At 41.7% G+C, this 144179-nt stretch overlaps 4 protein-coding genes across 4 annotated transcripts; 3 read left to right on the forward strand and 1 right to left on the reverse strand.

The window, feature by feature from the left end:
• The first annotated feature begins 720 nt into the window (after positions 1-720).
• Positions 721-73264, forward strand: MAP3K13 (mitogen-activated protein kinase kinase kinase 13). Its single transcript, XM_075829723.1, has 13 exons — positions 721-954; positions 21841-22398; positions 44209-44392; positions 52593-52784; positions 52946-53104; positions 54903-55061; positions 58958-59066; positions 62548-62657; positions 62959-63075; positions 63827-63964; positions 64058-64823; positions 65921-66289; positions 66812-73264. The coding sequence occupies exons 2-13, from the start codon at positions 21921-21923 to the stop codon at positions 66911-66913; spliced, it is 2883 nt and encodes a 960-aa protein (XP_075685838.1). The 5' UTR covers positions 721-954; positions 21841-21920; the 3' UTR covers positions 66914-73264.
• An 11621-nt stretch (positions 73265-84885) lies between these two features.
• On the reverse strand, positions 84886-94614 carry TMEM41A (transmembrane protein 41A). The gene is made up of 5 exons (XM_075829724.1): positions 94448-94614; positions 89694-89847; positions 87623-87784; positions 85554-85692; positions 84886-85470 (listed from the first exon to the last, which is right to left on the reverse strand). The coding sequence occupies exons 1-5, from the start codon at positions 94549-94551 to the stop codon at positions 85256-85258; spliced, it is 774 nt and encodes a 257-aa protein (XP_075685839.1). The 5' UTR covers positions 94552-94614; the 3' UTR covers positions 84886-85255.
• Positions 94615-97336: 2722 nt separating this feature from the next.
• EHHADH (enoyl-CoA hydratase and 3-hydroxyacyl CoA dehydrogenase) lies at positions 97337-132540 on the forward strand. The gene is made up of 7 exons (XM_075831209.1): positions 97337-97446; positions 100475-100578; positions 102934-103106; positions 105374-105485; positions 107999-108103; positions 124778-125119; positions 130926-132540. Exons 1-7 carry the CDS (start codon positions 97373-97375, stop codon positions 132191-132193), a joined length of 2178 nt encoding a protein of 725 aa, XP_075687324.1. The 5' UTR covers positions 97337-97372; the 3' UTR covers positions 132194-132540.
• A 6151-nt stretch (positions 132541-138691) lies between these two features.
• LOC142655493 (uncharacterized) lies at positions 138692-143525 on the forward strand. The gene is made up of 2 exons (XM_075829725.1): positions 138692-139920; positions 142904-143525. Exons 1-2 carry the CDS (start codon positions 138876-138878, stop codon positions 143494-143496), a joined length of 1638 nt encoding a protein of 545 aa, XP_075685840.1. The 5' UTR covers positions 138692-138875; the 3' UTR covers positions 143497-143525.
• The last annotated feature ends 654 nt before the right edge of the window (positions 143526-144179 follow it).

Here is a 144179-nt window from a genome sequence, read left to right on the forward strand (position 1 = left end):
CACCTCCACATTTCCATTTGGATGTTTGCCAATACCTGAATGAAACTCTACCGGAACGTTGGATCGTTGTGCCGGAAATAGCGATTTAACAATGTTGCGCTGGCCTCCATGATCGCCAGATCTAACACACTGTGACTTCTTTCTGTGGGGCTACATCAAGGACTCTTTGTGTCTGGCCCCCCAGCCACAGGATCTGAACAACCTGAGACAACGTATCACTGAAACAGTAGAGTCCATATCCGACGACATGCTGGCACGCGTCTGGACAAAACTGCCCTACTGCCTAGACATCTGTCTTGTCACCAATAGAAATCACTTTGAACATTTGTAGTGTATAGATAAAACTTGGATAGATAGTGTGTCTTTTCATGTTAATAAATTTGTGTTATGTTCTCTCGGTTATGAATACCGAGGCTATAATTGTGCACCATCCTTTTTGAATCACCCTGTATATATATATATATATATATATATATATATATATATATATATATATATTGGATTATGTATTATAAATACACATGTAGGATTCTGTGTCTCGGATGGCTTCCCTTTTAGCACTTCCAGGCACATGATGGGTGGCTGTGATTGGTAGATTCTGCTTATTCGCTGATTTCCCAGGGAGGCTGGCTGCATCTGCAGTGTTCAGTATTGGTTGCTTTTCGCTCCCCCTTCCAGCTCAGCTCATTGTGGACGTCACTGCGAGCTCCGTGCTGAATCCTAAAGCAGCTCATCCCTCTCCATTCATGAATCTCCTGTGACGTCAGAAGAACCCTGGGCTCTCTTTGCAGTGGGCTGCAAGATTGTGTGGGTGGCATCTTCCCTACCCCTACAATTTCATTTTCCTACCTCCTCTGCATCTCGGTGTATGTATATTTCCTGGTTTGTATCTAGTCCATTCTTTTTCTGGGCATCCTTAAAGACAAAACATGGACACCAGCCTTATGCAGCAATGTGAGTATCAGCTGTCAGCGTAACCGCTTTGTTTAATGCCATACAAAGGGGGCACAGAGGTAGTGGAGAGGGGGGGGGGGGGTTTGTGTTCGTGCTATGAAGGACAGATGGATGGGTGATGGTCCATCTGTCTCATAAGATCTCTAGGGCAAGTAATGATGCTGTGGGACCAGAAACCTGATACCTCCCTTTGCAGGATGGATCCTGCCACACAGATGCTCAGCTGCTGTATTGGAACCATCGCTGCCCTGTCAAACCCCCTTCTAAAATGAAGTGCAATTTTCCTTTGTAAGACTATACTGAGCCACAGCTGAGCAGAGATAAGCAGCAGGGGGACCAGTATATTTCCGCAGGAGGCACAATACCTTTATTCTACTACCTTCCATATTTTGTGTATCCACATATCCGGAAACATTAGAAACCCTGGATGAGCTCGTCTACAAGTTTAGGATCTGGTAAACCATTACTTACCTTCTTGTCATTTTATATAATAATATTATTATGATCATTATTATTATTTATATTCCTATTTTATTTCACTGGGTTGTTGAATCTTGGTCCACAGTCCAGTGTCTCAGTTGTGGATAGTGCTGTAGAAGGAGATGAGGTAAAAAAAACTGAACACTTTCTGAAAGATTTATTTTCAATGCATTATACAGAAGTATGTTTTAGGCCTAGAGGCGTTGAATACAGTATCGTCACCTCTTCATATATATCATTATAACTTTAAAATAATAACATAGAAAAAAGCATGAGAATAAAACTGCTTGCAAGAAAGGGCAGTGGAATTGTACAATATGCTTTGTAGGAAAGTATCATATACGTTACAGGGATTCAGATCAGATTTGGATATAGATTTCTGAATGGTGATTTGATTTATACATACAGTCCTCCTCTATCACTTCTATGTGTCAAAAACGAAATGACAACAGTTTGGGTAAATGAAAAGTGTAGCAAATATTAGGGATCACGATGCAGGTAACAGCCTGATCAATTCTTATATATTTGTGCTTTGCAGTGTTACTGAGATGTCTTATTTTTTTCTCCTATGATTAATTGCTTGCAGCTCATCTTTCAAGGATTCTGTATAAGGCTTCTTTCACACTAGCATTAGTATACGCTTACCTCTCTTCCGTCAGAAGAAGAGAGGATTGAAAGATGAAACGGAAAGCAACGGTTGATTTTAATGGTAATTATTTTGTTTCAGTTGCTTTCCGTTTGTCTCCGTTCGCTAGATTTCCGTTTTTTTTTTTTGATGGAAGCAAAAGTGCAGTCTGCAGGACTTTTATTTCCGTGAAAAAAACCAGAAACCTAGCGAACAGAGTCAAACGGAAAGCAACCAAAACAAAAGAATTTTCATTGAAATCAACGGTAATTTTAACGGAACCATTGCTTTCCGTTTAATCTTTCGATCCTCTTTTCCTCTGACGGAAGAGAGGTAAGCGTATACTAACGCTAGTGTGAAAGAAGCCTTATACAGATATTCTATGCACTTTATAGATACTTTTCATATAGGCATTTTAGCGGTGCTTCTGTTCTCTTAAGGCAACCAATGGTTCATACGCTTCAGTGCATGCTGGGACATGTGGTGACCCCTACATCATCACAGTGAATCATAACTAAGCATTAGATGGGTTCTGAATGGAGCTTGTAAGGAAGATATACTCTGTGAAATGTTGAAATACGTATTATTCTTTTTCTCGCATTAATGTGTGTCTGTTTGGCTGCGAGCATTTATGAAGAAGGCAGATTTCAACAAAGATGCTTTCAAATCTAAAATGTCATGTGACCCTCGCTAATCCATCATTTACCTATATGTACAGAAAAGGGCCCTGATAGGATGATAACATATTACACATTTAATGTCATGTTTCGACGCACGTACATTATGTTGTTCTGTTTGTTTAGTATCTTGGTCGTTAAAAATCTCTACACAGGTCATCATCCTAGAAATTGAACTTTCTACACATGATCTAAGGCCTCATGCACACGACCATAAAAACACCCGTTATTGCGGGTCGTAATTACGACCCGCAATAACGGGCCCATAGACTTCTGTTAGTCACGGGTACCTTCCCGTTTTCTCACGGGAAGGTGCCCGTGCCGTTAAAAAAATAGAACATGTTCTATTTTTTCATTTTACGAGCCGTGCTGCTATACTTTATAATGGGAGCACGTCTCGCAAAAGCGGCCGGCTGCCCGTGGCCGGCCGTGCTCGTAATTACGAGTCGTAATTACGAGCACGGTTGTGTGCATGAGGCCGAAATCTCCAGCGGTGCACTTGAATAGACCATTTAAGGACGCAGCACGGGTATTAGTTTAGTGTAAAGGAAAATGACTTTGTTGTAGCCGATGCATTTATAAAGGTTATATAAATACTTAATTATTTATAGTTTTTTTTTTACATTTTAATGTTATGTTATTACTAAAGATGTCATAAGGCCAACAGATCAGATGGTGTATGATCGAGCTGATACACCGTTTTCAAAATATTAGGATTTTTTTGTAATAAATAAGTCCGTTCCTCTTTTACGTCTTCCTCGGCGTTCTGTTATGTTATGATAGGATGTTTCATACTGAGGTTTAAGTGATGATTTTACCAACAAAAGAGTCAATTAGTGTAGTTATGTACAGGGGACACCTAATGACGTGAGCGACCTATATAACTAATCAGGGATGTATATAGAGGAGAAGGATCCAAAGGCAAAAAAAAAAACATCAATATGCCCCTCCCCCTCATTCTACTGGTTTGTCTGTGGAAAGTGAGAGTCCCGAGGATAATCACACTACTAATGGGGACGGGAGATAGAGCCAAAATGTGTTGGCGCGTCACTCGTCAGGAGCCTCATAGCAGTTGCAGTGTTTGCATTTGTGGTTTTTCCACTCTTGCACCAATTTGTACACTAGCAATTTATTATTATTATTTATATGTATGGTACTTCCACGCTTACTACGTAAGATCAGGAGAGGGTCCTGTGTGATCATGATATGACCAGGACAGATTTTTATCCTCTTGAAGTAAACAAGGGTTCCCATTTAATGACTGCAAGCAGAGATATTGAAGACCGCAAAGAAATTATACACAATATATATTGGAGAATTTTATAACTTTCCATTATACAAAGAATAACCTTTATTTGTTGAAATCATATATCCCTTTAATTATTTTTATCCATATTCCCTACGTACAGTCTAATAGGCGTTTCATGGCAAGCTTTCATACATACGTAAACAAGTATAGTTTAGAATGATCCGGAACATGTAGGGCAATGAAGTAGTTTAAAGTCACCTTCTTATTTCTGATTAGCCCTGGGCTGAAAACTAATTTTTACATAAACCTTTAGATTATGTAAAAACATCATCTATAATTGTATTTCGGACGTGGCTGCAAAATTTTATTGGGTTCAAGTAAGAAAATTGAAGTTGATTAAGTTATTGCGGAGTGCATTAACCTTATTTGCTTTTGTATAATTTAGATCAATAAAATTGGGACACATTTGATATGCAAATGCTCGTTGGAGAATAGAAAACTAGTCATTGAGTTTTTTTTTCTTCACATCAGTGAAAAATAGGTAACAGTTTCATTCACCTCCAAGGCCTGCATTTACATATTCACATTCTACAGGCAAGAATAACAAAGATGGAGCTGGATGGATATATGTTATGGACGGAATTTCTATACTCACAAGTGCAGCACGAGCTTATATATAACTATAGTTTGCATAAAAATCTGGGGCTTGTGCACAATGTGTTTTTCTGTCTGTATGGTAACTGTTCCATTCTTTAACAGAGGGATGGATGTTCACACACTACTTGATCTCTCTAGTTTATGGCTGCAAGATAGAAAGCTGCATGTAAATACTATATACCAACTCAAAATCATCTTCTGTGAATGAGACCTAACTGACTTTGCATGTACCCAAGGGCATTATATTTTATATTAATGAAGGACAGAAAAACAGTAAAGCCCATCTGCCTTATCGGTGTCCTTTTGTTGCATTAATTTCAGTAGCGCCCATTTGAAAAGGAATGTTTTCACACTCAAAGGGAACCTGGCTAATGCTGACCATATGCTAGACATTTTGGTGGGACGAAAAGGACAATTTAGACCATTTTCGGCCGACCGTCGAAGTTGATCTGTTATGTTGGAGTTTTTTTGCTCGTTGGGTGCAGTCCTTGGAAAGCCATTCGTGCAATACAACAAATCTGCATCCCGTCAATTGAAGCCCGGAGGGCTTCACCAAACAAGCAGGGATCGTTTGGTGATTTGTCAATTTAACTTATGGAGTTGTTGTCCAGAACGACAAACTTCACAGATCAACCATGAACAAAAAGTTGTTCAGAAAACAGCCATCTGACATCCCTAATATCAGGCCAGTTTAAGTCATAGACTCTACTACAAGAGTATTTGTCTGAGTTCCTAATATTCTGTAGATGTAGCTTGAATTTAAAGGGCATCCAAAATGCCTATTAAAAAGTATTTGCTTATTACCTAACATAAGGTTTATAAGGTTACCCAGTTTGGGCAACTCCAGTTTAAAATGAAGGTCTAGCTGATGGCAGGGGGTCACCCGCAATCAGCTGTAATTGTCAGGGGAACCACAATGTAAAGCACTACTGCACGTAAAGCAAAGAATTGTAGGGTGTTGCTGAACTAAACCCTACTCGTGGCTTTGGTGAATACAGGGAACTCTCCTTAATGAGCTAATCTTACTCTGGTAATGTGTATAACAAGAAGTAATCTAAAATACATAGACATCCCCTGTGAGTCCATTTTGTGCATATGGGTGAGATTGAAGGTTTGAGCTTGAGATGCTGGCGCATTTCTTTACAGAGGCTTAGGTTGAATCTTTTGGGCCCAGATCAGAGGCATAACAAGGTCCCATAAGTAACCATGGGTTAGATAAAGCTTTAATTGGGCCCAATACACTATGACCACCTTCAACAGCACTTGAGTTAAGGACATTGAAAGATTATGATTGTTTTGGTCTCCACTCCTATCCTGTTGCTTGTCTTCCTTACGTTGGTGCCGATTTAATCTGTATTCAATTTCCCACTGCCCTATTCACTCTCCTTTTTCCATCATCCACAGTGATCACCAACGGCCTGTCCCCACTAAGTAAATCAACTCCATGGCAGACAAGTCTCCAATTATTATTGAGATAGTTTCATATTCGCAACACAGACTTAGAACACCCACAACTGTTCTTATAGATGAGGCCAATCATTTCTGCCCACTGAGTTCTACAATGCTAGCTACATCTAAGTAGCTGCTGGTTGGCTGCTATATAGTAGAGAATAGTGCAGCACCATAAAGCAGACATGAGTTGTATTATAGTGGCACTGTGTCTACCATGTGGCAGGCACAGTTTAATTGGTAATTCTGTGTAACTGCCACAAAAGTATGGGCAGTTCTGTTCTATACTAGAACTAATATTTGACCTACATTACTGCATGGGCACTGCGTGTGGAATATCTGCAAGGCGTAAGTAAATATATGTGGCACGAGTGTGGGGACAGTCAGCTGGGAGCACTACATTAGAAAAAATGTAGGGGCGTCATTATTGTTACTAGGTCTGGGAAGTCAGAGAATACAGGAGGGCCGACTCCAATGGCATGTGGTCCATTGGGTGACAGAGTCAGTGGGCCTCTTGCCTACCCTACCCTTGGCTTGAGAAGCATAGAGCATGTTTACAGAAATCACCAAGCACAGTGGGCCCTGGCATCTGCTCAGGTTTGCCTAGTGCTTTCCCTGAAACAACTCTTGAGATTACAATAATGGTTGGTTTTGGTGGCTCCTGAATGAAAGCTAGCCAGCATTATGGCTCCCAAAGGGCAGTTAACCGTTCACCACTGCTGTAGGCCATTCATTTTAGAGTTGAGTAAGCCTAGGTACAGAATAGTGATTATTGCTACTGTCGGTTTTAGGATTATGCATTGTAGTGATAATTGCATTGTGCACATCATGATCAGACGCTGCAGAGCTGACCCCTATCTCACAGGTAATGTGTTTCTACTCCCGCCCTGGTAAATGCATAGTTCAACCTAATATCCCAAAAGTTTTCTAGATGTCTGTCCGACTGGGTGGAATATCTCAGCATGTAAACAGAACCAAACATTTTGTAAGCTAATTTATACTGGAGGTCCATTTAGAAGCACAATGTAGGTATAGCGTGAGGTTTTTTTGTTTTCCTTTGCAGTGTATCAATTTTAGAAACACATTTTGCAAAGAGGTAGGGGTGACTCTACAATAAAGCAGCTTTAGCTGTTAGGCCATGCTGGGAGTTGTAGTTCAACAAAAGCTGGAGAGCACTGCTGTAGTTTAGAACTATTCTAGGGCTCTGTATTTTGTACAGGGTGTGTCGCTGCACCTGTTTGCAGTATTTATTCCTTAAATATAGCCAGATGTTTCACATGTTGATAACTGAGGACAGTCATATGGGTGAAGAATGCAACCAGTGTATTGACAATATATAGACCAGGCGTTTTGCACTCTGGGCATGTCTGCACATGGCAGGCACTAATAATGCTGGGTGCCTGTCACATTGGAGATGATATGCTGTGTGAATGACATCCTTGTCTGATGTTCAATACAGACTGTTGTATCCAGAAGAAGACTTTCTTGTGTAAAATGTTGCCTGCATCGGGTAATATGGGTTCAGTGTTAGCGACTTGGTAAGCGTTGAATAGACTTGTTTTATGAGGCTGCCGTTGTCTCGTATGTACATGATAAACATTTTTTCTGTTGCTTACAAGTTGTAATGTTTATATTGATTTCTATTCTTGACCTAACCTTGAGAGTGCTGTCTGGAGGGTTCATGGGGATTAATAAAATAATTTTATGTACCAACATCATGGAATAGTGCATGTAAAAAAAAATGACCCCAGTGCTGATGTTTGATATATAGTGTTTATATAAAAGTGTCTTAACTTCAGGCTATTTTTCTCCCTTTGTAGTTAACGCATGTAAATTTAAGGGGATGGTTACATCAAAATGTCCTGGTGCTTTCGAAGAGTATTTCTCTCTGAATGGATAAATGAGGCTGAAGTAACAACCATTGGATGTGCTCTAAACCCTTAATATACGCTTTTGGTTCTGATCGCTTGGGGGTCATGACTGCATTAGAGTATTATGTCTTTATAGATCTTGCCTAAATGTATGGGATATGTAGAGAGATCGATGCTTGGAGAAACACCTATATAAGGAAATTAAAGACTGTCTTGAGGTCTGTTATTTTATCCATATTATCTGCTCCCAGAAAACCCATTGAATTCTACCTGCTGAACATCCACATTTTTATCCCTTTTATCCCAAAATACATTTACTCCCCTTCGAGTCCTCCTGTCAGTCTTCGAGCAGTATAAATATCTTGTCATAATACAAAAACTTTGGATTTGTTCTAGTTGAAGCCCAACCAGTAGCATTAGAGCCCATGTGGCCATCACGTAACAGCTGTGTGGCTCTGGCCTTAGTAGAAGGCAGCTGCCTTGGGGGCAACTTACACAGGTTGTTAATTGTGTAACCATAAAGAATAAAAGAACGGTCTCTCTGTTCGCTCCTATAGGCACTGTGTCATCTCCAACTCTAGAGCCTACTGTTTGTCCCGGCCCTGACAATGTGATGTTCAGCCATTTTAAAGGAGTCAAGGGCCACTTTTAGCCCCACATAAATTGTCAGGTTAACCACCACTGATCTAGTGTTAATAAGTATATATATATATATATATATATATATATATATAGCCTTAGTATAGACAGTCCAAAACACTCTACGACCTTGACTATGTAAAAGTGAAAAAGGAGGCAGACATGAACCCTTATCTTATTCATAAAGTCATAAAATAATTCATATTGGTACAACAAAAGCTAGACACAATTACGAGCCTGTTCATACTTTATGCATTAGTGATGCTTATTTTCCTCCATAAAAGACTTCGGTAAATATCCCTGAACTTTTGCACAATGTTATTTACTGGCATTATGACAGAGAAGAATGCTGCACCGTGATGCACTCTTCTGTTCACGGATGGCAAATATTTAGTATGTAAGGTACATGTATAATTATTTATAATATGAATTTACTGTAATAGGGCAAATTTGCATTCAGATCTGTATGAGGATTCATATGATTTGTCTATTCTGCTAAACAGACCCTAAAATATTAGTATTGGAGCCTTTGACACATGAACAATGAATTGATTCTTACAAGCAGCTCACATTTCATGTGGTGTCTACAGCAAGACTCCTATGAAAGTTGGCTATACACAACCGATCAATGTTTTGATAATTTTCTCTAATGCCAGTTGTCTAAGGGTCATATATTGCATGATATCGGCATCAATCGGTATGATTTTCTCTGTTGGAAATGTCAGCATTGGGAAAATATAGTGTGTTTAAACCACAAAAAAAAGGAGAAATCTTTATGCAACTGATGGAACTAATTTTCATTGGTCACAACCAATCATTCAATCAGCATACACATTACTATAATCAATATCAATCACCTTTTCTGGTCCGATTGATAAAAATTATAATTACAATTATTTATTGGCATTTTATGTATTGGCATGTTGTGTTCGGCAAAGTCACTGATATACGTGGATTGAAAGATTATCAATCTAGGATGTTCCTATGAAAAGATACTTGGAATTAATCTTGACTTTATCTGAGACAAATAGCCTGCACCAATTGATTGAATGCCCAAAGGCTTGTGTATTGTAATTGAAGGTGAATCAAAACTGGACGGGCTCCTTTGTAATAAGCTCTCGACAATTTTTCTGTCACAAAGATCTTGAGGGCCAACTGGAAACATAGAAGTTAATCTAAGCAGACATTATCATTGGCGTTCTGTTTGTAACAAACGGCTCAGTCTTTGTGGTTATTACTCCGGTGATCTCCAGAACCAAAAAAGCTCAGAAAGTATAGCACCAAGTAGTTTCACATAGATTGCTTCTTCTGGTAGACTTTTTTTTACAATGAACCATACAACAACGGGACATTTTCCAGTTCAGGGGATGTGCATGGGTTCACATAGTTTAGCCAGGCAAATTGATAGGATGCAGGTAGGGTTCCTATTCGATATATCTCAAATGTAATATTATTCTATTAAACAGTTTTCGTGGCACCCAGCAGGAATCTGAATTCGGAAGACAGATCTCAGGAAGAGTATGATAGAAGTAAAGCAAGTGACTTAAATTATTATGTAGATTATATCTACATATAAATTGTAAAATTATGTTTCAGCTCATACTTCCATTGTTACTAGATTTCCCTTAACAGTTAGCGATTACCAATGAAAGAACTAAACAAATTTAAATGTGGAGGCTATGCTGTATTGAGCAAATACAATTGTTCCACTTGAGGGACTCACCAAGACATATGTTTGCTTATGGGGGACTCTCTAAAATGACTTAGTATAATTATCTAAGGGAAAAAAAATGTTCATTCAAAAATTGTTGCCCAACAGATGATTTCCAAACATACACTCATTATGATTTTGGACAAAGGACATTTAGGGAACCTTGATAAACATTGCGGAAAGGAAGGACACACTCGATGCCAAAGAACCAGCTGTTACCAGAACTAAATAATCCCTCCGTGGTGGCAAACACCTGCTACAGTGGGATTCCTTGCACAAATATAATCTAACATTAGCTGTATCTAAGTGCTTGAAATATAATAAGCCATTATTATATACTATACAGATTTTTGAAGATTCAAAATCTTCTAAGCCTGTTTGCAAATGAGAATGATGAGTCCTTTCTACCTACACATTTGAATCACATGAATCACTTGTACAATACAAAGCAAGTGGGCAGCTGCTGAGATGCCAGAGTCCTCAGGGACCTTTGCAGGGGACAGAAGGAAATGAAGCCCTATTGATTTGAGCTGCATTGCACTGTTCCCATTTTTTCTTCCAAGCCATCTCAGTCTCCCATGGGATTGAGTTAGACAAAAACCCTTAATAGAGATATATAGTGATATTAGCTAAGTTTACGCAAGTCTAACAGATTGTCAGACCTTAGTAAATATGTACATTGTTTATAGTGCATTGTTTGTTTGCGTCCACCAATTATGTTTTTTTTTAAATGGCTATAGAGTATATTAATTGTATATTACACGTCAAAGGAATTACTAATACTGTAGTAAGACATTATATATATATATATATATATATATATATATAGACATATATATATATATATATATATATATATATATTGTAGCCGTGCAGCTACTGGACAGTGCAGAAACTGTCAGGTTTTAAGCAACCAGGGAGCATGTGCAGCAGAGAGGGTTTTCTCTGCTGTTGCTTGGGTGTAAAGCCCGGAATAGGGCCTGGTTTGCTGGAGCTTGAAGGAGAAGGGCGGGCTTCCACTCCATACAGACAGTCCATGTCTTGGGCTGTCTGATGAGCCTAGGTAGGCTTCACCTGAGACGGCTCTTTAATTGAGGTGTGTTCTGTTCACACAGGGCTCTGAGTCTGGGGAAGACAGGCATGCAAGCCTGTGAGAGTCCCCAACGTGTAAGGTAAAGCTGCCTATGTTGAGAGGTGCTGGGCACAAGGCTCAGTGTCTCGTAGTGAGGGACACTGAATGTGTTAGTTAGAGGCTGGACGGCCTAGGGTTTACTTTTAAAAGTTTAAACCCTAGGCCTGTGGTTTGGACAGGTGGTGGTTGGAGAGGGTGAGATGCACAGTAATAATATTTATTGGTTGTTACTGGAGAGCTGATGTGAGGCACCACATAATGAACAAAGAACTGAGGTGACTTGGATGGCAGTCCATTGGCGGCCATTCATGAAAAACCAAGAGTAGAGCAACCATGTTGACAAATCTGAAACCGTATCATTTAGTACTATGTAAAGACCAATTTTGGTTGCACTGACAACCCCTAGTGTACACAATAATTGTACATACAGCACTGACATGCAAAGGTAAGTTGTATTCACTGTTGCATGTTCCCTGTTTTTTTCTCAAGAACCTGAAAATAATGTAGATATTGCATATTGCATAAGTTGGCATGTGAAAGTAGAAAAACAAAAGTTGCCATTGTTCTACAAGGTATTTTGTGGATGAAAACTGGTATGTTTTACGGTAGATTATGACGTATGCAGAGTAGGCTGTTCACATAAGCATTTATCTGTTGAACACACATCATTTCCATTTAGTCACTTTAATGCTATGCTTATGTTTCTTAGCCATCTGATCAATGAGCACTGGACATACAAATCAATTGATGCACTATATACCAATTTATTTCACAATTTGCTCCACTGAAAAAGACGTGTTCTTAGTTTGCAGCTTAGGTGGTCTAGGGACTGCACTGTGTTTTTATTTTTATAGTTTTTCAGAATCCGCGGAATCAAACAGGTCTAGTCATAATGACCACAGAAAATTCACTTCGAAAGGTAGCTGCCTAGAGGAAGCTTTATTATATTATTATATATTAATCTATATTATCTTGCAATCGTTTCTCTGAATACCTACTCACTTGTTTTTATCAGCCAGACTTTCCATCAGCTTCTGTGGAAAATCACTAATATTAAAATGTGATTATCATCTAGTCTTCCTGGAAAATGATATATTGGTGCAAAGTATATGTTTGTGCAGTATCAGTTGCCTTTTTAATCCTTCTAAGACTGAAGCTGCCCTATCGATCCCACTGGTTTGACTTTTCTAACCCATTCTATTTAGCTCTATGCCACCTCTTGAATGTAGTATTACATGCCACCAATTCAAACGAAGGGCAACCATGAAATGCAAGTTCATGTTGAGTCTACCAGAGCGGGAGCCCCTATCTACCACAGTCATATGCCCTAATAGTTTCCTTATATAATATATACAATAGTGAATTTGCACAGCATTGTTTGTCTAAATTGTATGTACTTCTTTTTGTAGTAGGTTTGCCAAATGTGCTTTTTGCTGTATAGGATTTTTTCCTTTTAAATTCCTAGAGCAACCGTCCCATTTTTCTCTACAGACATTACAGAACTATAGCCCTTAATGGTCCAAACTTCCACAGCAATTCATTTTCAAAATGGACTATATGTTAATAATTTGTTACAAAATAAATGGCAGGCGGTGTATTTTAAAACTTAGGACATCCATATTAGGGAATTCTGAGTCAATAGAGGGGATTCCACTGTTCATTTATTAACCAAAATGAGAGGCTACAAAGAGCATCTCATGTTTTGGAGGACCTGCACATTCATGCAATCCCATGGGCAGTCGATTGATTTGAATGGGAATCGTGTAATGCTCTTTTTACCCTGTAGTGGTGCTGTAGGGGAATTAAACACTTGTTACCAGGTTTCCCCATTGATTTTACCAGGTTCCTCAGGGACTCTTCTAACAAAAATAAATTGTCTAAAGCGCACAAACCCTTACGTTCAAAGTGAAAAGAATAAATGCATGCAGAGCCAACAGTCCTACAACAACATCCTTTGGTCAAAGCAGATATGGACTTTTCACAAATCTATACGTGCTTTTCCCTTCCAGGGCCACCAAGAAGATCAGGGCTACCACACAAAATATTTACTTGTGCAGAGCTTTGTATAGTGCGGCAAAGTGTTTTACTTTTTTATAGAACAGTTTTTATGTAAAAGCCAATGTTATATTACACATAAAACCTTAAGCAGCATTTGTTGTGGTTAATATTGTCCAGAAAATATCTGCGGCTACGTTTAACCTATAGTGCTTCCAATAATCCACACTGTTGCGATTTTAGTGGATATGCTGCTTTGCCCAATTTATATTTTTGTGTTTGTTTTACTAATCCTTTTCCCTGCAGTATCTGTATTTTTTATTTCCCTGAATCACAAATTTCTGCTTGTCAGATTTACTCTAGGGAGTAATAGAGCGAGGGTAACGTGGGTCTAGAAATCTGTTCTTCCCAGCACTGGCTCAACCAAATCCGCTTAGTGTGCCTCTCCTAAGGATTACCAGTGCTTATGGGCTCAGTACATGCTCTCAGAATCATATTCTGCTCTCCGAACTACTGTGAGGTGATATTCAGGGTTGGTTTAGTATCGAAGAAAACATGCCAAGCAGCCATGCCTCAATAAAACTCATCTTTTTTTTTTTTTTTTTTAATGTTGCCATAAAAAGCGAACCTGTAATTTTTAACATGGTTCTCTAACTGTGGGCATTGTGTTATAGAGCATGAGGAGATTGGCATAGCTAGAATTTAAAGGGCCCTAGAGCAAAGTCAGAGGTGGTCACCTACCACTTACTGACAGCCACATAACTATTATTAGCATTCAAGAGATAAATAGTATTACAATAGCTATAGTAGTGGTAGACAGTAGAAAATGAACACTGTTACTTCATCTGAGTGGGCCCCCTATGTCTCTTGGCCCCATAGTTATAGACAGGCATATCTAGATCTATGTAGACACTGCACATTAAATATCACCGTTGGCACCTTACTTGGTGTTGCTTCTATTGATGCTAATGTATGGCACTCCTAAGGCTATGTTCACACGCTTAGCTAAAAACTTCTGAAAATACGAAGCTGTTTTCAAGGGAAAACAGTTCCTGATTTTCAGACGTTTTTTAAGCAACTTGCGTTTTTCGCTGCGTTTTTTTACGGCCATTTTTGGAGATGTTTTTCTATAGTCAATGAAAAATGGCTCCAAAACGTCTCAAGAAGTGACATGCACTTCTTTTTCACAAGCGTCCACGTAAAAAAACGCCTCATCGGAACAGAACGCCGTTTTTCACATTGAAATCAATGGGGAGATGTTTGGAGGCGTTCTGCTTACGATATTTCGGCCGTTTTTCAGCTCCAATAACATCCATAAAATACGCCGCGAAAAACGCGAGTAGTTACAAAAACGTCTGAAAATCAGGAGCTGTTTGCAGGCGAAAACAGCTCCGTAATTTCAGATGTATTTTGCTAAGCCGTGTGAACATACCCTGAGAATGGGGCATTTGCTATATTTAGGACACAACAACACTGATGCGAGGCTGTCAGCCTAACTTTAGCAATTTATACGTTTCTATGAGATTTGAAGGGGGAACGCAAAAAAAAACAAAGCCGCTGAAAATGTCACGGATGCAAGAATAAGCAGTCTCATTTCTGCTCGGTTAACCCTTTCAATCTAAAGACATTACTGTCCTGTAATAGTAATACATTTCCTTCGGGTAGGCTGATCACATGTAAATTTGCTTCAGCAGAGGAGAGAGCAGTGCAAGAGCGTGAAGAAGGTTGTCATGTTATGACCACTATTAGAGCTGCCACTAGGTAGTAACAGACATTGTTAGAACTGCCACTATGAGAGTACAGATGTGCCAGGCACCAGGGCCATAATGAGAGATAGGAAGTGTAGGCAGGTGCTTAGGGTGCCATTGGAAGGGGCCGAAACTTTTAGATGAAAAAACAATGGTCTGCCTTTAATTTCTTTAGTACCACTACTTGGACTCTATGTTTGAGCTGCTGATAAGTTCACACCAAGTCTCTGTTGCATGTTAGGTGTATAAGCTGGGGAAATCTCCCAACGTATATGCTGAGTGAATAGCCTGATATATAGGATTGTATGCCATGCAGTCGCATATGTCATCCATTGACTCCCATTGTAAAAACACATACACTGCTTGGTATAATTGTATTGGAAAGGTAGTGAATACAGTGAAAAGATATACTGATGCTAACTGGCTGAACGTATGCCACAAGTAGTTTTCTTTTGGCATACATAGGACCGATTATAAGTTAATGGACACATAACTTATATGCGTGTACGCCGGGAGCATTTCAGGGTAATCGGCGAAAATATACCGCAAGTCAGGCTTGAACACAGGCTAATGTTGTAGGTGTCTGGGTCCGGTAAACATTTCTCTTCATTGGTAAATTGGTATAATCATTGGTGATTAATAAAGAAATAGACTTACACAGTGTGAGAGGTTCCCAATATAACCAAACAGAACTTAGCTGACTGAAGATCGCGAGCGTTGGGCGGCAGTGTGTGTGTGTGTGGTGTGTGTGTGTGTGTGTGTGTGGTGTGTGTGTGTGTGTGTGTGTGTGTGAGTGTGTGTGTGTGTGTGTGCGCAAGTGTGTGCGTGTCTATATATATGTATATGTATACATATATTTTTTATACTGCACATATATGATGGGGATAGGTTGGAGGGAACCGGGGGGTGTGTATTATAAATGAGAACAATAAGGATTGGTGGGGAAAACGGCAGGCAACAATTAAATGATTGTCACTCCGACAGCTATCATTCCCTTGGTGGGGGGGGGGGGGTGCATTCTGAAATCCCTGGCTGCAGAACCAAGAGAGCTTGGCCTTCCCCCTGTCTGGAACTGTTGTTAGGTGCTGATATGGCTATATCTTTACCTCTTCCCCATTTCAAAAAGTTGAATGGTATAGGGGACCTTGTCATTCCGACAATGAGACAACCGAAATCATCAGACAATTTACATGCTGCAAAAGAAATAGAGTGTATTATAAACTCATGATGCTTGAGAACAATGCTGTAAAAAGCACTTGATACACCCTAGTAATGACACTCGTCCTTAGACCTTATTTAAAGCACTACTTTCACATATAGGATCCATGCTCTAAAACATAGTACAGCAGTCACATCTGCAGGTTTATTTGTTGTAAAGATCTCATAGGTCAGCAGAAACTGCCTGTAAGCACCATAATAACTCTCGGAGAGGAACTATTTCCCGGCTTTTATTCCTGTGTTTACCTGCTACCCAGGTGATATGTTGTGTTTGTGTACATTAAAGAACACCTCCTCATTTATCAGCCGGATGCAGGCATGGCACACGCAGAGAGATGTTAAATAGCAATATGTGCCAGGTATTATACGGCAGCATGATGCTGACAACTATTAAGAAACTGCTTTTAAACAAGAAGCCTAGAACAGCTGAAAATGCAGAAAAAAATCAGCCACAAAGTGTAATAGATGACAGAAAGGTAAGAACTACACAGAGATTTATTGTTGAAATTCAACTTTCCCCTGTCATAACTTTAACCAAACTTTTATTTATTTGATGTGTAGTTTTACCTTTACATGAATACATTAGGGAATAGCTTATATATCAATTTCCTGATATAATGTTCTTAGAAAAATCCTCTATAACAACAGGAGTGTTCTGTAGGGAAACAAGAAATTTCAAATTTCCCACTGTTGTCTGAAAAATCCATCAGCAGAATACAGGCTGTGCTTTGAAGCAGCCTGTAGTCCGTCAGAGAAATCTAGACTATAGGTAAGGCCAGTCGATTTGTGTGATTGCACAGTGTGCATCGTCTGTCATTTCTTAGGGGGGCACCCATAATGACCTGCACACCCGGAGGTTGCACCCCTGAACTCACATCTGAGAAATTGATGTTTTATTTATATACGCGCCAGATGCTAATAAAGCCTAAAGACTCATGCAGCTGCTCATTCTTCAGTGCAGTGCCCTGGCTTATCGGTGGCAATTCCTCCCAAAGACCTCCTCACCACTCTTGATTGATGTCTTCTGGAAAGAATATCAGATGATGCAGGAGACATCTTGCAAAAGTGGAGGGGTTTGGGAGGTGTTGCCACCGATAAGCCAGGGCAATGGACTGAAGAATGAACGACTGCCAGAGTCTTTAGGTTTCTTAGCATACGGCGTGTGCATGAATAACTAACAAATCATTTTCTGAGGTGTACTTACATTATCAGAGAAAACATGGGGAGGTTTAAACTGCTTTCCCCCAATACCTATTTAGCATTGTTAACACCTCATGGGAGTCAAATCTGCTGACAGACTCTCTTTAAAGTGTAACCATTATATTATTACAGAAAAAATGCCTTTCTACACTTATCAGACTCATCTTCTACTCCCCCATGCCTCCTGCACTGATCCTTCAGTCTAAATTTACTGGTAAAATCTATATTCTATATTGTATATATACACAATGTGCACATTTAGATATCAGAAACGTGTCTCGGACGTTAACATACTGACGTCAATATATATATATATATATATATATATATATATATATATATTGACGTCAGTATGTTAACGTCCGAGACATGTTTCTGATATCTAAATGTGCACATTTTTTCTGGGTTCTGTGTGCAGTACTGTGAGACTGTATCATTGGGATGTTGTATACATGTTAAGGATCTGCCAGGCACAGCTTCTGTATCCACGCCCATAGGTAATCAGTCTGCACCTGCTTCTATGTCTGTGAGACTGACTCGATCTTCCACCACTCAGGATGGCAGGCTTAGGAGTGGGAGAGCCTATCGCAGCCTGGCCAGACGGAGATAGGTCCCGCCCTCTGTCTATTTATACCTGCCTTTCCTGTTCCTGCTTGCTTGTGATTCTTCTCTGTTGGTTTCCTGGCCCTGCTGCAGCTTCTTGAACTACTTGTCCCTGCTTCGTATTGACCCTGGCTTACTGACTACTCTTCTGCTCTGCGTTTGGTACCTCGTACACTCCTGGTTTGACTCGGCTTGTTCACTACTCTCCTGCTCTGCGTTTGGCACCTCGTACGCTCCTCGTTTACTACTCTTGTTGCTCACGGTGTTGCCGTGGGCAACTGCCCCGTTTCCCTTTGTTCTGTGTTTCCTTGTCTGGTTGTCTGTCGTGCACTTACTGAGTGTAGGGACCGTCGCCCAGTTGTACCCCGTCGCCTAGGGCGGGTCGTTGCAAGTAGGCAGGGACTGAGTGGCGGGTAGATTAGGGCTCACTTGTCGGTTTCCCTATCCCTGTCATTACAATACATCTGTATTGTACTTTTTGAAAAATAAAAACCAATTGAATTACATATATATTGTATAAATATATATACTATATTGAGGCAGAGATAAAGACGGATTATCAGCTACACTAACTCTGCAGTTCCCTCCTCCACCCCTCTCCATAGAGTTCTATGGGCAGCAGATGTAACTTGATCTCTCAGTGGAGCTGATTATCCGTCATCATACCTGCCTCACTAAATACGGATTTCATCAGTGAATTGAGAGTGAATGATCAGTGCAATAGGCAGGGGGAAGGAGGAGATGAGTCTTATAAGGGAAGAAAAAGGCATTATTCTGTAATAAGATATATTGCAAAATTTCCAATTACCACTCATACTGTTGACTTTTGGGAAAAATTGCAAACAACTCTAACACTTTAAACTATCCATAGACACAAGCTTTTTCTCTACCCATCCAGTCTGTCAAAAGGATCTACCAACGATTTGATGTCTATGGGGACTTGATGATCCTAACATATCTTAGGGAGACGCTAGGTTCTGACAAGTTAGATTTCAACCTGTCAGATCTTGTTGACTTTCCCATGTTGAGTGGCATTAGAGATATCTGATAGTCACTTATGTTGCTCTGCCTATTGAAAAAAAATGGCCACCATTTATTTATAAAGCGTCAACATCTTTTGCAGAGCTGTATAAAGAATACAGCTCAGTCCCTACAATACAGGCACATGCAATGCAACTCGGGGTGGCCAAATACTTGCATTCAATGTACCGTAGTTACATATACAGCACATTTTGAAAAGATATTATACTGTGAACTTTAAATATTAATTCAATATATACAGCATATGTGATCATTGATCCACATGACCAGAAAGCATTGCCTTTATTTGTACAGCCAGTAATGTTTTCTCAGTACACAAGGGTATGATACCATAAAACCTGTGTTGTACTTTGACTCCCTCAGTGTGATAGTCCTGGTCTCTTCACACTACCCGGTCCCTGTCACATGCTGTTTGATTTGGCTGTCCTACAAGATGTTCAAGTGTACAGATATTTACACATAAAATAAAACTCCTGAGCAGACCGTAAATGCCAGCCCTGTGCTAATTTGGGTGGAAAACAGTAAAACAAACAGCTAAAATGTATTAGGCTTTATTCAGAAATCGGAAAAAATAATGGCCGTCTTACATCCAGAAAATGCAGTTGCAAATGGGCCTATTTTTATCTGTATAGACTTCTGTAAGCGTGTCCGTATTACGGCCATTTGTCCAGATTACATCGTATTAGATCCATTTTTTACGTCCGTATATATTCTTGTAAAGCATCAAAAATAAAATCCTTCGTTGCCCTAACTATAATACGGATCTAATACAGAGCCAATACAGATTTGATTAAAAAAATTTTAGGTGCGCATAACGGATGCAATTATTTTGGTTCTCTATTGACTTGTATTAGGATTTATCTGTGCAAATCTGCATGCTGCCTATTTTTATATGGAATATGGGTTTGTGTTTGTCATTGCATAAAAAACATTCATGTGAATAGCGTCATTTATTATCATAGGGTCAGTGTACAGACAGTTATACAGCCGGATTAGTATAGGGAGAAAAAAAAAACGTCAGTATGAATTAGGCCCTAACTCTGTAAATTCAAAACCACCAGTATAGGTTCTAAACTGTTCTGTGAAGTTGTTTCAATATCGGTTTCTGGAAAAGTTAAATGACAACCAATATGGCTGCAATTATAGATCCCACAGGGGTTGTTATACAGATTCCAAAAATTGGTGTATTACAAATCTGCCTAATTATACAACGATACAGGACATAAATTATATAGCGGAGAAGAGGCCCCACAGCAAAGATAAAAATGGCGTCCCTTCTGGTGCCGTTTGATACCACCCCACTCCTAACCGCTCCGCACCGACACCCCACTCCCTAACATTGTATTGCTTATTGGGAATGAATCCTTCTGCAGGTTCTCACCACTCATGAACTGGACTCTGTCTCACAATGGGCCCATAGCACTCACAGTCTTGGCTTCTAAGGTATCTTCACCCTTCAGTAAGATGAGGGAAAGTATCGTAATTCCTATACAGGAGTCTGGAAGAGCTCGGAGACAACTTGTTGTGGGAGCTACTGTGCTGGTCGTCAGCTAGCTTTCCTAGAAATAGACATATCTAAGAGACAAATAAAGAACTAAATACAATTTGACAGATGAGGACAATTTTGGGATTTGTAGTTACCTAATTCTAAACCACAACAACACATGAATTGCTGATACAACTTCCTATCATTGTATTGTACATGCCTGTTATACAGTATTGTGTGCTTCTTCTTTACTACTATAATGGTTGTTTTCCATTCTTATTCTGAAGCTGCTTTTAAAATGTTAATTTGTAAAACTATTAAAGGCACTGCTAAAAGCCTCGAAATGTCACTACACGGAGCGCTGCCGCTGGACTGCAGGGTATGTCATTAAGCAGCGTTGTCTTCACATGCCCATAAACCTGCAGAACATCTCTAATGAACTTCGAGTTGGATGGGTTTATTCCACCCAAGGACAGGCTGTGGTAGACAGCTATCACCAGAGGTTCTGCTCCGATATAGTCACGCTCTGTTAATTCCTGTACCGTGCATTATGGGTGATTGAATGGGAGCACCGCACAGGGCATGGGCAGAGTCTGCATGTTAAAGCGGGCACCACTTATAGTCATATCAGTTATTTACTTCTCTAATTAGCTTGTCTGTCTGTAGATTAAATTTAAGACAGTGTATCCAAGATCTTCTATAATTTAACCCATTCCTAGACAAAAAAACAAAAAAAGCAAACCCAGAAATATTTAGTACATGTGCTGAAAAAAGACACAGGTCCATCAATTTCAACTTTTTTGATCAATTATACGTTATGCCATTCATCATATGTTAAAAAAATATATGTATGCACATATATACGAAAGTTTTTCTGACAAAATAAAGGTGTACATATATAACATCCTACAGACTTTCCTTCAGTTTAGGTTGCAATAAACTATTAAGGTGCCCTACAACATGTTCACAAATACGTCACTGATACATGACTTCACCCTAAATTCTGAGGGGAGTTATGACGTTTGGTATAGTTTGGGGTCTTGTTATCTTCAGTTCGTGTTCACCCATGGAGTACTTACTATGTATTTATTTCTGCCTTTTACAGGTCCATGTGAACTGCTTCCCGTTCCAAAGCTGAGTTGAACAAAGCACCTCAAGATCTGGTATCTTGGGGTTGGCTGCCCCATGCACATCGATGGTACCATGGCCAGTCCGCATGATCCATTGAGTTGGTCATCATCCCCCAATCTTATTGTTGATACAATACGGGAAGATAAGGATTACATCGTAGAATATGGTGATCACTCCACATCTGGTCACCATCAGTCTCAAGAGACTCAGGAGAAGTGTGATAACTTAGAAAATGGCAACAGCCCAGTCACTGCCGCCGTCCTGACCTCCATCAGTGAAGACTCAAGAGATCAGTTTGAGAACAGTGTCTTGCAGCTGAGGGATCATGATGAGGTCGAGAATATTGCACCTCAAGGCAGTAGCCACTCAGGAGATCGAGGCAGCAATAGTGGTACTGAAGACATCAAGATACATTTCAGTCGTTCTGGGAGTGGAAATGGAGGATTCTTGGAGGGACTTTTTGGCTGTCTGCGGCCTGTATGGAATATGATCGGCAAGGCTTATTCTACGGATTATAAACTGCAACAGCAAGGTAAGAAAAAAATGCAATGAAAACATTATTCCACTGTTATCAAATCTGAGAAGTGCTGCAGTCTGGCATTTTGTACCTGACATACTGTAAATGTGCTGCTCTCTTATAAACAGCCTGCTATGTTCCTCCAATTCTATAAGGAGGCGCTTTTTCTGTTCAAATTTGTCAGGAAAAAAGTAGCATGTTTCATCACATGCTGTACTACGGAGGTATTCACCCGAGAATAGAATGCCTTGTGGCAGTGGCACATAGAGTGCCTACTGGTCCATAATACAAACCCTTAGGGGCTACATAGTTACATAGTAAGTATGGTAAAAAAAAAACATATGTCCATCAAATTCAACCAAGGGATTTGAGAAAGGGAAGGGATGGGAGAAATGATAGAACTTTGTTTTACCCTTGTTGATACAGAGAAAGGTTTAAAAAAATAAAAAAAATATAAAAATTACCCATAAGGCATGAGCCAATCTTCCCTAAAATGCAAAAATTCCCTCCTGATCCCAAGTGGCAATCCGACTGGATCAACATTCAGACAGGAATTCTACACAATGACATAGGCGCTGATATTTTTTGTTCTAGGAAATCATCTAAGCCTTTTTTAAAGCCATCTACTGTTCCTGATGTGACAGCTCCTGCGGTGACTATTCCATAGACTCACAGTACATGTGTCGCCATATGTATGAGCCCTTGTTCTCATTAAATGGACATCATCTGAAACATTACTATCGGATAGCGTATTAAAGGGTCTTTTGGTTTTCTGTAAATTAAGCTCAATCATTGTATAATGAATAATTGTTTATTTTTATTGTACTTTGTTTCAATTTCTCCCTATAGATATTTTCAAGATATCGTGCTTGCTGTTAGCGAAGGGAACATTCCTGTGTACATCCTTAGGCCCCATGCACACGAACTTGCTTTTGTGGCCGCAAATCCCACGAAAATCCACGGGAGAATTGCGGCCCCTTTCATTCCTGTGGGGCCATGCACACGACCGTGGTTTCCACAGGCCATGCATGGCCCAGGAGCCCGGACCGCAGAAAGAATGGGCAAGTCTTATTACGGCCGTGTTCTAAGGTCCAGGCTCATAGCAAATAATGGGCGCGGCCATGTGCACGGCCCGCGATTTGCGGGCGGCTTGCGGGTGACACTCCGCCCCCGGCCGACCTGAAAATCACGGCCGTGCTACGGTCGTGTGCATGAGGCCTTAAGGTATGTTCACACGGCCTATTTTCATCCGTTTCTCAGGCCGTAAACGCCCTGAAAAACAGCTGAAAATACGGGGGGCTGAACGCCTCCAAACATCTGCCTATTGATGTCAATGGGAAAAAGGCGTTCCGTTCTCACGGGGCCTTTTTTACACGGCCATTTTTAAAAAGGGCGCGGAAAAAACGCTCCATAAAAAAGAAGTGCATATCACTTCTTGAGCCGTTTTTCATCAGGTCAATAGAAAAACAGCTTCAAAAATGGCCGTAAAAAAAAACGCCTCAAAAAACACCTAATGCTTAAAAAACAGCTCTTGAAAACAGTCCCGTATTTTGCAGCCGTTTTTTGTTAAGTATGTGAACATACCCTCGGACTGAAAACTTGTCCAGATCATGTCCATCTAAGGGGTAATTCAGACGAACGTAAAATACGTCTGTGCAACGCGCGTGATTTTCACGCGCCTCGCACGGACCTATGTTAGTCTATGGGCCCGTGCAGACATATCCTATATTTCTGCGTTTTTCGCGCATCACGCACCCATTGAAGTCAATGGGTGCGTGAAAATCACGCGCACCACTCGGAAGCACTTTCGTGGGACGCGCGTGAGTCGCGCAACAGCAGTGAAAAGTATGAATGAAAACAGAAAAACACCACGTGCTTTTTTGTTTACAAACATACAAACAGAGTGTCATAATGATGACCATATGACCATGACACACGGAGCTGTTAAGTGCCTTTTGCGCACGCAAAACGCCGCATTTTTTGAGTGCGCAAAACGCACACGCTTGTGTGAATCCGGCCTAAGGCCTAATTCCGTTTGGAAGTTTGAGTCAGATTTTCCTCTGCCTGCACGCCGATTTTCGCTGCATTTTACGCCCGCGGCCATTGAGCGCCGCGGGCATAAAACACCACAAAATAAGCTTTCTCTGCCTCCCATTGATGTCAATGGGAGGTCGGAGGCGTAAACGCCCGAAGATAGGGCATGTCCCTTCTTTCTCCCGCGAGACGGTTTTACCGCTCGCATGAAAAAGACTCCTCCGCCTCCCATTGAAATCAATGGGAGGCATTTTCGGGCCGTTTTTGACGAGTTTTGTGGCACAGTTTCCGCGTAAAACCCTTAGGGTATGTGCACACAACCTATTTTCAGACGTAATTCAGGCGTTTTACGCCTCGAATTACGCCTGAAAAGACGGCTCCAATACGTCTGCAAACATCTGCCCATTGCTTGCAGTGGGTCTTACGATGTTCTGTTCAGACGAGGTGTCATTTTACGCGTCGCTGTCAAAAGACGGTGCGTAAAATTACGCCCGCGTCAAAGAAGTGCAGGACACTTCTTGTGACGTTTTTGGGGCCGTTTTTAATTGACTCCAATGAAAAACAGCTCCAATTACGTCCGTAAAAGACGCTGCGAAAAACGCGAGTACATGCAAAAACGTCTGAAATTTAGGAGCTGTTTTCACCTGAAAACATCTCCATAATTTCAGACGTATTTTGCGTTTGCGTGTGAACATACCCTAAGGGTGCTATTACACGATGCGGCCGAGCTGCTGCAACTTCATTCTGTTTACTGCTAGTTGCTGTGGTTTTGCAGCAAAGAACAGGTGAAACACATGGTTTTCATATGCTTCACCTGTACTTTCCACTAAACTGCTGCAATAAGCGGTAAACCGCATGTCCGAGAGTCACTACGTGTAATTGCACCCTCATTATTATTATATCAACTCCATATTAACGCCCATGGTTTTGAAATGGGATGTCCAACAAACTAAAAAAGGTGTGATGGTTAGGGTATGTTCACACGCACTGTTTTCAGACGTAATTCGGGCGTTTTACGCCTCGAATTACACCTGAAAAAACAGCCCTAATACGCCTACAAACATCCGCCCATTGCTTGCAATGGGTTTTAAGGTGTTCTGTTCCCACGAGGTGTTATTTTACGCGTCGCTGTCAAAATACGGCGCGTAAAAAGACGCCCGCAAAAAAGAAGTGCATGTCACTTCTTGGAACGTTTTTGGAGCTGTTTTTCATTGACTCCATTGAAAAACAGCTCCAATAATGTCCATAAAATACGCCGCGAAAAACGCGAGTTGCTACAAAAATGTCTGAAAATCAGGAGCTATTTTCGCCCGAAAACAGCTCCATATTTTCAGACGTAATTTGCTAAGCCGTGTGAACATACCCTTAGTTCTCCACATACTTTTGGCCATATAGTGTGTATATATTTCTAACTATATATATATATATATATATATATATATATATATGTATATATACATATATAAAGAAAGAGTCCACCGCCCAGCAGCACCAGCTTGAAAAACAGGTGGGCACACGCCTTAGGAACCCGATCCTGGGTTCCAAAGTTTCCAATATATCCAAAAATAGACAGCGCTACGATTCAAAAGTGAAAAATGGGTCTTTTATTTACCCTTCTGCAACGTTTCGGCCTTATATGATGTTTAAAAAAGGCTCATCATATAGGGCCGAAACGTTGCACAAGGGTAAACAAAAAAAAACATTTTTCACTTTTGAATCGGTGTGCTGTCTATTTTTGGATATATTTTATATATATATATATATATATATATATATATATATATATATATATATATATATATATATATATTTACACTGTTTATATATACATACACAGTTAGCTGTATATATATATATATATATATATATATATATATATATATATAATCTATTATTATCTTATAACCCTTACAACTTCTTAGCCATAATTTTGCACTATAGTATTAAATGGGTTCTCAAGTTTCAGGATCTTCTGACATGTCATTTAGACAGAAGAGCTGCTGAAGAGCACTACAGATCTCAGAATCTCGGGGGCCCTATTTGAATGACTTAGGGAAAAGTTCCAGCTGCATTATAATTTACTCCAAATAAAGAAATAATATTGCAGTCAGCATTTCCTTAGATCCTAACAGCACATCAGCAAAATACAAAAATAAATGCCCATTGTGGCAGAAATGTTTGTCTTTTTCTAGTCAGAGAGATGCATTGAAGTTTCTCCATTTTTCCTGATGTCGCTGAACAGATGGCTACCCCCTCCCCTCCCCTCCACTGACTATTGTCTGCAGCAGCAGGACACGGATTATAGCATTTATTGTTTAGTAGTGAGTGAAGAGCTTGTGTGTCAGTCTGTGTCCATGTCTTGTAGTCATGTGGAGGGCAAGGCTATGCTGGGAAGGTGGGAGTGGGGTCTACAATACAGAAGCTGGAAATATGTTTCACTGTCGAGGGGATTTTTCCTGCAATGACAACCATGTGGGTGAAATATATAGTTGGCAGCAACTTACTCCTTAAGGCCTCATACACACTTCCATTGGCCATCGTACGGCCGTTAATGACGGATCCGTGAAACACAGACCACACACGGATGGGTTCCGTGTGCAGTCCGTTGTTTCATGGACCAAATCAATAAAAAGGCCGAGACTGTTCCGTCAAAAACAGACAGGAATAGGACCTGTCCTATTTTTGATGGAACGGACACACGGTTCCATTAAAACAACGGAAGTGTGCATGGCCCCAATGAAATGAATGTGTCAGGGTGCTATCTGTTAAAAAAAACGGATAGTACCCTGAATAAAAAAAACTGAAGTGGGCTTGAGGCCTAAAGATCTCTGCATTGGCTGCACTATACAGTATAGTTTTTATTATTCTGCAGGCTAGAGGCCCTTCTTTTCTCCTGGCTGAACATAATTATGGAAGAGGAAAATGTAAAGGACAAATAAATAACACATAAAGGGGTTCTCTCATTAATACAAACTCTTTCCACATGCCCTATTAGGACGTCATAGACGGAGAGTCGCTAACAACGAGTGGCTCCTGCTGTGGTGGATCAGGACCCATTCATTTTAATGGCCGGAATGTAAGTCTACATTTCCTTTGCAAATGTGAGGCTGAGCGCAACTTCCCCTGGCGATATTTGCTGGGGGTTTCTGAAGCCGGAATACAATTCTGGTTTCATATAAAAAATTTAACAATTATGTATTTTTAGAATTGCTCCTTTTTTGAGTGGGAGAACTGTGTTAATAGAGCTGGCAAGCCACTGGGGAGTCATAGTCTCAATAGGCTTCTCTGCAAAATGTCAGCAGACACAAGCCAGGTCTACATGGAAGAGATATGCTGCATATTATCCATGGAGATATTTTGTGTCACATCAAAAAATCTCATCCACAGGCTGCAGAACATTTTCCACATGAAAATCAGAGCATGCTGCGGATTTTCAAAATTTGCAGCATGTTCATTCTGTTGCGGCTGTTTACGAATTTCACCATTTTTAATGAAGAAGGGCTGAAATCTGCATCAAATCTCAGATTTGTTGTGGAAAATTCAGCAACAAATCCACTATGTGTGGGTTCCCACGTAGCGTATACGCAGCAGAATTTCCGCAACGGAATTCCGTGCGGAAATTCCGCAGCATTTACAGTAGCAGCAGAGTAAATGAGATTCAGAAAATCTCATGTCCACGCTGTGGAAAAACCCTGCAGCGTAAACATTAATAAATGGACCTGCCGTGCGGAATTTAATTCCGCAGCATCTCGGTTTATGCTGCATTTTTGTTGCTTTTCCGTTGCTGGTTTTCCCCATTAAATTCAATGGGGATGCAAAACCTGCAACAGAAAGCCAAGTTTTGCAACTTTTGCGGCGTATTCGCAGCGATTACGCCACAAAAATCACAACTACGGAAAATTTAAAAAATCATACTTACCTAGAACGCCCTCCTCCTTCCTGTAGTTCTGCCTCCTGGGATGACGTTGCATCCCATGTGACCACTGAAACCAATCACAGGCTGCAGCGGTGGTCACATGGGATGATACGTCATCCTAGGAGGCCAGCCTGGATGACGTCAGAGGCCGGCCTCCTGGGATAACGTTACATCCTATGTGACCGCTGCTGCAGCCAATCACAGGCTGCAGTGGTCACATGGGCTGCAGCGTCATCCTGGGAGGCCGGACCGGACTGCCATAACAACGACCTTTGTAAGTATGATCGTTTTTTACTGCTGCTTTCCACAGCGGAAATTACGGCCTAAAAAAAGCACCACAATGTGGTGCGGTTTTCGGACGGAATGTACTGCGGGTTCCAGGTCAGATATGCTGCATGGTTTTTACGCAACGTATCCGTCCCGTGGGAACCTGGCCTTAGGCTGAGTTCCCACAGTGCAGATTTTGCCTGAATTTTGAAAGCGAAACCGGAATTGCATCCAGGAGAGCAGACCTGTAAGGCCCTGTTCACATGGAGTATTTTACAGGCATAACAAATTTGGCTCAAAATTTCTGAAGGGATTTATGAAGGAATCTGCCACAGTTTTCACAGCGTTTTTGCAGTGTTTTTCGCCCACGGCCATTGAGCAGGTCAATGGGAGGTCAAAGGCAGAACCACGGCAAGAAAGGACATGCCTCTACCTGCCATGAAATCAATGGGAGGTGGTTTCGGGTTATTTTTGGTGCTGATTCTGACGCGGTTTCCACGTCAAAGTCAGTGCCAAAAAACTCTGTGTGAACTGGGCCTAAGGCTTTTTTTTTTTTGCATGTTTCTTCTGTTTAGGTTTCATTCCTGGTTTTGGCTTAAAAAATACATGCAAAATCTGCAGAAAATCTGCACTGTGGGAACCCAGCCTCAAGGGTACCCACACACATATAGCGGATTTGTTGCTGATTTTCTGCAGTGTTCCTGCAGCATTACCAAAGCAAAATCAGCATGTGTTATGTTCAGGGTATGTGTACACGATAAGGGTATGTGCACACACACTAATTACGAACGTAATTCGGGCGTTTTTGCCCCGAATTATGTGAAAATAGCGCCTCAATAGCGTTGACAAACATCTGCCCATTGAAAGCAATGGGCAGACGTTTGTCTGTTCACACGAGGCGTATATTTACGCGCCGCTGTCAAATGACGGCGCGTAAATAGACGCCCGCGTCAAAGAAGTGACCTGTCACTTCTTTGGCCGTATTTGGAGCCGTTATTCATTGACTCCAATGAATAGCAGCGCCAATTACGTCCGTAATGGACGCGGCGTTCAAGCGCCTGCACATGCCATTACGGCTGAAATTACGGGGATGTTTCCTCCTGAAAACATCCCCGTAATTTCAGCCGTTACGGACGCTGCCGTGTGAACATACCCTAACTGCAATTATGTCTGAAAATACGGAGCTGTTTTCAAGGGAAAACAGCCCCTGATTTTCAGACGTTTTTTGAGCAACTCGCGTTTTTCGCTGCGTTTTTTACGTCCGTTTTTGGAGCTGTTTTCATTGGAGTCTATGAGAAAACGGCTCCAAAAATGTCCAAAGAAGTGTCCTGCACTTCTTTGACGAGGCAGTCATTTTACGCGTCGTCGTTTGACAGCTGTCGAACGACGACGCGTAAATGACAGGTCGTCGGCACAGTATGTCGGAAAACCCATTCAAATGAATGGGCAGATGTTTGCCGAAGTATTGGAGCCCTATTTTCAGACGTAAAACGAGGCATAATACACCTCGTTTACGCCTGAAAATAGGTCGTGTGAACCCAGCCTCAAACTTGCTGCAGATTTTGCTGCGGATTTCACCCCTTCTACATTGAAAATGGTGAAATCCGCAGTGTACATCCAGAACAGAGTGAACATGCTGCAAATTTGAAATTTCGCAGCATGCTCTGATTTCCATTTAAAAATATTCACCAGCATTTGGATCAAATTTTTTAAATCTTATTAACTTTCTTGCAGCAGTCTTCCGCTGTGGATTTTCCACCTGAAAATTTAGACAGAAAATCCACAACAAATCTGCAGCGTGTGCAGGGGACCTATGACTTTCAGGCTGGGTTCACACGACCATGTTACATCCGTAAAGGACGGAACGTATTTCAGCCGCAAGTCCCGGACCGAACACCCTGCAGGGAGCCGGGCTCCTAGCATCATAGTTATGTACAACGCTAGGAGTCCCTGCCTCTCAGTGGAACTACTGTCCCGTACTGAAAACATGATTACAGTACGGGACAGTTATCCCGCAGCGAGGCAGGGACTCCTAGCGTACGGACGTAACATGCTCGTGTGAACCCAGCCTCACTCCTTAAATGGCAGCTTGTATTCTGCAGATGAGCTAGCAGGACAATGGCAGGTAATATGATTTTGCCACTGCTGCCAGACTCTATTATTAGAATTCTAATAGGTATATTATGTAATTCCTGCAAATGCATTCAGGTTCAGTAAAAATATCAATAACACTTAGGCCCTGTTCACACTGAGTATTTTGCAGGCAGAAAAAATCTGCCTACAAATTCCTTCAGGAATTTCTTGATGCGGTTTTCGTTGCGTTTTTTGCGTCAGCGGCCATTGAGCACCGCGGGCAAAAAATGCTGCGAAAAAACTCTTTTTCTGCCTCCCATTAATTTCAATAGGAGGTGAGAGGCGGAACTGCGGCAGGAAAGGACATGCCACTTTTTTCTCCCTCGAAAAAAATGCCTCCGTAGATACTCACTACAGTACAAATAGAAATACTACCATAGAATAATAAAAATAAGCAATAAATAGCAAAATGATCAGCTAGAAATTAGATTCCAGTTTCAAAGAAAAGTTTAAAATCTTCTATGGGATTTGCTCTGTGATTCGGGGCTCCTGCACACAACCATATTAAGTCTCTGTACAAGTGGTACAGAACCATAATATGGCACCCATAGAAATCTATAGTGCCATACTGCACCTATGTAAGTTTTTCTATAAGGGTATGTTTACAAGGCTTATTTTCGGGCCGTTTTTTGGGGTGCAAACAGCTGAAAAACGGCCTCCAAACATCTGCTCATTGATTTCAATGGAAAAAATGGTGTTCTGTTCCAACGGGCCATTTTTTTACATGGCCATTTTGAAAAACAGCCGAGTTAAAAAACGCTCATGAAAAAGAAGTGCATATCACTTCATGAGACGTTTTTGGAGCAGTTTTTCATTGACTCTATAGAAAAACAGCCCCAAAACGGCCGTAAAAAATGCAGCGAAAAACTTTAGTTTGATTCAAAAACGGCTGAAAATCAGGAGCTGTTTTCCCTTGAAAACAGCTCCGTATTTTCAGACGTTTTTTATTACGCGTGTGAACATACTCTAAGAATTCAACAGAAAAAAAACCTGTCTGTGTCCCTGACTGTGTGTTCAGATGTTTCTGTGTTCCACTTTTATTTTCCTGCTTGTGTTCACAGTGTGGCTCATAAAATTTAAATGAGCAGCGAGGGCCGTAACCAAACAAAACAAAATTCGCATTATGGGCTGCTATTTTCCGATCCCCCCGATTTCAATTCTGGTTCCACACCTGAACCAACTTCTCTGGAATACTTTTAGACCTGTTACTTCCATCAGTCCTATTTTGACCACTTAGGCCATTCTCAGACGTGGCAGAATTTTCCTGCTGCAAATGTTGGTGCAGATTTGGGGCAATTACGCAAGGAATCTGCAGCAACATTTGCATATTTGAAAGGTAATTCAGACGTTGCAGATATCACAGTGGACTTGCCACAGATTTCAGTTTATGCATTGCAAAGGCTGAAATCCGCAATGAAATTCCTGCTTCTTCTCCGCAACATAATGTGCATAATGCGGAGGGAAAATTCTGCACTGCAGGCTAATATCCGCACAGTTATTTTCCGCACTGTGAACTAAGTTTCCTAAAAATGTATAGAAACAAATGTAAAAAACAGCTGCTGCAGAATTCCACTGCGGACTGTCCGCAGCAGAATTCAACAGCAATTCCGCCATGGGAATGTGCCCTTAATGTCCAATAATGAACATCTGGACATTTTTTAATAATTTTGGCCATTATGGGGCCACACATAATATTTTACTGTGCAATGAATTGCATCCTAAGAAACATTACGCTGTATGTGTCTTTTTAAAGTATAGCATTTAACGTTTATGTGTTTAACTCCTTAAAGGACCAGTGTCACGAAAAAAAATGTTTTTAGATCAATTTGACTTTAGTGTGTTATTAAACATTTTTTTATTTATTTGTGTGTTTGTGTTTTACTTTTTTTTATTTTTTCACTTTTTCTTCCCTATGGGGGCTGGCATTTTTTTTTTCCATTTCTGTATGTGTCGATTAACGACACATACAGACATGGAATACTGCACATACAGTCCCATAGTGAATGCGAATGGGGCCCGTTCCATCCACTATGCTGTACGCCGTCTGTGTTGGAACTGCGCATGCGCCGCTCCCACACAGTCCAAGTTGAACAGTGCGACGTCCGGCGCCATTTTCCTGTGGAACGGAAGTCGCGGCCGGACAGTAAGATTACTACTTCCGGTCGCGGCTTCCGGACTTGTGCACTTGGAGCGGCGGTAGCAGACGGAGTGGACGGACCGGAGGGAGCGGCGGCGGCAGGAGCAGGTAAGTTATTTCTATGTATGTTCGTGTTTAAGGCCTCATTTACACGAGCGTGTGCGTTTTGCGCACGCAAAAAAACACAGCGTTTTGCGTGCGCAAAAGGCACTTGATAGCTCCGTGTTTCATCAGTGTATGATGCGCGGCTGCGTGATTTTCGCGCAGCCGCCATCATAGAGATGAGGCTAGCCTGTGATTGGCTGCAGCCTGTGCTTGGCATGTGATTGGCTGCAGCTGTCACTTGGACTGAATCGGGAGGTCAGACTGGAGGAAGAAGCCGGGAGTTATCGGTAACTCAGAACTGATTTTTTTTTTTAACACGTTCATGTATATTGTGATCGGAAGTCACTGTCCAGGGTGCTGAACCAGTTTAACTCTTTCAGCACCCTGGACAGTGACTGTCTCCTGACGTTGCGTACCGGAACATTTTTTGCCGGGTTCGGTCAAAACGAGTTCGGCCGAACCCGGTGAAGTTCGGTTCGGACGGTTCGCTCATCTCTAAGACACTCCGTTTGGATGTTAGTAAACATAAAAGCACGTGGTGCTTTTCTGTTTACATTCAGAGTTTGACAGCTTTTGCGCGAATCACGCAGTTCGCACGGAAGTGCTTCCGTGCGACCTGCGTGGTTTTCACGCACCCATTGACTTCAATGGGTGCGTGATGCGCGAAAAACGCACGATTATAGAACATGTCGTGAGTTTTACGCAACGCACTCGCGCTGCGCAAAATTCACGCATTGTCTGCACTGCCCCATAGAGTAATATAGGTGCGTACGACACGCGTGAAAAGCACGCGCGTCGCACGCACGTATATTACGCTCGTCTAAATGAGGCCTTAGTCTGTGTTTACTACTGTATGTTAACCTACTACACTGTGTGTTAGCTCAAAAAATGGCGACACACAGTGTAGGAGGTTTGACCGTTCAATCCCCTCGTTTCTCCCGGCACTAGCCAGGATAAAGGAGGGGGGGTTCTGAGAGCTCACTAGAGCGAGTGAGTTTTCTCAAATTTTGCAGCATAAAGCAATGTGGTTGCTTTACCACATGCAATGCTGCAATTTTGGGAATTGCTCCATCTAGTGACCAGCGCTGGGAAATATTATAAATTAGAATCTAATTTATAATATTTCCTGACTCGTGAAAAAAATAAAAAAATTAGAACAATGTCTAATCACCTATACACTAACTGTTTAACAAAAAAACAAAAAAAAAAATGTTTTTCTAGCGACACATTACCTTTAAGGACGCAGCCTAGTTTAGGCCTTAAGGCTCAGAGCCCATTTTTCAAATCTGACATATTTAATTTTATGTGGTAATAACGTCGGAATGCTTAAACCTATCCAAGCGATTCTGAGATTGTTTTCTCGTGAGACATTGGGCTTTATGTTAGTGGTAAAATTTGGACAATAAATTCAGTGTTTATGAAAAATTGCAAAATTTAGAGAAAATTAATAAAAAATAGAATTTTTCAGAATTTAAACGCATCTGCTTATAAAACAGACAGTTATACCACACAAAATAGTTACTAGTTCACATTTCCCATATGTCTACTTTAGATTGGCATCGTTTCTTGAACATTCTTTTATTTTTCTTGGACGTTACAAGGCTTAGAACATAAACAACAATTTCTCATATTTTTAAGAATATTTCAAAAGCCTTTTTTTTAAGGAACCTGTTCGGTTCTGAAGTGGCTTTGAGGGGCCTATGTATTAGAAACCCCCATAAAACACCCCATTTTGAAAACTAGACCCCTCAAAGTATTCAAAATAGCATTTAGAAAGTTTATTTAACCCTTCAGGCATTTCACAGAAATTAAAGCAAAGTAGAGGTGAAATTTGCTAATTTAATTTTTCTTGCTGAATTTCAATTGTGGAAGGTTTTACCAGAGAAACACTACTAAATATGTATTGTCCAGATTCTGCAGTTTTTAGAAATGTCCCACATGTGTCTCTAGTGCACTCGTGGACTAAAACACAAGCCCCAGAAGCAAAGAAGGAACTAGTACATTTTGAGGCCTCTTTTTTATTAGAATATATTTTAGGCAGCATGCCAGGTTTGAAGAGGTGTTGAGGTGCCAAAACAGTAGGAATCCCCCAAAAGTGTACCCATTTCGGAAACTACACCCCTCAAGGAATTAATTTATGGTTGTTGTTACAATTTTTACCGCACAGTTTTTACATAGCATGTATTTGAATTGGGCTGTGAAATTTAAAAAAATGACATTTTTTACAATAAGATGTCATTTTTCATGTCTTATTTCCACAGGGAACAAAATACCCCATTTTGTTGCCCAATTTCTCCTGAGTGCAGAAATACCCCATTTGTGGCGATAAACTGCCATTTGGGCCCATGGCAGGCCTCAGAAGGGAAGGAGCGCTGTGTGTTCTTTGGAGTGCAGATTTTGCTGGATTGGTTTTCGGGTGCCATGTCGCATTTGCAGAGCCCCAGAGGTATCAAAGCAATGAAAACCCACCAGAAGTGACCCCATTTTGGAAACTACACCCCTCAAGGAATTCATTTATTGGTGTTGTGACCATTTTGACCACATAGTTTTTTCACATAACTTATTTGAATTGGGCTGGGAATTCAAACAAAATTATTTTTTTCCAATAATATGTAGATTTGGCTGAAAATTTCTTATTTTCACAAGAAATAAAATACCCCATTTTGTTGCCCAATTTGTCCTGAGTGCGGCAATGCCCCATTTGTGGTTATAAACTGCTGTTTGGGCCCATGGGAGGGCTCGGAAGGAAAGGACCACCATTTGGCCTACTGGGGATTTTCTGGTGCGATGTCATGTATGCAGAAGCCCCTGAGGAACCAGTACAGTTAGTGGTTTTAAAAACTACACCCTTAAGGCATTCATGTAGAGTTGTAGTGAGCATTTTGACCGGAGACATACACCCCATGAACTGTAATGTGGGTTCTCACGGGTATGGCAATACCCTCAATGTGGCTGTTATCAGCTGCCTGGGCACACAGCAGGGCTCAGAAGGGAAAGACGAGGGGGGATAAGCTGTGCGGAGTGCATAAGGGTAAGTAAAACTGGGGTAGATTAAAAATCAAGGGATGTATGATACATTTTAAAACACTCTTTCATACAGAGCCTTAGTTTTTCGGGACACGTATCACATTAATATATTGTGTCCTCCCTTATCCCCCTCTTATAGCAGACTTTGTACCTCTTTTGACTTTTTCCTTTCTTGCCAGTTTGGGGAACTTCTCCTGGAAAGTGTTGCCCTTTTACGATTCGTGTGGCCTCGCTTCCAGAAGTACTGGGTGCCCCCCCCCCCCCTTCTTGGTCCCTAAAGATTAGGTTCTTGATAACCACTTCTTGAAATTCCAGGAAAGTTCCCCTCTGGCCTGCACATCGACGTAGCACAAACGCATTGTACAATGCCATCGGTATGATGTGCACGGCCAGCTTCTTATACCACACCGCATGGCGCTGTAGGGCTTCAGGACTTGATCTGACAAGTCCACCCCTCCCATGTACCTATTGTAGTCCAGGATGCAGTCTGGTTTGGGAGGTCTCTGTACTGGTACCTCGTACAGGTACATGGGTACTGGTGTGGGCATGTATTGTTGTCAATACAAGGACATCTCTCTTGTCCTTGTACTCGACACACAATATGTTGCTGCTAGAATGTGCCCTGCTCTCACCCCTTCTTGTTTGCCCAAGCAGAGTCTTAGGGAGGCCTCTCAGATTTCTTCTAGCAGTGCCGCATGCCGCAGTACTTCTGGAAGCAAGGGACTTGAAGAGTGGGACGCTGGTATAAAAATTATCCAGGTAGAGGTGGTAGCCCTGGTCCAGCAGTGGGTGCACCAAATCCCACACAATTTTTGCATTAACTCCCAGTAAAAGGGACATTCTGGGGGCTGAATACTGGTGTCCTTCCCTCCATATATCCTAAATCTGTAGGTATACCTTGATGCACTCTCGCACAGCTTATACATCTTCACACCATACCTTGCCCTCTTACCCGGCAGGTACTGGCAGAATTGAAGCCTCCCTTTAAAATCGACCAAGGACTCATCAATAGAAATACACTTCTCAGGGGGTGTATGCTTGGGAAAACTTGGCACTGAAACGGTCTAATAGGGGTCTCCGTTTATACAAACGGTCAAAACTGGGGTCATCTCGGAGTGGGCGCTGCACATTAGGAGAAGCAAAGTATTGCCTCATTTTTATTTTTTTTGTGTTCCAGTTCAGTTTTTTTTATAAATTCTTTTCATTTCCATTTTTCAAACACCAAGAAGAAAGTGCAGACATAATCAGCAGTGACATCGGCTCACAGGCCAGCATTTATAATTACAATATATGCCAGAGATACCATACAAAACCATGACATTCTGCTGCATCACTCTTGACGGGTCAGATAATTTATACATCCTGAACCAGCAGCCATACATAAAAACCCAAGTGAGAACAAAGTAGAAGTATAGAAAAGCAAGAAAAAAGAGGGAGCAGAAAGAAGAAACCTGACTTCCCACATTTAAATCTAGGAATTATACTCCAGAGGCCATAATAGTCCTATACTCCACTGACGATTGAAAACGAATCCACTCATGCCATGTTTTGAGAAATTTAGCATGGGCCCCTCTCATAGATGCAGTGAGGTCCTCCATTCTCATTATCTCCTGAATCTTGCCGAACCACATGCCCACAACACGGGAACACACGCCCTAGCAGCATTCACCAGATGGCGAACCACGAGCTTCAGTATGTAGACAACAGGACGTCGCACAAATGGAGCAGGAACAGAGTCGGAGAACGCGGAAGGGGGAAGTCCGTGAATTTGGAAGAAATGCGCCACACCTCAGACCAAAAATCTGACAGCTGCGGGCAGTCCCAAAAAATTTGCAAAATTGTGCCCACCTGGCCCCCACATCTCCAAGACAACGGAGAGAACGCTGGAAACAGTGCATGCAGTGGCGTAACTACCGCCGTAGCAGCTGTAGTGACTGCTACGGGGCCCGCGGCATGAGGGGGCCCGTGTCGCCCGCCGGCACGGGCCCCCACCATGGCCGCAGGCTCCGCTAGCAGCCACTATGGCTGCTACAGCGGGACGCCACTGAACAGTACGGCAAAGCAGGGAGGTATCTCCCCGCTCTGCCATTAAACAAAAGACATGTATCCCCTATCTACAGGATAGGGGATACATGTGTGATCGCTGCCAGCGATAGGGAGAACGGGGGACTGAAAGTCCCCTGAAGTTCTCCATCACAAACCTCGGACTTCCGGGCTCTGTGTCGGCAGCTCCGTAGAAATGAATGGAGCGTCGGTCGCGCTTGTGCGCATGCGTGACCAGCGCTCCTTTCATTTTTATTGAGCTGCCGACACAGACGCCGGAAGTCAGAGGTTAGTGATGGAGAACTTCACTGCCAGCGATCACACATGTATCCCCTGTCCTGTGGATAGGGGATGCATGTTAAATTGTCGGACACACTATAGGTCGCATTTTTTTTGGGGGGGGGAGGGGGCTGTATGGCGTTCCCTACAGGGGGGGGGGGCGCTGTATTGCGTTCCCTGCAGGGGGGGCACTGTATGGCGTTCCCTGCAGGGGGGGGGCGCTGTATGGCGTTCCCTGCAGGGGGGGGCGCTGTATGGCGTTCCCTGCAGGGGGGCGCTGTATGGCGTTCTCTACAGGGGGGACTGTGTGGCGTTATCTACAGGGGGGACTGTGTGGCGTTATCTACAGGGGGACTGTGTGGCGTTATCTACAGGGGGACTGTGTGGCGTTATCTACAGGGGGGGCGCTGTGTGGCGTTCCCTACGGGGGGGCTGTATGGCGTTCCCTACGGGGGGACTGTATGGCATTCTCTGCAGGGGGGGGCGCTGTATGGCGTTCCCTGCAGGGGGGGGCGCTGTATGGCATTCCCTGCAGGGGGGGCGCTGTATGGCGTTCCCTGCAGGGGGGAGCGCTGTATGGCGTTCCCTGCAGGGGGGGCGCTGTATGACGTTCTCTACAGGGGGGACTGTGTGGCGTTATCTACAGGGGGGACTGTGTGGCGTTATCTACAGGGGGGACTGTGTGGCGTTATCTACAGGGGGGACTGTGTGGCGTTATCTACAGGGGGACTGTGTGGCGTTATCTACAGGGGGGGCGCTGTGTGGCGTTCCCTACGGGGGGGGGCTGTATGGCGTTCCCTACAGGGGGACTGTATGGCATTCTCTACAGGGGGGGCTGTATAACGCCATACAGCCCCCCTGTAGATAACGCCATACAGTCCCCCTGTAGATAACGCCATACAGTCCCCCTGTAGATAACGCCATACAGTCCCCCTGTAGATAACGCCATACAGTCCCCCTGTAGATAACGCCACACAGTCCCCCCTGTAGATAACGCCACACAGTCCCCCTCTGTAAATAACGCCATACAGTCCCCCTGTAGATAACACCATACAGTCCCCCTGTAGATAACGCCATACAGTCCCCCTGTAGATAACGCCATACAGTCCCCCTGTAGATAACGCCATATAGTCCCCCCCCTGTAGATAACGCCACACAGTGCCCCCCTGCAGGGAACGCCATACAGTCCCCCCTGTAGATAACGCCATACAGTTCCCCTGTAGATAACGCCATACAGTCCCCCTGTAGATAACGCCATACAGTCCCCCCTGTAGATAACGCCATACAGTCCCCCCTGTAGATAACGCCATAGAGTCCCCCCTGTAGATAACGCCATACAGTCCCCCTCTGTAGATAACGCCACACAGTCCCCCTCTGTAGATAACGCCACACAGTTCCCCCTGTAGATAATGCCATACAGCCCCCTCTGTAGATAACGCCATACAAGTCCCCCTCTGTAGATAACGTCATACAAGTCCCCCTCTGTAGATAACGCCATACAGTCTACAGGGGGGGCTGTATGGCGTTATCTACAGGGGGGCGCTGTATGGCGTTATCTACAGGGGGGGCGCTGTATGGCGTTATCTACAGGGGGGGCTGTAAAAAAGGCACTATCTACAAGGGGGGGGGGTTGTGTGACACCCAGGGGAAGGGGGGCCCCAGTCAAAAGTTTGCTATGGGGCCCAGTCTTTCCTAGTTACGCCCCTGAGTGCATGCAATCTGGACGGCACCAAATAACAACGCGACAGGATCTTAAATCCCGCTTCCTGAAACCTGCTAGCCATGGAAGATTTGTGTGTCATCGGAACAGACGGTCCGTCTGCTCCGCAGTGAATGTGAGACCTAAGTCCCTCTCCCAGCTACTCAAGTATGAAGGTGTGGTAAGAGTAGATGGAGAGATCAGCAGTGCATATAACCTGGACAGTGAGTGATGCACCGTGGCCATGCCCCTGCATAAGAGTTCGAAAGGTGAGCTATCTCGTGGTAAAGGAAATCGGTTCTGACAAAGATGCCAGCTGAGAGCCGATCATCCAAGCCGAATCCTGCATAAAATTATCAGCGTAGCCCTTGCCCGCCCTCAACCAGAGTCGGAAGGGGCCCCCTCCTGTCCCGGTGGAAATGCAGGATTGCCCAAAACGGGAAACAAGGGGGAAGGGGACGGAGAGATCTCTTTCCGAGGGAAGAGCCGGGACGCGACCGCCAGGGTGGGCCCTATTGTCCAATGCATCCGTGCTGAGAGGGGGACATGTGTGCCCAACCAGGGCAACGCCTGCAATGGGACCTCAAAAAAGGTCTGTTCCATAGACACCCACTGTTTGACCTCTGTGTGTCTAAACCAGTCCAATATTCGTGCCAAATGAGAGGCCTGGTGATAGGAGACAAAATCCGGGAGACCAATGCCACCGTCGCACTTGGCACGAAAAAGCATGGACCGCGCAATGCGTGCTGGTTTCCCCACCCATATAAATCTGTGGAGTAGGGACAACAGGGCTTGGAAGAAGGAGCGTGGGAGGTGTACTGGCAAGGCCTGAAAGAGATACAGAATCCGGGGCAGAATGTTCATCTTGAATATGACGCATCTACCAAACCAGGTGAAGGTGCCCGTCCAGGAATCCAAATCACTCTTTACACGTTGAAGAAGCGGAGGGTAATTCACCGCGTAAAGGCGAGATAGATCTCTGGTCAGCCGGACCCCCAGGTATTTAAGGGAGTCTCTAGCCCACTTAAAGGAGAAGGACTCCGACAGCTCGTCCACCAGAGACTGTGGCAACAAGATATTTAGAGTCTCCGATTTCTGGTAATTGATCTTGAAGTTAGGAAGATTTGAGTATCTACTCAGCTCCGCCAACAGATTGGGCAAGGAGATTCTGGGGGCGGTGAGAAAAAAGAGCAGGTCATCCGCATAAGCGGCAACCTTATGGCACCTTCCTCCCAAAACTACACCCGCTATGTCACAGTTCAGTTCTGAAGTTGCTTTGAGGGGCCTGTATATTAGACACCCCTATGAAACACCCCATTTTGGAAACTAGACCCCTCAAAGTATTCACAACAGCATTTAGAAAGTTTATGAACTCTTTAGGTGTTTCACGGGAATTTAGAGCAAAGGAGAGGTGAAATTAATATATTTATTTATTTTTGTCAGAAAATCCTTTTTATACCATTTTTTTCTATAACACAAAAGGTTTTACCAGAGAAACGCAACTTAATATTTATTGCCCAGATTCTGCAGTTTTGAGAAATATACCACATGTGGCCCTAGTGCGTTAATGGACTGAAGCACCGGCCTACGAAGCAAAGGAGCGCCTAGTAGATTTTGAGGCCTCTTTTTTATTAGGCACCATGTCCGGTTTGAAGAGGTCTTGTGGTGCCAAAACAGTGGAAACCCCCCAAAAGTGACCCCATTTTAGAAACTAGACCCCTTGAGGAATTCATTGTAGTTTACTTGGGGTGCATGCGACTTTTTGATCCGTTTTTATTCTATTTTTAAGTGGCGTGGTGACTAAAAAACAGCAATTCTACTATTGTTTTTTTATTCTATTTTTTTTACAGCGTTCACCTTGCTCTATAAATGACATATTCACTTTATTCTGCGGGGCGATACAATTACGTCGATGGCATATGTTTATAGTTTTTTTTATGTCTTATGGCGTTTGCACAATAAAATACGTTTTGTAAACAATCATTCACTTTTTGTGTTACCATATTCTAAGAGCCAGAACTTTTTTATTTTTCCATCAAGAAAGCCGTGCTAGGACTTATTTTTTGCGTAACGAACTGTAGTTTCAATCATTACCATTTTTAGGTACATGCGACATTTTGATCTCTTTTTATTCCATTTTTTGGGAGGTGAAGTGACCAAACAATTGTGATTCTGGTATGGTTTATTATTATTTTATTTTACGGCGTTCACCGCTCGGGATAAATAACAAAATAGTTTTGTAGTTCAGGCCGTTACGGACGCGGCGATACCAATAATGTATAGTTTATTTGTTTATTTATCTATTATTATTAATAATAAAGGACTGATAAGGGAAAAAGAGGGATTATTACTTTTATCACTTTTAAAACTTTTATTTTCTTATTTTTACACATCTTTTTTTTACTTTATTACTTTGTCCCACTAGGGGACTTGAGGGCAGGAGGCACTGATTTCTATTCTAATACACTGCACTACATACGTAGTGCAGTGTATTAGAGCTGTCAGCTACTCACTGACAGCACGCATAGTGGGTCCTGTCTTTGTCAGGACCCACTAGGCTTCTGTCGATGGCATAGCCGGACGCCATTGTTAGGCGTCCGGTTGCCATAGTCACCATCACCGGCCGCTATCGTGTAGCAGGCCGGCGATTGTAGCTTAACCCCTAAAAAGCCGCGATCCCTATTGAACGCGGCTTTTAAGGGGTTAATCAGCGGGGACACAGCGATCGGTCCCCGCTGTAGGAGCTGCGGCAACTGCTGTACGAGACAGCAGCTGTCACAGCTCCTGTATGTGTCAGGAAGACGGCCTAAACGGCCATTACTCCCGTGACGTACTATTAGGTCATGGAGCGCAAACGATACAGCTACCATGACCTAATAGTACGTCCAGGAGCGGGAAGGGGTTAAAGTCCACAAGAAAAGTGCATCCATTATCATGACAACTTTAATATAGTCGCCATTATTGTGAAAGCCTTTATGATGATGATTTTATTACTAGGAATCTCATAACCACAATCGAAACTATAACATCTACTAGAAACAGCACTTAAACATACTTTAGTGATGTTTTTCTAGTGCGGTTAATGTTTAGTGTAAGAAGTTAATGTGTAATTTCACTTAGTTAATTTTCCTTCCTTCTAGAGAAGAGCTATTTTACATACTTTTCTCCCAGAGAGCATTGCCCTTACAACTCCCTAATAGCTGGATCTCCGCAAGTCTACAGATAGGTGTCTCTGGCCATGTTTCTAGGCTCTACAAAGGGTTCGGCCATTGACTTAAAGTCTAGTCAGAGGGATGACAGAACGCCGAGGTGAGGGCAGGGAACCACAACGGTCATCGCTCTGGTGTACGAATTTGGTTTAAAGGTACCATTTGTAGGTGACCAGGCGACCGCCGGATCGAGGTCAGGAGGTCGGGTAGTTTGGAAGCCCGAGTTGCTATGTGCCCCAGGGCTGGTGACCCAGTGGGATCCCACTGAGTGAAGGCACATTTGCACGCAGTCCCTTTCACACTATATGAGCACACACCTTTATTCTCCCGGCCTTCTGGCTGGGAGATGAGGATTTTTTATACCTGGCGGATGTCCAGGCTGTATCACAGCGCACATCCACTTATTTAATTTTGTTTATTCACTGTGTGTTTGTCACGTTTATCACAAGGATTTCAGGATGCGGTGCCCTTTTGGGACCCTCCTGAGTTCTAGGGGGAAAATGTGTGGCCATCTGGTTCCATTTTCCCCTGCAACCCGGCCTCCCTTCTTCGGAGGGGAGGTGCAACCTTGATGCAGGCTCCTAGGTGGAAGCCTAGAAGTGTGTTTGGGTCTCCCTAAGCTTCGGCGAGGGGGGATCATCGATCCTCGATCCTCTAGGCTTGGAGGGTCGGGGAATGGTTATGCGGGGCCTCTCTCTTTTAAGAGAAGGGCTGCGATAGACCGCATCCTTGTGCACTTTTTGTGTGACACCTCTGCACTTTTTATGCACTTGGGTGAGAGAAAGCACGGCTCGGACTTTCGAAAAAAAAAAAAAAAGAGAGACAGTTTTCTTTCTCTAGAGGTGAGCTATTTTGCATACTTCGGCCTGCCACACACATTTTGCTATACATAGTTGACAATATTTACAAAATGTACATGAATCATGTGTAATGTAGACCTACTGTATGTATCTTTAATCTTTTCCTGTCTTCTCAGACACTTGGGAGGTTCCATTCGAGGAGATTTCGGAACTGCAGTGGCTGGGCAGTGGGGCACAAGGAGCGGTTTTCCTAGGGAAGTTTCGAGGAGAGGAAGTTGCAATCAAGAAAGTCAGAGAACAAAAAGAGACTGACATTAAGCCCCTGAGGAAGTTGAAGCACCCCAACATCATTGCTTTCAAGTACGTACTGTGATTACTTCCCATTACATGACTCATTGAGATACCTTTTGAATTGTGTGAATGAATCATCAGTAATAATCCTTTTTTGGATGATGGCTTGCCTGTCACAAGGAATTATGATTAAGAAAGAACGGATTGTCACCGTAAGACTTATTTATTGTAAAAAAATAAATTTTAAAATGGATCTCTGTAGTCTTTTTGTACAGCTCGTATAGCGGACAGCTTAGATTAACAAGGACAGTGTAGTAACCATATATTTTTTATTTCTCTGTATCAAATTTCTTACAAAATACATTCCATGGTCATTTTAAAGTAGGTGACTCTGGTCTGAAGAAAACCTTAAAGGCCTAGTTCACACTGAGTTTTTTTTACAGGCAGAATAATTCAGCTCCGGATTTTTTTGAAGTGGTTTTACTCCACACGCATTTTTTGACGCGTTTTTTTACCTTTCTCTTCAAACGTGTGAAAACCCGCTGCGGCCGTTCGCAACGTTTTTTTACATCTACCATTGATTTCAATGGGGATCTTGCAGCAGAAAATGCTTCAAGTTAGGCCATGTTGCTTCTTTTTCCCACAAGCGTTTTTTTCCACTTTTCTGACATTTTTTGTCGCGATTGCTGCATCAAAAAATGCGACAAAGTCACCTGACCTCACTTCGAGTGAGTAGGGCAGGCGGACGGAGCTAAGGAGGAAATGACACGGCGGCAGCGGCGGTCAGAGTGCTGTCAGGGCGTGCTGTGACGGGAGTGTACCAGTCCAGTCACCTGACCTCACGTCACTGACATGAGGTCAAGTGACTGGACTGTGCCGGCCCGGGAGTGGACTAGTCCAGTCACCTGACCTGATTCACCTGACCTCACGTCACTGACAGGTCAGGTGACCAGACTGGTCCACTCTTGGGCCGGCACACACCGACCTCACTCAGACCGCCGCCAACATACTTGGCTCCGTCCGCCCTTCTCCTGCTCCTAAATGTGAGTAGGGCGGGCGGACAGAGCCAAGGAGGGAATGACATGGTGGCCAGAGTGAGGTCGGGACGTGCTGTGACGGGAGTGGACCAGTCCAGTCACCTGACCTCACATCACTGACTCAGGTCAGGTGACCGGACTGGGCCACTCTTGCGCCGGCATGCACCGACCTGACTCAGACCGCTTCCGCCTTACATGGCTCCGCCCGCCCTTCTCCTGCTCCTAAATGCTAGTGAGTAGGGCGGACAGAGCCATGTAGTGAATGAGGTGGCGGCAGCGCGGTCTAAATGAGGTCAGGCCAGACCAAATGATCTTGCAGGCCTTATACGGTTCCCCACCCTTGAGATATGCCAAAGGAAAAATTTAAAAGTTAGGGCCTTGGAATGCAACAATGAAAAAACTAAAAGAATCGCCTTGTCCTGAAGGCCAAAAGAGGCCACGTCCTTAAATATTTCATGTCATAGTCCATGTCTCAGCATCTTTTTCTGCCTTTCCTCACTGCCCACTCAACCTCCATTGCATCCATTTTAACCTGTTGACGCTCACACTTGCATTGTCCCTTTTCTGATGTCTTAGACTTTGTCCTCTCTAACAAGCCTTTTGTTTCTGTTCTCCAGTTTTCTATCTGTTTCCACCTATCTGATTTTTGTGGCATGTACGGTAAACAAGCTGTAGCACAATGTGAGTTCATTTAAGGTGAGGGAGGCTAGGAAGTTGTTCAGGAGCCACAGCGCACTGCGAATCTGCATACAATCGCCTCATTTATCATTATGATTACAAGACGACAGGTTTTACTCTGATCTCCAAATCCAATTGAAAATGAAAGTCAGTTACCCCATTACTGGAGCCTGAAAACTGCACAATTCAGGAACATTCCATCATCAATTTGATGGTTTTGTTTAATAGAATTGAAAATATTGGTGTAATTACACTTCTTCCTAAAATTAATAATTACTTACCTGTGAGTCCTTGAGTTAATCTCTTATGTAGTTGTGTGATATTCTTTTCAGCTGATTATTAGTTAAACTTGTAAGGGTATGTGCACACGTAGTGTTTTCAGGCCTATTTCGGGGCGTTTACGCCTCGAAAAACGCCTGAAAAAACCGAAGCAGAATGCCTACAAACATCTGCCTATTGATTTCAATGGGAAATACGGCGTTCTGTTCTGACGGGTCATTTTTTTACCCCTCATTTTCAAAAAACGGCGCGTAAAAAGACGCCCGCGAAAAAGAAGTGCATCTCACTTCTTGAGCAGTTTTTGGAGCCGTTTTTCATTGACTCTATAGAAAACCAGCTCCAAAAACGGCTGTAAAAACGCTGCGAAAAACACGAGTGGCTTAAAAAATGTCTGAAAATCAGGAGCCGTTTCCCTTGAAAACAGGTCCGTATTTTCAGAGGTTTTTGAGTTTGCGTGTGATCATACCCTTAGGGTTTCCTTAGTTAATAGAGTGGAGTTCCTCATTCGGAATCTGCATCAACTAGACAGAATGCAGTACAGCTACATAGTGTGTCCCTCTCTCTGGAGGACCCAGCTTGTCCATTCATTACATGGATAGCCCATTCTTGTTGGCTGACATGCACAATAGCAGAACCCATGTGATACGACTGCTACTGAGCATGTGTGACCACCGTCACTGGACAAATTAGGTGGATGTTCTGAAGAGGGAATCAAAAGAACATAAGGGGACGTCATAACAAGTATGTAGCAGCAAGTTCTAGACACAGGAGCATTTATTTAACCCCTTAACGACCGCCCACCGTCTTTTGACGTCAGGCGGTGCATGTACTCAGTCTAGTAGAGTGGGTTTATCGGCACCCTGGTGACATCTGCACTAAAAACCGTCTGTAAGTAACAGGTCCGGTTCTTAGTGCAGCCATCAGGACCTGCCGATTTCGTTGTAACAGCACGTGACCGCTGTGACAGCCAATCACAGAGGTCACATGCTGTTCCTGCGTACAGAGCCGCCGGGAGTGTCTAAATGACAGCTCCTGCTCTAAGAACGAGCTGTTGCTAGCAGCTCTGTTCTTAGTGCAGTGATCAGGAGCCAATAGTATTGGTTCCTGATCTTTTGTGATCACTATGAGATCCAATCATAGTGATCACTACTGTAAAATAAAAGTAAAAACATGTATCTGTTTCTCCTCACTGTTCTAGCTGTGGAGAGAAACAGATACAAGTGTGTCAGTGTCCCCACACAAAATCACTTGTCCCTTACACAGTTTATAAAAAAAACAAAAAAATTTTTTTCAGTATTTTATAGTATATAGTATATACATATATATATATATTAATATAAATATATTTACTGTATATACTAAGAATCGTACTATAAACTACTTTCTTTTTAGGGTACGCTGTTAGATGGCGTGTACGCGGTTAGGCCTCATGCACACGACCGTAGCCGTGTGCACGGCCGTGATTTTCGGGGCGGACTGTCCGCCGCAGGCCGCCCGCAAATCGCGGGACATGCACATGGCCGCCACCATTGTTTTCAATGAGCCCGGACCGCAGAACAGGGCCGTAATAAGACATGCCCGTTCTTTATGCGGTCCGGGCTCCCGGGCCGTGCAAGGACCGCAAAAACTACGGTCGTGTGCATGGCCCCATAGAAAAGAATGGGGCCGCAATTCTCCCGTGGATTTTCGGGGGAATTGCGGCCGCAAAAACACGTTCATGTGCATGGGGCCTTAGACGGCATAGGGTGCTGTTCTTGGCTTGGGTTTACGGTTTGTGTTAGGCGTAGGGTTTAGGTTTAGGTTTGAAAAAAAAAAAACTAAAAAAAAACAATAAAAAAATTAAAAAAAAAGTTTAATTCTTTTAGTGTTCTTAGTTGATTAGGCTTCGTGCAATTACGAGCACGGCCGGGCACGGCCGGCCGCGGGCAGCCGGCCGCTTTTGCGAGCCGTGCTGTCATTATAAAGTATAGCAGCACGGCCCGTAAAATAGAAAAATAGAACATGTTCTATTTTTTTTAACGGCACGGGCACCTTCCCGTGAGAAAACGGGAAGGTACCCGTGGGTAACAGAAGTCTATGAGCCCGTTATTGCAGGTCGTAATTACGACCCGCAATAACGGGTGTTTTTACGGTCGTGTGCATGAGGCCTTAGTTGATAAAAAAAAAAAATTTAACCGCTAGTTCCATTTATTATTTGCGCTTTAGACTGTATTATCATTATGGCTGCCAGAAGATACAGCGTTGAGGAAGCCTATCAGATGCTATGCTCAGATACGGATTCTGCATCTGAAGTTGAGCTTTTAGGGTATGTGAACACGTAGTGACCAAAAACGTCTAAAAATACGGAGCTGTTTTCAAGGGAAAACAGACCCTGATTTTCAGACATTTTTTGAGCAACTCACGGTTTTCGCTGCGTTTTCGCTGCGTTTTTTACGTCCGTTTTTGGAGCTGTTTTCATTGGAGTCTATGAGAAAACGGCTCCAAAAACGTCCAAAGAAGTGTCCTGCACTTCTTTTGACGAGGCTGAATTTTTACGCGTCGTCGTTTGACAGCTGTCAAACGACGACGCGTAAATGACAGGTTGTCTGCACAGTACGTCGGCAAACCCATTCAAATGAAGGGGCAGATGTTTGCCGACGTATTGTAGCCCTATTTTCAGACGTAAAACGAGGCATAATACGCCTCGTTTACGTCTGAAAATAGGTCGTGTGAACCCAGCCTTACTTGAAAGCGACAGCGAAAGTGTCGCTTCAAGGGATTCAAGTTGCGATGCAGAACGCATTTGTCCTGTACAAAAAATCAGCGGGCAGGGTGACATTCTTTGAATTTCAGGAGAAAGTGATTGAAGATCTCCTATTTCAATCTGCAGACCAGAGAGTAGTCCATGAGTCAGAGGATGTACACCGACTTGTTGAAAAACATTTTTTACACCCCATCCCTTCAACATCTAACCAAAAATACCCCAAAAAACGGTGTCGGGTCTGCAGAAAACGAGGACAGCGAAGTGAGTCACGATATTATTGTTCCACTTGTCCTTCCAACCCTGGTCTATGCATAAGTCCCTGTTTTGTCCTTATCAATACACTATGGGCTTTATTACAGTTTTGTTCGGGTTTTTGGTGGACCTCTTACACCCGACAATACTTCTAGAAATAGCGACATTAATTTGGGGAGTAGTGGTCCTTTACTGTATCTATACATACGGTGTGGGACACTGCCCCTTTATATATTCTACAGGTGATTGGTTGTTTTGTGCACATGGCGGTTCCTACCTTGCCGGGCAGGGGCTTGTTATGGTGTACCGCATCACCTGGCACATTCGTCCCTTATATAGGGATTGATGGAGCTAAAGAGACGTTGTATGACCAGTCACTTTGAATAATAAAGTCATTACAGCCCTACAAATTTTCTTTCATCCTGTGAACATGCTCTAGTTTTCCACATAGCTGGATACATTCTTCCTCCTTTTTTTTGGATATATTGCCTTTTTCCGCCAACAGTTTAATACATTTTCCCACTCTAACTTACTATATATCAGAGCGGGTTGATATACATAATGTCTATGGACTGACATGATTTCAGGACAGCTGCTTTCTTAGCACGACATAGTCATAGGGTGTAGAAACTGTTAGGGACATCTATTTCTCAATCTAGAAAAGTAGAATCCTCCCATTTTCAAAGCAAAATGTGTGTCCTGAAAGCCTCCGGGTGCTCCCTTCCTTTTGGGTCCTGCCGTGTGTCCAGGAAACACATTAGGGCCACAATGGGGATATTTTTGAACACAGGAGAAACAGGGTGATACATTTTCTGGTGCATTTCCTTATTCTCATGTCCTCTGTACAAGAAATCTGACCTTAAAATGACACATTTGTGAAAAAAAGTGAAATAAAATTTTCTTTCCACCTGCTTTGCATTAATTCCTGCGAAAACTGTGGGGTCAAAATACTTAGTACACACCTAGATGAATACCTTAAGCGGTCTAGTTTTCAAAATGGGGTCATTTATGGGGAGTTTCTATCTTTTTGGCAGCTCTGTGCCTCTATAAATGTATAATGGGACCTGAAACATTTTCAAGCAAAATGTGTGTCCTGAAAGTCTTCGGGCGCTACCTCCCTTTCGGGCCCTGCCGTGTGTCCAGGCAACGCATTAGGGTCACAATGGGGGCATTTTTGAAAACGGGAGAAACAGGGTGATAGATTTTGGGGGGTGTTTCTTCATTCTCATGGTCGCTTTACAAAGAAATCGGTCTTCAAAGTGATACTTTTATATAAAAAGTGTTTTGTTTTTTTATTTCACCTGCTATGCATTCAATTTAGCAAAAAACTGTGGGGTCAAAATACTCACTACAGCCCTAGATAAATACCTTAAGGGGTCTAGTTTTCTAAATGGGGTCGTTTATGGGGAGTTTCTATCGTTCTGGTAGTTCAAAACCTCTCCAAATGTACAGTGGGGCCTAAAACATTTTCACGCAAAATATGAGACCTGAATGCCTCCGGTTGCTCCCTTCCTTTCGGGCCCTGCCGTGTGTCCAGGCAACGCATTAGGGTCACAATGTGGGCATTTTTGAAAACAGGAGAAACAGGGTGATAGATTTTGGGGTGTGTTTCTTCATTCTGATGGTCGCTTTACAAAGAAATCGGTCTTCAAAGTGATACTTTTCTATAAAAAGTGGTTTTTTTTTAATTTCACCTGCTATACATTAAATTTAGCAAAAAACTGTGGGGTCAAAATACTCACTACACCCCTAGATAAATACCTTAAGGGGTCTAGTTTTCTAAATGGGGTCGTTTATGGGGAGTTTCTATCGTTCTGGTAGTTCAAAACCTCTCCAAATGTACAGTGGGGCCTAAAACATTTTCACGCAAAATATGAGACCTGAATGCCTCCGGTTGCTCCCTTCCTTTCGGGCCCTGCCGTGTGTCCAGGCAACGCATTAGGGTCACAATGTGGGCATTTTTGAAAACAGGAGAAACAGGGTGATAGATTTTGGGGTGTGTTTCTTCATTCTGATGGTCGCTTTACAAAGAAATCGGTCTTCAAAGTGATACTTTTATATAAAAAGTGTTTTTTTTTAAATTTCACCTGCTATACATTAAATTTAGCAAAAAACTGTGGGGTCAAAATACTCACTACACCCCTAGATAAATACCTTAAGGTGTCTAGTTTTCTAAATGGGGTCGTTTATGGGGAGTTTCTATCGTTCTGGTAGTTCAAAACCTCTCCAAATGTACAGTGGGGCCTAAAACATTTTCAAGCAAAAATGAGACCCGAATGCCTCCGGTTGCTCCCTTCCTTTCGGGCCCTGCCGTGTGTCCAGGCAACGCATTAGGGTCACAATGTGGGCATTTTTGAAAACAGGAGAAACAGGGTGATAGATTTTGGGGTGCATTTCTTCATTCTCATGGTCGCTTTACAAAGAAATCGGTCTTCAAAGTGATAATTTTATGAAAAAAATGAAATTATATGTTTTTACGCCTGCTTTGCATGAATTCTTACAAAAAAACTGTGGGGTCAAAATACTTACAACACCCCTTAATAAATACCTTAAGGGGTGTAGTTTTTAAAATTGTGTCACTTGTGGGGGTTTCCACCATTCTGACACCTATGAGCCTCTGAAAATCTGGCTTGGTGCAGGAAAACAAAATGTACTTCAAAATGTATAAAATCATTACTAAACTGTCTTCTAAATTGCTCCAAAAAAAATTTTTTTTTTCAAAAGTGCTGCCAAAATAGAGTAAAGCGATGGAAATATATATTTAATAAAAAAAATTGTACAGTATGTATGTAGATATGTGACATATTGCAGTTAAAAATAGGGAAAAATGATAATTTTTACAAAATTTCTTCAATTTTTCTATTTTTTTCATTAATTTCCGCAAATCATATCAGTCTACTTTTACCACTAAAATAAAGTACAACATGTGACGAAAAAACAATGTCAGAATTACTTGGATATTCAAAACTTTCGCACAGTTATTCTCTGATAAAGTCAGACATACCAGATTTAACAAATCTGGCTTGGTCATTAAGGTCTTTTCAGGCCCGGTCATTAAGGGGTTAAAATAATTCCTTTTGAAATTTTGATATGTTTTGCAGGATCTAACAGAGAAATGTAATAAATAATCGTGGGGCATCCCCCTTTAACTCCAAAAAACACTGCAGTTTCATTTTGCTAAAATGTTGCTTATTTGCTTCATATATGAATAGGACAATATATGAGAAAATGGTTCTATGTACCCATTACTAACCAAATTGCTTATACTCTCTGCTCTCAGAGGTGTTTGTACGCAGGCTCCATGTTACTGCCTTATCATGGAGTACTGTGCACATGGACAGCTTTATGAGGTACTCAGGGCTGGAAGAAAGGTCACCCCAAGGCTCCTGGTGGACTGGTCAAGTGGAATCGCTAGCGGCATGAACTACCTCCATCTGCACAAGATAATTCATAGGGATCTCAAATCACCCAAGTGAGTTTCAAATATTATGCCATATCAATAGTATTATGATCAGTAGTGGAAATATTGTATAGACAACCCAAATTGTGCTCTCCATGTTCATCTCAATATTAATAAGAAATTCTGTAATATTTTTCAATGGCAAATACTAAGTATAATTTTATCCCTTCCAGTGTCCTAGTCACCCACACAGATACAGTGAAGATTTCGGACTTTGGAACCTCCAAAGAACTTAGCGATAAAAGCACCAAGATGTCATTTGCTGGCACTGTGGCATGGATGGCTCCTGAAGTCATCCGCAATGAGCCTGTCTCAGAAAAAGTGGACATTTGGTGAGGAGCCACTATTGTATATATGCAGTGTGTGTGTGTGTGTGTGTGTGTGTGTGTGTGTGTGTGTGTGTGTGTGTTTGTGTCCCTTTTTTGTCCTGTCAACTAATGTCTTGTGTCACAGATTTATAGAATATATAAAAAAAATAAAATGTGTTTTTTTTATCTCCATGTTAACGTTGGAGACTGAGTTAGTTACACACTATTGTATTATGGTTCCATATATTCTCTAAATTGTATAGAGCTGTAATATGGTTCCTATAGAAGTCAATTGGCCCTCTGATTTCACGAGTAGGGGAAAAAAATAGTGTTTTTATGTTTTTGTTTTTTTTTACCTTCCGCTGGATCAAGGGGGGGGGGGGACACACACACCACATTTTATAGTGTACCTAAATCCCTTCCATTTTTTACCAAGCTTGGTTGAACTTGATGGATATATTTCTTTTTTCAACCATACTAGTTATGTATCTATGGTAAGGGAGATATTCTCTCTGCAATGTGGCTCCATGTGGTGACTCATGGAGTGCCTATGGATTCACACAGCTTTGTGGCTCTGCTGTGTGGCCCAACATCAAAAGGGGGAAATAAATTTCACTAAATTTTACATGTAAAACTGTGAAGGTTAATTGGGTGAGGACATAGGTTACATAGACTGCCGTGGTCACATTCAGCCTCAAATTTGGTGTAAAAGTCTTAGGCCGGATATCTCACGATCATGTACGGTCCGTGATATATGGACCGTATGTCGGCAGTATTTCCCGGACCGAAAACACTTCAGGGAGCCAGGCTCCTAGCATAATAGTTATCTATGACGCTAGGAGTCCCTGCCTTGCTGCAGGACAACTGTCCCGCACTGTAATCACATTTTCAGTACTGGACAGTTTTCCGCAGTGAGGCAGAGACTCCTAGCGTCATGGATAACTATGATGCTAGGAGCCCGGCTCCCCGCCGTGTGTTCGGTCCGGGAACTACTGCCGACATACGGTACGATCTGCCCTTTGCCCCACAGGGAATTCCAGGCAAAAAAACGCACCAAAATGTGGTGCTGTTTTTCACTCGGAATGCCCGATGTGGAAAACTGCAGCAGTTAGCCAGGCCGGCCTCCTGGGATGATGTTTCATCCCAGGAGACCGCTCCAGCCTGTGATTGGCTGCAGCGGTCTCATGGGATGAAACGTCATGCAGAAGGCCGCGCTGGAGGGAGGAACACAGACTTCTGGGTAAGGCCAGATTCACACGAGCGTGTTCAGTCCGTGATATACGGTCCACAGGTCAGCCGCATTTCCCGGACTGAGCACACTGCAGGGAGCTGGGCTCCTAGCATCATAGTTATCTATCCGGCCTAAGTATGAGATTTTTTTTTCAAAGTTGCATTTTTTGCGCCGGAATCGCTGCGAACCTGCCGCAAGAAACGCAACAACTGCTATTTGTTGTGCGGGATTTACCTCCCATTGAATTTAATGGGGAAAACCCGCAACAAATAAGCAGCGTTTACACAAATACAATTGACACGCTGCGGAATAAAATTCCGCACCGCAGATCAATTTCTGAGCGTTTTTTCCGCTCAGCATTTACGCAGTGTGTGGATGAGATTTGTTTTATCCCATCCACTTTGCTTCTAATGTATTTGCTGCAGATTTTCTGCAACTAATTCAGTATTTACGCATCATGTGAACTGACCCATAAAGCAGAACTAATGCAGTAGAACCATTTCAGTCAAATGTGTGTATAATGGCTATATTCCATGTTTATTTCAGTTAGTTTCCTGTGTGTGTGATAACTTTGCTCTAATGATCTGTCAGGTCTTTTGGGGTATTGCTGTGGGAGCTATTGACCGGGGAGATCCCATACAAGGATGTGGATTCATCAGCCATTATTTGGGGCGTAGGAAGCAACAGTCTCCATCTTCCAGTTCCTTCTACTTGTCCTGATGGCTTCAAAATCCTCATGAAGCAAACATGGTAAGAAATGTTTCTATTGTCTGACATCTAGTTTATTTTTATATATAATAGAAAAGAAAATAGTTTTTAAATGACAATACAATTACATGAACTTTTAAAAAACATATATGTAACACATTGTTTGCACAAGTAAATGATCATAAGATATTACATTTCTAAATGTTCATTTGCCTATTTTAATCTAGTGTAGGCAACCCGTCATTGCACAAAAAGGCTTCGTTCACATCTGTGTTCGGTATTTCTATTGCTCTGCTCCGTCATAGGAACAGAACAACAAAAATACCGCAAGCGCCGGATCCATTGCATGACGGACATCATTAGCGTCCGACAGGACCCAATGTCTGCCGGGTTTCCACCATAGCGTCTGTGGTTTTATCGGACAAATACTAGTGCCACATGCCATGCTCTTTTGTCTGGCATTTTTGACCAGATCTGTGATGGAGGCCCCTAACAAAGCCTCCAACACAGATGTGAACGAAGCCTAACACCCAATGTCCCACCACATTGCAGACACTGTAAATGCTAAGAACCTCTCAGGGTATGTTCAAACGCTAACTCAAAAACTTCTGAAAATACGGAGCTGTTTTCAATGGAAAACAGCTCCTGATTTTTAGAAGTTTTTAAGCCACTCGTGATTTTCGCTGTGTTTTTCATGGCCGTTTTTGGGGCTTTTTTCAATAGAGTCTATGAAAAACAGCTCCAAAAACGTCCCAAGAAGTGCCGCGTAGAAAAACGTCCCATCGGAACAGAATGCCGTTTTTCCCATTGATTTCAATGGCCAGATGTCTGGAGGCCCAAAAAACGTCCGAAAACACTCTGTGTGTAACATACCCTTACATTAGAGCAGATTTGCTTTCTGAAGACTGTCTTTGGCTTTCACTGAGCACATCTACACTCATTTCACATGTCCTTGGTTCAAATCCAAGGCTTGCTCTACGTTCTATGGTACCTTGTGATAAACAGCTTCTGATTTTCAGCCGTTTTTTATTCATCAGGCGTTCTATTGACTCAATGAAAAACGGCTCAAAAAATGGCTCAAGAAGTGACATGCTCTTCTTTTTACGGGCCATTTTTTCAAACGCCCGCGTAAAAAAAAAACCCCGTCGGAACGAACCTCCATTTATCCCATTGAAAGCAATGGGCAGATGTTTGGAGGCATTCAGCCTAAACGCCCCGAAAAACATCTGAAAATAGGCAGTGTGAACATACCCTTACAGATACAGTATATAACATAGCCCGAACCCGTCAGTGTCCAAATAATACATACGATAGCTCTAAAAAAAAAGTGTCTAATTAATACCTCCATACAAAACAGAGGATGCTGGGACTAATGTCATTCTGAATATTTTCTTGTGTATGACTAGTGTAACACTGAATGACATAAGGTGGAGATAGCATCAAAGCAAAACTACAGTACTCCCGGTTTGATATGGTGAAGTTTGTCAAGAGCCGACATTCATTACTTATGACAATAACTCTCAGCTGCTACATAGTGACATACATCGTCTTTGTTATATAATAAATAACTACATTCCTGGGAGAATACAATTTTTGATCGTATTCATTTGTCAGTACTGCATTGTCACTCTTTATACCCCAGGACAGATCATCTTTTTCTCTAGACATTTCCTCCCCATAACTCGTACAATATTTGTATCATTCATGAAATAAATCTTTGCATTATTCAGGCCACATATCTGAGACCCGTTTTGCGTTCCTGTGACACCTACATTTATTTACATCATCTATACAGTAATTATCTTAGTTCATTTATTCAGCATCCTAATTTGAATCATTGCTTCTTCTATATAAGGAGACTTTAATTATACGTCTATTTTACATAAATCACGATGGCAGGAACTCGTACAAAATATATGCATTAATATTTCATGCAGAGTATGCTAATTACTGAAAATGATATGCAGGATGTAATGTGGGATTGATTTGTGAGTGGTGTTCATAGGCGGAACATTTACCAGATCTGTATACATAAAATGCATACATTTTTATTTTGCTTACATTTAAAAAAAAAAAAAAAAAAAAAGTGTAAATTAATGTTTTTTTATGGACAAACGAGTCTCCACTCTGGCTCATAGGAGGGGAGTCCCAAATGGGGGACCACCGTCGATGATGTCTATATGCCCTGAGATTACTTAAAATACTTCCTATTTGGACAATATCGGAAAAAATTCACTATAACGCACGCGCGTCCCTGCTCTTTACTCGGCGCATGTGCGGTACGATCTTTCTGCTCTCCATTCTAATCAGCACTACTGCGCATGCGCCGAGTAAAGAGCCGGGACGCACGCGCGTTACAGACAGTACGGGGCCGTCAATCAATGTAAGAAGGGAGGGAGGGGGGTTGAACTGGGGAGCGATGCCCTCGTTGCACCTAAACACTCATTAGCATAAAGTTAATTAAACGGACTTCTCTGCAAAGGAGTATAAAAGAGTATCCGGCACACCAATTTAGAAACAAAAGGTAATTTTATTTTGTTTTTAATGCCAGTAGCAGAGAGAGCTTGTGGTACAGATAGCGGCTGGCCACTGTGTCATGGCGCCAGCCGCTATCAGTACCACAAGCGCTCGTCTATGCAGTTTTTTCAGCACGGCTCAGTGCCTGATGAAGGTCGCTTAGACCGAAACGTCGCACTCTGCTACTGGCATTAAAAACAAAAAAAATTACCTTTTGTTTCTAAATTGGTGTGCTGGATACCCTTTTATACTCATCTTTGGGTTTGGGCCCTATCCGTGCAAAACCCCATCCTTCCACATATCTGGAAATTGAAAATAAACGTTAGAAACAGGTTAGTTTCCTCTACAATACACTGTTACTAGTTTAATACGGACATTCTGGTGACAGACTCCCTTTAAGCCAAAACCTGAAATGGATCCAGGAGAGGAGAGTCTTCAAGGCCTTCCTTTATATATTTCTTCTGTTTAGGTTCTGGTCCTGGTTATGGCTTAAAAAAAATATTTTTAAAATCTGCATCTAATATGTACTTTGTCGAATTCACACGATGCTTATTACATGCGGATTTGCCGTGCATATTTTCCTGCGGAAAATCCGCAGCATAATACAGTACCAGCAAAGTAAATGAGATTTCAAGTAAACTCATCTATACATTGTGGGATTTTTGCACATGTAAATTGACCTACGGAGCGTTTTTTTAAAATCCGCAGCATGTCAATTAATCTTGCGTTTCTGCCTGAGAATTGTATCTGACAAGTTTATTTTTTTAAAAACGCAACAAAATCTGCAGCATAAAATCACACTTTTCTCCGCATCAAAATATAAAAAATGCATCATTAAGTGCAGATTATACCTGCGTTTATCTGCGGTTTTTATGCACTTTTTCTGCACCAAATTACGCAACATTTGCACGTTCATGTAGCCTTACAGCTCTGGCACATGACTGAGAACGGGCTGTGAAAAACGGTCCGTGTGTTGGTTGGATTTCCCGGCCCAACCTTGGTACAGGTGAAAGGGACTCCTGGCATCATAGACATTTATGATGCTAGGAGTCCCTGCCTCCCCACGGAACTGATGTTCCGTACAGTATAATTTTTTTCAGTACAGCACAGCAGTTCCGCGGTGAAGCAGAGACTCTTAGCATCATAAATGTCTATGATGCAAGGAGTCCCTTTCACCTGTACCGTGGTCGGGCCGGGAAATGCAGCCAACACACGGACCGTTTTTCATGGCCGATCTCGGTCGCATGCATAAACCCTTAGAGTTATCTAATGGGTTAATGTAAAGATGAATTGTACTGCATCTATCAGTAAAGAATATAATTATTTTAAGTGCAAACAATAAGTAATATCAATAGAATTATAGAACACGTCAAAAATAAAGTTGGCCTCTCTAATGGACAGTTCTTACCTGCATTCTACAGGCAAAGCAAACCCAGAAACCGTCCTTCTTTCAGACAGATCCTCATGCACTTGGACATAGCCTCATCCGACGTCTTAGGGACACCCCAGGAGACATATTTTAAATCGCAGGTATGACAATATCATTTATTATATTTACCTTATTTTCTAGGAGTATTGCATTTTACAGGTTAATACAATGAAATGTTCTAGTGTCAGGGTAGAACAGTCCTTTTTTTTGTATTTAAATGCAAGTAGATCAATAACAATAAATTATTGAGATCTGATTCATGACTGTGTTCCACCCTGCTTAGATCTTGTTACTGCTATATATTCCAGAAAAGGGTTGCAAGAAAGATAATATTGTCCTTGTATTCAGGGGCGTAACTAGGAAACACTGAGCCCCCTAGCAAACTTTTGACTGGGCCATTCCCCTGGGTGCTACACACAGCCCCCCTTGGTAGATAGTGTTGTCCTGTAGATTATACCATACATCCCCCCTGTAGATTGTGCCATACAGCCCCCCTGTAGACAGTGCTATACAGCCCCCCTGTAGACAGCGCTATACAGACCCCATGTAGACAGCGCTATACAGTCCCCCTGTAGACAGCGTTATATACCCCCCCCCCGGTAGACAGCGCTATACAGCCCCCTGTAGACAGCGCTATACAGCCCCCTGTAGATAGTGCTATACAGCCCCCCTGTAGATAGCGCTATACAGCCCCCCTGTACACAGAGCTATACAGCCCCCTGTAGACAGTGCTATACAGCCCCCCTGTAGACAGCGCTATACAGTCCCCCTGTAGACAGCGTTATATAGCCCCCCCGGTAGACATCGCTATACAGCCCCACTGTAGATAGCGCTTAACAGCCCCCCTGTAGACAGCACTATACAGCCCCCTGTAGATAGCACTATACAATCCCCCTGTAGACTGTGCTATAAAGCCCCCTTTTAGACTGTGCTATACAGCCCGCCCCTGAAGACAGTGCTACACAGACCCCCCCATGTAGACAGTGCTATACAGCCCCCCTGTAGACAGTGCTATATAGTCCCCCTGTAGACAGTGCTATACAGCCCCCCTGTAGACAGGTCTATACCACCCCCCTGTAGGCAGTGCTATACAACCACCCCTGTAGACTGTGCTATGGTGCCCCCCTGTAGACTGTGCTATACAACCCCCCCCTGTAGACAGTGCTGTACAGCCCCCCTGTAGACAGTGCTATACAGCCCCCCTGTAGACAGGTCTATACAACCCCCATGTAGGAAGTGCTATAGAACCACCCCTGTAGACTGTGCTATGCTGCCCCCCTGTAGACTGTGCTATACAACCCCGCCTGTAGACAGTGCTATACAGCCCCCCTTGTAGACGGTGCCATACAGCCCACTGTAAATAGCGCCATATATCGCCCCCCCCCCCCCAAACAAATAAAGCAAAAAACTTTCTATTTACCTAGGCCCTGTTCCCGCGACGAACAGAGCTGCTCCTCAACGCCGACGAGATCCTTGCGTAGGCCGGCGTGATCCAGTGACGTCATCACGCCGGCCTGAGTTATTGGATACCTCCCTCTCTGCCATAGTGTTCAATAGTATCTGCGTCCTAAGAATGTGGCATCGCTACCACTATAGCAGCCATAGCGGCTGCTAGCGGAGCCACCGGCAAGGGCCCCCTCATGCTGTGGGCCCCGTAGCAGCCGCTATGGCTGCCACAGTGGTAGTTATGCCACTGCTTGTATTTCTGAGCAGAGTCAGGCACTGTGCCGTTACACTGTATCAGTTTGTAATCGTTCAGAAGTTAGTGCAGTGGTGGAAGTCACATCTGGGCCCGGATAAGACACCAGTATTATAAATGACACATATAGTTGTAGGCCCAGATTTTGCATGGGGGCCCATGAGCTACTGTTAACTAGCATATTGTGAGCAATTTCTTAAAAAGGTTGTCTGTCATAAACAGTCCCTTTGCATATTATTGCAACAGAGGGGGTCCTTCGCTCAGGACTACATTTAAGCCAAAGAGCATCTTTCCATATTCAGATCTGTCTCGTCTGTGCGTTCAACTGGGCTCCTTGTACTGCAGGAGAAATAAACACGTGAAGGCCATTTCCTGCGATCAGCACATTGTCAGAAGACTGTACATCAGAACAGGGTTTGTCCATACTGGAAACCCCCTTTAAAATATACAGCATCTATTCAGAGCCACAGTATACATCTATCCATTAAGATCAGCAGTTAAAAAAAATCTGTTGCTAGACAGGCCCCTTTGTAGTAGGGAATCTATATGGTACCCTAAGGGTATGTGCACACGCACTAATTACGTCAGTAATGGACGGACGTATTTCGGCCGCAAGTCCCGGACCGAACTCAGTGCAGGGAGCCGGGCTCCTAGCATCATACTTATGTACGATGCTAGGAGTCCCTGCCTCTCCGTGGAACTACTGTCCCGTACTGAAAACATGTTTACAGTACGGGACAGTTGTCCTGCAGCGAGGCAGGGACTCCTAGCGTCGTACATAACTATGATGCTAGGAGCCCGGCTCCCTGCAGTGTGTTCGGTCCGGGACTTGCGGCCGAAATACGTCCGTCAATTACGGACGTAATTAGTGTGTGTGCACATACCCTAATAGCGCAAAAAATTACCTTTAAGTTCAATCTGTGACTTAACCTAATTTTTCATAACCGTTAGAATCTGATTGCTTTGTGTTATTTTTTTCTGGAGTTGTATTTTAAATGATTTACATGAAGATGATGTATTATTAGGTAGGGGAAAGATCATTATGTCTTTTGTGTTGATACAAGCCCCCTGCAGCCCCCAGGTGAGTCAGTGCACATGTTGAACGTTACAGATAATGTGCGCGCTGATGCAGCCTCCTCCGTGCGCACATGACTCAGAGGTTTCCAGCACAAGACAAAAATAGCCCATTTTTCTGCTCTGATGACGGCTGAAGTGGTTAGAGCATTTGTGAGCATATTACGCTTCTCTTGTATTGTCAGCTCCTCTGAAAGAGCTTTAATAGCCTTCCAGAAGTAGAGTGCTTCCGCTCTCTGCAGCTTCCCATTCTTCTACTGCTTTATTAATTCAGTGCATCAAACTGCCCAGATACCTTTACTGTTTTGCCTTTAGAGCCCATAGTCAAAACCGCTTTCTTTTGTCAGAATGTACATGTTACACCAAATAGTAGTGTAATAATCCATTATAGATGGAATATAAAATTGTGATACGAGGGAAGGTCTTACGGTAACAAGGACAGCTTGAAGAAAATGTGTTTTTTGTAAAGACGGGGTTGACTTGAAATAAGTTCTACACATCTTATTTTATATTCAGGCATCATGGTGGCTCAGGGGTTACCACTTTAACCTTGTATTACTGAGTTTTATTCACACTGTCTACATGGAGTTTGCAAATTCCCATGTTTTTATTGGTTTACATATATAGGCTTAGTCTACATAGCTTCCTATGAAATGATATGAGTGCCTTTTCTATAGAACAATGGAAAATGCAAATACTGAACACGTGAAAAAAAAATGTTGTGCATGAAATCGGAGACGTACAGTAGGGACGACGTTTACGTTGGATCAGTTGACCTATTTGACACAATTCTCTTTTGTCCATTTCAGGCTGAATGGAGGGAAGAAGTAAAGAAACATTTTGAGAAAATCAAGAGTGAGGGGACCTGTATCCATCGATTAGATGAGGAGCTTATCCGTAGGCGCAGAGAAGAACTGCGGTAAGTCCACCTATACTTATATACGTCAAGAAAAAGTTAATTCACCTACTAGTCTAAAACAAAGACAAAACAAGTTGAGCCCTGGATTGGTATTAAGCGATATTCCTGTTTGTTCTACTGTAGTGAAAGTAAGCATCATAAAAAGATATCGGAAGTGCTATTCCTTATGTGTGTAACAGAAATCTCAAGGGTTTATTGATGTGACTTGAATTGTCTTTTTCTATATTTTTCTTCAGATTGTAATGTAACAATAAAAAATATACTATTTTGACATTGTGATAAAATTGTAAATCTTCACCAGGCATGCACTGGATATCCGCGAGCACTATGAACGTAAGCTGGAGAGAGCGAATAACCTGTACATGGAGCTGAGTGCAATAATGCTGCAGCTGGAAGTCCGCGAGAAGGAACTCATCAGGTACATGACCAAATTTACATGATAGAAATGTTATCTCGCAACATATTTCAATGGTTTTAAGTATACCGCCAGTAGTCATGTTCTTGTAGACATGAGTTCATACAATAGAGCGTTATCAGACATTGATAGTAGATTTAAATACAATATAACTGGTGTGATCATCATTTTCTTGATTCCTGATGAAATCATAGCCTAGAGAAGCCGAAAACATGTGAATCCGACTCCAGGGTCAAGTCAAATGTCTTTTCCTGACACTGGCATATTAAAACCAGCTTGATTCCCTTTTGACCTTTTTTTGCGTTCCCCCCCTGCCCTGAAAAATTGAAAGTGCTCACCAAACCAGTCTAAAGTCAGCAGAGGCTTTAGGTTATTTTCACATGCAGCAGCTTTGATTCAGAAATTTCTTAGACAGAAAATCTATTTCCTATATCTGAATGGGGCCGTTTCTGCAGAATGTACATGATATTCTGCAAACCCCATTAAGATGAATGGGACAGTCACAGAAATTTCTGCAACAAAGCTGCCGGGTATTAATATAACCTAAGATCAGTGCCTCACATCTATTCAGGCTAGCGTTTACAGGAGGAGACTGTTTGCCCTCTTGGCATATTCAGGATGTTCTGGACACAAGTAGCTTTACAATTGGGGATAGAGAAACCAGAAACATTAAAAAAGTTAAAACATATTTAATTATAAGTAATATTTAATTATTGTATAATAATAATGATAAAAATGACCATGACTTTTCTAGGCGTGAACAAGTTGTAGAGAAAAAATACCCTGGGACATACAAGCGGCACCCTGTTCGCCCTATAGTCCATCCTAATGCTGTGGAGAAACTGATCAAAAAGAAAGGTGCTTCCTCAAAGTCATCATCTCAAATTAGGCGGTGAGTAACTATCAAGGTCAATAACTATCTATTGCTGACCAATTTTAATCCTAGAGCTTCAATCTAAATTTGTTTTCGTTTTTTTTTTTGCAGGCCTGACCTATTGAAATCAGATGGTATTGCTAGTGTGGAGTCAAATGTCCCCAGTTCTTCACCCATATCTGGAAGTCCAAAGATTGCCTCAGGAGGAAAGAATCGTTACCGAAGTAAAACACGTCACCGGCGAGGGAACAGCAAGGGTAGTCATGCAGACTTCATAGGTGCTCTAAAAAACCACGACTCTTCTTTACCATCTCAAGCTACTCATCATTTGCCTCCTGCTTCTCCTCCATTTACCCTACCCAGCTCTCGGCATGAACCTGCTCAGCCTATTTTGACCCGCCATCAAACCCTCAATGTGCATGGGCAGAATATTGCTAACTGTGCCAACAATTTGCGTTACTTTGGCCCTGCAGCTGCACTAAGAAGTCCTCTGAGTTGCCATGCTCAGCGTTGTATGTCTGGCTCCAGCCCTGACCTTCTGTCCAGCACGCTTGACGCTGACAGTCGCATGCAGTCAGAAGCAGACTGGGACTACTGTCAAAAAGATCCTTATAAACCTTGTCTTGGTTGCCCAGAGGTCTCTCCTCCTCCAGATATGGACCAAGAAACCTATGAAAATTCTAAAAGTGATAACACAGAGCAGAACGCTGAGAAAAACCCTCCAGAGTCTCCAAGACACCATCATATGCAGGAGGCATCTGCGACACAGCCGAGTGGAGTTGACCAGTTTCCTACAATTAGAGCAGCAGTAGGTGTGAGTGCCCTTGCTGTTCCTACACCTCCTGCTCTTCCACGAAGAATACGGAGCCTTCGAAAGGTAATTTCAACTCTGTAAGTTAGCAGTACTGAATCTGAAACCAGTGCTTAGTTAGTTGATTGAGGAAATCTGATGACTTTGGGTCATGCAGCCTATAATTAGATCAGTATATGTGTATCTTCTGAGGCTGTGGCTGCTCGGTGAAGCATTCAGTCTACAGAAGTGCTGCTGCTGGGAGGGACAAGAACTTCAGGCTTTCTCAGATAGGAGTGAGCCTCTAGGGCAAAAGCTGGATAAAATTGCCAATGAAGTATTATATAAATTTGTATTATGTAAGATTACTTTAACTTGTATATAATATATCTCTTACACACCAATGGTCTTAGCTGTGACCCAACTGTATAATAATATCTCTTTAAATACTATTTTTTTCATATATATATATATATATATATATATATATATATATAAATAAAAGAGAACTCTACAGATTATATAAATCGTCATTAGAAATATACACACAGACATATAACTATTAAGTAAATAAGGAAGGATAGTGGATATGCAGTATAAACAATTTTGAGGAATTTATTGTTCCTGGCCACAAATGCCACAGCTGTTTAATGCAAGAGTGGAAACACATTAGCATAATGGAAAGCATTAGTGAATAACATAGTATTTTAACAGTGTGATATGTTGTCACATTGGTTGTTAAATTCTTAAAATAGTTGGCTATATAAAATAACTAAATGTTGTGCCATTCCTCCATGCAATATCCAGATGGATCCCTAATTAATTGATGTGAGAAAACGTAGCGGTGGCCTGATAAATTTGGCACTTAGTTTCAGCGTCGTTCTTTTCAATGCAATTATGCCAGAAAACTGGCGTTAGTGCAAAAATACGCCACAATATCTTACACCCCCCTCCCCTCAAGAGCCACAGTGCTGTTTATTCTTCCCCAGGGAATATAAAAAAATGTTGTGGTGCTTCTTGCCAGTAGGAGCTGAACTCTCTTACAGCTCTCAGTAGCTTGTCCATTTATCATTAGGCGAATAAATTAGAAAAATAATATATCTAATAAATAATGTGAGCATTATGCAGATTATTATTGTATAAATAGTTCTATTTAATGAATCCATTTTGTACCTAAACTACAGACCGGAGATGAATCATCAGAAGAGGAAGAGGGGGAGGTCGACAGTGAAGTTGAGTTCCCCAGAAGACATCGTCCTCCCCGGGGAATGAGCACCTGCCCGTCTTATTCCACCTTCAGCTCAGAAAACTTCTCAGTGTCTGATGGAGAAGAGGGAAACACCAGTGACCATTCAAACAGCCCAGATGACCTGGCAAGCAACCGCAAGGACAAATTGGCTGACAATTTGGAAGACATGTTATCCCAAACACCAGAGATTCCGATTGAAATTTCCACACAATCCGATGGGTTGTCTGACAAAGAGTGTGCAGTGAGAAGGGTCAAGACTCAAATGTCGTTGGGCAAACTCTGTGGAGAGGACCACAGCTACGAGGTAAGGGAAAGGTTGATTGAACTTATGTCCCATAAGGTATACCTACCATACAGTAAGTCACTGTGGCAGCCATGGGGAAAAAGGACTTGTGATTAGGTTAGCCACATGCCCTTTAAACATGTACAGTGTGAAACTCTCTTTACATTTTGGAAGGAACAAATTACCCAATGTTAAGTTATTCTCTCGTACAAGAAATGGGTATGGAGAACAGGATAGGTGGCATTAGTGGAGTAAATTAGCATGAGAAGGGCAACCTTATTGTACTTCTTCCTAGGGCGACCCCTTGTAATAATAATAGCCTTTGTCTGTATTTACGTCACTAGATTTGTCTGTCATCATTATAGTGACATTAACATAATTGTAACAATTTTGCCTGTATAAAAGTACATCAAATTTGACAGGAAACTTAAGAAACCTGCTTGCTTAACCTTAGCTAAATGAAAAGAAAAACTTAAAACTTGCAAAAAACAAGACTACAAGGATTTAATGGTGGCAATATTTAACGTATTCTTATGTTTGTAGAACCCAGGGAACTTTGGAGAATCGGACTGTGATTCCTCAGAAGCAGAATGTTCTGATGCAACTGTACGACCCAACAACCCTGGCAACACCTCCACCTGGTGAAACCAGTCTGCCAAAAACAGTATTTCATAGCCCCTACATATTCCGATTTTGAACTTCCTAGCAACATATCCCACAAATTGAAAGGCCGCTACCATTCTTTATTATTTTTAGGAATAACCTTCCCTTCACTAAGTGTGGGGAAGCAAATTATTGCAAAGCAATATGTTGTAGGTCCTCCAGTCCCATTAAAGAAATAGAATTAACTGAAGTCTGCAATAATGAGAGCCCAATGACTTGTGGGAGACCCATCCTCGAAATGAACAAGCTTCACTATGGAAGCATGTCACACTATGTATGGCAGGGATAAATATTTTAACAAACTAAGGTACTGTAAAATTCCATATTTATTTTTATTTTGCGTGTGTTTGGACCCTTTTTATTGAATGATAGGCCTAAAGGAGAAAAGTCTAATAGCACTAATTGAATGGATCACCGGGAAAAGCATTCATTTCTAATGGACGTTGAAATGCCTAGAGGATCTGCTGCTGTTTTTTAGGGACCAAACATTTATGTTTTTTCCTTCAATGAATATGCCCTTCATATAGGAAGACTGAAGGGATTCATATGCTTGAGAACAAAGCCTAGAACACAGTATCTTCAAGAATAATGCTGTGGACAAAAATTATGCGCTCACGTTTGTTAGTATTGCTGCATGATCCTCCAAGTAGAATAAGAGTTGGAGGATACAACTATGAGGACAAAAGCAGCAAATGACTCAAAATGTTGTTACATTTTCTGAAAAATACAAAAAAAAACATTAGGGTGGTTTTCCGACAGAACTGCTGGCTACGTAAACTGTGTTTGCTATAAATTCCCGAATCTTTCATTTGCTGTTGATAATAACTTTCCGCCCTTCCAAATGAAACCCGGATCAGCAGAAGTACAACAATCCTTAAGCTGTAGTGGGTAAATGTTTTGGGGGCAAGCTTTTACAAACTCTGTTCAAAGACACCAGCACCTGGAAACATCTCCCATGATGTCCATTCATATTCTGTTCCTTCTGGATACAGATTGATTTCAGGGAGTGGAGAGGTCACCCAGTGCCCTGCTCAGGAGTGCCCCCAGCCATACCTCCCATTGTCTCATAGTGGTGACCTTTCCTCTCTCTTAGATACACAAAACCTATCCCCCATACAAGTATACATGTGTCATTTTACAATGCATCTGTAACAACCACCTAAAAGCACATGATTCGGTATGCAGGACCGATGAGAAATAGACGATATATTGACATCGTAAGCAGGTGGACTCAAGAAGATGGATCGAAGAGCAAATTCCAGTGTGGTATCAATTGGTGCACTTCCAGCTCCACTGCATGGTACCAGAGAAGATGTTACATGTGGTGGATAATATTTCCAACCAAATTTTTGCAATTCACAAGGTTTGTTCAACCAGCAAAACTGACAGAGGCAACGAAATGTATGCAACTCCAAAATATATATTACTCGGCTTGAAATTCACTTCTTTTTGCATAATGTTGACTGGATATTTGTTTTATCTTCAAAGATATGATCCAACTACCCCAACTAAAAGACCGCACTTACATTGTCATTACAGGGAACGGTTAACTATAAGACGTTTAAAGCCTTTGAAAGATCCATGCATTTGTGCTGTGAGGAGGTTTGATTTTAGAGGCTGCTAATGGGTTGAACATGTCACAGTTTTTTGGTCAGAAGGGTCTACTGTGGATGGTGACATAACTCCAAAGTTAATTAGCCAATCAGAATTCACCATAGTGTATGGATCATCGGACCATTCTTCCATTTACTGTATTGTTGTTTTCTTTGTTGTTTATTTTGTATTTGTACATTTTCATGTTAGTGTTTTTGTGTGAATTAAGCCATAATTTTATTTCTATGGCAAGTAATTTATTTCCCTGAAAACCTCAGGACCCAGATTCATGTAACCGGGGATTAAAAGTGAACCTATCACCTAGACACAGTGTACACAGCCATTTTAAGGACTCAACCATTCATAGGAATGCAGTCTATCAATCAATAAAGCACCAGTAACATCATTACAGAGATATATAACATTATGTTCCGCTACTCAATTGCTAGGCTGAATACAATGTAGCCCAGACAATGGCTTCTTGCACTCTATATAGGTTATTGGTTCGCTTTAGGCTTGGAGCAGAACTCTACACTTGGTAATTCCAGTGTAAGTCCCAATTCATATACCTGAATCTGGAAGTTTTTCTATTTTGATTTTGTTTACACATATGTGAAAATTTGACCCCTTTGCTGCTGGATAAATATGATAACCAACATATAGAAAGAAAGACTGAATTGTGTGTGGGCAGAAATTTTTTCAGATTACTTAAAAAAAAATAAAAAAAAAAAAATATATATATATATATATATATATATATATATATATATAGTGTGTGTTTGGCACTCCAAATTACTAATTAGATTTATTTTATTACTCCAGTATGAGACACTTGAAGCATAAATAAGCCACAATGAGTACTGGTAAGTGTCATACATCTAACTTCATTTTACCAACCAGCAAGAAAGTATTATTTGATAAGTTACATACTGGACGCTGGATACATTTGTGTCGATGTTGACTGCATATCTGCAAATTATTCAACTGACCAGTTGCATTATTACTTTATTTCTACAGACTTAAAGTGATGTTTTTCACCTCCACAATTTGGAGGTTGTCAATTTGTGGTTCAAATTATTCCTTTTAATTCACGCTGAGCAAACCACACACACACAGCTGTATCCGACATTAGGTGACTCCATAATGAACTCCTTACCCGTGATGGTAATCTTAAAACTGATGAGCTGGAAGACTAAATATGATAAATATGACTGCTCATCTTTCTTCTGATATGACACACAAGGGGCCAAGTGGTAAAGTCCGAAATCATTCTGACCGCTCTATGGCCAAACTGATCCCTTCGTTGGGTGCCAGCCTGTGTGGGTCCATCATTACTCACCTAAGTGACATGCTGCTTGATCACCAAGATTGCAGCTTGTATTATGGGTTTTATTTAAGATTATCTTGGTGCTATGTTACTTTTTCCAATTCCCCTATGTAATGTATGTGCCCACCCACCCAGTAGCGAACTGTAGCGTGATATAATCATGCATAGGTATACTGTATTTGGTGTTTAATGAAGAAATAGTAACATGACTATAGGTGTCTGTGAAATAACAGATCACATAGGATGCCCCAATACTGCCCATATATGCCTCACTCCTTCAGTGTCCCCAACCACATATCGGGCCTCATTTATGAAAACTGGAGCAAACAAATTGTTAGTGTTGCCCATTTGACACAAACGGATTCTGTCTGTAATTTGTCAAGTGCAGATTAGAAATAGAAGCAGTGATCTAGATGCTATATGCAGCTCCTCTACCATTTGATAAATGAGGCTTAATGTATTTTACGCTTTCTCAACTAGATCTGTGTTGATTTTCCTGCAGCAATCGGGTTAAATGTAGAATTAACTTTGTGGCTGCCAGAGACTCCAGCAACGTTATATAGCGTCTCTGTGGCAGAAAACTGCGAGTGTTAAGTATTGTGTAGCACCTTAGGACGAATGAAGGGAAATGTTTTATTGTTATGGGAAACAGTATTGTATGAACTTTAAATTATTTCATTTTTCATGTAGCAGGACTACATTCAGATTTTAAGTTATGCAACATTTAATTATTATTATTTCTGTAATGATTTGTTTTCTGTAGATCGGAATGTCTGTGTGTTTATCATTGGCAGCACAATAATTTGTTTGTGTGGAAAGGGAACAAATGGGTTTTGAGATCAATCGAAATGTTTACGGATTTGAATTCAGAGTGATCTGTTATTTACATTGGAGGGAACACATCTGATTCCAGGAATGGGCCATAAGATCATGAACTAACGGTTTGTTTCAATTGCCATAAAGGTTTGGAGGTACAGCAGGTGATTTCCTTATGCAGCTATTGTATGTTTAATCAGATGTTGATATACATAATACACCTTAAGGCCCTATTACACTGGCCGATTTTGGCCGGTGCAGCGAGCGCGAATTTGCTCCGGTCACAAGGAGCTATGTATGGGGATGAGCGATCGTTGCTCCGATCGCTCCTCCCCAAACATTATTATCATGTCGGCAGCGCGTCTCCCTGAGATGTGCTGCCGACGACGATAATATTTTACTTTTTTAAAACGATATGATCAGCAGACGATTGAGCGTTTGCTCGTTCATCTGCTGATCTTTCCCGTTTACACAAGGCAATTATCGACAACGAGCGTTCTATGAACGATCGCTTGACCGATAATTGGCCAGTGTAAAACTTCCTTTAATCTATGCTCACAACTATTATAACACTTTTTACTAAAAGTGGTGCTCTCTCAGGACAACCCCTGTCCATATGCTATACTAGGGGGTCTACTCGGCAGACGTCTATTGGCCCAAACTAAGAGCTATCTAGAACAGCTCTTGCTCTGGAGTCCTTCCCACAATCATGTATTACATGGTCATACTCGGATTTCAATAGGCACGTGCAATACTACTTCCATTTACCCTGCTTCATTGCTGAAAGGGTAAGAAGTATGCACCAGCACATCCCCCCCCCCCCCACACCCCAGGAGGGGCTGAATTTAGAAAAGGTGTTGTCCTAAATATGACTGCTTATGGTATTTTCACACTGGGCAGATTTGTTGCGGCATCTGAATGGAGTTTGTAATTATCCATGCACATGCTGCAGAAATAACATTCAGATGTTTCCCAAATCCTTTCATCCACACTCAGATCCTCCTGTTAGTCTAAAGAGATGCACGGAAAAACACATCTCCTGAATGTGATGTAAACCTAGCCTACTCTGTTGCATTAGCATACATTTTTTAGGAGTGAAACACAGTCTGTAGTCTGCAGGTGGCAGCACACTAAAAGGGTGTGCTTTAATAAATGCATTTAAGGGCTATGTATACCTTTGCGCTGAATTTTCATTTGATCGTTTATTTGCTTTCTGAATAGTCTTTGTTAAATATTTCCTACCATTTGGCTGCTGTAGAGTCTGTGTAACTCCTGTACATAGCTGGTTGTGCTGCTGGTTCTGACATAGATCCAACAACACACTGATCCTGGCTGGGTCCCCCTAACTTCTTCCAGTGTTAGAGATAGCAGCATAGAGGGGGAGGAGGTTGTACACAGTAGATCAGGGGAGAGGGGGAGCATCCAAGTTTTGAGGAAGGGAAGATCACACCGGCTAAACTGTATCAGAGTCTAGATAGGGAGGAAAGCAAACGCCAGTCTGCTGGGGGTGGTGGGGTGAATCCCATATGATGTGTCTTTATTTAAAGGGAGAGGAAAGCACCCACATCAGACTGTGCAGGGGGATATCACACACCCCTCAGCATCATTGTCTGTCAGGAGAAGGGAGTAGAGATCCCTCAATGGTAGTAGAGGGAGAAAGCAGTACAGGAATGAAGCTATGCTGACACATGAGATCTAATGAAGGCAGCAGCATCCTGGAGTCACAGATGTCACATCCAACATGAATTACTGGGAGGAACACTCTCAAATGAGAAAAATCTGAAACTAGAGAGTAGTTTGTAAACTAAACAGCAGGGGGTCTGAAATATAATGAAAGAATGAAGTTTGAAGCCTGAAACTTAGTGCAACTTTTTTTATTTTAACTCCAGTTAACCAATGACAAGTCAAAGGCTTCCATAGCCTCTAAATGCATACAGGTCATCTGTATTCCCAAACTTAGTCATTTTTATACCAATAAGCTGCATATGATTTGCATTGCTGTATGTCTTTTCCTATATATCTCTCCATAAAATAACATTCCTACATTTTCTTGCCTATTAGTAATAGCTTTGTGCAGCAACGATCGTCTTTTATAACCCAAAGCTCATCTCTGATTCTCTATTCTAATATCATCCCTTTGCTGTGTCGGTACATCATTAGGGAAGTGGAGCACTGCATTTATTATGCAGTTTAAGACGGAGTACTAAGATTGGCGGTAATAATGATGTACGGTAGATACCAGATCTCCCCTTTACCACAGGCTTTTTGTTATATCAAATTATATACGGTTGCCCTGAAAGATAACTGTATATGTTCTCTATTACAGTCCAGGTCTTTTACTATAACTCTCGTCTTGCTGGAGTAACATGCAGCACCTCCCTTTACTTGTGATGACACCTTTCTCCATGTAAAGCCATTCTCGGTGACATAATATTCTTTTCTTGCCTTTTTTCCCTAATCACCTTGTCCTTCTTTCCTGTTTGTACATTCGTCTTTGGACCAGCCTGACATTTCTTTCTTGTTGTTTGTATGGGATGGGAAATCAGAATGAATATCAAAGCAAACAAATGCATGGAATAAAAAGCCAGTGTACCTTACCAAGTTGTACGACTCTTTATTTTCAAGCTTTTCTCTATATATGAGCAAGAAATATGTCTTTGACCTATTGTAAGATAAAACCTGTTTACCAAATATGTAACATAAAGCTGCTGGGTCTCAATGCAAAATCTTCAGCAGGGCCTCCACCTACCATGTGCCATTTATAATACTGGTGTCTTATGAGGCAGTGAGGCCATTGGGTCCAGTTGCGACTGCTACATTTGCACCCCCTATAGCTACACCCCTGCTGTTTACGAAGAATATCCATGTCTGTTTGCAATAACAATAAAAACATGATATTGTACAGACATCAATAGTTCATGAACATAAATATAGCAGCTTATATTAATCTCATCTTCTTCCCTTTGAGGGGTATAAATGACACAACCTATTTGTACCTATGCAACTAATTTTTAATTGCTTCAATGCATCTAAAATAAAAATTAAGCAACTTTGAAGTGTCGATTAAAAATCTCACACTGTTTTGTGTATATAGCTCCTCTGCAGACCCATGTGTCTCTATGGTTACAGACTACAAACAAACCTTGTGACTGATCCTGCAGTCAATGTTACTCCTCTCCATCCGTCCTATTATCTTGCTAATCTACTGTCTGAAAGATACTATATACTGTACACAAAACGGTTGGATATTATTAAATCAAGAATATTTGCAAAGTCGATTAATTCTATTTTTTTCTTAGATGTATTGTGGCATTAAGAAAATTGGTTCCAACAATGCAAATAGCCTTTAAGCTGGCCACGTGGCTACTGGATCAACATGTGTGCTTGCTTGTGTTTGTCTATTTAGTTGGTAGTAAAGTCAAACAATTTCAGCCCTGACTACATTTTTTAATAGTCATTGCCTTGAAAAAAAAACTTTCAAATTACACGTCTCTTCTGGTACTCACAAATTAAAGGGGTTTTCCCACCAATAACATTTATCACCTAAATGTTAGATTGGTGATGGTCTGACTTCTGAGACCATCCCACCGATTGTTAAAACAGGGAACCTCCGTCCTTTTACACCATGACAACCGTGGTAGAGATGAGTTGTATGAAGCGGTGGCTGTGCATGAATGGTGATGGAAAACCCACTTTAAAAGGAAAATATCTTTTATGACTCTTTTACCCATCTGACTGCAACCAAATTGTTTCAGATATGTAAAACTTCACATTCTAAGAAGACTTAATCCATATCACGGATTTCTGTGGTGCAGAAATACATAAGTGAGAAAGTGCATCCCATGCATATACAATAGGATTTAAATGAGGGTAATATTATGGCCACTCCAAGTGCCTACTACCCTATATTCAGGTATTGTCATCTGTACCACTGAACAGCCGGACATAAATGTAGGAGGTGGACGGTTCTATATGCCTGGGCTGTTGAGAGTTCTTATCTGAGGTGTGTAGGTGACTCCAACATGAGGCCTGCATACACCAAAACAGAACCATACCTCCTAACTTTTGAATTCGGAAAAGAGGGACATTTTAAGCCACGCCCCCTAACCACGCCCAATATCCCGCATAAACACATCAAATCACGGCCAGATCCTTCTTCAAATAACAAGCGCACATGCTCACTGCGAATCTCTAGAGTGTCTGGATATCACAGATATTATATTTCAGGTTATATCGTCTTTGTATTACTTTTCCTATCTTGGGTATAACATTTGCTCATCACGGCAGCTGCAGGACAAACCAAAAGGCTGAGAACAATGAAAGTCAACAGGGAGACCCTGTGGTGGATGACTTTTCAATTGAAAGGTAGCAGAGTTATATGATGGGGATTTTTTTTTCTAGTTGTGTAACTCTGCTACCGGTCAATTGAAAAATCATCCACATGAGCTCCCTTGTAGATCGCTCCACACACAGCCCCCCTGTAGATAGCTCCACACACAGCCCCCCTGTAGATAGCTCCACACACAGCCCCCTGTAGATCGTTCCACACACAGCCCCCTGTAGATCGTTCCACACACAGCCCCCTGTAGATCGTTCCACACACAGCCCCCCTGTACATAACATCAGATACAGCCCCCTGTAGATAGCTCCACACACAGCCCCCCTGTAGATAGCTCCACACACCGCCCCCCCTGTAGATAGCGCCACAAACAGCCGCCCCTGTAGATAGTGCCACACACAGCCCCCTGTAGATAGCGCCACACACAGCACCCCTGTAGATAGCGCCACACACAGGCCCTCTGTAGATAGCGCCAGACAAAGCCCACCTTGTAGATCGCGCCACACACAGCCCCCCTTGTAGATAGCTCCACACAGAGCCCCCCTGTACATAGCTCCACACACAGCCCCCCTGTAGATAGCGCCACACAGTGCCCCTGTAGATAGTTCCACACACAGCCCCCCCCTGTGGATAGCTCCACACACAGCCACCTGTAGATAGCTCCACACACAGTCCCCTGTAGATAGCGCCACACACAGCCCCACTGTAGATAGCGCCACACACAGCCCCCCTGTAGATAGCGCCACACACAGCCCCCCTGTAGATAGCGCCACACACAGCCCCCCTGTAGATAGCGCCACACACAGCCCCCCTGTAGATAGCGCCACACACAGCCCCCCTGTAGATAACTCCACACACAGCCCCCCTGTAGATAGCGCCACACACAGGCCCCCTGTAGATAGCTCCACACACAGGCCCTCTGTAGATAGCGCCACACACAGCCCACCTTGTAGATCGCGACACACACAGCCCCCCCTTGTAGATAGCTCCACACACAGCCCCCCCTGTAGATAGCGCCACACACAGCCCCCCTTTTGTACATAGCGCCACACAACCCCCTCCCCTTGTACATAGTGCCGCACAACCCCCCTCCCCCTTGTACATAGTGCCGCACATCCCCCCTCCCCCTTGTACATAGCGCCGCACAACCCCCCTCCCCCTTGTACATAGCGCCACACAACCCTCCTCCCCTTGTACATAGCGCCACACAACCCCCCTCCCCCTTGTACATAGTGCCGCACATCCCCCCTCCCCCTTGTACATAGCGCCGCACAACCCCCCTCCCCCTTGTACATAGCGCCACACAACCCTCCTCCCCTTGTACATAGCGCCACACAACCCCCCTCCCCCTTGTACATAGCGCCACACAACCCTCCTCCCCCTTGTACATAGCGCCACACAATCCCCCTCCCCCTTATACATAGTGCCACACAACCCCCTCCCCCTTATACATAGGGCCACACAACCCCCTTATACTTTGTGCCACAATGCCGCCAGAGCGGAGAGCGGTAGAGGTAGCCTACTGCTGCTACTCTCCGCTCTGCTTTGATGTCACTCACCGGCAGGAGTCTTGCAGCGGCGTTCTCACTGATGTCGATGCCAGCCCGGGAGTGGACCAGTCCAGTCACCTGACAGGTCAAGTGACTGGACTGGTCCACTCCCGGGCAGGCATCGATCCCAGTCAGAACACCGCAGCAGGGCTCCTGCCTTCTTCTGATCGCTGCTGCAGTCGTCTGGCATGCAGGGCGCCTGTCAGCAGCGATCAGCTGTTTTGATGCAGCACCCAGCAGGACATTTTGCAGACCGCCCGGGACGGCGGGACAGCGGTGAGAAACCGGGACTGTCCCACCGGATCCGGGACGGTTGGGAGATATGACAGAACTATTATTCTAATGATCCCTTCCAAAGATTGGGGGCTTATGTTTGAGTCCCTTAGGGGAGACAAAAAATATTTAATATGTTTATCAGTTTTTTAACAATATACAAGTAAAATAAGTGGTGGAAGTTAAAAAAAACATATATATATGTTTGGCGCTCCAAATTACTAATTCGATTTATTTTATTACTCCAGTATAAGACACTTGAAGCATAAATGAGCCACAATGAGTACTGGTAAGTGTCATACATCTAACTTCATTTTACCAACCAGCAAGGAAGTATTATTTGATAAGTTACATACTGGACGCTGGCTACATTTGTGTCAATGTTGACTGCATATCTGCAAATTATTCAACTGACCAGTTGCATTATTACTTTATTTCTACAGACTTAGGCCTCATTTAGACGAGCGTAATATACACGCGTGCGACGCGCGTGCTTTTCACGCGTGTCGTACGCACCTATATTACTCTATGGGGCAGTGCAGACAATGCGTGAATTTTGCGCAGCGCGAGTGCGTTGCGTAAAACTCACGACATGTTCTATAATCGTGCGTTTTTCGCGCATCACGCACCCATTGAAGTCAATGGGTGCGTGAAAACCACGCAGGTCGCACGGAAGCACTTCCGTGTGAACTGCGTGATTCGCGCAAGAGCTGTCAAACTCTGAATGTAAACAGAAAAGCACCACGTGCTTTTCTGTTTACTAACATCCAAACGGAGTGTCTTAGAGATGAGCGAACCGTCCGAACCGAACCGAACTTCACCGGCGAAAATCACGCAGCCGCGCATCATACACTGATGACACACGGAGCTGTCAAGTGCCTTTTGCGCACGCAGTTACAGCAGAGGAAGCGTGATCTCGCGAGATCTCGCTGTAAATGACAGGTTACACCGAGATCACCCTTCCTCTGCTGTAACTACCATAGAAACAGTAACGAAGTGCAGAGATTGTGAATAGACATCCCGTGGAATGTCTATTCACTGTCTAAACACTTCAGTATTGTTAATGTGTTAGTATAAGACAGCACATAAGGATCTAGCAGGATCCCTATGCGCTGAGTAAATGAATGGAGAGGAGTGCATGAGGCGGATTGGTCAGCGTCATACACTCCTCTGTACAACGCCCACTTGGTCTAAAGTAAAAATACGCCCACTTGGGCATTAAGCAACTCATTAGCATAAATCCAAAATCGCTAATAAAGTGGTGAAAACAGATCGTTTTTTTTTTAAATAAAAAGCACTGCTGTCACCTACATTATAGCGCCGATCTACTTATGTAGGAGATAGGACACTTATAATGTGGTGACAGAGCCTCTTTAAGGACCGTATCCAGAGAGTTGTGGTCAATGATTCCTACTCTGAATGGTCCCCGGTTATAAGTGGTGCACCCCAGGGTTCAGTGGTGGGACCACTATTATTCAACTTATTTATTAATGATATAGAGGATGGAATTAATAGCACTATTTCTATTTTTGCAGAAGACACCAAGCTATGTAATATAGTTCAGACTATGTAAGATGTACGTGAATTGCAAGAAGATTTAAACAAACTGAGTGTTTGGGCGTCCACTTGGCAAATTAAGTTTAATGTAGATAAATGTAAAGTTATGCACCTGGGTACGAACAACCTCCATGCATCATATGTCTTAGGGGGAGCTACACTGGGGGAGTCACTTGTTGAGAAGGATCTGGGTGTACTTGTAAATCATAAACTAAATAACAGCATGCAATGTCAATAAGCTGCTTCAAAGGCCAGCAAGATATTGTCGTGTATTAAAAGAGGCATGGACTCGCGGGACAGGGATGTAATATTACCACTTTACAAAGCATTAGTGAGATCTCATCTAGAATATGCAGTTCAGTTCTGGGCTCCAGTTCATAGAAAGGATGCCCTGGAGTTGGAAAAAATGCAAAGAAGAGTAATGAAGCTAATAAGGGGCATAGAGAATCTAAGTTATGAGGAAAGATTAAAATAATTAAACCTATTTAGCCTTGAAAAAAGACGACTAAGGGGGGAAACATGATTAAAGAGACTGTCACGACATTATAAGTGCCCTATCTCCTACATAAGGAGATTGGCGCTATAATGTAGGTGACAGCAGTGCTTTTTATTTAGAAAAACTATCTATTTTTACCACGTTAGGAGCAATTTTAGCTTTATGCTAATTAGTTTCTTAATGCCCAAGTGGGTGTTTTTACTTTAGACCAAGCGGGCGTTGTACAGAGGAGTGTATGACGCTGACCTATCAGCGTCATACACTTCTCTCCATTCATTTAGTCAGCGCATAGTGACACTGCGTTGTTCACTATGTGCTGTCTTATACTGACACATTAACGTTACTAAAGTATTTAGACAGTGAATAGACATTTCTTCCAGCCAGGACGGGATGTCTATTCACAATCCCGACACTTCGTTAACGTTTCTGTGGTACTTACAGCAGAGAAAAGCGTAATCTCGCTATATGGAAATGTTTCTCATACCTTGGTGTTGGGCCTATTTATCGCATAGAAGGGATCATGGATCAGTTTGAATATATCAAAAATACTTGGGGGGGATCATGTTGCCTTATGCCGAAGAAGAAATGCCCTTGAAATGGGTGTTTCAACACGACAATGACCCAAAACACACCAGTAAGCGAACAACATCTCTGTTACAGACAAACAGCATTGTGGTAATGAGTGGCCAGACCAATCCCCTGACCTCAATCCCATAGAGGGCTTGTGGGGTGACATAAAAAATGCGGTTTATGTGGCAAAACCCAAAAATGCATAAGAACTGTGGAATGTCGTACAATCTTCCTGGACTGGAATACCTGTTCAGAGGTGCCAGAAGTTGGTCGACTCCATGCAACCCAGATGTCAAGCAGTTCTCAGAAACAATGGTTATGCCACTAAATATTAATTTAGTAAAGTGAAATCTGACAAAAAAAATAATAAATGCTGGCACTACTATTTTTTTTTGAACAGCCTAATATTCCTTTTTCTTTAATTTCTGTAAAGGATTAACCCCTTCCCTCTTTGGCCACTTTTGACCTTCCTGACAGAGCCTCATTTTTCAAATCTGACATGTTTTACTCTATGTGGTAATAACTTCGGAATGCTTTGACCTATCCAAGCGATTCTGACATTGTTTTCTCGTGACACATTTGACTTTAAGTTACTGGCAAAATTTGCTCGATATGTTCAGAATTTAATTGTGAAAAACACCAAAATGTAGCATTTTCTCAATTTAAATGTATCTGCTTGTAAGTCAGGCAGTTATAACACACAAAATTGTTCCTAATTAACATCCCCCATATGTCTACTTTATGTTGGCATAGTTTTTTGAACATCATTTTATTTTTCTAGGACGTTACAATGCTTTGAACTTTAGCAGCAATTTCTCACATTGTCAAGAAAATTTCAAAAGGCTATTTTTACAGGGGCCAGTTCAGTTGTGAAACGGCTTTGAAGGCCTTATATATTAGAAACCGCCAAAAAGTCACCCCATTTTAAAAACTTCACCCCTGAAAGTATTCAAAACAGCAGTTAGAAAATGTCTTAACCCTTTAGACATTTCACAGGAATTAAAGCAAAGTAGTTGAATAGGTGAAATTTATAAATTTTATATTTTTTTGCAGAAATAAATTTTTAATACAATTTTTTTTATAACACAGAAGGTTTTACCATAGTAATGCAACTCAATATTTATTGCCCAGGTTCTGCAGTTTTTGAAAATATCCCACATGTGGCCGTAGCGTGCTACTGGACTGAGGCACCGGCCTCAGAAGCAAAAGGAGCACCTAGTGGATTTTGGGGCCTTATTTTTACTAGAATATATTTTAGGCACCATGTCAGGTTTGAAGGGCTCTCGCGGTGCTAAAACAGTGAAAATCCCCCAAAAGTGACTACATTTGGGAAACGACACACCTGAAGGAAATTATCTAGGGGTATAGTGAGCATTTTGACCACACAGGTTTTTTACAGAAATTATTAGAAGTAAGCCGTGAAAATTAAAATCTACATTTTTTTCAAAGAAAATGTAGGTTTAGCGATTTTTTTTCTCATTTCTACAAGGACTAAAGGAGAAAAAGCACTGCAAAATTTGTAAAGCAATTTCTCCCGAGTAAAACAATACCCCACATGTGGTAATAAACGGCTGTTTGGACGCACAGCAGGGCTCAGAAGTGAAAGAGCGCTATTTGGTTTCTGGAGCTCAAATTTAGCAGGAATGGTTTGCGGAGGCCATGTCACATTTCCAAAGCCCTTGAGGGGACAAAACAATGAAAACGCCCAAAAAGTGACTCCATTTAGGAAACTACACCTCCTGAGGAATTCATCTAGGGGTGTAGTAAGCATTTTGACCCCACAGATGTTTCATAGAATTTCTTAGAATTGAGCAGTGAAAATAAAAACAATCCTTTTTCTTCAATTAGCGCAAAATTTTTCATTTTCTCAACAAATAAAGGAAAAAAAAGAGCCCCAACATTTGTAAAGCAATTTCTCCCGAGTACGGCAATACCCGATATGTGGTCATAAACTGCTGGTTGGGCACATGGCAGGGCTCAGAAGGGAAGGCGCGCCATTTGGAGTGCAGATGCTGCTGGATTGGTTTCTGGGCGCCTGTGGGCCCAAAACAGTGGAAACCCCCCCAGAAGTGACCCAATTTTGGAAACTACACCCGTCAATGCATTTACCTAGGAGTGTAGTAAGCATTTTAACCCTGCAGATGTTTTGTAGAAATTAGTGTGCACTCGATGTTGCAGAGTGAAAATGTGATTTTTTTCCATAGATATGCCAATATGTGTTGCCCAGCTTGTGCCACCATAACAAGACAGCTCTCTAATTATTATGCGGTGTTTCCCGGTTTTAGAAACACCCTACATGGGTCCCTAATCTTTTGCCTGGATATTCGACCAGGCTCAGGAGTGAAAGCATACCATGTAAAATTGAGGCCTAATTTGGCGATTTACAAAGTATTGGTTCACAACTGCAGAGGCTCAGATGTGAAATAATAAAAAGACACCCCTGAGAAGTGACCCCATTTGGAAACTACACCCCTCAAGGCATTTATTAAGGGGTGTAGTGAGCATTTTCACCTCACGTCTTTTCCATAAATGATTGCACTGCGGATGGTGCAAATTAAAAATTTATATTTTTCCCTAGATATGCCATTTCAGTGACAAATATGTCATGCCCAGCTTATGCCACTGGAGACACAGACCCCAAAAATTGTTAAAAGGGTTCTCCCGGGTACGACGATGCCATATATGTGGAAGGAAACTGCTGTTTGGGAACATTGTAGGGTTCAGAGCGGAGGGAGCGCCATTTGGCTTTTGGAGAGCGGATTTTGCTTGGTAGTAGATTTGTTTGATTATTGCTGGTGTTTCCATTTATAATGTGGGGGTACATGTAAGCCGGGCGGAGTATATAAGGGGCATAGTCAGGTGGCATAATAATGGGGTAATAAAACAATAAAATAATCCATAGATGTGTGTTACGCTGTGAAGCAATCCTTTCCGCACAGGCCAGTGTCGCACTGATATATGGCGTCCTTTCTTATGTCCCTTTTGGTCCACACTCCGCACCTTCGCAGTTTGGGGAATTTTGCTGGGAAAGTGTTGTCCTGGTATAATACGGGCACCGTCACTTCCAGCAGATATATTTGAGTCCTCCCCTTCCTGGTTCCCTAATTTTAGGTCCTTGATAAATTGCCTCTTGAAACAGAAGAAATGTTCCCCTCGGGCTGCACAACTGCATATTTTTTATTTCCTGACTTATTGGAGCCTGAACTAATTTTATTTTTTCATAGACGTAGTTGTATGAGGGCTTTTTTTTGCGGGACGAGCTGTAGTTATTATTGGTACCATTTTGGGGTACATGCGACTTTTTGATCACCTTTTATCCTATTTTTTGGGAGGCCAGGTAAACAAAAAAACGCAATTCTGCCATAGTTTTTTTTATACAGCGTTCACCACGCGTTATAAATTACATGTTAACTTTATTCTGCGGGTCAGTACGATTCCGGCGATACCTAATTTATAGCACTTTTTTATGTTTTACAACTTTTTGCACAATAAAATTACTTTTGTCGCCAAGTTGTGAGAACCAGAACTTTAATTTTTTTGTCGACAGAGCTGTATGAGAGGTTGTTTTTTGCAGGTACCATTTTTGGATACGTGCGACTTTTTGATCACTTTTTATTCCAATATTTGTAGGTCAAAGTGACCAAAAAACAGAAACTCTGGTAAAGTTTTTTACCGTTTTTTTACGCTGTTCACCGCGTGCAATCACTAATATAATATTTTGATACCTCAGGTCATTACGGTCGTGGCGATACCAAATACGTAAGGTTTATTATTATTTTTCAATAATAAAGGACTTGATAAGAGAAAAAGGGCGATTGTGTTTTATTTTATTACTTGAAACTTTTTATCGTTTTCAAATTTAATTTTTTTTCACTTTTTAATACTTTTTCTCACGTCCCACTGCGGGACTTGACTGTCCAACTGTCAGATTTATTTTTTTCTAATATATTGCACTACGTACGTAGTGCAATGTATTACATCTGTCAGTTATTCACTCACAGCAAGCCGGTTAGGCTTTGCCTCCCGGCGGGGCCTATTCGGCTTCCGTAATGGCAGAGCAGGAGGCGATTGTGTCTTCTGTTGCCATAGCAGCAGTCGCCAGTCCTGATTGCCTGTCAGGGCTGGCGATCTGCTAGCAACCGCTAAGATGCAGCAATCGCTTTCCATTGCTGCATCGAAGGGGTTAATGGCAGGGATCGGAGATAGCTTCGGTTCCTGCCATTACAGGTGGATGTCAGCTGTAACCTACAGCTGACTTCCACTGCTGATGACGCCGGATCAGCTCCTGAGCCGGCGCCATCTTGCCGGCGGCTACGGAAGCCGATCAGGCTCCGCCGCCGTGTATCTTGACTGGCTTCCGTGGTAGGCAGACCGGGAGGCCAGTATTAGGCCTCCGGTTGTCATTGCAGCCACCGGAACCCCGGCAATTTCATTGCTGGGGTTCCGATGAGCTGCAAACAGCTTAAATGTAGCGATCCCGTTTGAACGCTGCATTGAAGGGGTTAATGGCGGGGATCAAAGCTAATTTCGGTCCCCGCCATTACAGCCGGATGTCAGCTGTAAGATACCGCTGAGATCCGGCGATGATGGCACCGACTCAGCTTCTGAGCCGGTGCCAAAAATGTGGTTTATTAAGCTAACATAGCAAGGTGCAACGTTTCAGTCCAACATTAGGACCTTTTTCATGATTTGGATATCGATATAGTCTTTGGATCAGGACTACTTGCTGTGCACCCGCCTAAAAAGAATTCTTTACTTGTGTTTGAGTGCTGCTGCCTTTCTCGCTGGTGTATGCATGCATGCATGTATATATATATATATATATATATATAGTTTTGTAGACGGAGAAAGAAAATTCATTAAGTTCATCATATGTTTTGAGTTTCCTACTATGTTGATACAGAAGTTAAAGAGTCCCTGACAATTTATCAATATAATTTGGATTTAAATCCTTTCCAGTCCTCAATGTTGCTTAGATTTGGTTTCTACAGTACTTTGTAAAAATGTGCTGATATGTGTCACCCAACCCAACACCTATTGCTACAGTTCTAAGCAAAAAGTGGAGACCTGAGTAAGAGGAAACATACATATAAACCAACAGATGAGGTTTAATACGCTTCGAGCATGAATATTGACACAAGGTATAGGTGCGACCCCATCCGTCCCCCAAAATATTCTGTGTGGTACCCTAATGAGGGAATCCGAGGAGTCCTCGCTCCGCTCTTTAGAGTCTCGGAGGGCTTCTTCTGCATGCTCAGACATATTTAAAAAAAGGATAATTTCGAGCAGACGTCAGAAGTACCTAGAAAGCTCAAGTACCCAATTACCATTCAACGCAAAGAATCTGTTTGGCCTCCCAATAGGAAGGAGAGGTTGAGGGCTGTTTAGTGGATGCATCTGCACTTGTATTCACCCCTTGAGCTCTTAAGATGCTCTGAATCAAAAGGTGATAAAATTTATTTCCCTTTTCCACAAGACTTCTATAAAATCATTATCAAATAGAACAGACAATAGACAAGAGGTAAAAATACATCCATCAACAAACCATACAGAGTCTTACCAAAGACCAAATAGAAAAGGATTGTTTAAAAAATGACTGATCGGCACGGAGAACCCACAGTTGATTTAAGACTTTTCATGTTGAAACCTTTTCTGTACAAGAGACGCCAAGAATACCTGGCAAAATTATCCATTGCGAAACGCGTAAAGTAAGATGTGGGCACCTGTCTACAAAAAATAAAAGATCTTTTCATTAGTGTCTCTGAGATTCTTTTAAATAAGGATTCTGCACAGGGAGAAATCTTCACGTGGATTTTCTTCCATTCATCGTGTGTTCTTTCCCTTCTAGTCCCAGCTTGTGGTGACTGAACCTCTTGACAATGGTGCCAGGGATTAGAGCAACCAGCGCTATTGCCAGTAACTTCAGTAGTGTTCCCCAAGAAAACATGTCATCTAGAGATTTGATCCTTGACAAAATGGAGCCTGTCTGGACGCAGATGAAGTTGTAGGGCAGGAGACCTATATGTAAAGTGTGGAACACAAGATGACTACTTGCTATGCAGCACATACAAAATAATTTAAACTATATCATTGTTACGTACCAATAAGGACCGAGAAGAAAAACTGCCCTACTGGGATGTTCAGGATGGGCGATGAGAGGTTCAGAAACCAGTTTGGGGTCATTGGAAACAAACGCAGGAAAAGAAGAAAAAAGAACAGACCGCTACGGTTTTCTTCAATCTGCATAAAAGACATGTAAAAACATGAAAAGGACAATTCAATATCCTCGATGTGATATTTTCAGCAGAACCGTCTGCCCTTTTTTCATTTCACTTGAACATCCAGTTGTTGAAACTGGACAACCCCTTTCACTAAGAATCATTGTTTTCAGTCAAGAACCATTTCAATATTATTTTTATACGTATCCACCCGAATTACCAGTGAGGTATGTAAATGGAATTGGTAAAGTACAGTCGGTATTTAAGGTTGTCCACAAAGGTATTAGACTTTGCTAGTACCCGGCTATTGTTAGATTGTTCAGGAACCTACAAAGCAATCACGGTTGCCAACCGTCCGTAAATTTACGTACAGTCCACAAAAAACTGATGTTTTCTTCTGCCGCCATAGTCTCCGGCAGAAAAAATCACCGTCTGGGATTTTTCTCATTTTTCCAGAACGTTGCACTGCGCATGCGGCAAAATTTTTCAAGCGCAGTGCAAAGGCAAGAGTAAGCCCCGGGCATATTTTTCCGATTCTACTGGACTCTGAAAATATGCAGGCCGCTGCCAAGTCATATTTCATCTGGTATAGTGGTGTGATTTAATAACTGTATATGTATATACAGATATATACAAATTCCAGCAGCACCGGCAGCGTGTGGGTGCAAGCTCTGAGGGACAGACCAAGTCCCAGATACACAGGAATCGAAAAATGAGCAGCAACTCCAATAGTTAAGGTGAAAACAGTGGGTACTTTACTGCCCGTGCAACGTGTCAGCTCCGTCCACTGGAGCCTTTCTCAAGCCTATGGAAGAGGTATGTTCACACGCAAACGCAAAATACGTCTGAAATTACAGAGCTGTTTTCAGACTAAAACATCTCCTGAATTTCAGACGTTTTTGCAAGTACTCGCGTTTTTCGCGGCGTCTTTTACAGACGTAATTGGAGCTGTTCTTCAATGAAAAACGGCTCCATAAACGTCACAAGAAGTGTCCTGCACTTCTTTGACGCAGGCGTATTTTTACGCGCCGTCTTTTGACAGCGATGCGTAAAATTACACCTCGTCTGAACAGAACATCGTAAAACCCATTGCAAGCAATGGGCAGATGTTTGCCGACGTATTGGAGACGTCTTTTCAGGCGTAATTCGAGGCGTAAAATGCCTGTATTACGTCTGAAAATAGGTCGTGTGCACATACCCTTAGGCCTTGTCTGTTTTGTGCGCGCAAAAAACGCTGCGTTTTGCGCGGGCAAAAGCTCATTGTGGCATCTGTATATGGTGCGTGGCTGCGTGATTTTCACGCAGCCGCCATCATTATGACACTCTTGTTTTATGTTTACAAACATAAAAGCAGAAGGTGCTTTTCTGGTTTCAGTCATTCTTTTTAGTACTGTTGCGTGAATCACGGAAGTGCTTCCGTTTGCCGTGCACGATTTGCACGCACCCATTGACTGCAATGGGTGTGTGCTGCGTGAAACACGGGCAAGTATAGGACATGTCGTGAGTTTTACGCAGCGCACGTACGCTGCCTGAAAATCACTGATAGTCTGAACGGCCCCATTCACTTACATAGGTCCGTGCGACGCGCGTGAAAATCATACGCGTATCACGGACGTATAACACGTTTCTTGTGAATAAGGCCTTAGAGGGGGAAAGCTACAAGCGGAGCTGTGATTGGTGAGTCAGTCCTAGCACACTGCACAGGCAATGATTTTGTAATGGGTCCATAAAAATTTTGGCCTGTCTGTGATTTTTAGCTCAGTTGTCCAGGAATTACTGAAGTGGAGGTTGGCAACCCTGAAAGAAACGTCTCTAGCAAAACATTCTGTCAAATAAGGGACGACAAATATAATTATTCGTGGTTTTACAAAACAAGTTGCAAGTATATGGGATAAAGAAAAGATGAAGCTAAAGATGTGAAAATATCCAGGAAACGGGTGTGGGACAATTACCTTATTCTGCATCATGGAGACCTTCTGTGGGAAATACATGATTAAAACCTGCTTGCCAAATGCTTGAGACAGCAAGTAACAGAATGTGGCCCCCAGGGACGTCAGAGTGCAGCAAAGAAATAGGCCCATCCAGGGGCCAAACAACGCTCCAGCTAACAGGTTCTGCAAAGACAGAGAAATGGTTGCTCACTGAAAACAAAGTCAGCCAAGGAGTTACAATAAACACTACCAAATATAATAATACAGTCACATTGGGTTGAAGAGGCATCCCAACATATTCCAATGCCCCTACCCGGCTTACTAATATGCTCCACGTTTCAAGATCGGGTGGCGATCACTCTCATGCGGTCTCCTTGGTGAAATGATGATCTTTTGTAAATAGAACATATGCCACTACCCCATGTATGAAAAAGTCACGAATACACACGAGGTCCAGCGGAGGAATACACCACCTGAAGCTACCAGTGGAGCAGATCACTTGCTGCTCGCGTTTATTACTTTCTGGGTAATTTCACAAATAAATTATTAATCCTCATTAATGACATGACCTTCGTCGATATCTTAAAGGAAGTGGGGGGGGGGAGGGGTATCAGGCTTGCAAAACAAATAAATTGTGTAATATTGTATATCATATTTTAGAAAACTTATAATAAAAACGAATGGAAAGAGAATGATATGACCTTTGTAACTAATGATAATAGATAGATAATGAGAATATCTACTTTTTCTATACGGACGGCTTTGGTGAAAGCGGGTCCTGCGTGTCACCTCTTATCGATCACATCTAAGTTAGGCTACATTCACACGAACGTGACAGATTTATGAACTTAGATCTCATGCACACGACCGGAAGGGTTTTTACTGTCCGCAAATAACGGATCCATAGTCATCCGCAAATACGGGACGGTATCCGTAATTATGCTCCGTGGGGCATCCATATTTACAGATCTGCAAAAAATTTTGGGGAATCCATTGGCAATGCATAGCAACGCTTCCGCAATTACGGACGGCTACAGATCCACCTCCGTAGCCATCCGCAATTGCAGAAGCGCCCATAGACTTCTATGGGGAGACGGTGCCGCAATTGCGGACAAAAATGGGACATGTTCTATATTTTGCGGATCATTTCTACAGCACGGACACACATCCGTATATATACTGAAAGGTGTCTGTGACCGATAGAATTGAATGGATCCGCAATTTGATCCATAATTACGGATGAAAACGACGGTCCTGTGCATGGGGCCTTAGAGCTGATCGATAACAGGTAGATCCTGTGTGTCAGAAACACGCTGCAGGACACGCTGTCATCGAAGCCGTCAGTCCCGCTGACCAGACGGATTCCGGTTTCAGCGCAAGATACTCCAGGTATCTCTGTATCCAGGATACAGAAACTAAAAAGTTGCATTAAACACCATGTTAATCTTTTTTTTTTAAATAAAACAAAGTGTTTAAAGGTTTACATAGCCTTGAAATAGCTTTTTTTCTTCCCTCTCCGTGCCAAAAACACTGAGAATGCAGAGGGCAAGGGCAGGACTTTATTTACACACCAACAACACTCCACTATATTACTGGTGATGAGGGCAATTTAGGCTACGTTCACATGGCGGATTTTTCATGTGGAAAAATACGACGTGGAATTGGCCGAGAAAAATTTCTACTGTGGTTTTGCAGTAAAAAGTGGCGCTTTTCTGCAAGCACATAAACGCCATTCAATGGGGCTAATATGCCTGTGTTTACCCGACGCTGTTTACTCTGCTGAATACCCTGCGGAAACCAAATTAAAAAGTGACATCACTTTTTTTATTTTTTTATTAGCGGGGCGGTTTGCAATTGGGCCCACTGAAAATTTAGCTCCATCTAAACAACGGAGTGGTTACCCTATTAAAGCAATACGAGGCTTTTTACAAGTGTTTTTTACGCTGATTCCGACGTGGACATAGTTCCACCATGTAAACAGGGACTTGAAGTGACAGCCTGTTTAATGACTCGATACTAAATATTTTTTACTTTGTGAAAATATCACAGCACTAGAAAATATCATTTCCCATTAACCCAATCACTGATTTACCAGGAGGCTGGATCCCGGGATGGCAAAGCTTTGTTTATACAAGTAGGCGCTACAGAACAGGAGGGTGACATATGTTTGGTGTTCCCTCTTGTATTCCTGCAAGAAGTCAGCCAATTCACGAAGTTCATCCAAATCTGACGGAAACACCAAAGACCTGAAATGTAACAAAATGACAACATAAAATAATGCTTCAGCACAGCAGCGGATACATGCGAAACTGGTTGGTCAGAATAGAAAATATTGGGGGAGAAATGAGTAAGAGATCCCAAATAAAACTATATTCAATTTGACTGTTTTCATGGTGGGAATTAGAAAAGATTATTCAGAATTGCTTTTTTTTTTTTACGGGGAACGCAAACATTTACTAAAACAAACATGTCTTGAGAGCGATCAGGAATTATGTAAGCGACGCTTGAATTACATATATGGAATATTAGTCCTGGTCTTGTTTTCCACATTATTTCACAGCATTTATTCGTCCATCTTTTGAAGACTGAGTATTTGAGTCTAGCAACACCTAGGGCTCCGTTCACATTGGTATAAAAACTTTTGACCATCATGGATCAAAAGGAAAGCCTTAGGGCTTGTCCACATGTGGCGGAATTGCTGCGTATTTTCCATCTGGAATTGCGGATGTAAAATACGCAGCAGAACACAGTAGCAGCAAAGTGGGTGGGATTTAACAAATCTCATCCACACGCTGCGTAAAAATTCTGACTAGAAATTTACCTGCGGTGCGTATTTTTCGGACCGCAGCATATCAATTCCTGCTGCGGAAAGTGGACTGAATTGCTGCGTTTTTCAGAGAGGTCACCATCTCCCAGTATTGAGAAAAACGCCGCAAAATACACACCATTTTCTGCAGTCAAAAACGCTGGAAACGGTGAGTTTTTCCCGCAGCGGAATGTCTGCTACATTTAACCGAATTGCTGCAGAATTACGTTAAGTGTGGACAAGCCCTAAAAGAAAGTAAAAGTTCTCATTACTTTATTAATAATAATATATAGCCAGCTTTGCTATTCTGCCAACCAAAAGCAATGGCAATCTGACGGAACGGACACCGATTGAAGCCACAAGAGACAGAAATGAAAAGGAACATGATGACCTGGAGATCCAGGCAGTGAAACAATCCATGTAGTGAGAGTTTATCCCATCCACTCCTCGGCCTGTTCTCCTCCTCCCATATATTGCGATCTGATTTCTCACACACACGCACGCGCGCGCGCGCGCTCCTGCTAAACATAGCCTTAGATATACCACACCATGTTATCTGTATGGCCGGGGCTATACAGGTCATCTGATACATTTATTTTGGGGAGACCAGTGGTATAAATGATCCTACTGAAGTGCCTCTAACATGATTTCACTCCTCAAACCAAGGTTTGTTCCCAGATAAGTTATCCTATCTAGGATTTACAGAAGTTGTCGCACAAAGGACGTTTATTTGATTCTTTCCCGGCAAGAGAGGATTGTACATGTGCGGTCATTCTCTATTTGGGCACATGTGCGGTCATTCTCTATTTGGGCACATGTGCGGCCCTTCTTTATTTGGGCACATGTGCAGTCATTCTCTATTTGGGCACATGTGCAGTCATTCTCTATTTGGGCACATGTGCAGTCATTCTCTATTTGGGCACATGTGCAGTCATTCTCTATTTGGGCACATGTGCGACCCTTCTTTATTTGGGCACATGTGCAGTCATTCTCTATTTGGGCACATGTGCGGTCATTCTCTATTTGGGCACAAGTGCGGCCCTTCTTTATTTGGGCACATGTGCGGCCCTTCTTTATTTGGGCACATGTGCGGTCATTCTCTATTTGGGCACATGTGCGGCCCTTCTTTATTTGGGCACATGTGCGGTCATTCTCTATTTGGGCACATGTGCGGCCCTTCTTTATTTGGGCACATGTGCGGTCATTCTCTATTTGGGCACATGTGCGGTCATTCTCTATTTGGGCACATGTGCGACCCTTCTTTATTTGGGCACATGTGCAGTCATTCTCTATTTGGGCACATGTGCGGTCATTCTCTATTTGGGCACATGTGCGGTCATTCTCTATTTGGGCACATGTGCGGCCCTTCTTTATTTGGGCACATGTGCGGCCCTTCTTTATTTGGGCACATGTGCGGCCCTTCTTTATTTGGGCACATGTGCGGCCCTTCTTTATTTGGGCACATGTGCGGCCCTTCTTTATTTGGGCACATGTGCGGTCATTCTCTATTTGGGCACATGTGCGGCCCTTCTTTATTTGGGCACATGTGCGGTCATTCTCTATTTGGGCACATGTGCGGCCCTTCTTTATTTGGGCACATGTGCGGTCATTCTCTATTTGGGCACACGCAGTTGAATAGAGCTGAATATGGCACACAAAGACTTCGATGGGTCCCTACTGTACCCCCTTATGCCTCAGATTTTAGGTACCTTTTGTTTTTCTGTGGCATTTTGTATGGGAAAATTGCAACATGCACCACTGGATGGGACATTATAGAAGCATTTTCCCTATAGCATCGCTCCTGAGGGAGAAAATCCATAATACGGCCTGTGGGCAGCACTATACGACTAAATGCAACGTAGTGTGGAGCTGCAGGGACTTTCCGCGCGCCCTTCCTGCACATAACTCTGCATAAGACGGGCACTTAGTTATTTAGTACATGGGCTTACAATATTTGTGTCTTCCTTTAATAATGTCATTTGACAGCAGGTCCTTATAAATAAAGCTGGACATAGATGGGAGAATTGCAAGTGGCCCCCCAACAGACTAATATTCTGATATGTTTTACTACTAGGACTCTGGTCATTATAATAAAGTACAATGTGACATATTCGCACCGATGGAAATGATTATTTTTTTTTCTTCCCTGCTTATCACCCGTTCATTTGAGCTGGCCCCATGTAATACCACATCCCACCTGCAGAGGCCAGGTTAGAGCAGCTAATCACCTGGGCAGCTTTATTCTGAGAAGGGTCGTCCAGGTGGGGTCCAAAATGGACTTTTACATTTCATTATCAAATAATGTTTTAAGAAAATCAGGGGAACTGGTTGAATAAAACAGAGGGCATGGACCAACAACAAAAACAACAGATTAAACTAACCCACCAATTCATTACTAATAACCTTAATATCGATGTAACTTGGAGGAAACATGACACAACTTTAACCCTTTCCTAATAACTGTACGTCATAGTCAGCAGACAGGTGTACGGAGCCCACCTCAAACTAAGGCCGGATTCACACGAGCGTGTGCGTTTAGCGTGCGCAAAAGCTCCGTGTGTCAGCAGCGTATGATGCGTGGCTGTGTGATTTCCGCGCAGCCGCCATCATTATGACACTCTGTTTTTATGTTTGTAAACAGAAAAGCACGTGGTGCTTTTCTGTTTTCATTCATAGTTTTGACTACTGTAGCGCGCATCACGCTCGTACCACGGAAGTGCGCCCGTGTGCCGTGCGCGGTTTTCACGCACCCATTGACTTCAATGGGTGCGTGATGTGCGAAAAACGGGCAAATATAGGACATGTCGTGAGTTTTACGCAGCGGCCATACGCTGCGTGAAAATCACTGACAGTCTGAACGGCCCCATTGACTAACAGAAGTCCGTGCGACGCGCGTAAAAACCACGCGCGTAGCACGGACGTATTATATGTTCGTCTGAATAAGCCCAAACGGCCGGCATCAAAGATAACTCTGATCTCGGATGTTTAACCACTTAGATGCCACTGTCAATAGCGACTGAGGAGGGGAGAGGCCCCTCTTTCACTTCATCCCCTCTCGTCATTGCAGCCTGGAGGCCCCCAGTTCTGCTATCATTGGTCCAGAGTTGGGCTTAATAGGAGGACACTAAAAGCACAATACACTACTTATTGCACCAACAAGTTAACAATCACTTGTTCAAGTACTAGTGGGACACTAAAAAAAAAGATAAAAAAATTAGATAAGCTTTTTTGTGATCTAGGAAAACATATTAAAAGTTTAAAAAAAAATTAATTAAAAAAAAAGTTTGCAAGCAATTTCATTATTTTTTTTTTTATAGAATTGGTATAGCTGTATCTATAAAAGACTGAACTATTACAGTATATATTCAATACAAAATATATATTATATACAACATATATAATATATTATCCGACACAAAGAACGCCGCAAAGATAAATAAAATTGGGAGAACCCCCCCCCCCCCCCCCCCGCCAGAATTGCTATTTTTGGTCCAAAAAACTACTAAAAAGTAATCAAAAACTTGTATGTACCCCAAAATGGTACCAATACAAACTACAGCTCGCCACGCAAAAAACAATTCCTCACACCGCTCAATCGACGGAAAAATAAAAAAAAGTTATGGGTCTCAGAATATGGCGACACAAAACATTATTATTTATTTTCACTTTCAAGTACATTATATGACACATTAAATGGTGCCATTTGAAACATCTTGTCGTCTCGCATAGAAATAAAAAAAAAAGACATTATACGACTGTTGACGGAACAATAAAAACATTTCTTCCGCGCATTTGTCATATTATGAAGAACCGATTACATCTCCGGCGCTGATGTATTTAGCAGATAATAAGGCACCAATATTATTACATTATATACGTGTTCATTCTGCCATAGTAATAACTGGTCTGACACTAGCTGACAGCTGCCTGGACCTTGTTCACACATAAGCAGTGACTGGTATCATCTACCTGGCACATACCCGATTACAACATGACATCACTGCCTCCCACTCTGCCAGAGCCCTATTCTCAGTGCCCACCTCTCGGCTTCTTGTCCTCGGCCTGGGCGCAGACGAGTACTCAGGACATACAGGTAGAAAGTCGCGCAGCCAAACACCAACAAGAAGCCGGCCAGAGACCGCATGACGCCAGTGAGGAAGACAGAACTAGAGTACTGCGGAACTTGCTACCACCGGCTGCTGCAGCCGGGGACGTGCAAAAAGAGAGGACCGGAAGTAAAGGGGCGGTATATAGTAACCATAGTTACCGAGTAAGCCGGGAACTACAGGGTGAAAAATAACTCTCATAACTCGGTTGCATACGTTCATTTTTTCTTTTTTTTTTTAATAATTCTTTATAAAATACTTGTGTATTTACCTGTCGTTTTATAATTGTATACATCATTTTCATATTTCTAGAGTAAGATAATAAAATCCCCAGTAAATAGAAGAATTTCTGTTGTCTTCATTGCCTCGTTGAAAGTTCTATTCTGTTACTTGGTTAGCTGGATGGCGACCATTACAGCTCCTATAGGGAAAGTAAATCTGCCTAATTTTGCAGTGATATGGCAACAATAAATGTATCAATTCATAACTAGGCAGATGTGCCATTCGGGAATCTGGGAAAGCTGGATGCGATCTTTTGCAGTTTTAGAAGTTTTTTCATAAAATCATAAATTAACACTTATCCATGGGATCATTTTCTGATCACCAGGGGCCCCCACTGCTGGGATCTCTACTGACCCCCAGATCCTCCTCACTACTCCGCATTAAGGAGGAGCTTGAATGGAGCAACAGTCGAGAATGTGCCCGCCATTCTATTTGCTGTCTATGAGAAAGACGGAAACAGCCGAGCGCTGTGCTTGGCTATTTCCATCATTCCCATAAACATTGAATGGAGCAGAAGCGCGCATTCTCGACCACCATTCAATGTCCTCATCACTGCAGTGAAGCAATGAGTAGGAACCAGCAATTGGGGACCCCAGTAAAATTATCACCTATCTTGTGGAAAGGTGAGAATTTATGATTTTAGGAAAACCCCTTCATGGCATCCGCCGTATATATACGGCGCGCGCCGGGTGGGGGAATATGAAACGGGCTCACGGGCTGAGACCGCTCCATAGTGCGAGTGTGTCGGCTGTGTGTTACAGCCAATACTTCCGGGTAACGAGCGGTATCCCGTTCAAGCGTGATCCCGCTTGTTTAACCCCGTTAAATACCGCTTTCAATAGCGACCGCGCCATTTAAATTACTAAAAACAGGGGGGCGACCCCCCGTAACGTCCCAACACCCCCCCCCCCCACGGCGAGATCGGGGGGAGCCATTGGTTTGCACGGCTGCCTGGGGGCCTGACGAAGTCCCCCAGGTCCGCCATCTTTGTACTCTCCGGCAGGGCTTCATAGGGGACTGTCAGAAACGCGATATACTGCAATACATTAGTATTGCAGTATATCGTGCAAGCGATCTAACGATCGCTGGTTAAAGTCCCCTAGGGGGACAAGTAAAAAAAGTAAAAAACAGTAAAATAAAGTTTTTTTAACAAATAAAAAAATGTTAAAAAATTAAAAGCTCAAAAAAATACCCTTTTCCCATTTTCCCTCAAGCACAATGTAAAAAAATGAAAAAGCTAACATAACTGGTATCGATGCGTTCCTAAAAGTCTGAACTATTACATTATATCATTATTTAGTCCGCACGGTGAACGCCGTAAAAAATTTAAAATGAAAAAGATCAGAATTGCTGTTTTTTGGTCCCTTCTTCTCCCACAAAAAATAAAATAAAAAGTCATCAAAAAGTCTCATGTACCCCAAAATGGTACCAATATAAACTGCAGCTCGCCACGCAAAAAATAAACCCTCACACGGCTAAATCGACAGAAAAATAAAAACGTTATGGCTCTCAGAATGTGGCGACAAAACTCAAATTTTATTTTTAACAATCAGTTTTTTCCTTGTAAAAGTAGTAAAACATAAAGAAAACAATAGAAATTTAGTATCGCTGTAATCGTATTGACCCGCAGAATAATGTTAACATGCCGTTTTTACCATACGGTGAACGCCGTAAAAACAAAACCACCCAAAAGGTTGAGGAATCGCTGTTTTTTTCCTATTCCACACCACATATATTTTTTTCTCATTTCCCACTACATTATATGGTACAAAAAATGGTGCTGTGAAAATCTACAACTCGTCCCGCAAAAAACAAGCCCTCATACGGCAATATTGATGGAGAAATAAAAGAGTTATAGCTTTTGGAAGGTGCGGAGGAAAAAACAAAAGTGAAAATCCGAAAAATGGTTGCGGAGGGAAAGGGTTAATGATGAGGGAAATGCAGTTTAATTTCCAGAGACATTTCAACTTTTCAGTTAAAAAGGGGTTTTCCCATCTCTAGAATGGGTCCCCTGTCCCTCCATCTGCCGCTGGGGTCCGATCACAGGTGACGAGATGACCGCCTCGTCTGGGACTTGGGAGAGATTTATCAAACTATTGTAAGAGAAAAAATCCTAGCTGTCATTATTTAGAGGCTATTTGGATACTGATAGCAGCAATCTGATTGGTTGATATGAGCAACTTCTCCCTTTGCACTAATTTTGATAGATCTCAATACTGTATGTTTATAGTTATGAGCTCATTACTGGTCGTCATGTAAGAAAATCATGTCAGCCCTCTGTACTACACACTGTAAGGTTCCTATACTAATGGTAATGGGTTGTATTTCTGCACAAGATTACAATGGAAACATCTTATTGTAGTCACAGGCTCTGACAGTCTACAGCACACCTGCACAATGTAAATACAACCCACCCGCCTGTCATCATAGCCACTCCCACTAAGCTACTGATTGGTCTGCAGACAGAGTAGCTCCTGTTGCGATTGGTTTAGGATTGGAATGGGTGGATTGTTATGGCTGCCTTTTCACCCTGTTTTTAGCTGGTGAACTTTACTCCTGGGCTGAAAGGTGGTGAACATGGCAGCGACACGACGTCTGTCCCACACAGTGGCCGTGATCACCATCAACCACCCTCCTGTCAATGCATTAAGGTAACTGCTGGAACTACAACTCCCGGCATGCATAAATATACTTGTAGTTCCACAACAGCAGAGCAGCTGGTTACGTGATAAGCCGAGTTTTGTGGGTAAATTCCAAAACCTAATGTTATGCAAATGTGGAGCTTTTGGGTGAATTGTGAGACTTTATACTTGTTTTTCTGCTCTGTATATTATATGGGGCTATTACACAAAAATTATTATTAGTCGTGTAACTAGATTTAATGGTTTCAATAAGATCGATAAAACTACCCCCCCCCCAGCAATTCGTACATGTATTAGTCCGTCAAAGGAACAGATCCCTTTAATTTATGGCATACCAAATGCCCTAAGAAAAGCAAGCCCATGGTGGATGTTCCTGCCCCCACGTTTGTGGTGCTCCTACAAGGCTACGCTCACATGGTGTAATTTGGAGGTTGGTAAAAAAAATGGTGCGTAACACACCTACGTGAATTTTCATGTGTTTTTGATGCTTTTTTTTTTTTTTAAATAGTTTTTTCCCTCACATTGAATTCAATGGAGCACACAACGCGTAAAACACAGCAAGAATTGACATAGCACTTTTTTTTTTAACCCCTTGCCGCCGCAGCCCTTTTTCAGATTTTCGTTTTTTCCTCCCTACCTTCCAAAAGCCAAAGCTTCTTTATTTTTCCGTCGATATAGTACTATGATGTACTTGATTTTTTTGAGGGACGAGTTGTAGTTTTTCGTAGCACCATTTACTTTGCCATATAATGTACTAGGAAACGGGGGAAAAAATTATTTGTGGGGTAGAAAATGAAAAAAAAACAGCGATTCCTCCATGGTTTTTTGCGCGCCGTTTTTACAGAATTCTCTGTGCAATTAAAACAAAGTGTTAACTTTTTTATGCGGGTCAATACGATTACGGCGATACCAAATATATATCGTTTTTTCTCTATTTTACTACTATGGCGTTCACCGTGCGGGTTAAATAATTATATATTGTAATAGTTCAGACTTTTACGGATGCCGCGATACCAATTATGTTTATTTTTTTACTATGCTCTAGGTGGAAAATGTTATTTTTTTTTTAACTTTTTGTTTTTTTTTTTACATAAAAAAAACCTTAAAGCGGCTCTGTCACCAGATTATAAGTGCCCTATCTCCTACATAATCTGATCGGCGCTGTAATGTAGATAACAGCAGTGGTTTTTATTTTAAAAAATGATAATTTTTGAGCAAGTTATGAGCAATTTTAGATTTATGCTAATGAGTTTCCTAATAGACAACTGGGCTTCTTTTTACCAACTGGGCGTTGTGAAGAGAAGTGTATGACGCTGACCAATCAGTGACCAATCAGCATCATACACTTGGGCTGGAACAATAGAAGTGTATGATGCTGATTGGTCAGCGTCACACACTTCTCTGTACAACGCCCAGTTGGTAAAAAGTAAAAACACGCCCAGTTGTCTATTATTAAGAAAGTAATTAGCATAAATCTAAAATTGCTCATAACTTGCTCAAAAATGATCGTTTTTCAAAATAAAAACCACTTCTGTTCTCTACATTACAGCGCCGATCAGATTATGTAAGAGATAGGGCATTTATAATCTGGTGACAGAGCCTCTTTAACTAATATTTTTAAATTTTTTTTATTAGTCCCCCTAGGGGACTTCAACCAGCGATCGTTCGATTGCTTGCACGATATACTGCAATACTAATGTATTGTGGTATATCGTGATTCTGACAGGCATCTATTAATAGGTGCACAAAAATGGCGGACCTGGGGGCCTTCATTAGGCCCCCAGGCAGCCGTAGCAACCATCGTGATGAGCTGTTAGAGGGGGTCGCCCTCAGCACTGACAACCCTGTTGCTCTAAACAGCTCATTTGCATATAAAGAATAAGCGTATATTTCTGCAAAAGCAGCCACGCAGCTGAAAATGGAAAACCGCGTTATATTCAGGTGAGGCTACACTATATTACTGTGCCGCTGCTTTTTATAGGACAATTTCTGGTGACAGACTCCCTTTTAAGGGGTTATGTGGGGATTGAAAATTATTAGCAGTGTACTCGCTGCACTATGTGAGTACACTCGCTAATATATACTCCGGTCCCCGGTTGCGATGATTATGACATGGTAATAGATTTTTATAGCGCTGGTGGGGGACATGAAAGTCCAGTGGCACAGTCTTTCTTCATGACGACTCCACTCTTAGTCATGTGACCGGCTCCGCTGTATTCGATGTAATCGCTGTACTACTGCTACCGCGATTACAGCGGGGCCGGTCACATGACGAAGAGTCATGAAGGCACACCGTGCCACTAGACTTTCGGTCCCCCGCCAGCGCTATAAAAATCTATTACAATCATAATCAGCAGGACGGGGGACCGGAATGTATATTAGCGAGTGTACTCACATACTGCAGTAAAATACACTGTTAATAATTTTCGGTCCCCACATAACCCCTTTAAGTATTGATTGGTGCAGCGGCATTCAGGGCACGCAGTATATATCTGAGATCAGGGTGGGGGTGCTCAGCCGATGCAACCACTGTCTGGCCTGGTGACTGATACCCTTCAATAATATTTATTCTGTTAAAATCTGGTCCCTGACCATAGTGTATGTATATCAGAACAGGCTGCTCTATGGATAAAATACATACATGCAGATCTATGTATCCATACTGTTCACAGCCTGTTGGGACAAGTATATTAAAATGAACATTGGCCACCGCCTGTAGTGGCAGTACCCAAGATCAATGCTCAGGGCCCAAATTATACCACAATATATAATGACATTGGCACACTGCGTGTTCTATATATGTCGATCAAAATGTGCAGAAATAGGGTCTTTCATAGAAACGGTATTCTTTTAATTTGCTGCTTTAGTGCGATTTCACCCACAGAACAGCCCCAAACTCCTGATATCGGGTGGATAGGATTCGCACACTATATGCTCCCCTGCCAGAGGCTTTCTTTAACATTTTATATTTCCTAGCTTGTACAAAGTGTAATCTTTGTAGAACTTGTTCTTCCTCATATTTCTTTTCCTTTCCCAGCGCATCTGTTCGTCACGCACTAGTGAAGGAATTTGGAGAAGCCAGTAAAGACCCCTCAGTGAAGGCCATTGTGCTGTCTGGGGCCAATGGGAAGTTCAGTGCAGGTATGTTTTCTCCCCAATATGATTTCTATAATTTATTTCCCCATACTTAACCAACACAAATATTTTAGCCACAAAAATGAAACTAATTCCGGCGCTCACACAGAGCCCCACCAGAGAATACCCAACTACAACATCAAATGTAATAACTGCTGAATGCTAGCAACAAGACGCTGCACCACAACATGAAATGTGGAATGTAACAATGAGATAAAAGGGAGTAAAAATACTGAAGCACGAACCTCTCACAGTAACATAACATAGGTGAAAAACCGCGATGCAGAGAAGATGTAGTCCAGGTATAGTGAGTTATACTGTAGTCCAAAAAAGAGGTATTGATAGAAACTGAATAGTACAAGTAACGCTGGTAGAGCCAACACACTCAATACAGCTGCAATCTGCGGAGTCCACCCTGAACCGGTGGCATCCCACTTGGACTACAAGTCAGGAAGAGCTGTGACATCCCAGTGAAAAGTAAGATGTGTGTAGTGTGACAAGTACTGTACTGCAGGTTTGTCACAATACACACCTTTTTACTGTAACGTCACAGCCCTCCCTGACTTGTGCGCAACATGGGACGCCGTCGGTTGAGGGTGGACTCTGCAGATTGCACCTGTACTGCCTGTTTGTTCTATAAGCGGTACTTGTACTATTCAGTCTTTATCAATACTTACTTGGCAGGTGAGATTGGGGCTTTCTGGCCAAGTTCTTGCTCCTTGGTCCTGTGGCTAAGATCGTGTGTAGTAGTAATCTCTGCCGGTGGGGTGACGGCCATCATAGTGGGATGACAGAACGCCGACGAGAGGGGCAGAGAACCACACAATCGATGCCAGGGGTCGCGTAGCTGGAAAGTCTGAGTTTTTCCAGGAGTGGTGACCCTGGGATGCCCAAACTCACTGGGGGTGGAATCCCAATGAGTGATGGCACATTTGCACGCACCTTTGTTTTCCTGGCCTTGTGGCTGGGAAATGAGGAATTTATATATCTGGCGAATGTCCAGGCTGTATCACAGCGCACATTCACTTATTTAAAATTGTTTTTCACTGCATGTTACGTTTGTCACAAGGATTTCTGGGATGCGGTCCCCTTTTGGGACCCTCCTGAGGTCTAGGGGGAAAATGTGTATCCATATGGTTCCTTTTTCCCCTGCAACCCGGCCTCCCTTCTTCTTCTGAGGAGGGGAGGTGCAAACCAGATATAGGCTCCTAGGTGGACCCTGGGGTGGCAGCCCAGGTAGAAGCCTAGGAGAGTTGTTGGGTTCATCCTTTGGGCCTACGTTTTGGAGGTTCGGGGGAATGGTTACGCAGGGCTGCTATATACCGCATCCTTTGCGCACTTTTTTGTATGCACCTCTGCGCTTTTTTTGCACTTCGGGTGACAGAAAGCACAACTCGGACTTTGAATTTTTTAAAATTTTTTTTTTTTTAGTCTTTATCAATCCCGCATTTTTTGGACTACAGTTTTAACCCCGTTATACCTGGACTACATCTTCTCTGCTCTGCTGTGTAACGTGCTTTTCCACCTATGATACACTACTGTGATAGGTGTGCATCAGGGTTTTCCTCCCCTTTATCTCATTGTGACATTCCTTCATGTTGTGGTGCAGCCTCTTGATTGTAGCATTCAGCAGTTATTACATTTAATGTTGTAGTTGAGTTTTGTCTTTGGGGCTCTGTGTGAGCGCAAAACTTTCACCCTTCATTTTTTGTGGCTTACCTTGTTGCAGTCATTCAGGCTCTGACTGTTCTGTATCTGCAGCTCCTTCTAATTTCATATTGACCTTCTCAGGTGTGACATTTGTATAAATATATTAGCAAATTACCTAAGGGGAATCTGCCAGCAAGAAGATTTTGTCGGCGCCATTTATTAGATCTGAGTGTAAGCATTTAAGTTTTTATTTATTTCAGTCTTTCTTGTGTCTGAACACTATTATTTCCAGTGCCGCACTGTACTCTCTGCTGGCGTCGGGAGCATGACGTATTACATACATCTTTAGTAGTGAAAGAGTTAAAGGTATTGTCTGGGATTAGAAAATAATCACTTGAATAGAGCTGAACTGCAATACCAGACTCCGTCCATGGTCAGGAGTGGAGCTGTTTCTTGCAAAAAAAAAAATAGAACCTTTTTTTTCTTTTCTACTGTCAGAGAGCCACTTAAATAGCAATTTGCTTATCTAGTATATTTTGTTTGATGGCTGCAGCATTTGGATAAGATTGGTAGGCATTGGGTAGTTTTGTCATGAACAGTGGGTTCTGTATAATTCCTCCCACCCTGCGTGTATTATCAGTAAGCTTTCTGAGGAATTGTTATATGAGTAATTCTCTATTCTATTTGTGTTCGTCATTTTTATGTTCTCAGGTGCAGACATCCGTGAATTTTCCACCTCCGCTTTGAAAACCGTCTCCTTAGAAGATATTAATGCAACAATTGAATTTAGCAGGAAACCCGTAGTGGCTGCAATTGAAGGAGTTGCACTTGGTGGAGGGCTTGAGCTAGCCTTGGCATGTCACTATAGAGTGGCAAGTGCTCAGGTAACTATTGCTACATAATACTGCATATTGTAATCTCTGGCTTATCATTTTATATCGTAGATATAGGAAGCTAATAAAGATCTTCTAACTCTTTTTTTAAAGATATAGCTGGCATTTTAGGGAAAAAAATATTTAGAAAATTGCACATTTACGAACAACAAAAAGGTTGTGTATTGTATTGTTAAATCGATCAAATGATCGTATGCCCTCTAGTAGTTTTAAACAGAAGTTAAATATAATGATAGAAAATAACAATTACAAAATATTTCTAATATGGAAAAAATAACAACATTCAAAAGTACACAGAATTGGTATCTGCACAGTTGTGCATAGAATACAGAGCGTCTGTATCTCAAAAAGTAAAAAGAATTTTGAATAAAACTGATTATAAAGTTGAACAAATCACCCTTTTTTTTTTTTTTTTGGGAGCCGATGGATTGCTGGGGCGGCATGGGGCCTAGCAATGACCCCAGGTCTGCCATCTTGGTACACCTGTTAGGCCCTGCCTCTAGCATTATGCTGACCATTATAATACACAGAAATACAGAAGTATGGCTGTGAATTATACCGGCGATTATATGATCACATGATCAAGTACCCTAGTGGTCCAAAAAAAGTAGGGAAAAATGTAATAAATAATTAAACAAGTATAAAATCGCCTTTTTCCCCCTACGCATTGCTTTATTGTTTAAAAAAATGCAAACAAGCAAAAACCTACACATAATTGGTATCGCCGTGTTATTAATGACTTAAATTATAAAATTATCGTCCTATTTGATCCCCACGGTAAACCCTGTAAAAAAAAATGAAAAAAAAAAAATGGCAGAATTGCTTTTTCATTTTCTTTTCCTCCCGCCTCAAAGAAAACAAAAAGATCAAAAAAAAGTGCGTACCCCAAAATGGTAACTATGAAAATGTCCGCTCACCCCGCAAAAAATAAGACTTCACACCGCTCCATCGACAGAAAAAAACAAGTTATGGCTCTCTGAATATGGCGATACAAAATTAAATTATTTGTTAAAAAAAAAAGTTATTGTGCAAAATTAGTAAAACATCAAAAAGTTATATAGATTTGGAATGGCTGTAATCATATCGACCCACAGAATAAAGTTAACATGTCATTTATACCACATGGTAAACGCAAAAAATTGCAGAACAGCTGTTTATTTATTTATTTTTTTTCCCCTCCCTCCAAGAAATATGAATCCGTTTTCAAATTCATTATATGTACCCCAAAATGATGCCATTAGAAAATACAAATTGCCATGCAAAAAATTTGCCCTCACCCGGCAGCATCAACAGACAAATAAAACATTTATGGCTTTCAAAACGCAGGAAAAAAAACAAAAATAAATAAATCACCGCGTCTTGAAGGCCAAGCTTGGCGGCAGCAGTAAGGGGTTAATCTCTACATTCAATTGGAAAATCGGCCTGTAACTGGCACATTGTGATGGGTCTTTCACGCTCTCATTGTTGGTAAATCTACTAGTGTGTTAAAAGCTGATACAAATTGAGGAGCAGGGGCATATGCAAAGATCTTCTAGTAGGGCACAGGGAACCCATCTGATCCGGGGACCTTTCCCGATTGTGATGATTTGAGCACTGTCCGGAACTCTTTTTCCGATGTTGGGCGTTCAATGGTGGCCAGGTCTTCCATTTGAATCCTAGGCATGCGAGCATCTGAGAAGTGTATTTATTTTTTTTCATTTGTTTGTTGTTTTGTTTCATACAAGCCTTACAATTTGACAGATAAAGTTAATCCAACTATCCAATGCCGCAGCAATCTCTTGTCGGTAGGAAAGCTCATGTTTCCAATGTCACATGATCCATCACTGTATGACTTCTGTCATTCTTGTTGCATACCCTATTAGTTGCGGAAAAGTGGATGAGATAAAACAAATCTCATCCACACCCTGCGGAAAAAACACTCAGAAATTGACCTGTGGTGCTGAATTTTATTCCGCAGAATGTCAATTGTATTTGCGTAAGCGCTGCTTATTTGTTGTAGTTCTCCCACTGTATATATGTTTTTTTTTTTTAGCCTGTGTTTTGGTTTCTATTCACCGTCTACAATTGTACTTTTTTTTTTTTTAAATTGTTGTTTGTTAAGCAATTAAATTATGATGCTCAATAGGACGTAGACTGATGTGTATCAATAAAAAAATGTTGTTACAGTTATATATAAAAATATCTTGACACTGTATAAATAATCATATTCTATCATATAACTGTGTTTAGCGTCTTATCGTGCTTTGCTTTGATTACAGTCCCGGGTGGGTCTTCCTGAAGTACTAATTGGCATTCTGCCAGCAGCCGGAGGAACGCAACGCCTACCTCGGTTAATTGGTGTTCCTGCAGCTCTAGATGTAATTGTACGAGGTGATTATTTTTTATTGTTTGCATAATAAAGGAAAAGTGTAACAGAAAATAAACTCAAAATCACAGAAAAGAAGACCATACTTAGACACAAGGGCAGGTTAACACCAGTTCCCACCAGGATGCAGACAAGCCAGAATGCTATATGAAGGGAGGTCATATAGCATTGCAAAATATTAATGAATAGCCACTCAAATACCTATCATCCATGAGTGGCATAGCTGCTTAGAATTACAATTGCACACAGATACGGCTTCCATAAGGTGCCAGTCACATGGTTATGTGTAGTGCATCATGCTGGCTAACAGCCTATTGGTAGAGCCCATACTATTAGATCAGACGGGCTGCCCAGTACCACACACAATTCTGACACCCCATTCAAAAATGATAAACACAAGGTATTGGTTGATATTTTTGCCAAAATACACAAGCTCGCAACCCACGTCAAGGGTTCTCATCGTCTTGCAAGTCCCTACACTAATATCACAGAAAATTAGATAAAATCTTGCGTATTTTGTCCAAAATATCTGCATCCTGAAATTTTCGGAAGGGTAGCTATCTAATTTAATCCACATTTGCAGCTTTCAATCAATAGTTACTTTTTTTTCAATGAAGTAGTAAGCACAAAAATATGTCTCTTTAATCCTCATGTGCAGTAACTCTGTGGAACCTTTAGCTTCAAAGATTAGCCGTTTGTGATTCAGTCCCGTCCTTTTTCTTAATTCACTAACCAGAAGCATCCGGGTCCCCTGGCAACTGCAACGTTTAAGTGTATCTTCTCTGCTGTTTACTAGGTTAGAGGCCACGTTAGGCCTGCAGCCTATAAGGTGCTGGGACAGGATCCCTGCAGTTGCGCAGGCTGGCGTGATGACGTGATCATTACCCCGGCCTATGCAAGGGTCCCGTCTCAAGAAAAATTGTTTGCGGTGGCACTATGTACAAGTGGGGGCTATGTGGCACTATGTACAAGTGGGTGCTATGTGGCACTGTCTACAGGGGTGTGCCCCGGTGCCTTTTAAAAGGGTTGTCTCACAAAACACATGTATCCCCTATCCACGCCTGCTTGAATTGGTGCTATTGGATTTCATTAACTAGCAAATTAAAAACAGATAAACTTTTTATTTATTCTCCCTTTTTTTTTTTTTCTTCAGTTTCATTTATAGATTTTAAAATACTGAAAGATCAAGGGTAATCGCAGTGCGGGGTAGTCTGATTTATTTTGATGGATAATGTGATACCTGTTGTTTATATTGGGTTGTTGTCTATTAAGCTGTTGTCCAGTGAATAAAAACGATTTTTAACCCCTTAATGACATGTCACGTAATAGTACATGACCGCCGTTAGGGGGAAGCATGGTGTGGGCTCATGGGCTGAGCGCGCTTCATACTCAGCGGGTGAAGGCTGTGTTATATAGCCGACATCTAACTGCAATGGGTGGAATCAAACATCACTTTGACTCCGCCCGTTTAACACCTTAAATGCAGCGGTCAATCGCATAATTAATTTACATTTCTAGAATCAGGAGGCGCCCCACTCCAATGTGCCATCACCCCTCCCACCACGCGATCGTGGGGTGGCGATAACTGGCATGGCAGCCTGGGGGCCTAATAAAGGCCCCCAGATCTGTAATCTTTGCACTCCTTTGAAGCCCTGCCTCTGGGCAGGGCTTCAATGGAGACTCTCAGTGTCACCATATACTGGAATACATTAGTATTACAGTATATTATGCAAGCGATCCAACAATTGCTGGTTCAAGTTCCCTTGGGGGACTAGTAAAAAATTGTTCAATAAAGGTTTTTTTTAATGTTCCAAAAAATATATATTAAGAGTTAAAAAAAACAAACCCTTTTCCCATTTTTTTTTCCCTAAAGCAATGTTAAAAAACAAACAAACATCAACATAACTAGTATCGCCTGACTAAAAGTCTAAAAGACTACTAAAAGTCTGAACTATCACAATAAAGTGTTGTTTAACCAGTTCAATGAACGCTATAAGTGTGTGTGTATGTGTGTGTGTGTATATGGATATAAAAAGTGATAAGAAAAATTGCAAGTACCTCAAAATGGTATCGGTGTGAACTAGCGAACTACAGCTCGCCCTGCAAAATTTAAGCCGTCACACCGCTAAATTGATTGAAAAATAAAAAATGTATGGCTCTCAGAATGTCGCGACACAACATTTATTTATTTTTTTTGTTAGCAAATGGCTTTATTTTTTTTAAAAGTAGTAAAACGTAAAATAAAACATATAAACTTGGTATCTAGTCATATCAACCTGTAGAATAAGGTGAATATGTAGTTTTTACCGCCTTATTGACTCCGTAAAAGCAAAACCCCCCCCCCAAAAATTGTGTTATCGCTGTTTTTTTGGGAATAACCTATTTCCACGTTGACCTGGTACGCCCAGATATGTCACCACTATTGCGCCCTGCCAATTAAATTAACGACAAGGTTGTTTGTTACAAGACCCTCCTGGAATAACTTGTGCTCTATTTTTTATTTTTTTTTACCCCGCAGGAAGACACGTTCCTGCCACTGAAGCATTACAGCTGGGCATTGTTGATGAAGTGGTACAGGGTAATGTTGTTAATGCAGCCATACAGTTGGCCCGCAAGGTTATAGGTAAGCGAGTATGTATACATCAATTTCTAAAATTTTGTGCCACTTCCACATTCTCTAGGTGGCTTTTTCTAGTCTCAAAGCACAAGACTTCACAATAGGAACCACAGATGTGCTGTTGCAGGCAGAGAATAGAAAGGCTGTACTATGTGTGAACCATTTCTCCTACTTCTCACATACAGAACATCAGGATTTTTAAAGCGGATCTGTCAACCTTATATGATGCCCTATTTAAGAGCCGCATGTTATAGGGACAGGTCCGCTGTACTATTAGTGAAAACACCACAAAATAGTATTGTGCCGTTTGGTTAATAGCACCTAACATAGGATTCAGCGTACCCATAGTTATGAGTTTGCTGTATTCATGAAGGGCGCACTCCCACACCTTCTCCCCCGCCCCCTTCACTACTGACTGATAGCAGTCAATAGTATGGAAGACGGGGAAATGGAGGACGTGAGTCCAATATATTCTGAGTGCTATTAAACAAGTGGCACTATATTTTTTTGGTGCCCTTTAGGCTATTCGTATAGCGGACCAGTCCCTATAATATATGCTTAAATAGATCACATATTGTCGTGACCGATATGCTTTAACGAAGTAGCTCACACTGCACAGTGATTTCACTGCTAGTCTATATCTCTATGGATGTTCATCATACGTAGATGTAAGTGTACACAACAGGTCGTAAGAAGTGACTATGGATGCACCTGTATAACCAGACACTGCAATGCTGACTTTTAATTAACCCCTTAACGACCAAGGACGAAAATGAACGTCATGGTCGGCTGCTAGTTCCCGCACCATGACGTTCATTTTCGTCCGCATTTCAAACTGTCACTCTGTGTAAACACAGAGTGACAAACCCGCGCTGACAGTTGTCCCCGACAGCTGAGACATCAGTCTTGCCGGACAGCGGACCATCGCCGCTGATTTCGGCAGTTAACTCCCTAAATAAAGAATAAAAAGTGATCAAAAAGTCGCATGTACCCGAAAATAGTACCAATAAAAACTTCTATCCGTCCCGCAAAAAACAAGCCCTTACACAGCTTTTTTGACTAAAAAATTATGCCTCTCAGAATATGGTGACACAGAATTATTTTTTTTTATAAATAAGTCATTTTATTGCGCAAACGCTAAAAAAAAGGACCAAACTTATATACATCTGGTATCGCCGTAATCGTACCAACCCGCAGAATAAAGTAAAAATGTCATTTATAGCGTACGGTGAGCGCCGCAAAAAAAAAACCTAAAAAACGGTGTCAGAATTCCTGTTTTTTGCTCAGGATTGCAAAAAAATTGAATAAAAAGTGATAAAAAAAAAATCGCATGTACCCCAAAATGGTACCAATGAAAACTACAGATTGTCCCGCAACAAATAAGCCTTCACACCACTCTATTGATGGAAAAATAAAAAAGTTATGGCTCTTGGAAAGCGGGGAGTGAAAATCTAAAATATGAAAGCAAAAAATGGATCAGTCCTGAAAGGGTTAATTCATTTCTAATGAAAAAACGTATGACAACATTTTGGGTATTTCCGTACTCGGGAGAAATTGCTTTATAAAAAAATGGTTGTTTTTTTCCTCCTTTATCCCTTGTGAAAATGAGAAAATGCAACATTTTAGTGGAAAAAATGTTGATATTAATTTTCGCGCCCTAATTCTAATAAACTCTGCAAAAGACCCGTGGGGTCTAAATGCTCACTATACCCCTAGAAAAATTCCTTGAAGGTTTTTCCAAAATGGGTTCACTTTTGGTGGGTTTCCACTGTTTTGGTCCCTCCAGTGCATTGCAAATGCGACATGGCACCGAAAACCATTCCAGCAAAATCATAAATCCAAATGGCGCTCCTTCCCTTCTGAGCCCTGCTGTGGGTCCAAACAGCAGTTTATTACCACATATGGGGTATTGTCGTAATCGGGAGACATTGCTTTACAAATGTTGGGGTGCATTTTCTTCGTTATTCCTTGTAAATAATAAAAATTTCTATGTTTCAGAAAAAAAGTACATTTTAATTCTTACAGACTAATTTCAATATATTTAGTGAAAAACCTGTGTGGTCAAAATGCTAACTATACCCCTAGATAAATACCTTAAGGGGTCTAGTTTTCGAAATGGGGTAGTTTATGGGGAGTTTCTATCGTTCTGGCAGCTCAAAGCTTCTCCAAATATACATTGGGGCCTAAAACATTTTCAAGCAAAATATGAGTCCTGAAAGCCTCCGGGTGTTCCCTTCCTTTGGGGCCCTGCCGTGTGTCCAAACAACGCATTAGGGCCACAATGTGGGTATTTTTGAAAACAGGAGAAAGAGGGTGATAGATTTTGGGGTGTGTTTCTTCATTTTCATGGTCGCTTTACAAAGAAATCGGTCTTCAAACAAATACTTTTATGAAAAAAGTGAAATTATTATTTTTTTCACCTGATATGCATTAAATTTAGCAAAGAACTGTGGGGTCAAAATAATTACTATACCCCTAAATAAATACCTTATGGGGTCTAGTTTTCTAAATGGGGTAGTTTATGGGGAGTTTCTATCGTTCTGGCAGCTCAAAGCCTCTCCAAATGTACAGTGGGGCCTAAAACATTTTCAAGCAAAATATGAGTCCTGAAAGCCTCCGGGTGCTCCCTTCCTTTTGGGTCCTGCCGTGTGTCCAGGCAGCGCATTAGGGCCACAATGTTGGTATTTTTGAAAACAGGAGAAACAGGGTGATAGATTTTGTGGTGTTTCTTCATTCTCATGGTCGCTTTACAAAGAAATTGGTCTTCAAACTGATACTTTTATGAAAAAAAGTGAATTTTTTTTTTTTTTCACCTGCTATGTATTCAATTTAGCAAAAAACTGTGGGGTCAAAATACTTACTATACCCTTAGGTAAATACCTTAAGGGGTCTAGTTTTCTAAATGGGGTCATTTGTGGGGCTTTCCACCATTCTGACACCTATGAGCCTCTGAAAACCTGGCTTGGTGCAGGAAAACAAAATGTACTTCAAAATTTATAAAATTATTATTCAATTTGTAAGTCCTCTAAATTGCTGAAAATTTATTTTATTTTTTCAAAAGTGCTGCCAAAATGGAGTAAAGAGATAGAAATATATGTTTAATTAAAAAAATTGTACAGTATGTGTGTACATATTTGACATATTGCAGTTAAAAATAGGGGAAAATGGTAATTTTTACAAAATTTCTTCCATTTTTCTATTTTTTTATTAATTTCCGCAAATCGTATCAGTCTACTTTTACCACTAAAATAAAGTACAACATGTGACGAAAAAACAATGTCAGAATTACTTGGATATTCAAAACTTTCACAGAGTTATTCTCTGATAAAGTCAGACATACCAGATTTGACAAATCTGGCTTGGTCATTAAGGTACAAACATGCCCGGTCATTAAGGGGTTAAGGACCTTTCTAACAAAACAAAAAGCTAATCACAGGGTGTCTCGCCACTTAGAACCCCATCGATCAGCTGTAATTTGTGGAGGAATCCTGCAGCAAGTGTTCAATTCCCCTGCAGTGCCACCACAGGGGAACCGAAGCATTACATGGTTACAATCAATGAGTTGCCTCTGTAATGCATGAATGTGTTTGGCTCCTCAGACTCTTTATAGCTGTTCTTCGTTCTGGCTAAAAGATTAGGGTTCTGATTGAGGGATCATCTCTCTATTAATCAGAATTCCCTAAAAGTTGATTTGAAAATTGGTTTTCTTAACCAGATAAACTCCATAAGAAAGTATTAGGCAAATCGATTCTTCCATCGTATTGAATGGCAAATTAGGTGAAACAATTGCTCTAGGGCGCAATGTCTAAATAGTCTAAGAGAACGCTTCAAGTTTAGATTTCACGTTTTCAAGATTAGTTTTAACAAAATGCGGGTAAACCCTAAATAATTTTTATTTTTTTGATTGGTTTGTTTCCCGCAGCATCTCTTCCAGGCCAGAGTCAAGAAAACAATACTCAGGTCTTGGGAAAGATTCTGCAGGAGACAAGAAAGTACAAAAGCTGATGAAAGTATGCTACAAATGTGTTTCTGTTCCACTTATTAATTAAAGCGTATTTTTAGTGAACATACACTGATGACCCACAAGTGCAATAAAGCTTCTAGTGCAAGGTACACTTCTACTATGTGTGACTTATGCCCTGAAAGCACAAATTGCTCCTCTCAGCACGAAAGTACTTTGGTCTGCTGTGATAAACTGTATCACTAGACTGTAAGGATAAGAGTTAGGGTATGTTCACACGGAGTGTTTTCAGACGTTTTTCGGGACGTAAACGACTGAAAAATCGGAAGAAGAACGTCTCCAAACATCTGCCCATTGATTTCAATGGGAAAAACTGCGTTCTGTTTCCGACGGGGCATTTTTTATGGCATGTCACTTCTTCAGCCATTTTTGGAGCCGTTTTTCAAAGACTCAATAGAAAAACGGCCATTAAAAACGCAGCGAAAACGCGAGTTTGTTTAAAAAACCGTCTGAAAATCAGGAGCGCTTTTCCCTTGAAAACCGCTCCTTATATTGATACGTTTTTTATTTTGTGTGTGCAAATACCCTAAGGCTCTGTTCACATCTGCATTGGAGGTTCTGCTCAGAGACTCCATCATAGATTGTCACGTTTGACGGAAATCGTAGTACAGCATAAAAGAACGGGACCTAGCGGACCCCATTATAAGTCAATAGGGTCTGTCCTGTGCCAATCATGTTGGTCTTGTGACGGATCCGGCACTCCATAAATTTTGTTGCTCTGATTATACGATGGAGCAGAACAACGGAATTGAAGAACACAGATGTGAACGAGGCTTATGAACATATCTGTAGCACTTGGTGGTCAGTGGTAAAGTTAGTATATGGTGGCTGTCCGTGACAAATTCAATTTCCTGTGCCTGGTGGTCCATGGTCTATTTAGCATCTTGTTTTTGTGTGTAAGTGTAAATTCAAGCAGTGTCTAATCCTGGTACTGGTGCTTAAGTGACCTGATCCCCAGTTTTAGTGTAAAGGTGGGTTCACACGCGGAAGATTTTCTTGCAGAAATTTCTGAGACTGAAAGTCCTTTCAATTCATCTGCATGGGGTTGTTTTTGCAGCAAGCTCTTGGATTTCTGTAACCCTAGATTTTCAGCTGCAGATATTTCTGCAACAAAATCTGCTGCGTGTGAATCCCCCTTTTTAGTTGGAGTTTGGAGCTTCATTTCTCGGTCACTGAGCTCCAAATCCCCTGCACATTTTGGTTGCCTGCAGTCACCACTAGGAGTACAACCGGACAGCCGCTCGCCTAACAACTGTGGCCGACGTCTACCTCTGCCAGCGTGTTGTAGCACCGTTTTCGCCTGACTTCCTAAATATCCAGCACACACCAGATGATTGGCTGAGCTCCCCTAATTATTAAACCTAGCCCTGAACATTTCCTCCTTGTGTGGGCAACTAGGTTCTTTGGTTACTGAGTGTTTTGTTAAGGTGTTTAGTTTGCTAGTTGGATTTGGCTCGGATTATGCCCGACTTTGTTGATTTCTGCCTGTCTTGACCCGTGCCTGTTTCCTCTATTTCATGAACTCTTCCCGTCCTGACTTTACGACTACTCATTGGCACCATGCTTCACGAATACCTATCCACCTGCAGACGGCATTTGCTGTCAGACTACTCCAAGATGCTACATTGGGATTCCCTATAATAAAGTAAGGGTTTGTAAGGTGAAGAATGGACAATTCCTTAGACTCTGTCCACAGTTTAGCCTAATGCCAAATCCAATAGTAACACAATAGGTCCCCTGGTACAATGCAAGTGAATTTTGACACATCTGAATTTGCCCTTGTACTGTGTTGGGTTTGTCACAACCAAACCAGGTGAGAAGCCACCCTATTACTTACCTGACTTTTATTGCCTTAAAGGTGCTGGCCGCTTTGTTTTAAATCCAGCTAAAATAACTCATAAGAAGTTGTAAAAGTTCTGCTCATCCCAGAAATAAGTACTGTGCTAGATGTAAACACTACCTGTTCTTACGTGACCCAGCTCTTCTCATCCATCCTACGTTATGGCCTAGATCAATCCGGTGACTTCCATGGCCCACACTCAATGAGCGTTCCCGTCAGTGTATTTCTTTTGCGTGTGCTCGTATTACCCGTGCGTCCATGTCCAGCGCATGCACACCTGTAAACGTTTCCTCTTCACTCACTTTTAATTCCTCAGCACCGGAGCACAATGTGTCCTTGCAGCTGTTACAGAGTAAAAAGTGCTCCATTTTTGACTGCATCACCCTTTTTTAAATGAGTTGTTTTGCATGTATATTTGTGTTTGTGACGCCTTTCCATTACTGATGCAAGTCAAAACCTGCTTGTTTGTGCATCATACATCCAAGATTCAAAAGGTCATCTTCATTTCTGTCTACCTCGTGGAAAGTTAATGATTGAAGAATGGGCTCTCATTACTTTAAATGTTGTTAAATCCTTAATCTAGAAAACAGAATGAGCCCTTGACCTAGTGTAACTGTAGAAGATCATTACACATGAGCAGACCGTATAATCGTATACTCTCATTAGCACAGATATACCTTATATCCACTAGATCGACCTCCTCATGATGATAGTATAGGCTGGTCATGCTTCTTCTTGGCGTGTAAGGAAAGACCGCTGAAAGGGAAGTTTTCCTAAAATATGACTTATTTTGGTAAAAACCAGATTGTTTTAAAAACATGTTTGCATTTCTTTATTTTATATAACATTATGAAGAACTGTATCACCATTTTTAAACTGGTTGCTAGAGCGTTCACAACAGACTTTTTTATTTAACATCTCTTTTTCCTTTTATGTAGATAATGTTATATAAAAATCATCCCGTATTACAGGTGGTGTTATAATGACTGAATGACCGCTGTATTACCAGTACTGGTGGAGACAAGATGGGCAGGATTACACAACTGTCAATGTGATTCACCACCCGATTCCCTCAGCAATAGCAGTTTATTCCAGGTGGTCCCCACATCACAGCCCCTCCCCCAAATCTAGACAAACCCTTTAATGAGCTAAGCGATCATGGATATTCATATATTATTGCGCCAAGCTACAGGGGGTTATAAATGAGCCAATTAGATTTTATCCCATTCAGAAGAGTTCACCTTTGTGCACTAAAAATACTGTAGACATGAAATAAGAATTATAATATCTGTCAATATCACCTAGTATACTTGTAAATAAGAGCTGTCAACATCACATTGTACACTTGTAAATAGTTTACACTCAACATCATGTGGTTTTCCCTCCACCGCACAGTGGCGAAAAGCTAACAAAGATCTTATTTAACAAAAGTAAAATCCAGACTCTTAGTAATTGAAACGATGAAAAACAAGGTGGCACTTCATTGTAACAAAATGTTTAGTAGCAGGAAAAACACATTTGTAGGGGGGGGGGGGGTTATTAATTTGAATTATTAATTTTACTATATTGATCAATCAGGTTTTAATATACTTTAATAAAACGAAAATCAGTTTTGGGAGGAACCCTGCCAAGTAAATGCTAAGCAAGAAAATAGCCTACTGGTAATAATGTCAATCTGAGATTTTGTACTTCCACTAAATGCCTAGGGAGGGCGGTATTGCACCATTTTTGTATAGCATGTTGAAATGAAGTATAAAATATAAATGATTATTTCTTTCCTTTATTTCTATTTCTTATTACATCTATGGTGAAATACTGGATTGTGCAGCCTTTAAAGATCATTATTCCCCCACTTCTTTTTGTTCAATCATAAGTACCCTCCCCTTATACAATTTCTATTATCCATATGCCCTTATGAGCAGAATAAAAATGCCTGACCTCCCACACCCATCAATGAATGTATGCAGCCTTTCTGCACATGTATCAGGGGCGCACTTAAGGGTAATTTCCAAATGCCTGAAATCCTTGCTAAGCAGTTTAGAAAAAATAAAATTCAGCCTATTGCTGAATTTCTTTCTCAAACCACTAAGGGGAGCTCACTGCTTATAAATATATTATTGCGTTGAATTACAGCTGTAAAATAATCTAAATGCAGTGAGCTCCCCCTAGTGGTATCTTCTGGAAGACCGAATATCACTATTCACTATGGTTGTGTGAAGGGAACCAGAAGATTTGTAGGTCTTTATCCAAAAAACAGAGCCGTCACCTTTTTATAATATTTCTAGACCTATTTATTCAATTATACACTTTCTTGCCCAAGACAATCACCATCCTAAACAATATGATATCATAAAAAAATATAATTACATTAAATGGTTAACTATTAAAGGCTGTGAAAACCTCTGAGGGCTTTTTTTTATTATTTTAATAAATAGATCCATCAGTGTGATTTGTGTAACTTCCTAATTAGTTTTTATTAAAAATTCATTTTACTTTTGGAGTACAGCTGCTTTCTCTGTATTTTCTATACAGAGCAGCTGTATCGTTCACTGAATCAGTCAGTCCCGCGGACCTGATGGGTTCAGTGTTGGCGGGTCCTGCATTTCTCTGACACACAGGATCCACCTGTAAACTCTCACATCAAAGTTCATAACTTCGATGTGATGGATAACAGGTAGAATCCTGTGTGTTAGGGACACGCAGGACCCGGCAACACTGAGCCCGTTAGGTCCGCGGGACTGACGGATTCAGTGTAAAACGAACGATAGAGCTGCTCTGTATAGAGAATACAGAGCAGCTGTATCTCCAAAAGTAAAACGAATTTTTAATAAAAACTACTCAAGAAGTTCCACTAATCACACTGACATCTATTTAAAAAAATAAATTAAAAAAATTCTCGTAGTCGACTTTGGTATTCAATCCCGTCAAAACTACGGAACCCTTGCACAACAGAGACAAACTGAAACCATTGGCACCGCAACCATCACCATTGAAATCAATTATGATGGAAACGGAAAGCTCTGGTTTCAGTTTGTGTCAGTCAGTGCTCCGTTCCGACGAAAAGCTCTGACAGAACGGAGCCCTGACGCAGATGTGAACAAAGCCTTATAGTCCAAAATATACGGTATACATTTTTGCCTTTCTATAATAAACAAAATGATCTCAAAGATGCTGAGTTATGGGCCGGTTCACATGAGCGTTCACTTTCCGTTGTGGGGTTCCGTCGGAGGTTTCTGTTTTAATTTGAAAGCGAACGCTCATGTGAACCAGCCCAAAGGCCTCATGCACACGCAAGTGTCACCCGTGGACCGTTCTCGCAGTAATAAGTATAGGAGCACGGTCCGTAAATGCAAAAAATAGGATATGTCCTATTTTTTTTGTGGGCCATTTTTACGGCCCAGACACACACCCGTAAATATAGGAAGGTGTCCGTGGCCGCTAGAAATGAATGGGTCAGTATTTTATCTGTAATTGCGTATCTGTAATTGCGGATAAAAATTACGGTCGTGTGCATGAGGCCTTAGCCTGTCAAAAATCAGAGTACTTATTTTAATGTGGTTCTTAGGCAGTGTATTTCCAGCCAGGATGCCCTCTAATGGAAGATATCCGCAGCCATTAAAAGGGTTTTCTCACCATTAAATATCATATGATTGTATAGACCATAAAAAGTGAACGTTTGCAATTTACATGCCGTTAAAAAAAAATCTAGTGAAGTTAACATTTACTTACTTTGTATGGTGCCAACTGGTGTTCAAAGGTATAGCAATGTGCACGTCCATCTGCTAAGCTGAGCGCTGGTGGACACACTTACTTAATCACACAACCAGGTCTCTGCATAGTGATTTTCTGTTCACTGCAGAGCAGCCAATAGAAATAGATTTCCTCCCTGCTTGTCAGGGAAGGAGCAGAGCTTCTGCAGTAGCATGACGGAATAGATGAGAAGACTGTCACCAGGGGAAGTAATAAGGGACTATATCGTCAGCTGCCAGGGGGAAAGAGACTGATTCTGCTCATAGCCCCTCCTCCAGCAGCACAGATTAGGAGCACCAAAAGAGACACATGGGAACAAAAATTAATGAAAAAAAGTTTTTGGTTTAAAATGCTAGAGACACTGCAAATTACATAAAAACAGCTATTAACCACAATTCAGGACTTTTGGTCAATGATTCATGTGATAACCCCTTTAACTTTTATATTTTGTTGCTGTTCAAAATCCATCTGCAAGGCAAATCATTTTTATTGAAAGATTTACTGTACGTCAAGTAACCATGGAGATAACATTCTCTCTCCTAGAATGTGGTTAAATTTTTGGATTTACAGCCTCCTATAATCTATAAAGTCGGAACCCTCATAGCATAATACGTTCTTAGCTGTGTTCTTTGTGTAGTGTCTTGTTGTTTTAATTGACTCTCTTTATTCCTTCGTGTTTTGATGAGGAGCAGCTTTTAGATTCAACATGTCTTTGGATTTGAGAGTGAATGTGGTTAAAAATTGGGACCTGCATGTAATAATTACAGTACATACCGTCAAGGATATTTAAAGGTGTTTTCCGTGTTATTAAAATTGATGGCCTATTCTTAGGATAGGCCATCAATATTAGATCTTTGGGAGTCCGACTCCTGCCACTCCCGCTGATCAGCTATTTGAAGGGGCCGCAAGGGATGGTGGTGCAATACCTTGCACGGCCACTACAAATTTAATGACACATGCAAGTACAAACAAGAAGGGGAACCATGTAAGCAATGAAGAGGCTGTGGAGCTCGTACAAGCGCCACAACCCCATCGAATAGCTGATCGCCAGGAATTGGTCCCCCACAGATCTAATATTGATATCCTATTCTAATGATAGACCATACATTTTAATAACCCAGATAACCCCTATAAGTCCACTGAATATTGTAATGCGGCCACGGGGTTCAATTCATCGTCTACTGTAATTGTCTTCTAACTAGAAAATTCAGAATTCATGATTATATCAGTGCTTATACTGTAGAAGACAACTGTGATGAATACAATGGTTCTTCCGGCAATAATACAATGGTTCCTGTCAGCCATATTCGCTTTACTTGGATTTATTTTTCCATCACCTGGTCACTCGGAGAGCTGTCCGCCACCCTTTCTCATTGCTCAGTGGGAGAACCTTCCCATACCTCTCAATGTACAGACTTGTTTGAATGAATCTATGCTGTGAAGTTTACTGTAGTTCAATATTGCCATCAGTGAGGAAGTACAGTAACTCGCCTTTACTAGCCCAGAAGCAGTGATCCAGTATTAATTCAGGATCTGACTACAGTTCCACATCTTGTATTATATACACTGTGCTGTTTATATCACAATTGACAAAGCAGAAGTATTAAAAAAAATCTAATATCTGTATAGGGTATTTGACTTTCTTCATCAGCCAGGTTTCCCCTACACCATCACCAGTATGATCGTTTTCAGCCGTTAACTCTGCATATGTAACCATATCTGCATGGAGATTGTATGTTCTCCACATGTTTGCCTGAGTTTCCTCCTGATAATCCGAACAGTCCAAGTACTCCCCACACTCCCAAAAACATACTGATAGGTAATTTGGCTTCCTATTAAATTGGCCTTTGTGTGTCATAGATAGGGAAATTTGATTAAGCCCCGCTAGGGACTGGGACCGATGTAAATTATAATCTCTGCGCAGCAATAAATTTGGACCTCCCCTGGAGTATAGCATTTGTCTTATATATGTTAAATGGTTTTTTGGGTATTATGCAAATAAAGATTAAATGGGTTGTCCCAGAATCAACAATTCTCACCTAACCACAGGAATTGAATGGAGCGGCGGTCGAGCATTCGCACTGCCGTTTCATTAAGTCTGTGGGAATGAAAGCTAACAACCGAGTACAGCTCTCTACTGTTTCCATTCAGTCCCAAAGACATTGAATGGAGCAATGGGCGCATGTTTCATCACCACTCCATTCAAACTCCTCCTCACTGTGGGGAGTGCAGTGAGAAGGAATGGGGGTTCTGGACCCCTGTTCTCACAATCTGCTGAGCCCCCAGTGATCGGACAATTATTACCTATCCTGTGGATAGGGGATATTTGTCGATTCTGTGACCACTCCTTTAATCATGGCATGAATGAAAAATTCTACAACTTTCAAATACATATTGTGTTTCAGTTCCCATAAATTTGGAAGCATACAATTGACCAAAATGTCTTGGTATGCTGGAGCATTATGCTTTCGCTGCATTGAAACTAAGGGGCTTAGGCCAACCCCTGAATAACCCCATAACACTACCCTCCTCCACCAAATTTTTACAGTTGGCACAATGCAGTCAGGCAGGGAACGTTCTCCTGGCATTCGCCAAACCCGGACTCGTCCATCAGACTGCCAGATAGAGAAGCGTGATTCTCTACTCCACAGAACACGTTTCCACTGCTCCAGAGTCCAGTGGTGGCGTGCTTTACACCACTCCTTCTGACGCTTAGCGTTGTGCTTGGTGATGTAAGATTTGCATGCAGCTGCCCGGCCATGGAAACCCATGCCATGAAGCCAGAGGAGGTTTGGAGCTCTGCAGTTGGAGTCAGCAGAGCATTGGTAACGTCTATGCACTATGCGCCACTACACTTGGCGACTCTGCTCTGTAACTTTACGTGGTCTGCCAATTCGTGGCTGAGTTGTGGTTTCTAAATGCTTCCACATTTCAATAATAAGACTCAGTTGATCGTGAAATATCTAGAAAGGGAAGAAATTTCACGAACGGACTTGTTGCAATGGTGGCATCCTATTACTGTACCACGTTCTAATTCAGTGAGCTCTTTAGAACCACCCATTCCTTCACAAATGTTTGTAAAGGCGACTGCGTGGCTAGGTGCTGGATTTTATACACCTGTGGCAATGGGACTGAATGAATCACCTGAATTCCGTGATTAAACGGTGTCCCCCAATACTTTTGCCCATATAATGTATATTCCAAAGTTTGTTTGGTGGAGGTCCTAGCACTGAGACCCCCACCAATCGCTAAAACGAAGCGGCAAAAGCACTCGTGTGAGCGATCAGCCGCTTCGTTTCTGTTCGTCTTTTTCCGGAAAGCCAATGTATCGGAGTACGGGCTCATAGACGTTCTATGGAGCCCGTATTCCGATAAAATTATTTCCAGAAAAAGCCGAACGGAAAAGAAGCGGCAGAGCGCTCACAATAGTTTTTTCAGTGAAAGTGGAGGTACACGAAGATCTTCATGTGACATAATAGATGATGGTGACTGGAGAATATGGCCTTTTGTACAGTTGGTTTCTTAATTGAATGAATAGAGATCTATACCAGTGGTAGATGGCAGAGGAGAGTGCACATTCATGGACCAGAATATATACAACAATTATGCTGACATTTATGCCATTGTCCAACAAATTGGGGCAGATTTCCTAAGCTAAATGCGCCAGAATTCTGGATTAATTTGTGCAAAAAAAAACTGGAGTACATGCCTTGTGCCAGATTTACTCTGTGTTTTAGACACTTCTTTTTGCGCCTCACTAGACCGTTTTGAACAGTGTCTAAAAAAGGTGTGGCTTAGAGGAGCCTTAGAATACGCCAAATTGAACCAAAAGTTTGGCACAAAATATTTGTCTAAGGAAAGCTAACCAAGAGGTAGTGTAAAGAAGAAAGTCTAGGGGTCTAACGTGTCTAGCAAGATATGCCAAATCTTTCACATATTGCGCGCTACTGTGATAAATTTGGCGCATCTTCTGCCAGCCTGGTCAAGTTTTGAGCTGTCTAAATTTAAGACCGTAATAATAAATCTCCCCATTCTCTCCATACAATTGTCAGTGTCCTTAGGCCGGATTCACACGAGCGTGTGAGTTTTGAGCACGCAAAAAACGCGGCGTTTAGTCTGCGCAAAAGTCACTTAACCGCTCCGTGTGTCAGCCCCTTATGATGCGTTTGAATGTTTGTAAACAGAAAAGTACGTGGTGCTTTTCTGTTTTCATTCATCCTTTTCACAGCTGTTGCGCGAATCACGCTTGTCCCACAGAAGTGCTTCCGTGTGGTGCGCGTGATTTTCATGCACCCATTGACTTCAATGGGTGCGTGATGCGCGAAATACGCTCAAAGAACGGACATGTCATGACTTTTTCGCTGCGGACTCACGCTGCGTAAAATCACGTACCTGTCTGCACGGCCCCATAGACTAATATAGGTCCGTGCGACGCGCGTGAAAATCACGCGCGTTGCACGGACGTATATCCTGTTCGTCTGAATAAGCCCTTATTCTGTAGCTGTTCTCCCTGACAGAAAAAAAAAAGAAGATGCAAATGTACCACTATACCCTTGCAAAATACATGTTTCTGCTGTGTAAATTTGTGTAAGGCCATGTACACGACTGTCATTTTCATCTGTAATTATGCAATCCGTAATTACGTATAAAATTGCGGAACCATTCATTTCTATTGGCCACGGACACCTTTCTGTACATATTCGGATGTGTGTCCGGGCCGAAGAAATGATCTGCAAAATATAGAACATGTCTTCCATACACCGCAGCTGTGTATTATAGTTGACACACTGCTCTAACGGCCAGTAACCGCGATTGTGCTGTTCCTGTCCGTTTAACTAGTTAAATTCCGCCGTTAATAGTGACCACGGCATTTAAACAGTTAGGAGGAGGGGGCGGCCCCCTCCAATGGTCCCCCGCAGCACGATCGCGGGGCGCCGATGGTTGTCATGGCAGCCCGGGGGCCTAATAAAGGCCCTCAGGTCTGCCTTCAGGTATGCCTCCAGCATGGCTTAGCAGAGCCCTGTAAAAATTACAATATACTGCAATACATTTGTATTGAACTGCATTGTATCAGCGATCTAACGATCGCTGGTTCAAGTCTCCTAGGGGGACTAATAAAATGTGTAAAAAACTAAAAGTTAAATACAATTTTTTAAAAAGTGTAAAAAAAAAAAAAAAAAAAATATTAAGTTAAAAGAAAAACCTTTTCCCGTTTTTCACCCAGCACAATGTAAAAAAATAATTGGTATCACCACGTCCGTAGAAGTCTGAACTATTAAAATATACCATTATTTAACTCACAGTAAACGGCGTAAAAAAAATAAATGAAAACACCCGAATCATTTGTTTTTTTTGGTCACGTTCGCGCTAAAAAAAATGAAATAAGTGATCAAAAAAATCGTATGTACCAATAAAAACAAAAGCTCATCCCGCAAAACGGGCACAGTCGTGTGCATGGGTCCCTTAGAATGCCATGAAACAGAACAATTTTTTTGTTAACAAATAATTTTTCTTTGTAAAAGTAGTAAAATATTAAAAAAAACTAAATAAAGTTGGTATCACCGTAATCGTATTGAGACGCAGAATAAAGTTAAGTTGTCGTTTTTAACCGCACGGTGAAAGCCGTAAAAACAAAACCTTAAAAACAATGGAGGAATTTCATTTTATTCCAATTGTACCCAACAAATAATTTTTTGCCCATTTCCCAGTACATTATAGGGTACATTAAATGGTGCCAATAGAAACTACAGCTCCCCCTGCAAAAAATAAGCCCTCACACCATTCTATTGATGGAAAAATAAAACTGTTCTGGCTCTTGGAAGGCGGGGAGTGAAAAACTAAAACGTAAAAACGAAAAATGTCTGGGTCGTTAAAGGGTTAAAAATAAATAAATCATCCGACTGGAAGTTTCAGTAGTAGAGTAATTGCTCAGAAACTTGGCATTGATGAGACCGGCAGCAGATTATGCCACTTATCTAAAAGTACAGCTTATTTAGGAATTTACCGAATGCAGTTGAGTGAATGTGTAAGAAGTATACTTCTCCTTCTCTGCCGGAGGGGACCGAAAACTAAAGCGCTTCGCAGCTGGTGATCGCGTTTGAGGAACGGACTGAGACCATCTTGTTTGTAACACTCGTTTTTCCTCAGGACAGGAGAAGAAAAAAAACTGCTTAGTATCTACCAGCATCCAACCTGCATTCCCTTCCCAGCAGAACATTTCATGAGATGCTGTCATTTTTCTGCTTCCCCAAATTGTAGGAGATGAAAGAGATGTTTCCATCTGTCAACTCCCTGCTTCAGGGGTGACGGAGCATCCGATTTGCTTGTATTACACCAGTGCTTTATACAGCCTGCAGCAAGTAGAGAACAACTGAAAGACCAAGCAAAAGACGAAAGAAGTGAAGAATACGATTATCCAGGAAAATAAACTTTATATATATATATATATATAGTAAAGAACATCCATACAGTATGTATAGTTGTGGACAGAATTGTTGGTACCCTTCCGTCAAAGGAAGAAAAGCCCACAATGGTCACTGAAATAACTTGGAACTGACAAAAGTAATAATACGTTTTAATTTACTGAAAATCAACGAATTTAAATCAGAGAATGATTTTGAATTGTGGTTCAACAGAAATTTAAAAAAAAATAAACTAATGAAACTGCCCTTGACAAAGATGATGGTACCCTTAGAAAAGATTGAAAATAATTTGTCCATAGAGACATGTTAAACTAAGGGGTGTCCTGTAATGAGCACCAGGTGTCTTCACACTTTTAATCGGTCAGTTTGCCTATTTAAAGGGTGAAAAGTAGTCACTGTAGTTTGGTATCACGGTGTGTACCACGCTGAACGTGGACCACAGAAAGCTAAGGAGAGAGTTGTCTCAAGAGATTAGAAATAAAAAGTTATTGCCGTGACCATTGTGGGTTTTTCTTTCTTTAACGGAAGGGTACCAAAAATTCTGTCCACGACAGTATAAGCAATTATATATCGTGGTCCAGTACACTGTAATATACATTTAAAAGAAAAAATACACTTCGTCATCTATATTGTTCTCTTCATTTTAGGAAGTGATTTGGCTAAGCGGAGACTCAGCGTTAACTATGTACCGTCCAATCCCAACATGGAAAGCTTCTTGGACACCGCTGTGGAGAAAGCGAAGAAGCAGTTTCGTGGGGCTCGAGCTCCTTTAGCCTGTATAGAGGCTGTAAGAGCTTCTGTCCAGAAACCATACCATCAAGGTATAGAGAAAGAGAAACAACTGTTCCTCTCCCTCTGGGCTACGGGCCAGCCTCAAGCACAGCAATATGCCTTCTTTTCCGAGAGGAATGTTGGGAAGTGGACACATCCCTCAGGTGGTAGATGGGACACTGTTGCACCGATACCTGTCCGCACAGCTGCTGTTATAGGTAGGTTACAAATCACTCCACTGGCTTTTTCCTGTGCTTTCCTTCCTTTTTAGACTCCCAGTGATCTTTTACTATATATATATATATATATATATATATATATATATATATATATATATAATGTGTGTTGTGTGTGTGTGTGTGTGTGTGTGTTTTCTTCATTACCGTGCAGATTTGTATGGGTTTAGAAGTGATTGACAAACATAGAAGATTTTACAATAAGGCCTCAAGACAGCCATAATTCGGCCCCATTTCAGCGTCCCTACTACAGCCACAAGACCAAAACCTCCCCCACGTTCAAGTGTACTGAATTTAGATCACTATTGAACTCTATGGTGATCTAAATTCAGATCACTTGAACTGCGGTGGGTTCAGGTCTTTCGGCTGTAATAAAGACACCAAAATGAGTACAACATTCCTTTTTTTTTTTTTTTTTCTTTTTTTTTTTTTGTAATACAAAACTAATGTTAATCCATGGGGCTTTTCACACGGGCGTATAAAATATGTGCGTATTTTAAAAACACGTTATGCACTACTTTCGTTCATTTTGCGGATGGAAATGCCCATTGAAGTCTATAGAAAGAGTTGAAAATACAGATTCATCCATATATCTTCTGTATTTCATCAGTATTACTTCCATTTTTCAAAGGAGCTATCTCATGTAATTCCATTTCCTCCCTAGAAGACAGCTGATCAGTATTATGGATATGTAATACTGATGCAATACCAATGCCATATTATCCGTAAAATGCCCCTATTGCGGATCCTTATTACGGACGTTTAGCTATACACTCAAAACTGTCCGAACCTGTGGCCAATTTATTATGTGTTTAATTAGCACATCGTAAGAATGCTGTACTACCTGTACTCCTGGTGGGAAGTAATAGAATTTTATTTCCATGCTTTGTTTAAGGCTTTATTCTTGTCCCACATCAGCCCAGAGAACTTTTGGAGAGCTAGCAAAGCCATCTATTCTACAGGTTGATTTCACATTCATTCTGGGCATATACCATAGGTCCCACTGATATTTCCATGTCACACAATGCTCATATCAACGTCCCAAAATAAACTACCTACTAAAGTGGTCACTAAACCATTGATACCAAGGACCATGAGTAGAGTACTTTCTAGCGGAAAATCTAGATATTACTTTTCCCCAGACAGAAGAGATAAGAGCGTCGACTTCAATTACTTCCCTTTTCGACTAGTACGTCATTTTTTTTGTCGTGTCCTGGTGGCTTTTGTCACGATGGTTGTCATTATGAGAGAGGGCAAGTTTTCTTTGAAGCCTGAATTCTAATCTTTCCGGGATACTTTGCTCTATCGAGTGAGTTGTTGGGGGAAAGAGTCATGAATAATTTAGTTGTTTTTTTTAAATCTCCATTTGGCCTTTTTTAAAGATGACTATTGGGACATGAGCTCCACACTGGCAGCGATTGATGGATCTCCGGACCTGTTAAGATGTAACAAGTATTCTTGGAATGATAAACAATTTTATAATTTAGCAAAGAACCATCATTAAAAAAAAACAACTATAATTCCTGAATATTCTAATTATTCATTCACAATCCGCTCCTAAAACATGATCAATAGATTTCAGGATCAATTTATAAGTCGTAATTTGTACTTCATTTACACGGAATTAATGTGAATGGGCCCATAAAGGACACACTAGAAAAGTATTCTAGAGAGAGATATTTTCAGAGACCAAAATAAATAAATATCTGTTAGGATTGCCCAAGCACTTTTTTTTTGCTTATATTTTCTTTATTTCTTTAAAACCAGGACATCTTATGGCATGCCTAGTTTGGCATAGAGTATAGTGATAATATTGAGCCTTCAGTTTTAATACCCGAGACTAGAAAAGATTTCAAGACTCTCAATAGAATGGAAAAATCTTGGCGTGGATCCCATACTATACTATGCTGTTCTATTCCCCTTCATTTATCAGTTGTCGAATATTCCTTTAATAATCTTAGACATGTCTGTGAAAATAATTGAGCTGTGGATGAATCCACCTGTGCTTCATTTAAAGAATACCCTGTGCAGCTTGAGGATGCTATTAGGGAATTATAAAAAAATGTGGAGTATTTATTAGAATGATTGCACATTTTGTTAACCAGATAAATCCACGATCAGAATGTATTCCCATTATAATGACATCTGTATAAGCTGATGCTCTGAATAAATAAAGGTTTAAGAATGTGACCAAAAAGTATCCTAGACAGCCCCTTTAAAAGTTTGATTCTGTACATTGTGTTCAGACAGTCTAGAGGATGGAAGGTACAAGAGGTGAGTAAAAAGTTTGGAGTGTATAAAATGGGTTTTGGAACCTGCAGTCATGATTGCAGCTCATTGATCTGGCGCTGTAAACAACTGCAGACAATCAGTACATAAGAGCCTTCACGTCAACTAGAAACTTAAAAGTACTGCAAGTAAATGGATTTTCTCCAGACCGGTGCTATATTTATACAATCTGCACCTATTACATGATAGGCGGGTTAAAGGGCACCTGTCACTATGATGGACCCCTTTCGATCGAGGCATTTACAAGACCACTAGATTCTCCCAATATTAGGGTCACGAGGGTCAAAGCTTAGCACAGTGTAAGCACATAGCGAACACTTCTTCTCAATGGGCCCGCTCAGCCAGAGCAAGAATTTCATCATATACCAACATCCCATCCAGGTCATACTCAAAATATTGTATGAACATTGTATTCACTCATTTATATACAGGGCGCTATGCACAGTGCCTTATTGGGTGCACAGTATTGCTGCAACAACATCAGTTTCTCTGACCATTATCGGTGCACAGGCAGCTACACAGTTACCGCCAAACATTAATGAGGGGAGCGCAGGCGCCTTCATAAAGCATACTCCATATTGTGCCATTTGCATAAACCTCTACAAGATAGTAGAGCAGCTACGAGTGACACTTAGTATAATAGCCCATCAGAACTATCATGATTAAACAGGGCAGTATACAGTATATTTTGAACACCGATCTGCCTTTTTAAAGAGGGTATACCATGACCAAAATGTATGATATACCAATTGAATATTACATATTTGTCTTGCCAGTGGCGGTTTGACCACTGGGATGCCCACTGATCCTAAGAGTGGGGGTGCCAGCTACCCTGGCACAATCATTGTCCTTTAGGGTATATGGGAGATTCAGAAACAGCTGAGCACACTTGGTCTGCTTTCCCATTCACTCTAGTGGAGAGTGACCTCACACCCATCTCTAACAGGTGATCGACCCCCCCCCCTGCTAATGGGAGGTTAATGGCATAACCAGTAGATATTCCATAAATGTTTATCATTAGAAAACCCATTCAAGGTGAGAGTGAGCAGTTTACACAGACTTGAATTTTCAGACTTTGGGGCAGATTTACTAATAATATCTATGTTTTAGACAGTGAAAACTTTGATAAATTTGTCACATTTTCTGATTGCCTTGTCTAAGTGGTGCATGCTGTGTTGTGCATTTTGTCACTTTTTTAGATATACCCCCTTCTGGTAGACCACACCCCCGTTTATGCTAAACCACGCCCCCTGGTCGAGCATGTTGAAAAAAGCATCAAACTGTTCATAATGGCGGCGCAGCGCATGTACGCCAGAATTCTAGCTGAATTTGGATAGTAAATCTGCCCCTTTTAAGTGCAGTTAGGCTTTGATTGGTTTTATCCCGGTGGAAGAATTCCTTTATGTAATGATATTAACGAGGATATGTTCTACCAGCTGTAAAGTCTTCTCAAATTCTCCGATTATACTGCATCATTTGACTAAGTCAGTGGTATGATACAGATTCCAGCATATAAGCGGTTACAATACTTTTATTTCAATTTGACCGACAGCTACAGCAACCTTGTAATTATTTTACCTCTTATCTCGCAAGCACAAACAAGGCCACGCAGAAATAAGGCCACGCAGGAAAGACTTGTTTGTTGACACCTGAAAATGAAAAAAAACTTCAAGGCCGACTGCCTCCAGATATGATAGAGATATAAATTTTTCATAGACCACAATAAATGAGTTTTGCAGCAATATGGCCGGTCTGTGGAAGGCTTTATGTATATTAATGCGATTAATTACTAGATCTTTCCTCGCTGGAACGGCACTGCTCGCAGCCACTGGAAATATCATCTTTCTTCAGGCAATGCAAGAAAAAGAAAACTGCGTGCCACAGGGATTTCAAGGATTTCACAGGAAACTGAATTTTCTTGCATATTCCCTGTATTAATTAACCCATTATATGCAAGGATCTGCAATCTCTAGAAAATAGATTGTACATCATGGCAGCCATTATTACAAACAGAACTGCAAAAGTTTTCACTAGCTGTTGGCAGGAGTGGAATCATTCAAAGGTGAACCTTATTAAAGAAAAAATATCATGCATAGTTTTGTTCTCCTAGCGTGTATTTATACTGTGTGGTTTTGCTGCTTTTTTCGCCGCGCGGCTGAAAACCGCACTGCAAAAACGTATGTTTTTAGCGCAGGGGTAAAATCCGCAGAACATTGCAGTTAAAACGCATTCATTTTTGCAGTGCAGTTTTCGGGCACGCAGCAAAGAATGAGGCAAAATCACACTGTGAATACACCCTTATATTGAAGCTTGTCATGGTAACACAAGCGCCACCCAACCTTCCAAACACACATACTAAAAACGTAATTAATAAATAAAGACCAAGAGACAATGCAGATGGAATAAAATGGCCGCTGTATTTATTAAGGGGTTACATAATAAATAGAATAAATAAATATTAAACTTGTAATAAATACCAAATATTTTCATAAATATTAAAAAACAATAAATATTATACCAATAATTCATGACCTTGTCCTCCCATAAACTGGGCGACTAACCCCCCACTAACAAGATAACGCGACAATAAAAGGGAGGGGGGCGGGGCGATGATGTTCCTCTTCATCCAACTCGGACCGGCAGCAGGCCACTCCAAAACCTGGGAATATATATTCAAAATTCCCGCCTTTTTACCAAAGGGAACCAATGAAAACACCAGATTTTCCCGCCACAGGAATTTTCCAGAACCTGTGCGTGCCAAGACCAAGTGGGTGGGGCACCACTGACCTGAACTTGACCTCATACAGGTAAGTACCAAATAAAAATAGGGGAAAAAGAGGGTTAAACCAAATGACCTTTAATAATGACCATAAAAGGAACTGAAGGAAAACAGGAGGAAAAAAGTGGGGGCGCCGTGTTACCATGAGGGGCTATGCTGTAAACAGGCTAATAGCCCCTATTCATTATAGGCACGTGGGGAATTTTTCACATTTTTCTACGCCAGATTTCTAGATACTCCATAGCTATACAGATTAATACAACCCCACAAGTAGTCCACCTAATTCTGACTTGTTGGTCACTTCATCTGTCCCTTTTTATGGCTAAATAGCTATGTAAATTCTATATTTTTTTCATATTTAAATGGAGTATATCTGCATCTTTTATAAAGAAAGTTTATAGTTACGGATACACATTTATGCATCAGTATACACTTGAGCAAAGACAACAGAACTTAGAGGTTTTCAGGAACTCGCACATTGATGGACTCTTCATTCTGCCTTTTTGTGAATTGTATGCAGATTTCTACTAAAGTGTTTTTATCTTTGAAGAATAAAATATATTGACTAATTTGCTGTTTTACTATGGTTTTAGGATTAGATTTTACATTGATTTAGAGCTATGTGTGCAGCTTGAGGCCATACTTTGCATGATTATGTGTATATTTGTATTTATAAGAACTATCTTTTATACTTTTTATTTATTTTTTTCTTCTTACTAGGACTGGGGACGATGGGAAGAGGCATAGCTATATCTTTAGCTAAGGCAAATATTCCTGTAATTGCATTAGAACAGGATGCACAGCAACTTGAAATTGGTTCGAAGGCAGTGAATGGTCTACTGGAACGTGAAGCTGAGAAGTTAATAAAACAAGGGTTCCCGCCAGGCACCTCATTGGCCTCTGTGCGTTTCACTCTTGACTTTGCAGAAATTCGTGATGTAGATTTTGTTATTGAGGCAGTGTATGAAAACATGGAGCTAAAAAAGGAAATATTTCGTAAACTGTCATCTGTCTGTAAGCCAGATGCCTTCCTTTGCACTAATACGTCCGGTCTTAATATTGATGAAATTGCATCTGTCACAAAGCACCCTCACCTAGTCATTGGCACTCACTTTTTCTCCCCTGCCAACATCATGAGACTCCTTGAAGTTGTCAGAGGTCACCAAACTTCACTCACGACCATTGCTACAGCTATGAATCTTGGTAAAACATTAGGAAAAGTGGCAGTTCTGGTTGGAAATTGTCCATTATTTGTTGGAAATCGACTCTTAGGCCCATATCTTGACCAAGCGAATTATCTCCTAGAGGAAGGATGCTATCCAGAAGACGTAGACAAAGCTCTTGAAGATTTTGGCTTTGCGATGGGACCTTTTCGTATGATGGACCTGGCTGGCTTGGACGTAGGCTGGAGATCAAGAATGGAAAAAGGTTTAGCTGGTAATAAAGTTCCCCAAGGAACTCCTGCAAGACAAAGACAAGGTAGCAGGTATAGCCCACTTGCTGACATGCTGTGTGAAATGGGAAGATTTGGACAAAAAGCTGGTAAAGGCTGGTACCAATATGAGAAACCTGGAGGCAGATATGCCCAACCTGATCCTTGGGTAAAGGATTTCCTTCAAAAATATAGAAACACTCACCAAATAAAGCTTAAACCAGCAAACCCAGAAATGATCATTGAACGTTGCCTGTATGCTCTTATTAATGAAGGATTCCGTGTTCTAGAAGATGGCATAGCCTCTGGTCCAGAGGATATTGATGTTATCTACAACAATGGTTATGGGTGGCCGAAGTACAGGGGAGGACCAATGTATTATGCCTCCACTGTTGGCTTAGCTAAAGTGTTTGATGTGTTGGGCAGGTACCATGAAGAAAATCCAAATGTCCCAAGTATGAAGCCTGCATTTTTATTGAGGAAGCTGGCCGCTGTAGGGGGACCTCCAATAAAAGAGTGGAAAACACAGCTTGGAAATCTTGTTAACAAGCTTTGAAATTTTCTCATTCGACAAATCTGAATTGCACTGTAAGGAACCATGAAAAATAAATCACATAGAATATTTTTAGCACAGAGACTGGTGAATAATCTCAAAATCCTGGTGTAATCGGAAAGGTTTAGGCAAGCAGCGTATACTGATACACGTTTAACATTATTTCAGGTATGATTCTCCAAATCATATTGATATTCCCAAGCATCCCAAATAATGGATTATATTTTTTTATAATTTAGGATGCTGGACTTGATAAACTTTTGATTTACAAATATGTTTTTGAATGATTGACAAGTACAATTCTGGTTGATGTAAGATTTAATTGTGTATTAAATGGTATACAATTGTAATGCATTAGTTTGTCTTTTTATACTTTTCTTTCAATGGGATACTCGGCAGACGCTTTAACCTTTTCCCACCACAGCCATTTTTCAGATTTCCAATTACATTTTTTCCTCCCCACCTTCCACAAGCCATAACTTTTATTATTTTTCTGTCAATATTGTCCTATGAGGGCTTGATTTTTGCGAGACTAGCTGTAGTTTTTTATGGCACAATGTATTGTACAGTATAATGTCCTAGGAAACTGGAAAAAAAATAATTTGGGGGGTAGAAAATGAAAATTGTACTTTGAGCTTCATTTTTTTACGGAATTCACCGTGCAATTCAAACGACATGTTAAGTTTATTCTGCGGGTCAATTACAATTACGGTGATACCAAATTTATATATATATTTTTATATATATAATATATATTTTATTTTATTTTTTTACTACTTTTATAAGTAAAGAACTAACCATAAAAAATAAAATGTCTTTTGTGTCGCCAAGTCTGACAGCCATAACTCCCCGTCCCCCCGTATATTAAGCGGTATGAGGGATTATTTTTTTAGGGATAAGATGTAATTCTTAATGGTACCATTTTGGGGTACATGCGAGGTTTTGATCACTTTTTTTATTCCATTTTTTGTGAAAGATGAGGTGACCAAAAAAACAGATTTTGGCGTTTTTCCTTTTTTTTTTTTTCCTTTTACGGTGTACACCGTGTGGGTTAAATAATGATATATTCTAATAGTTCAGACTTTTAAGGACGTGGCGATACCAATTATGTTCATTTTTTATTAGAGGGGGTCGCCCCCCCCCCTTTCTAACTATTTAAATGCCACGGTCGCTATTGACAGAGGCATTTAATGGGTTAAACAAGCGGGATTGCAAATGTCGGCTGTAACATACAGCTGACACCCGTATTCTATGGAGCTGTCTCAGCTCGTGAGCCCACTCCATACTTCCTGTACCCGGCTATGACATAGGCATACGTCAAATGTCGGGAGGGGGTTAAAGAGTTTTTCCACATAAATAAATCTTATTCATTGTATAATGAAAAGTAATATACTTTGTATCAATTCCTCAAAGTTTACCAGATCTCTACTTGCTGTTAGTGAATGGAAACATTCATGTTCTAATTACACTGCTTCACAGCTTATTAGAAGAGAGAACTTATTCTTTACCCTCCCCCCCCCCCCCCCCCCTGCTCCCTTATCAGTTTAGTTGTAAGGAAAGAGATGTTGCATTATAGTTTGTACTAGGGTTAGACACAGACAGACAAGCAAGTTGACCCTACCACAGGTTGAGAAAAGTAAGTGGAATTTCCAGCGGAAAAGGACTGTAAACGCCTCAGAAAATGCTAAAAGAAAAGGTAACTTGACTTTTGATGCATTAAATACATGGTGGCAAGAAACTTTAACGTGACATTTTCAATGGTGTAAGGGATAAGTTATCACAATGCGGCAAGTTATCACAGTCAAAATAAGGATTGCTACATCTGTACGTGCTGTCCTTTTTAGAATAGGCTCCCTCAGGCCACTTGGCATTACACAGTGTATCAGTTTTTCCTGAAGTGTTCCTTTATTTGGGTATGTTCACACAGAGTTTTTTGACGCGGAAACCGCTCCGCAAAAAATGGCCGAAAATGCCTCCCATTGATTTCAATGGGAGGCGGGGGCGGAGTAAGAAGGGACATGCCCTATATTCGCGCGATTACGCCTCTGACCTCCCATTGACATCAATGGGAGGCAGAGAAAGTGTGTTCCACAGCGTTTTATGCCCGCGGCGCTCAATGGCCGCGGGCGAAAAACGCAGAGAAAATTGGCGTGCAGGCAGTGGAAAATCTGCCTCAAATTTCCAAACTGAGTTTTTTGCAGGCGGAAAATATGCCTCAAAATTCCGTGTGAACCCGGCCTTTCTGTGAAAAACAAGCCATCCATACATTCATGAGTCTCGCGCTAGGAGCAGATTTGTTTATCTCTTGGCATCAAACTGCAGTATATAGAACCAAGACTGAAAAATGTGTGCTGCGTTCTGAGAACAAGAACACCTGTGTGCTATGACACATGTAACTATGTTCCTGAATTTTTTAGGTAGATTATATGTACACTATAAACTGTTCAAAGTTTGTTGGAAACCACTACACCCCAAATGTAATGCAATTGTTAGGTCAGTTATCATGCCCGCACATGTAGCAATACCATGCTACGCTGCAAAACCACATGTGCTTTTTACCTCCAATTCCTGTGATTTGCTTGTACAGGTGAAACACATGGTCTCAATTTAATTTCACCTGTACAAGCTGCATGGCTTAAAAAACGCATGACAGATAAGGCAGTAATTCACAGTTCCGCTATATGGAAGTGCACTTAAAAGGGTTTTCCCATGAAGGACATTTATGATCTATCCACAGGATATGTCATAAATGTCAGATAGATGCGGGTCCTACCTCTGGGACCCGGCCGCACCTATTTCCAGAACGGGGCCCCCTTAACACCGTTCTGCCACTTTGTGCTCTCGCTGCCTCCCGGCCACTTCATGGTTATATGTTCGGAAGTTATGACAACAGCGTAACTCGCTGAGCTATGCTGTTTCCGTAACTCTCATAGTAGTGAATGGCAGCTGGGGATGCAGCGTAGTATGCGAGTTTTTGAAACTCACGACCATATAAAAAAATTTATGGTCGGAATTCACCTGGTTCAGCCAGAGCACAGTGGCTGAACGGGGTTTAGGGGGCCCCTTTCCGGAGATAGGTGTGGGTCCCAGCAGTGGTACCCGCGTTTCTGTCATTTATGACCTATCCTGTGGAGGTCATAAATGTCTCTCATGGGAAATCCCCTTTTAAAGAGGACCTATCACCAGGTCTGTAAGCCAATTCAACTTATGTGATCTAAATAGCGTGGTCTCCCTGATTCCAGCACTGTTGGCTAACTACTGCAAATTAGTATATAGGAAGCTAACACAACAGTGGGCCATGTTTCTGGAATGGGGGGTCCGGGGGAAAAAACCCTCTCTGGAATCGGTGAGACCGCGGTATTCAGGTCCGTTAACCAGTTCAACTTATATGACCTAGTGACAGGCCCTCTTTAATGTAAAGCAAGCTTTGTATATATGTATCGATTGCTAATTAGACTTTCTCTTAGTCCTTAGATGTGATTGATAACAGGTGGATCCTGCGTCTCCGTGAACCCGTCAGTCCCGCTGACCTGACAGATACAGGTTTCAGCGCACGATACAGCTACCGTGTATCCAGGATACAAAGCAGCTGTATCTGAGAAAGTAAAAATAATTTTCCATAAAAAGTAATTACAAAGTTGCACCAAACATACTGACGCTTTTATTTTTAAAAAAATCATTGTTTTCAAAGGTGCACATAGCCTTAAAACTTAAAAGGAGTCGGTAAACATCACAATATACTGCAATACATAAGTATTGCAGTGTATTGTACCAGCAATCAAAAGATTGTATGTTCAAGTTCAATAAACTATACCAAAATAGTTATTTTTTTGTAATATACAAAAAACAAAAATATGAAAGCTAATCAAAAACCCCTTTTTCCATACATTGTGTATTGGAACATTGTATGCATAATAATATTGTTTTGTATTATTGTCTATTAACGCTTTATGTGAATACTTTCTATTTTGCTGTATTATTACTATGATGAAAATAAAATTAAAAAAATGATAAAAAAAAAACTTTTTCCCATAAATTTTTATGTAAAAAAAATAAACATCATTTATAGGCCGCATCCACGAAAGTCCAAATTATTCTAATTTAACTTAATTTAACCTGCAGGTTAAAAAAAAACCTCAGGTCATCTAAGCTCCCACCAAATATGGTCACAAAATCATACGTACCCCGAAATGGTACCAATAAAAACTACAGCTTCCCCGCAAAATACAAGCCCTCAAACCGCTCCATTGACAGAAAAAGAAGTTATGTCTCTCAGAAAATGGTGACACAAAATGTTGTTGTTATTTTAACAAATAGTTTTTTCCTTTTAAAAGTAGTAAATTAGTACATTTGGGTTTCGCCATAATCGTATTGACCCACGGAATAAAGATAATATGTCGTTTTTACTTCACGGTGAGAGGCATAAAAACTAAACCAAAAAATCAATGGAGGAGTTGCTCTTACGTAGTTGCAAAATGTTCTTTACACTTGATATCCAAGAAAACACACACAAAAAAAGCTTTTTTTTTTTTGTTTAAAATGAATAAGAAAAAAAAGCTTATACTTACCACCCGGCCGTTGTCATAGCGCCGGTTTCTTTTGTTCTTCCAGGCCAACCTCATGGGATGACGTTTTAGCCCATGTGCCTGCTGCAGCCAATCACAGACTGCAGCATCATCTCAGGAAGCTGGACAGCATGACAACAGAGGGACGCGTTGCCTTGACTACGGCCTGGGGTAAGTATAAACTTTTATTTTTTCAATGTGCATTTTTTTTTGCACGAAATGGGCTAGTGGTTATAAGTCTGATACATTGCATAGTTTTATGCAGCGTATCCGACGCGTGGCAACGTATAGGCTCTGTTCACACAGACAATATTATGGATTATGCTTCGTCTTGTAATGGAATCTACTGGAACCTCTTGGATCCCATTGACTAAGGCCTTATTCACACGAACGTGATAAACGTCCGTGTGTCGGCCGTTGAAAAACCGGCCGTCACACGGACTTATAGAATTCAACGTGGCCGTTCACATAGCCATTGTTTCAACGGACCGTGTGAAGGGTCCATGAGAAAATAGGACATGTCCTATTTTTTTCACGCTTCACGCATCCCTCCATAGACTCTAATCTATGGGGGATGCATGACATCGCGTCCTGCAGAGCACAAATGCACCTCGGACGTGAAAAACTGCCGGTTTTCACATCCGAAATGTGCAGCGCTCGTGTGAATCCAGCCTTAGGCGAAATTTACACGAACGTGTGCGTTTTGCGTGCACCAAAAACGCAGTGTTTTGCGCACGTTACAGTTCCATGTGGCATCAGTGTTTGCTGCGTGGCTGTGTGATTTACACGCATATGGCATTCTTATGACACGGCTTCGATGCTTGGAAACTGCAATGAATGTGGTGGGGATTTTTTCCTTCATTTATTTAACAACTGTAGTGCGAATCATGCGCGACACACGGAAGTGCTTCCGTGTGCTGTGCGTGATTTCCCCGCACCCATTGACTTCAATGGGTGTTTGATGCGCGAAAAACGCCCAAGTATAGGACATGTCGTGAGTTTTACACAGCGGACACACGCTGCGTGAAAATCACGGATTGTCTGAATGGCCCCATTGACTAACATAGGTCCGTGCGACGTGCGTGATTTTCACACGCGTATCACGGACGTGAACTATGCTCGTGTAAATAAGGCCTTATAATGAGTTTTTTACTGAGTAAATATAAGATGACAAAATTATAGTTGGCTCTTAGTTTTTAATTAGCTGTTCAGAAACGAACAACCTATATGGCTGTACATCCTGTTGCCACTTCTGCAAAAAGAGCAACAAAGCAGAAAAATTCTGCAACAAAACAGGAAAATTCCAATATCTTTGTGATTAAAACAAACCTAATTACCAATCTTTAGTAATCTGAACTTCTGAATCACTTCGCTGGAAATCCTCTTTAATGAGAAGAAAAAGCAAAGAGATTGAACCGGGCTCTTTCTCTGTAGTAATGCACCTGTCCAAATATATATAGAATTGAGGCTTGGCAGCAAAGTTTAGAGGCAGCCATCTGCCAGCCACAGATGCACCTTTGAGTATTGCAGCCATATGTCCTGTGCTTTATTTATTTTTTAACAATTTTGATGTATCCAAAAACCCAGCAGTAAACATTGTACGCAGCATGTGCATCCATAAAACTCATAGCTGCACTCACAAAAGTTGTTGTTTTTTTTGTATGTGTGTCAGCATTCTGTTCAAACTTTGCAGGTCCTGTCAGGGGCCCCCCAGGCTATTGCCTGGGGGACACATGGTCGCACGGCCCCCCATATGTTGTTAATAAAATGTTTTTTTGCTTGGTATGTTTTTCTCTCCCCCTTTCCCTCTTTTCTCCATTTGTTATTTTATATTAGAATGGTACTTACCATCGTGGTGTCCCCCGGGTAAGCTGTGCTGGTGGCACGAGCCGGTTTCCAGATGTTTCTGTCTCTGGGCAGTTTGGAGTTGGTCCCAGCTGATTGGACCTAGGTCAGCTGTGCAATTGCATGAGCAGGTTCTGGCAGATTCTATCTCCAGGCAGTTTTGTGGAAGGCCAGCTGATTGGTCATTGATAAAATCCTAAAGGCGGGAAAATTGGACATAAAAGGAGCAGTTCATCGTGGTCAAGCAGCCAGTTTTTGAAGATTGGACCATCGCCATGGATGTCCTGCTGATGGAGCTGATCAGAAGAGCGGAGTCGGAAGGAGGAGAAAACTGGCTGAGGCAATGCCTAGCAGCAGCGCCGTCGAGGGAAGTCGAGGGAAGAAGCGAACTTACTGGGCTGGAAGACGACATAGAGGAAGCAGTGTCTCCTGCTGGGTCGTCGCTCGAGGTGCCGTCATCAGCTGCAGCCAAGAGGATGAAGTCTGCAGCAGAGTCATCACTGAGGGTGGAGCGCAGTTCCGGACGTTCGCTCCAGGTGCCGGAGCTTGAGAGGAGGCGGCCGACCGTGTCATCAAAGAAGGTGGCGCACAGTGCCGGAAGTGCGCAGCAAGTGCCGGCGCAATTGGCTAACCCGCTGGCCAGAAGTTTAGTCAGAGAACGGGAGACAACAGGTTGGTCGGGTACCCCCTCCTGCTCCAAGGATGGTGTGGAGGACACAGCGGAAGCGCCGGCCTCACTGGTTTTAGAGGCGGCGCAGGACTTTTCTTCAGAGCTGCAACCGAGGAAGAGGAGCCGGAAGACTAGGGTGGCTTATTCCCCACCCCCGCCAGTATCAAGGAGAAGAAGAGGTCCCAGGAGTCAACTTTCCTGTCAGCAAGTTTCCCCAGGATCTACAGGCACGCAGCAGGAGGTAGCAGAAGCGGTGCACGACCCAGGACAGGTGGAACAGAGTGGTGAGATGCCAGCTACCCCTTATCTGTCCCACCCCATCCCCCCTCCCCTCAATTCTAATGTAATGTTTGATATTTTAAAATTATTAGCTGATTTGGTCAGTAAGTCGGCTGTTCCTGCTAGTTCCCCCGCTGATGTATGGAAGCATAGTAGTCAGCATTTACAGAATGCTGGTTTTAGTAATATTCCTGTTTTAGAGAAAGGAATTGGTGTTTCGGAAACTTGTTGTAAGGAAGTGATGTCTTGCGATATTTCGCCATTAGGTTTTCATTTACAGCCAGCAATTAAGGAGCGTATTTGGAGGAACGAGTTTATAGATCTATTTTCTTTATTACCATCTGCGAAGGAGACTCTTGTCAAGCAGGATGGTAAGTCTGATAAAGATGAGGATAAAAAACGTTCTCCTCCTAAGTCTTTCTTTAACTGGCTACAGGCGTTCTGTATCTATGCTTCAGTTTTAGGGGAAAAGTCTTTCATTAATTCTAGTAATTTATTTCAGCATGTAGACATTATTCTTGAGGCTTACCGCCAGTTTGGTGGTTTAGCATGGTACAATTATGATGAAATGTTTCGCCAGAAGATGGCAGTGTACCCTTCATTAAAATGGGGCACTAAGGATGTTGGTTTGTGGCTTAGTTTAATGCTTCCACAAAGGTCAGTGCCCAAGCAGCAGCCTAGTTCTCAGAATACGTTGAGGAAAGGAGTTTGCTTTGCTTATAATGAAGCTCAGTGTAAATGGTTGAACAATTGTCGGTATAAACATGAATGTTCCTTTTGTGGGGGTTCGCACCCAATGTGTCGCTGTTTTAAAAGAGCAAACCAGTCTCAACCCCCTAGTTCCAAAGAACAGTTATCCAAAAGCATGGACGCCAGTGAAATTAATAAGAATGGCGCCTTGGCTAGAAATGTTCCCAGACAGGGAGAAAGCTAATTTAATTTTTAACGGTTTTAAGTTTGGTTTTGATATCCCTTCTTTCAAAGGATCTGGTTGTTGCTGGGTGGATAATTTGAAATCCATCCAGCAGCATAAGGATATTGTGCATCAGAAAATCCTGAAAGAGCTTGAAACTGGCAGGATCGCTGGTCCTTTTATACATCCGCCGTTTACAAACTTTAGACTTTCACCTTTAGGATTTGTCCCTAAGAAGGAATTGAATTCATTCCGTTTAATACATCACCTTTCTTACCCGTTTAAGGCTTCATTAAACGATGATGCTGACAAGTCTAAAGCGACAGTACACTATGCTTCGTTTGATCAGGCTGTCTCTTTATTGAGACAGTTTGGTCAAAATGCTTTTTTAGCAAAAGCTGATATCAAATCAGCTTTCCGTTTACTACCAGTTAACCCTGCAGGTTTCAACTCTCTAGGTTTTCAATTTGAAGGTGATTATTTTTATGACAAATGTTTACCAATGGGTTTTTCTTTATCTTGTTTCTATTTTGAGGCATTTTCATCCTTTTTACATTGGGTAGTGCAGAAGCAAATTCCGGATGGAGGTGTTCTGCACTATCTTGATGACTTTTTGTTTATAGGTGATGCTAGTTCTGAGTTATGTTATTCCTTATTGTTAAAATTTGTCGAGTTTATGAAATTTTTTGGTGTTCCGTTAGCTGAAGAGAAGACTGTGTTTCCATGTAGGTCATTAGAATTTTTAGGTATTAGAATAGATTCTGAGAGAATGGAATTTAGTTTACCAGAGGAAAAATTGTTAAAGTTAAGGGTTTCTTTAGTCAGTATGTTAGCTAGGAAGAAATGTTCATTACGTGATATGCAGTCACTGTTAGGGTTGTTGAGCTTTGCCTCTAGAGTTATTCCTATGGGAAGAGTTTTTTCAAAGCGACTGTATTTTTCAACAAGGGGTCTTAAGTCACCTAGGTCCCATATTAGGTTAACGGTTCAGCTAAAAGAAGATTTAGCTGTATGGCTAGAATTTTTATCTAAATTTAATGGACGCAGTTGCTGGCAGTTTAATTTTGAGGATTCTGACTCTTTGTCTTTATTTACGGATGCAGCCGGTAGTATGGGCTACGGGGCATTCTTTAATGGTCAATGGTCGGCTGAGTTATGGCCCAGTGCTTGGCGTGTAAGCAAAGTTACTTCAAATATTGTCTTATTGGAATTATTTCCGGTTTTGGTAGCCATAGTTGTATGGGGTCATTATTTTAAGAATAGGAGAATTTTGTTGTTTACGGATAACAAAGGTGTGGTCTTTGCAATTAACACATTATCTTCAAAATGTGAATTAGTAGTTAAGATATTAAGACATTTAACTTTATGTTGTCTGAAGTTGAACATCTGGTTGAAAGCTAGCTATATAGAAGGAAAAAAGAATGATATAGCAGATTCATTATCTCGTTGTCAGTGGCGGAGGTTCAGAACGATGGCACCAGAAGCGGAGCTTTGTGGAATTCCGTGTCCTCCTCATTTATGGAATCTGATTTGGGACTAATCTATGTTAATATTCAGAGATCCTTGGCTCCAAGAACATGGGCTGATTATTCAGCTGCTTGGAAGGAGTGGGTTAATTTCTGTGTTAATGAGAACTGTAATTTCTTTCATAATGAGGTAGGTCTAGTTTTAAAATTTGTATGTAGCCTGATTAGTAGGAGGCTGTCATTTGCCTCCATTTCTAAGTCTCTGGCAGGCATCTCTTTCTTTCTTAAATTAAACAGTTGTCCGGCTATTTCTTCGCTCTTCCCAGTTAAGCAGCTTTTGAAAGGTTACCATAGGTCAGCTCCGGTTGTGGAAAGACGAAGGCCTATTTCATTAGATTTGTTGTTAAAATTATTCAATGTGTTACATTTAGTTTGTTTTAGTAATTTTGAAGTGTGTTTGTTTAGAACAGCATTTGTGTTAATGTTCTTTGCAGCCTTGAGAATAAGCGAACTGGTGGCAGAGAGTAAAGTTTCAGTCCCGGGCCTTTCATTTCAGGATGTTAGTTGCAAAATTGACCATGTTTTGTTATTGTTAAAAAAATCTAAGACAGATCAATTAGGAAAAGGTCGTTTGGTTAGAATTAATCAGTTTTCGGGTTCTGTTCTTTGCCCAGTTTCTAATGTTAAACATTGGTTGTCAATCAGGCCGAGTCTTGGGGTTGCTTTCCTGATTCATCAGAATGGGGATCAGCTGTCCAGATTTCAGTTTAACTCTGTTTTAAAGAAATGTTTGAAGTCCCTGAAGTTGGAGCATTTAAAAATATCCTCCCATTCGTTTAGAATAGGTGCAGCTACGGAAGCTGCACAGTTAGGAATTGATGAAGGGATTATAAAAAGAATTGGAAGGTGGGAGTCTAATAGATTTAAACTTTATGTTCGACCAGACTTGTTAGTAGTGTAATTATATATCCACAGGTAAGCGTTTGGTTGTTTGGATCCTTGGCCACTCTTTTATATTTTGGGCACAGAAGAGAGCCGCGAGAAGGTCCTATACAGAAAATTTGTCTATGGATCCGCTAGTTTTTTCGGTTTTTTGGCATGGGGTAAGGGGTTTGCAATGGAAGAACGTGTTTTCTTTAGTTAAATCACTGAGTTCTTATTGGCCGGATCCGAATTTAATTATCATCCATGCTGGAGGCAATGACCTAGGTAAAGAAAAGACTTTGGACTTACTTTGGGAAATGAGAAGGGATATAGCCTTGATAAAATGTCTTTTCCCTGACGCTACTATTTCCTTTTCAGAGATTATTCCAAGACTGCTATGGTCCTCTGGAAATTATAAGTTTTTGAATCGAATCCGTAAAAGGATTAATAGAGCCATGTCTAAATACATGTCGGTCCTCGGTGGTCTTTCTTATAGACACAGTGACCTTGAAGACCTCACAGACGGGCTGTTCAGAAATGATTGTATACATCTTTCTGATGTGGGTATCGACATTTTCAATTTGGGCCTGCAGAATTTAATTGAAGAATGGCTGCGGTGTTTTGGGGGGGCCATGTCTTGGTAATGTCATGGCTTGTGGGGTTTGTCACCCAGCTAATGCTGGGCGGACTTGGTTTTTATTGGTCAAAATATTTATATTTTATTATTTATTCGATTATTTATGGTTATTCTCTTCGAATTATTTTATCTTAGGTTACCCTTAATAAACACCGTGGCCATTTTTATCCAAAGAAACTGTTGTCATGTTTTATTTCATTTTGATTGAGTATTGTGGGGTTTGTGCTACCATGTCAGGGGCCCCCCAGGCTATTGCCTGGGGGACACATGGTCGCACGGCCCCCCATAAGTTGTTAATAAAATATGTTTTTTTGCTTGGTATGTTTTTCTCTCCCCCTTTCCCTCTTTTCTCCATTTGTTATTTTATATTAGAATGGTACTTACCATCGTGGTGTCCCCCGGGTAAGCTGTGCTGGTGGCACGAGCCGGTTTCCAGATGTTTCTGTCTCTGGGCAGTTTGGAGTTGGTCCCAGCTGATTGGACCTAGGTCAGCTGTGCAATTGCATGAGCAGGTTCTGGCAGATTCTATCTCCAGGCAGTTTTGTGGAAGGCCAGCTGATTGGTCATTGATAAAATCCTAAAGGCGGGAAAATTGGACATAAAAGGAGCAGTTCATCGTGGTCAAGCAGCCAGTTTTTGAAGATTGGACCGTCGCCCACCCTCCCGCCCTATTGTTCTTAAATTCCTTCA

Source organism: Rhinoderma darwinii, chromosome 6 (assembly GCF_050947455.1).
Source record: "Rhinoderma darwinii isolate aRhiDar2 chromosome 6, aRhiDar2.hap1, whole genome shotgun sequence".
In the NCBI taxonomy this organism is placed as follows: domain Eukaryota; kingdom Metazoa; phylum Chordata; class Amphibia; order Anura; family Rhinodermatidae; genus Rhinoderma; species Rhinoderma darwinii.

What these genes read in the sequence shown, in the direction of transcription:
- MAP3K13 (XM_075829723.1), top strand. Translation starts at nt 21,921, where the DNA reads ATGCACATCGATGGTACCATGGCCAGTCCGCATGATCCATTGAGTTGG. An exon ending in TTATAAACTGCAACAGCAAG is followed by an intron (nt 22,399 to 44,208) that starts GTAAGAAAAAAA and finishes CTGTCTTCTCAG; the next exon opens with ACACTTGGGAGGTTCCATTC. An exon ending in CGCGAGAAGGAACTCATCAG is followed by an intron (nt 63,076 to 63,826) that starts GTACATGACCAA and finishes TGACTTTTCTAG; the next exon opens with GCGTGAACAAGTTGTAGAGA.
- TMEM41A (XM_075829724.1), bottom strand. Translation starts at nt 94,551, where the DNA reads ATGCGGTCTCTGGCCGGCTTCTTGTTGGTGTTTGGCTGCGCGACTTTC. An exon ending in TCCCGGGATCCAGCCTCCTG is followed by an intron (nt 87,785 to 89,693) that starts GTAAATCAGTGA and finishes CTGTCTTTGCAG; the next exon opens with AACCTGTTAGCTGGAGCGTT. An exon ending in TCTCCATGATGCAGAATAAG is followed by an intron (nt 85,693 to 87,622) that starts GTAATTGTCCCA and finishes TCTTTTATGCAG; the next exon opens with ATTGAAGAAAACCGTAGCGG.
- EHHADH (XM_075831209.1), top strand. Translation starts at nt 97,373, where the DNA reads ATGGCAGCGACACGACGTCTGTCCCACACAGTGGCCGTGATCACCATC. An exon ending in GTTGGCCCGCAAGGTTATAG is followed by an intron (nt 108,104 to 124,777) that starts GTAAGCGAGTAT and finishes TCTTCATTTTAG; the next exon opens with GAAGTGATTTGGCTAAGCGG. An exon ending in CCGCACAGCTGCTGTTATAG is followed by an intron (nt 125,120 to 130,925) that starts GTAGGTTACAAA and finishes TCTTCTTACTAG; the next exon opens with GACTGGGGACGATGGGAAGA.
- LOC142655493 (XM_075829725.1), top strand. Translation starts at nt 138,876, where the DNA reads ATGGATGTCCTGCTGATGGAGCTGATCAGAAGAGCGGAGTCGGAAGGA. An exon ending in GACTCTTGTCAAGCAGGATG is followed by an intron (nt 139,921 to 142,903) that starts GTAAGTCTGATA and finishes ATATATCCACAG; the next exon opens with GTAAGCGTTTGGTTGTTTGG.